Source organism: Argopecten irradians, chromosome 2 (genome assembly GCF_041381155.1).
Source record: "Argopecten irradians isolate NY chromosome 2, Ai_NY, whole genome shotgun sequence".
Taxonomy (NCBI): Eukaryota; Metazoa; Mollusca; class Bivalvia; order Pectinida; family Pectinidae; genus Argopecten; species Argopecten irradians.
This window is the reverse complement of record NC_091135.1, coordinates 24,999,179-25,127,057: the sequence shown is the minus strand read 5'-3', so window position 1 is coordinate 25,127,057 and position 127,879 is coordinate 24,999,179. Positions and strand designations below refer to the sequence as shown.

At 34.1% G+C, this 127,879-nt stretch overlaps 9 protein-coding genes, 1 long non-coding RNA gene and 1 pseudogene across 15 annotated transcripts; 6 read left to right on the top strand and 5 right to left on the bottom strand.

The window, feature by feature from the left end:
- The first annotated feature begins 6,537 nt into the window (after positions 1-6,537).
- Positions 6,538-8,826, top strand: LOC138316933 (sodium-dependent glucose transporter 1B-like). Its single transcript, XM_069258573.1, has 2 exons — positions 6,538-6,739; positions 7,450-8,826. Exons 1-2 carry the CDS (start codon positions 6,538-6,540, stop codon positions 8,445-8,447), a joined length of 1,200 nt encoding a protein of 399 aa, XP_069114674.1. The 3' UTR covers positions 8,448-8,826.
- Positions 8,827-10,727: 1,901 nt separating this feature from the next.
- On the bottom strand, positions 10,728-13,271 carry LOC138316932 (uncharacterized). Its single transcript, XR_011207685.1, has 2 exons — positions 12,465-13,271; positions 10,728-11,064 (listed from the first exon to the last, which is right to left on the bottom strand). It is a non-coding gene; the product is annotated as an uncharacterized lncRNA (long non-coding RNA).
- Positions 13,272-17,122: 3,851 nt separating this feature from the next.
- On the bottom strand, positions 17,123-40,390 carry LOC138314909 (uncharacterized). Of its 3 annotated transcripts, XM_069255536.1 has the most exons (18): positions 40,275-40,390; positions 39,083-39,202; positions 35,747-35,842; positions 35,321-35,416; positions 33,134-33,244; positions 32,462-32,551; positions 31,708-31,806; positions 31,188-31,280; positions 30,612-30,713; positions 30,216-30,302; positions 29,618-29,930; positions 28,616-28,795; positions 27,995-28,117; positions 27,415-27,587; positions 25,604-26,145; positions 21,052-21,069; positions 19,269-19,361; positions 17,123-18,528 (listed from the first exon to the last, which is right to left on the bottom strand). In XM_069255536.1, the coding sequence occupies exons 2-18, from the start codon at positions 39,181-39,183 to the stop codon at positions 18,218-18,220; spliced, it is 2,628 nt and encodes an 875-aa protein (XP_069111637.1). In that variant the 5' UTR covers positions 39,184-39,202; positions 40,275-40,390; the 3' UTR covers positions 17,123-18,217. The 3 variants fall into 3 exon arrangements, with proteins under 3 accessions (XP_069111637.1, XP_069111636.1, XP_069111638.1); XM_069255535.1 differs by lacking the exons at positions 39,083-39,202; positions 40,275-40,390 and adding an exon at positions 37,976-38,255; XM_069255537.1 differs by lacking the exons at positions 21,052-21,069; positions 39,083-39,202; positions 40,275-40,390 and adding an exon at positions 37,976-38,256.
- A 15,361-nt stretch (positions 40,391-55,751) lies between these two features.
- On the top strand, positions 55,752-56,363 carry LOC138316539 (techylectin-5B-like; annotated as a pseudogene).
- A 2,365-nt stretch (positions 56,364-58,728) lies between these two features.
- On the top strand, positions 58,729-59,938 carry LOC138316931 (ficolin-1-like). The gene has a single exon (XM_069258572.1). The coding sequence runs from the start codon at positions 58,749-58,751 to the stop codon at positions 59,286-59,288; it is 540 nt and encodes a 179-aa protein (XP_069114673.1). The 5' UTR covers positions 58,729-58,748; the 3' UTR covers positions 59,289-59,938.
- A 6,760-nt stretch (positions 59,939-66,698) lies between these two features.
- LOC138316538 (microfibril-associated glycoprotein 4-like) lies at positions 66,699-67,172 on the top strand. The gene has a single exon (XM_069258222.1). It carries the CDS (start codon positions 66,699-66,701, stop codon positions 67,170-67,172), a length of 474 nt encoding a protein of 157 aa, XP_069114323.1.
- A 4,444-nt stretch (positions 67,173-71,616) lies between these two features.
- Positions 71,617-74,447, top strand: LOC138316930 (ryncolin-1-like). The gene has a single exon (XM_069258571.1). The coding sequence runs from the start codon at positions 72,215-72,217 to the stop codon at positions 73,097-73,099; it is 885 nt and encodes a 294-aa protein (XP_069114672.1). The 5' UTR covers positions 71,617-72,214; the 3' UTR covers positions 73,100-74,447.
- A 2,768-nt stretch (positions 74,448-77,215) lies between these two features.
- Positions 77,216-78,074, bottom strand: LOC138316929 (ficolin-2-like). Its single transcript, XM_069258570.1, has one exon. It carries the CDS (start codon positions 78,051-78,053, stop codon positions 77,514-77,516), a length of 540 nt encoding a protein of 179 aa, XP_069114671.1. The 5' UTR covers positions 78,054-78,074; the 3' UTR covers positions 77,216-77,513.
- Positions 78,075-81,925: 3,851 nt separating this feature from the next.
- LOC138316928 (ryncolin-1-like) lies at positions 81,926-82,824 on the bottom strand. The gene has a single exon (XM_069258569.1). It carries the CDS (start codon positions 82,781-82,783, stop codon positions 82,091-82,093), a length of 693 nt encoding a protein of 230 aa, XP_069114670.1. The 5' UTR covers positions 82,784-82,824; the 3' UTR covers positions 81,926-82,090.
- A 3,128-nt stretch (positions 82,825-85,952) lies between these two features.
- LOC138314907 (lysosomal cholesterol signaling protein-like) lies at positions 85,953-113,815 on the top strand. 2 transcript variants are annotated; one of them, XM_069255529.1, is made up of 17 exons: positions 85,953-86,153; positions 96,246-96,422; positions 97,127-97,621; positions 98,012-98,374; positions 99,088-99,202; positions 99,526-99,703; positions 100,165-100,320; positions 101,066-101,149; positions 101,711-101,922; positions 102,219-102,312; positions 104,160-104,550; positions 105,027-105,343; positions 105,637-105,738; positions 106,031-106,095; positions 107,273-107,320; positions 108,688-108,828; positions 110,048-113,815. In XM_069255529.1, the coding sequence occupies exons 3-17, from the start codon at positions 97,231-97,233 to the stop codon at positions 110,262-110,264; spliced, it is 2,874 nt and encodes a 957-aa protein (XP_069111630.1). In that variant the 5' UTR covers positions 85,953-86,153; positions 96,246-96,422; positions 97,127-97,230; the 3' UTR covers positions 110,265-113,815. The 2 variants fall into 2 exon arrangements, with proteins under 2 accessions (XP_069111630.1, XP_069111631.1); XM_069255530.1 differs by lacking the exon at positions 107,273-107,320.
- A 1,440-nt stretch (positions 113,816-115,255) lies between these two features.
- LOC138314908 (inositol hexakisphosphate kinase 1-like) lies at positions 115,256-125,688 on the bottom strand. Of its 3 annotated transcripts, XM_069255534.1 has the most exons (8): positions 125,563-125,688; positions 124,670-124,689; positions 120,802-120,857; positions 119,191-119,404; positions 118,656-118,755; positions 118,014-118,108; positions 117,014-117,189; positions 115,256-116,727 (listed from the first exon to the last, which is right to left on the bottom strand). In XM_069255534.1, the coding sequence occupies exons 4-8, from the start codon at positions 119,366-119,368 to the stop codon at positions 116,164-116,166; spliced, it is 1,113 nt and encodes a 370-aa protein (XP_069111635.1). In that variant the 5' UTR covers positions 119,369-119,404; positions 120,802-120,857; positions 124,670-124,689; positions 125,563-125,688; the 3' UTR covers positions 115,256-116,163. The 3 variants fall into 3 exon arrangements, with proteins under 3 accessions (XP_069111635.1, XP_069111634.1, XP_069111633.1); XM_069255533.1 differs by lacking the exon at positions 124,670-124,689 and having other exon boundaries at positions 125,563-125,656; XM_069255532.1 differs by lacking the exons at positions 124,670-124,689; positions 125,563-125,688 and adding an exon at positions 121,383-123,816.
- Between the last annotated feature and the right edge of the window lie 2,191 nt (positions 125,689-127,879).

Below are 127,879 nucleotides of genomic sequence, written 5' to 3'. Positions count from 1 at the left end.
ATGTTCAAGTACGCCTAAAATGTAGATATATAGGCATACAAGAAATCACTAGTTTACGCTGGGTCTTAAACCTTAATGTAGTTATTCACATTATCAGAGTGACATGCGGAAAACCGCAGTTGATGGGTATTTTGATGGGAATAAATTGTTATATATAGCGTTTCTCATTTCAAGATGAATGTTTCGACTAAAGTAGAAGTGTTTACTTTTGGAAAACAGAGAAAAAAATATTGCAAATCTCTAATAGTAGCTATTCCAGCCTCCTTTCCTGGCTTTTGTCAGGTGACAAAATATGTCACTTCTTATTCCGTTTTAGAAACAAATTATTACTGAATTTGAGATATGCGCTTGGGTTTGCCTCTGTCCAGTTGGCATTCATATTGGCTGTGACTGCCACCTGAAATACGTTCGTTGCTTATATCTATATTTGGTTACAATTTTATGTTGACATACCAAGGAATATTGCATCTTTATGAATTCGTTATCGCCAAGGATTGGTTTGGTTTGGTTTGGTTTGTTTATTTTTACGTCCTATTAACAGCCAGGGTCATGTAAGGACGTGCCAGGTTTGTTGGTGGAGGAAAGACGGAGTACCCGGAGAAAAACCACCGACCAGCGGTCAGTACCTGGCAACTGCCCCACATGGGATTCGAACCCGCATCCCAGAGGTGGAGGGCTTGTGGTAATATGTCGGGACATCTTAACCACTCGGCCACCGCGGCCCCAACTATAGCCAAGGAGAGACCAGCCATTTGAACAGCGGTTTCCCGTGATCGCTAGCACAACAATTGTGACGTCACAATGATAATGACTTCATAATATATGACTGCGATTGGTAATGTTACATTGTGGTACTGCAGTTAAAATGTAAATATATGTTTAATATGTCTTTTGTTTTATTTGGTTTTATTTGGTTTAAAGGACGTATGAGATGTCGTTAATAAATTGTAAATTATTAATAAACAGTATCCGCTATAAACTCGTGACCTTTGATAATCATTTACCTTTGTTTGCTAAACGATGATATGTATATCCTTTTCTGAAGTAATAATTGTTTTCCAAAGAGATAAATCTGTTTCATAATTTTCCCCACTTTCTACAGATTTAAGAACAGCGCGACACAATCAAATATATATTTTTTAATTAACTAACTTATACTTAATCAAAACTCTCCTTGATTTAAATATCGTATATGTATTTTATTTCAGATATATAAGCTAGGAGTTTGGTACTTCTGTTAAAAGTGATTTTTGAAGATTCGGTCGAACCAACTATACATACTAGGAAGACATATACGTTTGCTGTTAATTGCTACATTGATACGCGTGTACGCGTCCTTCTGCGATCTTAGTGTAATATCGTTAAACTATATTAGAAAAGCAAAATGGACTGACTACACTTTCCATTATACACATTAATTTGTGTTTCTTCACTCAAGTGTAGTCTAGCCGATGAAAAAGCATGATCATCGAAACTACTTCATTAATATAAAACAGACTTACGGGCGGAAAGTGGGAATCTATCTCTAGATAAGGTAGTCAAAAAGTAAATTCAATCAGTTGCATCTTTGTTAGTTTAGAAATGGTTTTTTTTTTTAAAGATTAACATATGGACAAAACATATTTTCAGATAATATACCAGTGCCAATATAGCGGAGCATTAGTACGCAAAACTACGCGCGATCTAGTATTAGCAACAAATTACGGGAATTCAGTATTTGACTAAATCTTGCTATTTTTGCTGTAAAATACTGATTGGATGCGGCTAGATACAGCCGACCAAGCATCCAGCTAAGTCATATTTATTATTAAGTCAATTATGTTTTAGTTTTAGTGACAAGCTTAATGTACACGAATACATTGATCTCAAAACACGTGGTTTCTGTTTCACAAAACAAATTATGCAAAGATAGATTTCGATCGCGTGATAAAATTCTACAGTGAAGCATGAAACACAAAAAGTGGTATCCGAACAAATAAACGAATAATCCACAAACATATAGATATTTGGTATTTCTAATTAGACTAATTAAACAAGTTTTATTCAATGGGTGCTTAAATTTTCTTAGTCCATATACCAATGATACGAGCCTTCCCATTGGTCGCTTATTACGTAAATGGAAGGGGCTCAGCTGCGGTGATCCAGCAGCTGGTGCAGTGTGAAACAATCTATAAGGAAGTGAGATTTGCTAAGTTTGTTATGGAAAATATCGTACTGAATATTCTTGGCTAGCGAAGTTGGGTTTATATGTGGTTTGGTTGAAAGCTTCGTCGAGAAATCACGTTTTTAGTTGTTAACTGTTTTAGGAATACTTATTGTACATCTGATGACCTGTAACTAATTTATTAATTAAAATCTTATTGTTATCTCTAATTATACACTATTCATGTCACGTTTAAAAGTGGTTTAATACTTATGTACTAAAAGACGTGTTATCTGCGGTCTCCTCTACCGTTAGAGGCCACTAGTTGTTGACCAGGTTAATATCACGTGTCATTTCAGCTCACAGCCGTGACTCAAACAGGTAAGGTTTCCATTTTACACATGTGCTACAGAAAGAGCCTAAGGACACATAACGCCATGGTCGAACAATACATTGGTATTGCATGTATTCATCATTTTATAAAATGTCAACTTAGTATTAAAGTATTAGGAAAAATAGAAATATCATTAGTGAACTTCCTGACCTTCAAATTGATCGTGGTGCATTATTTTTGCATTCCTACATACAGGAACACTTTGAACAATATGACTAACTTTGCTGGGAAATTAAACAAAATTTAAAACATTATAACTTATTGTTTTCAACTTCGTTACCATACTTATCCTTGTGGATATAGTGGACACACATGGATCACACACGTGTGTGAAAATGCAGTGGTCTGCATGCCTTTATATATTTATACGTTTATTAAGAGCAGCATATGTTTGCCTATCTATACTTTGTTTTTATGTTGCATTTAAAATGATGACAAAACTGGATTTGGTTGTACTTCAATGATATATAATTTGAAGTTGCAAAAGGTGTTAGTTTTAAGTTAAATATTTAATGTGCTAGGTTGAAATCAGTAAATAAATGTTATTAATTAATTTGTACTCATACAATGCCATGATACTTGGTTTTTATTGAACTATCGGTAGTCTAGATCCTGATTTGTTACATAAATGAACTCGCTGGCATAGCTTAGCTTTTATAAAGATATATAACATGTGTATGGAAATATAAATAAAAGGGGTTGCCTCTATTTTGTATATTGTATCATTTTCCCCTATTCGTATTGGTATGTGATTACAATTGATTTAACCCTTAAAGTATCAAAAATATATAAATACGTGCAAGTTTATTGTTAGACTTGCACAAGTTCCTATTTGTGGAGCGCTTACAATACAAATAGCATTATGATATATGAATATAAGGACTACAAGTATACGCATATTTATGAAGATTTAAACCTCAATAAGTATAAGACAAAAGTTTAATGAACGGCAAAACTGTATACCCCCATAAACCTAGGAATATACGTTTACAATTAACAAAGCAGCAACAGAAACAGCTACACCTCGTTGACTTGAACTCGTGTATTTTTTCTTTATTTTGTGTGTTGAACTAAACATTTTACCATATATATTTCAAATTACTACTGCTTTAAATCAATATACCACTCATCACTTAAAACCAGTTCAAGTACACTTGTGTCGGGCAAAGCAACAGCTAGCTGTGTCTCGTTAAATGCTTGGTATAGATATATTGGACCACGCACATATGACCATAAAAGCGAAAAGAATAGTCTGCCCTACACGTTTATCCATCACTGTATAAATACCATACATATACCACATGTCAATACTTACTTAGGTATGCTCTGATTTTCCTCTATTCTCCATTAGCTAATAGAACATGGTCACGTCGACTTCGATATATTGCATATCGGTGTTTCTGTTTTTACAAACATCGATTATAAACTACCTTCTGTTACGTCAATACCGAAACGTTGAGTGTTGCAAGGTGACGTCCTATGGCCATCGGTCTTCTTGTAATAAGCATATTCATCGGATACTTATTTGGCATTTTTGTCAAAGGAACTACTTATCTAACATGAAATGAATGACCTTTAATTCGGTCTATATGGTGTTATACATCCTCGGTCTCTTGTTAGTTATCGCTTATAATTACCTACCCCTCGACCCCTCAGACTATAGGCCGCATTTGCGGTATAACACCTCATGGACCTCAACAAAGGAGCACAATTGATAAAGATGCTTATATGTCATAAAGTATTACTGGCAAAATGATAATAATCAAGTCAATCAAGTTTCATAAATAAAAATGCCATAACAATTATATTTCATTCAAATGTCATTAGACGTCAGTTTTTCTATTATAAGTATTTCCCACAGCTCGTAATAAGCCTTTCATAAAAACTGAAAGTGGCAGCTTTCAATGTTTAAAATGATGTATCGGGCGCACAGTGGTACAGAATGACATGAAATCAACTTTATCGATAGCATTCATTATCGTACAGGTCAATTTATATGGGTCAGTCTGATAGTTCTTGTTTTTGTTACATATATAGTTAGAACTTAAGTCCAGTATCTAATAGGACAATATCGTGTTACATCTTTTTATTTGTTTGTGACGAGACAAGTATATCACAAAAGTTGAAGAAATTTTAATAAAAAATGATAGACCATGCAATCAAGTCTACCAACTTTCTGATTGTTAGTATAAGTACAAAAGATAGGTAAATGCTCGTACTCCAGGTAAGACAAAAACTGTCTATCCATTATGATGGTCGAAAATGTAACATACACGTGTCATTAGCGTTAAAACAAATGATAGCATTAAATCATATGCGGATGCTAACTATTCTAACAAAGTTTTCTCTCGCTCACGTTTACTTTGAAACAGTCTGAAGTGGTGCACTTGTTCGTGTGAGGAAGGCTCTTGGTTCTGTCCCCATGCTGCCACTAGTGTCTATATAAATATCAGACTAACAGTGGTAATGTCTACTGCAGCATTTAGCATAAAGGGTGATTGAAAGACTAGTTTGGCTGGTTTGGTGAGTTGGCCAGTGTCTTAGGAGGCATGCTCAGTGATATATAGCCATAACTTCACTATTATATGGAGACACAACACAAAGATTCCACAGGCTCCAGAAACTCAGATATTCACACACACAGTACATTGAGAGGACGCCCTTAACTTATGTGTTGAAATCACGTTATGCTCGGTAAATCATTATACACAATGCAGCTCATGACTCGTTGGCAGTTTTGATCATGAGGACTCTTTGAATCCCATAAAGAAAGCGCGAACTTCAACAGTCCCAACATTGAAACACAATGAAGTTATACTTTGAAATTGTGAGATTAAATTGTATTTTTAGAAGACATGGCGAACAACACAGAACTCAAATATGGAGTCCCAGGGGCGGAACACGAAACCGTTCCTATGCAGCAAAATGGAGACAACTGTGATGTAAATATAAAGATACCTGAGGTAAAAGCATCATCTTTCTGTGCTGAAATTCGACATAACAAGGTTACGAGGCTTCAGTTGATACGAAGCATCTGTGTGTCCTCTGCATATGTTATCATGGTAAGTATATGCAGGTTTATTTGTGGTACTCACTCGTTAAACTCACAGCAATTGACATCTATTTGGAATTTACACAAATAATGATGCTATCAAAAAGTGGCATGAAAGTAAACAAAATTCCTTAAGACAAGCTAATGATGAAACCAATTCTTTAATTCAAAAGAGATAAAATAAGACTCGAATGATAATGAAAAATAAATTGTGCTTACGGAATTAATAATAATATAATGTATTTACGATCAATTCGCTGAAAATAAGTATGTCAGTCTATTCCAAATGAAGAGTATTATTATGAAAAATAATAAAATAACGAATTCCAAAAGTGGAACAAAATTAAGAATTAATTACTTAGGAAGTTATTTATTGATTGCAATATTTTTCGCTAAATGATCAAATAAATCATATTTCAGAGTGTAAGATTTCAAAGTTGTATTTTTCATTAGCGTTGAAATTTTGACTCAATATTGACCAATCAGAACATAGTATATGGAACCAAAAATAAAACAGAAATTGTCATTTCACCTACAAAGAATTATGATAACGTAAACTTCCAAATTTATTGAGTAGACACTTTTTTCTACGGAATCATTTCGTCGATGTATCGTGCAATCAGAGGTGATGTTACATTTGGTGACTTTGTGTTTAACGTTATCAGATTGCAAATATCATAGACACAAGTTTTCATATATTTTTATATGCATGCAGCACGACTGATTAATCAAAGTTGAATGATTCATTCACTCCGGAAATGAATTAAGCGTTAGATCGGACCTACATCCATGGCGTATTGATTATAAGGGAATAAAAGGCTTGTTACAAGTACAATTTAATTATAATACGTTTCTCTATCCTAGGGATGGATTAAAGGTCAGATCGGACCTGCTTTCCCTGACGTCATTCGAATATCAGGTGTCGATCTTCAAAAGGGATCTGCTTTTATGACCGCCTATTACACAGGCCGATTCCTCGGATCTATACTAGCTGGATTCATCTATTCTAGAATGAATAAATTCCTTTTGTTTGGGATATCTCTGTTGATGTTTGGTGTGGTAGTAGGAGCTATCCCCTGGTGTGCGCTCTATGAGGTGATGATCACTGCGCATGTTGTCCTTGGCATCTTCGGAGGCATCCTTGCGGTTGGTAAGTAACCATCTTTTGTGAACCCGATAATAACAGTTCTTAGATGAGTCTGTTTGACTCCATAGATTGATGTGTCGATGATGTCTAATGGCGAAGAACTAAAACCATTTGCCCTGACTTATATCTGTGTGTGTAATTTTGAGTCAAAAGATGAAAAAGGCCTCATTCAAGTGAATCATATCATAGCTGTCACAAAAGGTGAACAGATCCATTCGATGTCTTGTAACATCCTTTAAGGACGGACTCCCATTTTTACATTGTGTTCCGTGTATGCATGCCAGTATTACGTGTATGTTCTGCTGAGGAGGGATGGGGCTGCTTTAATGTTTTGATTCTCTTTGTAAAATTGAAATGATTACCTTTTCATACTGTATCTCACTTACATATGCTGCAAAAGACACGGAACAACACATCCCACTCGGTAACGTCATACTGGCAATGGACAAACAAGTGTCCCTCTCCCTTTACCTCAGAGACAAACGTGAGGCGATGTCAAGGGAAACGTAAGGAATGAGAAATTAATATAGCAGAAGAAACATCCAAAATTTAGCCTTTTTACATGCAATGGTGGCAGCAGATTCAATCTAATTACCGCATATAGAGCATGTATTATTACGTACATCAAAGTAGTGTACAAAATGATGATTTTTGTTTTGCAAAATAGGTGGTAAGTCCGATGAAATACGAAATTTTGTTTTTCTTATTTTCAGCAATTTATTCGGAGTCGGTACTTATATGGGGGCCTACAGGAAGGGGTCGATCTTACCTCATGCTTCATGGCGGAATTTCCATTATCGCAAGTGTTTTAGCACCTATAGCTACAGGACCATTTCTTACGGATAGGAGCGACGACATCTACAATTCATCATCTATTCAACATGCTAGTGCTAATACCTCAATCTTATATAACGTTACAATACTGCCAAACATTACCTCTGAAAGTCCTTTAATAGGAACGTCTTTTGTCAATCCTGATGAACAACCATCTCGCCTGTATATAGCGTATTCGATTTCAGCTGGTCTTTGCTTGCTCGTTGCCCTCCCATTTTTCAGATTGTTCAAATTTTCTAAATCCAACAAAATGGCGTTTTCATCAAAAGAGAGAAATAAATTCATAGGTTCATTCTCGTTATTCCTTAAAAGACTTCAGTTAGTTAATGTTGGTGCTTATAGTTTATTTCACAATGCAGTGGACTATACATTTACGGGCTATCTAAGTACATTTTGTGTGAAGTATCTTCTATGGACAAATATGTCCGGAGCGATGCTAACCTCTACAGCATTTTTCACCAGACTTCTAGGTAGTTTAATTGGCATATTCTTAGTCCGTGTTTTTAAATCGGATACTCTGTTACTATTGTCTACATCGGCATACACTCTTGGATTATTAGGGTTCACCATTAGTGCGCATGTCTTAAGTGACGTAGGAATATGGATCTCAGTGTGTGTTATAGGAATCCCGTTCGGCCTTGTCTGGCCAAACTTTCTAAGCTGGATCAATGCCAGTTTGATCCCAGTTAGAGGAGAAGTATCTAGCTTTATCAATGTAACCGCATTTTTAGGAGCTCTCCTGGCGCCAATGTTATTCGGTTATATGATGGAAGAGTTTAACCTGTTATGGTTCTGTTATCTCTGTGTAGTTAAGTCTATAGTTAACATTATAAATGCATTCATAATTTTATGTTATTCAAGGTCAATGAAAAGATAAGTTTTGATTAGGAATAGGCATGTGTTTGGTACATAATTTGTGTTTATCAATATCAACGCATTATCAGAGTGTTGTCCATTGATTATTTCGCAATTTCCCATTCCTAGCGCAAACCAATTAAAGCGCAACATATAGTGTAAGCAAAATAATGAATTCACGCAATATCACAATACTGTTAACGGCTTACAGAAAATACAATTTTACTTTTTTTCATGCGGAGAAAGTCTTTAAACATACTTGTGTTAAGATATTACATGTCGATTATACTATCCCCTCCATATCCATTTTTCCATTACAAACTGTAAACCACTTTATATTCGCGAAATAATCTAGACTGGTTCCCTTCCCTTAGTTCTCTACTCTCCGCCAGGCTGCGCTCCGCTTACTAGGGACCGGTAGCGGGTAACCATGATGATTTTTTAAATTGGTCAATGTACATATCCGGTTCGCTGGTATCACTTTTTTTAGACGTGGGAAACCCCTTTACGCACGAAGCGACGGATCTTAACGTAAAGAATAAATAATTTATTTGAACGATATATAAACAAAATTAAATAAGATCTTAAGTTTTGAAATCATTTCGTGCTAACAGAGTTTAGTGTGTTCATAGGAACGACGTTAATGACGTTATTTTCTCTTAACGGAAGTAGCCGTCTCCATGATGACATATCATGCGCAGAAATGATGCGCACTACTCTGGAGTTGGAATTCTCACTCAAGATGGCTACTCGCTACCGGTCCTCAGTGAAGCGTACGCAAGGGAGGTAACTGAGGCGGGAACCAGTCTACGAAATAATCTAAACCCGTGATTTGCAAACAATTAAATTTAACACGTATGAATGCACGAGCAAGAGCCTATCATCGCAAATAATGACAATGGCAAAAATTATTAAGTTATTCCCGAGATTATCATTTTATATTCTACCAAGGCGTTATAACACCACATGGACCTCACCAAAGGTCCTTATTTTCTATATTTGATATGTAGTTCTATTGACAAATGTCAAAAGAATTATCCGATTTATATTTCAATTACAGAAAGAACGATGGCTACAGGACGTATATTGATTCGATGTTTATAAAATCACCCCGAGTCAATATCCTATATATTGACGTCACATGACCATGTATTAGCCAATGAGAATAGTAGAAAACCATAGCATATATGATATTGAGGAACATTATATACATGTACGTGAAAATATATCAGAGACTAGGGACATGTGTAGATCTACTGTGACATGCGAGTAGCTCTCTATGCGGTTAAAATTCTGTCTAAAAACATTTCAGAAAGGTATACATTTAGACGGACCTATATTGCTATGAATAAAAAAAAACAGATGTTACATCCTTGTGAAGTCAAAAAAATAACTTGGTATGACGCTAGTATAACTATCTACGGCATACTATTAAATTAAGGGTTCCTTTTCATCCTTTCAAATATTGTAGTTTTATCAACGATTCCTGAATACTTCGTTTTTCTTGACTAGCATAGTTTTGTTGAATTGATAGTTTTTGGTTTTGTTGGTTTGTTTTTCATATAATTTTGTGTTTATTGTTTAAAGTATTTTTTTGTTTTCTGATAAATTTGATTTAATGCAAATATCAAATTCATAACATTTGTTGTTGTTGTGTATTTTATTGGTATTTACTGGTAACACGTATATTCGATGTTGTGCAAACTACTGCACGCATAAAAATGTATTGGAAATATGGTTATATTTCATGTGTTGTATGGTGGACATATGTTGATGATTAGGTAAAAGCACAGACATAAAATTACTGAAACCTTGAAATATTTCGATTCATTTTGTGGTTATGTTGTCCCAGGATTTTTCGTCATGTCTACGATGACACATCTAGATATCCCTAATTTATCAAAACAGTTTAGTTAATATTCAGTTTACATTAGACTAAAAACCTGGCTAAAAATCTGTGTCATGGTAACCGACCTTTTCTAGACGTTCGCCAAACATTATAATGTTGGCGTTTGATAATGCATCGATGTAGCAATAAAACGCCTTATAGAATATTTCTTTATAAAGCATTTTCTGAAATGTCCCATAATTCCATTTTGTTTTTGGAAATGCTGCGCTCTCGTACATGCGATAAGGATTACAAAATGTGTTTGATATCCCAATTTAGCAATAATTATAGTTAACTTATACAGTTCCATGTAACACCATTCAGGAACTGATAACAGAAGTACAAACGATTTATTCGTCTTTTTCTACGCAATCTCAAAGATGTGAATAGGTAATTCATCAAACAAACAAACAATAAGACAAGATGAATTTATTAATGCAGATTGTAAAAAAATCATCGTTAAGATGAGGAGACATTTGAATCAATTTTGGTTTGAAACAGCAATACATCTGTCCATGCACCCCTTGTTCCGACCGGCACAGTACATTGTACATTCTTCGTTGCTTTGGTCTCCCAGACGATCAGCACACTGGAAGTACTTGTGACAGTGGATGTAATCTTGCCAGCAAAGACTCCAACAGTTACGGTCAATTCCCTCCATTGATGGCGCTGACAAGATTTCAGCACTCAGAGACAATTCAAGAAAGCAGGCACTTGTGGCTAGGGCAATGATAATTAGCTTCATCTTTTCCTAAAAGAAAAATGCAAATAGTAAATATCATTTATGTACACGTTTGTACATCATTTTATGTCTCCATAATCATCTGATCAGAAATCAGGCCGCGATGGCCAGGTTATTGCTTTTAAACAAGAACATGTACGAGAAGGATGAGTCACACTAAGTTTGGGGCAAATACGACGCAGGAGCTTTTGTGTTTGCGCACTGACCGTGACGTTGGGCGACGACTGATGTGTCTTCAATATCCGCCGGCGCAGCCTTGATGTAGCTTGCGGGTGCAGGATAACACCAAAATGAGCCGAAACAATTAAAGATCCGTGATTTTATAAGAAAAAATATGGAGTTTATTTGACATATGTCAAAGTTATCTATTGTGCATGTTAAGAACAAGAAAGGCGTTGTCTATAAGACGCCACCCTGCAGAACTCGATGTTTCTAAAAATGGAATTCACTGAGTCGATATGCTATTATACCGAACGTCACATGACCATACAAATAGTGGAAAATCAAAGCATATCTTATCTATCACAGTATGATAAACATACATTCACTGTACGTTATAGTCATTTTTAAGTATAGAAATACCATATTGTTCAATATATATACGACTACATAACACGTTAAACTCAATTGTATAAAATTACACATTATAATTCAAAATATTGTTTTATACCGTAATTGTATCGCTACATCATTTAACATCGCAATTAAAGCCGTTTTAACCTGCGATATTAATTTGACTACTTTTAGTAATCACAATTTCTATAATACTTATAGCGCAATAAATGTCTCTCGGGTTATAAGTTCCCTTATTTCGCGGTATTACCTAAATACGGGAGTTCAAAACACTTGCAAAATATTTAAAATTTACACTGCCGTTATATGTGAATACAGAAGTACAGCATACACCCATTGGCAACTGTGTACCCTTTCCAAATGATTCCGCTCTCAAGAGATTATACTCCAAATTAATGGCAAATAAATTTTAATTAAATATTACAATAATTAACATTAGCATAATTATATTAATTGATATGCGAATATTTCATCTGGAAGATATTGTGTGCTGTGAATTAAACCTTTAAATTCGAGCAAAAGTTCCGCCGTTTGCGAAATCGCGAAACATGGAGCCCACGAAGTGAAAGTGCATTACAGTTAATCCACTATAAGTTCGAAACTAACTATAACATACATAATATAGATGTTAAATCTAAATGTATGTATACAAGTTTTTGGTATTTATATCATATTTATTTGACTTGTTTTATTTGTATTTCAATATTAAAGTACAATTGGAATTTTCTCTTTAAAATACGTTAACTTTCTCATTCGTGTATTCGTTACATAAATATACCTTTACTCAGTAACTACAAGACTTAATTTTGTTATATACAAGAATACAAATACCATACCTTATTCGACGTCAGTTTTTACGAGTAATATTTCCTCAGTGTCTGTCCACAAGCTCTCAGGAACAATATGAACATGTCAATCTATTGCAACACTGCTATATATACCAAAAGGTCATTAAAAATTAATGTATTATAAATTTTCTAAATGCCGCTATTGATGAAATGTCAAAAGATTAAATCGATTGATAAGGAATCGAGGTTCTATCATTCGTTCACAATTTCATGTTTATTATCTCTAACCATCAGCTTCGTCATCACGTGTTGATCAATTACAAGTCAATTTTCTATTGTCATTGAAATGTAATTATTATCATATATTTAAAATTTGATATGTGTAAATTTGCTATTTATTATCTAAGAGGCGAGTTCAGAGAGATGTAAACAGAGACGAAATAAATTACATTGATCATTTATACTTGCACAAGGTATGCTGTTATATTCTACATAGTACATTTGCGTATATGTAGAATACGAATTTTTACATATTCTGTTCTATCTAAACCCTTGAATCGGCTCATAATGATCAATAGGCTATCTAGTGTGTCCAATTAATTCTCAAATCCCTGTGGACTTTTCGTATACTTTTAAAATTTACTTAAGGTCGACAAGTTTGTTGTTTCCAAAGCTGCGCACGGTTAGATAATATAATGAAGCGGTCTTGTAATTAATTTTTTGTTTTATAAGAAATATGTTGTTTCATGGTTCTGTGTTAGTTTAACTATTAAACATGCATATCTTGTCCACGAGTACATGTCATGCATATTTTGGTCATTGTATCTAGTATCTGTGTTTTGTCCCGTCTTTTATCGGTCGTGCGTGTATTGTTACTTCTGTACATGGTATTCTATTTTCGTACACAGAAAGCCCTGAAATTTTGTCGAATAAATCCGTAAAACTCATTACAGAACTTTAAAAAATAAATAAGCCTAACCCTTTCTGTGCGGCGTTCTGAAGGATTAAGTTCCGAATAGGAAATAGAGGTGTGTAGTACATACATAAGGCGGGATAGGGACACGATTTTCGCGGTATGATAGGGTTTTAGAAAGAGTATGAAGGGTGGCGGGGTCTACTTTTATAAAACGTCGAGGTATGAGACTTGCATTATACAGTATGTATGTACATGTAGCATGTAGTGTCATTGTTGTTTTGGTCCATTTTCTTGTAAACTTATATTTCTTCTTGTCGATACAAAGTTTTAATTTACAGACAAAAGTTAAGCGCAACCCCTTTGAACCTGAGTTGACACACACGTACACACACGTACTTTTGACTTTTGACCTAAAGAACATAACAATTTTATAGTCCAGAATTTGACGATTAGAATGGGTAAACGATCGTTTTTATTATATCATGGTATGTGATAGATTGTATATTATATACGGATACATTTCAACTTATCAATATACGGATTGTTCTCACTGCGTCTTTCGTTTTAAATATCTACAATCGCCAATACCGCAACACTGTCAAATTGAATTTCCCGGCTCTTGTCACAGCTGTTTGTCTCAGATGACGTCGCGAATCTACGGCCACCTGCTGATATCAGGGGTGATAAGCGATGCGATCGTTCTAGACATTGGTCGTTGTGGACTTCGTTTCAAGCACAGTTTACTGAAATTACGTCAAATGCAACCTATATTTTTTTGTGAAAATCATTATGTGCACCACAATAAACAAATATCAACACAAAAATAGCATATTTAAAATCTGTTTTCATCACCTTTAATCACTTGATGTTTTGCTTGCATCAAACAGCATATGTTAGAAATCGTTTTAACAATGAATGATAGAAAATAATATAAGACTCTTTCATATTTAGATCCCTCGGGATCACAATTTTTGTGACATTTTGTGACCCTCGGGTAGAATATCCCTATCCTTCATATCAACGTATGAAAGAGTTTTCTTCTCTCATACCTCGACGTTGTATTGCAATTTTACTACTATAATATTCTGACATTTTGAAATAAATTCGGAAAAAAACGCGACTGCAAGTCAATTCTCCGTACATGAAAATATGCGTGATATTTTCAACGCAAATCCCGTTGTTTGTATCTCTTAAAGTAAATCCAGTCTACTTCCTGAAAAAAATGTTAAAATTGCACATAGAAATAGTAATTTTGTTGACGCTGTGACGTCACTAGGTTTTATTGCATGGGTAGCCATGCAATACAGCTTCAGGCGACATGAGTGTATTGCCCTGGACCAGCCAGTATTATACGTGTATAAGACTATATGAGAAGAATAACTATTACATTTTGTGACCCTTTATATCCAATCAGCCCAGACTAGAGAGATGATCATGATATTTTTTCCAATAATATATATGAGCAAAAAATGATATTTGTGTGAATAACCTTAATAAAGAATGATAATGAATATGATAAATTTGTTTTGGTTTTTACTGATCCCTGTATGTTTATGAAAACATGCATGTGCACTGACAAAATACATGTTGTAACATACATATGTTACACTTTCAAAATATTAAAAAAAGTTTGAAACAATAGGAACAACGGAAAAGATATTTCGGGATATGAAGGTTTGTATTCTGAAGGTATTGCAAGCATTGGCGTGAAGGTTTGTATTCTGAAGGTATTGCAAGCATTGGCGTCGTTATGGCGTCATTATGATGTCGATCCTACCACGTCAAGTGGATGTTATGAGGACGTTGAGAAATGATCCACTATTTTTAAGACCTGTTTGTTATTGCCCGCTTATGCTTCGGTTATAGTTCTGTGTAAGTTTTGCCGGAATGGCACAATATCACCACCAAAACTAAAACACATAGTTAGGCCATTTCATTAATTAAAAACAGATTTGAAGAATAGGTCTCTGAAATATATGATATGCACTCTTACATTGATCCGGTGTCAAGGATAGAAGTTTTAACCATGGTTTGCAAAATATTGCTTTTTAAGAAAAACCTCCCGAAAGTTACCGAATATATCCTCTTCAATTTCCTGTTTTTGGTATGAATAGGTTTTTTTTTATTTAGCTTTTTGGCAGTCGAAACCCCAGTCCTGAATGACATAACTTAAGAAGAGAAAAAGAATTGATGAGACGCACTAGCTGTATATATGAAAATCTGGTTGAATTAATATTGAGTCATGCCTAAGATAAATCAAATTACACATGTGTACATATACACAGGCCAAGGTCGAATTTGACTTGCTATTGGAATATGGACGATCAGATAATTAATTATGTCGTAATGTAAATATACTGTAAACTGTCTGACACGAGTTATTTCAAATGGCAGGTGTTCCAATCCAATAGATTATCATCAGTAAATCTGGTCCTCAGTGATTACATGGACAGACGCTTCCGCTAGACAATGGGACAACGGCGCGTGATAAATTGTTAACTGGCCACTGTATCGTCCACAATCCACATGTAATCGTCTGTATCGGGTACTACGATCCGTACTTAACCATTCATTTACGTAGATAAAACTAATAGTATCGTCCCGTTAATGATTTACTGATATTTGACTGTTAAGAAATAACTCACGCGAGTAATGACATAAAGTGTATTTGAACATAGTTCAAATGATTTGAAGGTCATTGTGTGAATAACAGTACAAATATTAAGGTTTTACATACACTTTGTTGTAATCAGATGTATATATAATATACAATGTTCTTTAAATCCTTTTCTCGATCACTATTAATAAAAAAAATGTTTCGTTTTCCAATAAATATGACCCATTTTTAAGTATTATTATGAGGTTCCTTAGGCTATACAATAGAAAGGTATGATATGGAACAATTCAGATTGACATCAGTGTATACTTTTAAAAGGATGTTCAATTTGTAATAACTGCAAAACTAACTTGCGTATTTCTTTATATATATACATTGAAATAATTTTGATATAGACATATTCGCGAGAATCGTGCCCTCTTCTCTCTTTCTCCGATTTATAATAATTATGTTGTGTATTTTCCCACTATTTTCTCTCTCTAATTTTGTACATATTATTCCATGTTGTTACCATATGTATTATTGTATATTATCATTACGTACTCTTCATTTTGGAGGAAAATAAAGATAATAATTGTAATAAACCGAAACGATATTGAGAATAATGCTCATGCATTAATTTCCGTGCTTTACCTTCTAGAATAAAACAATTGCGTTGTGACGCAATGATTTCTTTGCTAATAGTTTTGTTTGGCCAATGCTTGTACGGCTTTTAAAATTCACCACGTTCTGTATGTATGACTCGATGTACAATTCTTTTGTGGGAAAAACACAAACTATTAACCAATAGGAATATGTGTAACATATGAAATTAAATTATTCAATAATATATTTTGTAACATATAAATAAAACACCGCATACATTCGTTTCTATTTTAAATTATTGAACTTGCATCCTTCTGAAAGATGAATACCCATTTAAGTGAGACTCATCAAAAAGGAGGATTGAAGTATTGTTTTGATTTGAATAATTTTATATGGAAAATAAGGCATTCAACAATGGTAAGGGCAATGCGTTTTGATAAAAGCCATTACGTGTCGTTTACAACGTTCGTTTATGTTACTGACAATATCAGGTGTTTGTTGTAATTTTCGCTCTGATGACACTATTTTCTGATTTATATGCATAAAATATAAATGTTCAAAAACATATAAACGTATAAACACGTCCCATGTTTTAACACTGTATATTTATTTCATGTTACAAATGAATTCATTTCATGCACATTTATATACATATACTATAAGTATATGATTTTAATATGCTGTTTGAATCAAGAAGAACAGAAGTTACAAACTTTTACAACTCAAGCCAGAACATTCCGTTTTATTAGAAGAACATGAAAACAAATCAATATTCTACGCTTTAAAACAGAAACATAATTTCTACAAATGAACGATTTGAAAGCACTCTCTGTTTTGGGTCATAAATTAATACATGTGAGGTTAACAAAACCTAGTTATGACTCAAAACGTTTCACATAATGAAAATTGATTCAGTACACAAGTTCAAAAGAAGACAGGTTTTTAAAGTTTTTGATCACTTTTAGAGACAAACGTCCTTGTATATAAATGGTTGATAAATCATTCATGACCATTAACTCAAAATACATTGACTTACATTAAACCGCCATGTTTTATCTAAAGCCATATAGACAGGAGTTTGACAGTGTCTTTTATATTATTATATTCACTTTAAATTACAATGACAACCGTTATAACATGTGCCTCACTCTTTTCACTGATCCTATAGCTGTATAACTCAATTATCAATACAGTAAAACACGTTTATAACAAACACGTTTATAACGAACATAACGTAGTTTCGTAGTAATTTTCATTCCCCATTGTTCCTATAAATTGTCTGTAATATGTGTATAACGAAGTGACTTTGTTGATAGCTAGATGTTCGTTATAACAGTGTTTTACTGTATACATATTTGATAATATCAATCCTTTGTACATAGCAAGTCATTTATAGCGGCTATGTATCTCCTTCAAGTCAACGATTATTCACAAAAGTTCCATGATGTTTTGTCACTATGACAACACACTTAGAAAAAATCGTGGGACAACGTATAAACATGTTCTTACTTACCTGAAGCCGGTATTAATTCGAAACGAAAACTAATGTGATGTTTCATAAAGAGATAGACATTCAGAAATAGCATATATCATTCAGAAAGTTCAAAATATAATGGATCTGAATGTAATGGGTCAAGACCATATACAAATTCATCAATAAATAATACAACAGAAATTAGCATGTCACTGAAAATCCTTTCGCGTTAACCCACGTTTCTCTCTCTTGACCTTCAAAATAACATCAGCAAAGTACTTTTGATTGATTTGATTGAATGATTGAACGAGTTGTTCCACTTGGTCGGGCGTGGCGACCTTTCCCCTCCATCCCCAGAGAATCTCGAAGATTGCGACAACTGGTGGCTGATTAATACTCTTGATGTCCATAATGTCCTCGTACGGCAGGCCGAGCTGGGAACCCAACACCTGCGCCACCTGGATGTTGATTGCGCTCGACAGAGCAAGTAAGCTCTGATGGCTTAGTATTGGTACGTCATCTAAGGGAGTATATTTAATTATCAGGAATAACTCATACAATATATGTATTTTTGCCTACCGGCGTTATATTTAAAAGTTATGAAAACTATTTCTATTATATGTAAAGAATTTCGAAAAAGTATATATCAAAATCGCGAAATTGTACAACTTATATCGTCCATTTCACAAAAGATGTACACAATATGTATATATATATGACTGAACACTTATATCTGCATCTTTGATTGAAAAAAAATCGATATAATTAAAATGTACTTGTTCTGGCCAATTTAAAAAGGCTATGAAATTGCTATGTTTTATCAGTGTGAGAGAATTTGATTTTAATCTAAATAAACATAGCTGAGTTTAATAAGGTCAATGTGATTACAAAATATATAGACAACCGATTTATAACTTATTTCAATGTCATGGTATTAAACGAATCAGTAAATAAGGTAACGACCCTTACCTACATCTGTGCTCGAATGACATATATTGTTAATTATCTTATGTGGAAACGAGTTATCATTCGCGAAGTTATGGAATTGAATTCTTAGTAATATACTTTTCAATTTTTACAAAGCCATTGATAAATGTTGTTGTCGAAACCGTAAAAAATCAGCTGAGCCTTCGACACAAAACTCGTTACACTGTACCTTACTTTTACTTATTTCTTTTGACACAGTTGTTATAAAAATAGTGACCGTTTGGATTTATCTGTTATAAATACTATAACTACTTCGTTCCTTTCTGTACTCACCGAAGATAGACCTGTATTGCATGGAAGACCGAACCGATTTTGTAGAGGACCTTGTCGAACCTCGTGACCATTGATTGGTACGCCCAATCGTAGCTGAAAAGACATTAACATTTGTTTGTAGACATCTTGTTTGTACAAATATTTGCTTCGTCAAAAAGGCAAATACGAAAATTAACTTATTTGTTCCATTATATTCTTTTACAACTGACAAGTGAATAAATTCGCCTACTGTTCGTTCAAAGAGTCTGACACGGCATTGATCAATGACGTTTGTAGATAGCATTTGGACTTTGGGTATGTATTTAACATGAAAACGAGTCATAAACAAACATTTCAACTAAATTGATAGCAAATAAAAACTTACCAATATGCGTAATATTTCTAAATAATGTTACCCGCTAATGTACTAAATTGTTAGAGCTAATTTATAAATCCATATTAGACTTAACATGAACTAGAAGTGTGCTTGCATATTACTATTGAGTTCAAAGAGATAGTACGACAATGAGATGTAAATACATTGTTGCATTAAATGATCATTGGCAAGTACGGGTTGTTTGATCAAGCTTTACAGATCGGAACATTCAATTAGCATGCAGTTACTAGAACATATTCCAACAGTGATTTATCACTTTAAATGATATATGTTATTAACGTTTGTTTTAGAAACCTTTAATTTTTCTTGTTTAAAGTGAACAGTCGGGCAAGGATGGCTAAAGTCGGTAAAAATGGTGTGAATGTATCCAGTATAATTTCTTATGAAATGGAAAATTAAAATCTCTCGTCAAAATCTGTCTGCGTACGAAGAAATTAATTTAAAGTATGGAAATTCTAAAACGTCCCCCCGGCTCACTATGTCCGTGGTTACATTTCCACGCAGCCTCGCTTTCAATGCTTTCAACTTTTCTTTACTTTAATGGTCAGAACTGGGAAACTAAGCAGAACTTGACCGTCGTATTAATATGTGAGAACTTTTGGAAGGCCAATGAACGCATTTAGACTGGTTTCTTTGCCCGACTATTCACTTTAACTTGATAGAATATTCTCATATCTTATCCCGATGCCTATAAAAATGAAGAAGAAAACCATCTGCTTATCAAACAATAATTCTTAAGTAGTTATATGTTATTCAGCCCTCATATACTGCCACCTTTTGATAAATATTTCATGTACCATCGAATAAAGGTCATTGTATCCTTAAAAAAAACGTTAAGAGCGATAGTTTTTTTCTGCAGAAAGGCGTGTTCGCCAGTAGGCCTATAGTTTGAAATCGAATGTCAGATAACATAATGGTGAAATAATTACATGGTATACTAATTTGTTAATACGTTTTTCAACACCAAAAGGAAAGCAAGGCCGAGCCATGTAAATAGGACAGGGATCACCACAGGAGCTATACAGGTTACGTTACAAAGTATCATGGTACATATAATAGGTATCTGGTCGATGCAACGATAAAGCGACTATTATTGGGAGGGGGACGCCTGAAAATCAAAATCACAAGCAAGTTTAAATGTAAATAGAAAGGGCAAAGAAGAAGGAGGGAAGATCAAACTGGGTAAAATGTTACATAATACGATTTAATACATACAAAATGGGTTTTTGTAGGTACAGTAGTAGAACGAACGTTTTTGGGCACGTGGTATGGGTAAATCGCTGCTTTATTATACAAGTAATAGACAGTTCAATATTAAGGTTGTAAATTCGGTCTTTTCTTAGTAGCATGAGAGTATAGCAGTTGTAAAACGTATAGGAAGGGGAGGGATTGTCTGGTACATCTTACCAAATACATTCATCATTCCTAAAAACAACATAACATAAATATTTCACAATGCCAGCAGTTAATAATGTTTAATTTCACATTGATAAGTTACTTGATTGAAAACTATGATGCGACTATCACATGTCCACACCAGATCCAGCATGGTATGTAGGGATCATCATTGAAATTTCTCAGCCACTTATGGCAGTTAAAGTGTTAATAGATACGGGTTGCCGTCGATGTTGTACTGAATGACTGTTGTTACTGATTAATTACAATGATGAATAAACAACATATTACGTCTGATAGTTGGTTTGTAAGATTATGAGTCTGACTTATTGCTAGCCCAAGACACAATGTGTAAAGCGGAGAGCGAGCTAGGTTTAGGAATGCACAAACTGACCGTAGTTGACATTTGGTAAAGCTCACATTGATGCAAACCTCTAGAAGTTTCTTGAAATTTATTATGCAATTTATTTATTTCAAGCAATTATTTTTTTATCCCCAAATCAGCATTACCGCTCCAATTATGTTATGAGAATGCAATTGATACAATAAGAAGACATCGATAGTATTTATCCCTTTTGATATTTATGTTATATAAAGTATTACTAACACACACTGTGTCGTGTTACTGCAAAGAAATAGCAAATACATTTAATTGCATTTCCTTACACATCGATTACATAACATAAACATGTTCTTGTAAATGATTTAATGAACTAAATATTACTATGTGATGTCTACTTGAACATCTAGCTCACAATTATTACGGAAATATTGTATATACCTGTCGTAAAATTAAAACCATTATATTGATTGATGTAAAGAGATAATTACAGCAGTCACAGTCAAATGGTCAATTTAAGGCTAATTAATGAACTGTGAACATACTGTGAAGATTCGTCTTTGAAGTTTAAAAGTTCATCATTCACTAATTATATCGTACAAATAGCCCTGCCATACAATCTTGAATTATGGATTTCAGTGTGCTCGTTTTCATATTTAGCAGTTTTATATTACTGTTACAAATACAGAAAATCATGTACGAATAACTCATAATTCGATGGGTTTTGAACTGATGTGAATACCGTTTAGAAGTGACCTGTATCAATCACAGAACAAATTACCTGCTATTTCAATGGAATTTTTGAACGGTAACACATTTAACCTCTTCTTTCTAATACTGTTCCTGGTGATAAGCTCTCGGCACCACTCCCGTGAAGGCAGAAATCGGGCCTCCTCCATCATCCCGCTCTTTTAACCCTCTACATCACACTTACATAGCATCCATACAAACAACACTGACTTGTACCACGCAATGGCACTGTGTTTATCTATACAGGTCAACAAAATCTGAGTTCCGAAGCAGTATGAATACTGTTCACTCTCAGGTCTGTGGAATCAAAGGCGTCGTATATACACATAGTGTAAATGTTAGGGTTCGGGTGGCTAGTCTATTACCGTACAATACATTGAATGAGACCCAATTAAATTGTCAGCAAGTTTAAAGGTACCGCTGTCTACAGGTACATTTCTCTGTCAAACAAAAGTCTAACAAAGCAACATGAAACAGTAGAATGTTGTGCACACGGTGATACATTGTCAAAAAGTCAAACAATTATTATGAAATCGATATATCCGTCAGAAAGATCATTGTGTCGTCAGCAGTAATTGGGTAGAAACAGATATAGCACAATGTTATTTTTCAAAACAATATACACAAGCAGGTCATTAACAATATTGATATTGTTATTTTGTTTTAAACAATATACACATGCAGATCATTCACATTATCGATTGTGTAATTTTAATACCAATATCAACAAGCACGTGATTCACAAAAATACAATTTTGTGTTTGCCTTTAACACTGTGAATTTGATATAGACAGTGATGATTCATCAATTTCTTAATTAATCAAAAGATGAATCATGAATAAATCCAGTATTATTCTGAAATGATATTAACGGGCTTGTTTTAACGTATCCTATTATTTGTTTTTTTTTTAATATTTTATAAAATTACACTTTCATTTTTTTCTCAACTCTTAGATAATCTTGATAATATTTATATTCTGATGACATGTTCATTATTTTTAGTATATTACCATTTTAATTTCATGCTAAATAAATTTACATATTTCTTATCACACAATGGATCTTGTCTATTTTTACCGGTAAAAACATTTTTGGCTCATATCTATGCACAATGATTACCATTTACAATTTTAAACAATAACCTTAAGATTTGAAGTGCCCTTACCAGAAGTTGGACGCGTGTCAAGTTTTACCTGATAGTATCAGACGTTGATAGTTTGCTATCAACACCTATGTCAAACTTGGCTTCCTACCCTTGTAATTTATTTACCTGCCAGGTGTATACACATGGCCAGGTCTAACCTGGGTTGAAATTATTTAGGAATCATTCATATGGTAAATATCTTGATAAAGTACGATTACACCATTTATTGTCAGGCGAATTATCTCCCGCTAACACTGTTTACATTAATTATAAAATCCCATAATGGGAAATGAGAAAGTGCAAGATTTGGGTTAATAATCAATTTATCAAATTGAACTGGGGACAATTAGTGTCTTATTTCCTTACATTAGAATGATTGGTGTAAGGTGGAACAATATAACCGAGTCCTATTTATTCATCATAGAATCTACTTAATTCTAAATCAAACTTAAATGGAATAGTTTCACCATTCATGTACGTTATGGTTTTAATTCATGATAGTAAGTAGATTACATGTAAGATCCTATCCTTTTAAGATAGTAAATAATCAAATATATACCTATTTATCTATTGAGCTAGAACTGTGATACCACACTAAAATGGTAGCTATGTAATGCTGTCTCTAGTCTATGGAATTGCAGTCCCAGATAAAAGGTGTTACACATCCTAAAATCTCGATAATAAGCCGCGGCTTATGTTCTATTTGGTAGGATATACGAGGCTTATTTAATATGTATAATACAAACCTGAATGCATTACTATTTTGTTTTTAAATTTAGACCTGTATATTCTTATTATTATTTTTTTTTAATTTAAACCCTTAAAATTCATTTGAATTATATATGAACACAAATCGCGCCAAGATAAATACAAACTATCTTCCGAGTACATTAAAGGGAGTGAATCAGAAAAGAAACACAAGTCTATTGTTTCATAAACAGTTCCATACCGCCACATTACAATGGGAAGGTAATATCTCTCTAATGCAGTTACAGTATAGTTACAACGATGACAACGTGCATCAAGGTGTCCATCCTAGATTTGTGTCGCCGTTTCTTATCATTCTTTATAGTGTAATCATATAGCTCGCGAATAAGTCTCACATGCTAGTGTATTGGCGATTTCGTAGAATAAACAATAACGTGTACTGTTGACTTAGATTGAATCTAGGAATAACCAGGAAAAACCCCCAAATGACTAGAAATTGTGAACATAAAAATAGAACGTCATTTTCCTTGTGTTTTTGAGATAAGGAACACAATTTGATTGTTTTTTTTCAAACTTAGGGGCGAAAATAAGGTGTAATCAATAACTACTAAAATGATGATACAGTCATGAATCAGTTGCTAAAAAGCAAAAGGAGTTATTGGCGTCACCTAATGAATTGATAACGTCTTTAAATTGTCTTGGATATAACCAAACAACCCAAGCATAGCACAAGTTTGTATTGTACAAGTTTGTATTGTACTTAAATGGATATGATTGTTTTGATTGTAAATTTTTCTCGTCATTTGTTAAATAAATAAATGGCATTTTTCAATTTTATTCGGAGTCTGGTTTTATGTTTTTACCTAGGTTGCAACCAGAGCACATCCTTTATTCGATATAGTGCTAAATATTAATTTATGTGTGTTTAAAACATAAATGGTTTTAGCGCTAATCGTTATCATTATCATGTGTATATAACAAGGGAGACTACTCGTGATGTTTTAGCCAGAATGACAAACTCCATACGGGTTTTTCGTTCTTGGCTTAGCATTGCGAATGCGCCAGTTAGAGGGGAAAAAAAATCGCAGGGCGCCATTAAATTTCACTCGTGGGTCAGTGCGGAATTGTAGAAAACCACCACCCACCCATTCCTCCTTTATATATGTCAATACCAGAGATCTGCAATGATGGGGACATAATTCGACACCCATCTTTGTAGCCCAAGGTATATGTTTTGAGATATATTTGACTGAATAGTTTAAGTACAAGCTTGTATTGTACTTTAATGAATATGATAGTTTTGATTGTAATTTTTTCTCTTCATTTTTCAAATTAATAAATGGCATATTTTAGTTTCTTTCGGAGTCTGGTTTTATGTGTTTACCCAGGTTGCAAACAGAGCGCATCCTTTATTCGATGTAGCGCTTTATATTTTGTTATGATCTTAGACTCTAAATGTTATAAACAAATATTAATAAAAGACACAGTTCCTTTTCTAAATAAAATGAACAATTATCATCGTATAATTAAACGAGTATGCGACATGAAACCAGCATTATCAATTGCATGCATTAATCTTTTATACAAAATTCTCAAAAATAAACTTTTTCACCATCACCTACCTGGTCTACTTTCGGAGTAGGACGTTTTCAGCCTGGACATGCTGACTAGGAACCGGTTTGTGTCGATGGTAACAGTATGAAGAAACGTGTCGATTCCATCAATCTTTTTGAAGAAATTTACTATCCCAACATGGCGGCCTCGAGGATCCTTTCTTGGTTCTAGCGGGAATGAACGATAATTATCACGACAACTACTTGTGTAAATAATCGAGAAATAATCATTCGGAATTTCCCGGATTTTCTGAATATTCCCATCCGTATCAAAAGTGACTGTCTCATTTTCCGTAAGTCTGATGTCTACGGAGCGATTGCCTGGGATTTCGAACAACCCTTCTTTCGCACGTCGCCTCAGTGCCCGTTTGACAAATCTTTTCTCCACAATTTCAATCCATATCTTCACAACACCGACGTGTAAAAGACTCTTGTCAAGGAAGGTGAGGATGGAACACATATGTTCCTCCCCAAGATACAGCTTCAACTCTTCTTCAATCATAGACTTAGATTTTTTCATGAACTTCCGCTTCACTTTTCCAAGTGCGATGCTGAAAAGGAATCGAAGAAGAAAATTCAAACGGAGTCAGACAGTATATATTAAATGTATGTAAACGTTTATTTATATGGCCTAGATACGGCCGTTTGTACCATTGGCAGGTAGCATTAACTTGGCTGACTTGCGAGGATTTGAAACGTAATATTTGTAGATTTCCCAATCACACTGGCATTCTAATTAACCTTGATCACTTGTCTCGTGTTAAATCCTATCTTTTGTTTGTTTGTTTGATTCAATTAACGTCCAATTAACATCTATGGACATGTAAGGACGACCTCCCATGTATGTGGTGTGTTGCGTGTATGTTGTGCGAGATGCGTGTTTTGGGAGACTGCGGTATATTCATGTTGTGTCTTCTTGTATAGTGGAACTTTTGCCCTTTTTATAGTGCTATATCACTGAAGCATGCCGCCGAAGACACCAAGCAACACACCCCACCCGGTCACATTATACTGACAACGGGCGAACCAGTTGTCTCGTGTAAAATCCTATCTTATAGTGGATTACATAACATATAATGATGATGAAGAGTATAGATAGAATGGTAGTTAGACTTAGAGAACAGACGCATGGAGGAACAGAGAGATCCAGCACAAAAATAGAACTAATGCGTAGTATTGAAGTATATTATTTATATGTTGTTCCTCTATATATCATACAAAATTCTTAATTTAGCTCTTATCATTTAACCAAAAGAAAAGACGATATTCCTTAATTAATTGTTTTGTCTATGAAATCATTACGCTGTAAAGATAAACAATAATAGACGATGTCAAAACGGCGACATCATACTGACGTTCACATGATCTTTTCCATTACATGTGTAAGAGTTATTTTCCTTTAAATACCGTTGTTTGTCCATGCCCATGTTGACAAAGAAGGGTGAATAACACATGGTTACTAAAAAACTATAACCAAGATGTCAACATTGATAATAACGATGTGTTCTTTCATTAATCCGTTGGAATGAAGACCATTTTAAAATGAATACATGAAAAAATGGATAATTTAAAAACACACCAATACATGAATTCAAGTTACGGTAAATCTCTATATGCAACAAATATATGCAAATCATAATATTGTGGTTGATCAGTCGCTGTATAGTCACCTGCCCGTTCGTATGGTTTTTCTCCGGACACTGCGCTTTCCTCCTGCTTTGATACCCCTCGCTTACTTATATTCTAGCCATGAAACGTGATTTGTATTTATAACTTATTTCGCAAATTCTCATTTAACTGATCAAGTGTTTTAAACGTACCCGTTGAATCTGTCCACCTGAAATGTGTAGCAATTCGTCGTGGATTCACATCTCATGGCCGACCTTTTCTGGATAATTTCTGTATCCTCGTTACTACCCACCCGGAACATAACGATCTCGGAATCAGGATCATCCACATCGTTGATGATCGGCAAGTGCATTAAGGCTGGTTCCTGTAACATGATATTAAATAAATAAAAATGTTTTTCTATTACGCTTTTCTAATTTATGAAACAATTTGGATCTGTCTCCGTAACTTAATAATAACTTTAATATTAAATTGATATATTTTCCCCTCTTCGGTACCTGAGAGGATTCTATATTGTTTTGGTATCAAATAGTGTGCACCATAGATGACACACAAATATGTATATGGATTTTGTCATACATTTATCAAGTAACTTGTAAAAAGAACGTATATCTAAGCGATTAAAAATAGCATTCAAAATATATATAGGTACAATTGTATCTGTACATATGTGATCAGGAACCCTATATTTATACAGTAAAGTATCGCCATTGTTTATGATTTCGACAAGAAAATGCAAAAATGTACATATGGGAAGAACAAAATTAATACCTGAATATCGACGTCTTTGTCAAATTTGATGAATAAGAAATCAGAAATGGCGGTGATAGCCTGACATTGGTCAGAACAACAGTCCTTGTATCCAAACATACGGGCTCTGTTCAACATCACAAGCTGTAACATAACAAACCGTATTTGTTTACGATATTAATCTGGAAGGTGTTAATTGTGATGTCGTTTCTTCGCAAACACAACTTTACCTTTTTCAGAACAAAATGCGTAAAATTTGCTAAACTAGGGATGTCAAAATATATACCACCGAGGGGGAATTACAACTAACATATGAAAAGACGATTTTTTTCTACTATTTTATTTATAGATTAAGAATGATTCAAAGATATACTACGAATACTACGATTGCACAACAGAAAAATATAGCATTTTCATGTTTGAGTCGTGAAAGTTGTATGCTTGTGGGGAGTGGACAGCGGTCAAACGCTATTCGGTAATGAGTTGTATTTCTCAGTTTGTGTTTTATTCAAATTAAATACTGTATTGATACCGATACTAAGGATTACATTTATAATAATATATGTTTGGTTTTGAAACACAAGAAACAAAAAAAATATAGGTCGATGACAAGATTTATTTCATGCTCTTGGTGATACTAACCCTAAACTGGACAATGACTGGCTTGTTAAAGCAATCTTTAGGGAAGTTGATCCGGACCCGAGTGTCATCTTCAGAGATGTATGTGTATCCAGTTAAAGGGATTTCCCTGTGGTACGCTCGAAATCCTGCTACAGCCACGAACGCTTGGAGAAACTTAGCTTCGAACTCAACATAACCGTCCTGCAATATGATACGATACCGTCAACGGTGATTACCTTGTATGCTTTTATATCCAGTTAACATACAAATATGAATTACTGACATGATAATACAGTCATCATAAAATTATCTCAGACTATTTGACCCACCTGGATAACACTGTGTCAACAATCAACAACGATGTATTTATCAGACGTAATTTTAGGCTGGTTACGTGGGTAATCAAAAATACAAGTACACGAAACCAAAATATTTATTTTCATCGGGCTAGTGGTTTAAAGTGAACAGTCGGGCAAGGATGGCTAAAGTCGGTAAAAATGGTGTGAATGTATCCAGTATAATTTCTTATGAAATAGAAAAAATAAAATCTCTCGCCAAAATCTGTCTAAGTACGAAGAAATTAATTTAAAGTATAGGAATCCTAAAACGTCCTCCCGGCTGACTATGTCCGTGATTACATTTACACGCAGCCTCGCTTTCAATGCTTTCAACTTTCCTTTACTTTAATGGTCAGAACTGGGAAACGTAAGCAGAACTTGGCCGTCGTATTAATATGTGAGAACTTTTGGAAGGCCAATGAACGCATTAAGACTGGTTTTCTTTGCCCGACTATTTACTTTAAGAGTTACAAATTTCAGAGAGGATACCGATGGCAAAAACATAGATTTAATTAGAGTCTTAATGTGACAGAAACAATTAGGCGTATTGAATTGCTATGAACAGAACTATTAACTATTGCTCTATATAAATATTTATGTGGAAAGCCGCTGTCCTAAATAAATGAAAGTATATAAGATATTTTATCATCTTATCTATTTATAAAACACATTGAGGTATACTTACGTTCAGTTCCCCTCCTACGTCTAGCCATTTTGGTCCACATTTGATTTTCACTTTTATAGCCACTGACGGGGGTAGTGCAGTTTTTGAGATTGGAAATCGAAGAGTTATCTTTTCTGAACTCTGAAAATTACTTCCGTTTATTTGAAAAATGTCAGAAATCAAAAGCTGACCATCTTGTAACTTTAGTGAATCTAGAATATCTTGACGGTTTTCCACTGGACATCTGATGACGTCACAGTAGGATACATTTCCTAAGTGTTTACACGGCTCCAATGCAACCACATTCTCTCCCATTTCCAAGGTATCTGCGATTCTGAAAATAGCCATGCATGCATGTACTAATTCATTCATTTTCGAGGCTAATGAATATATTTTGACCATGGATTTTACAATAATTCTTCAAGATATGTATCCTACAATATTTTTATATGAATTGATAAGTAAAAATATAAGAAATATAAATATACAAGAATTTTAAATACATAAGTGAACGTTTCGTACTTTAAGAGTTCGTATTTAGTATATTTTCAATCTTTTCAATCTGTGTAATACTGTTTGTATGATTACAGAGAACACATAATACAGTTGATTCGCTTACCCCTTTGTTTTACCTATTCCAAAGAAAGCGTCGGTACAAAGACTTCCAACTTTAAACATCAGTTGTCTAAATTCTTCTAACGAAACACTGGAAGGTAAACACATTTACTCAATCAACATGAAACACGATTTATTTCTAAATGAAAAAGTATATACTATAAACTGCATAAGTGTTTGTAGATAATGCCTTAATGTTGTGACAAAGTTCAAAATACCACTTCCCGACAGTTATACTAATAATGGTTTTGTTGAAAGAATTTATTTGTTGATTAAATAGTTTAGGTTTATTGTTATTGAAACATGGCTTTTACAAAATCATTTCAATAGGTATCTTAAATAAAAGCAGGCTATAAAATTAAATTAAATCCGTATGTATTCATTGGTTAGATAGACATACTGGTTCGTTCCATGGGTGATAATAATTGATATCTCGGTCACAAATCCGGATATACTGTTTTGAATCATGCTTCTTCTCTGGCGTGCCTGGTCATTTTCATACCTAAACAATTATGGTAACATATTATAGTTTGTGACATGCTGAAATCAAATAAATGTGAACAATGCATGTTGTCTGAAATTCGCGGTAAGGGTTGTCGTCCAAAAATCAATTTAAATAACCTTGTATATGAGAGTAAAATTTTAACGATTGTAGTAAACAGAGATTCCACATCTCATACGAGCTGTAGCTGTTGGGAACTTCTTGTTTTGATATCAAATAGTGTGCACCATAGATGACACACATCTTAACTGTCATCCTTGTAGAACGCTAACAAGTGTCAGATAAATATATCATCAACTAGGATTATGTATGATCATTATTATAATCTTTTGATCCAAACGAGCATTACATAGCATTAACGAATTGAAAATTGTTCCTAGCTTACGAGACAAGCAGACGTGTTGATATAAAATGTAAAACCATAGCTATTGACTTGATACGGTATGTAACTCAAAATGATATATACAGACATACTTAAGCCGTTTTAGAAGGACCTTCGCACTTCTCATCAGCACGAGGACACCCGATAGGAAGCTTGAGTATATATTTCTAGCGCCAGGCAATAAACTAGAAAGAAAGGGTTAACGTAAATTATGATGAATTAAAGTTCATGCATTACAATGTTTGTAATTCAATGTTAAGACAGAAATCGTTGTTTATGTTATTATCATCCACAATCATGCCAAACCAATGTGGTAAAACGTACTATAAATATCTCGTATAATGACGTTATTAAATGGTGAAGTACATGGTCTTTATTTTTTCTGAAACATATGTTAAGCAAATATTTGAAAACATTTTACTTTTCCCCGAAAAATCTAAACACACCTTAATCAACTACTTACTATATAGCAATGCTACATACTGATAATAGACGATTCTACTTTTGTTATACTGAAAGAAATCGGTTGTTTGTAGGCATGAAAAACACCACATCCTTTGTTCAGTGTTAAATTATCGATTTTGTAATCATGAATTAAAATTATTCACTTACTCTATTTCTCTATCCAGACAGTTGTATCTACAGTGCATACTCATTGCGTAAAACAATCCATGGACGGGCCTCAACATTGGGAGAATGTTCAGTTGGAACCTAAAGCAACAACATTTTATATGATTCCTACCTTGTCAACATTTAAATTCTTTATTTGGTTAGGATTTGACTTCTTTTCCTTGATGTTTCAGGTTGAATACAGTGTCGCAACTTTGCTTGTAATCTATCATAGCAATACTGTCTAATATTGATATATTCAACCTTAGAACATATCAAACGACACTATTGTTTATGAAATTGTATTTTGATGCCTGGTCATTTAGCTGATGAAGGTGACAGTACATATCGTACTAGTCAACTAATCATCACACATAACATTTGCACTGGTTGGGTAATAATATTATTACATTATTATACCATATTTTCATTCTAGTAGAAAATGTTGTTGTTTTTTTTTTTTTTTTTTTTTTTTTTTTAATGAGACTATTGTTCTAATCTAGGAAAAATGAAAAAAAAAATGATTCTTTATATTTCTCATGAATATGTATGATACTAAGGCATAATCTGCATTTTAATGGCAAAATTCCTATTTTCCTTCTGATCCCGTCTCTCAAGTTAGTTAAAAAGCGTGTTTGAATGCATACTTGATATGTAACAATATCAGTCACCATATCTCTCTGAAAGTATTCGTTATTTAATAACTACGAAGATTTACTAATCATTGCTATATTTACAGATAAGATGAATGTCCTACCTTTGCAAGAAAAGTGCCATCACTTCACCAAACAAAGAGGCAAGGTCAGAGGCTAGCTCCATCAGCTCAGAAAGGATTTCTTGTCTTCGTCTAAATATAAATAAAAGTATTAGACATTATCTTACAATACAGGGCTTAGTTCGGTGCGGGACTCCTTTTGTCATTTCAGATATCCGTGTCGGGTTCAAAATACTAGCAAGGTGGGATACTAATAATGTATTTATTCTGCACTCATTTGCTTGTAGATGGCACTCAAAACTAAAGCAAATTACTAGTTGCTTATTTGTTTTTACAGCTGGATACGTAAAGATTTTGCCGATCGCTGAATGGTTCAGTTGTGAAACAAATTCTCATGAATCATATTGGTGAACACAATTAATTACACATAAAAAATAATGTAACATCTTTAAGATAGTTTACATAATAATAGGGAAAACAAAAACAGCAAGTAAGAACTAACCGTTAATGTAAGTGTGTAATCGAATATAGCACGGGATTACTTCAAATTGTAAAATCGCATAAAGACCGGGCTATTGATTACATACTGATATGATTTATTTGCATATATGTTAATCAATAAAGTCCCGTTGCTATACTTATCTATATTTAAACATATCGACGCCATCTTCTACAAGTTGACACAAAAGCCTCTTTATGTAGATAATGACATACTCTTTCCTAGTGGGGTCCTTGACGTTATTCCAGATTTCCAGACATCCGTGAAACAACATCTGTAAACCATTGATGTCTTTCGAAAATGACTCCACGTCACCGTCGTCATAGCTACAACACAATAACAACACAATTGTTTTTTTTAACATTTTAAACAAAGATACTTTTGAAATATATAGAGATCATTCAAAGAAAATCAATGTATGCTGTTCCGCCTAATGCTATTCATGTTGGTCTAGCCCGGTTGAAAACAATTGCTTTGTGTTCTGGATTATATATTAATAGTACTTTTACGTCGACATTACACAATGATTAGACCTTCGGTATGAGGTTGTATATCCAGCATTTGGAAACTTTGTTCCATGTAAATACAGCTATATAAATCAATGTCTGCTTGGCGACATACTGACACGAGAAAAATGAATAAAGTACGCTGTTTTTTATCTTTATATTTAGCAAAGCCCCACATTATGTAATAGTGTGTTCATTACACTCTCCAAGGTTAATAACCCAATTCGGTAAAGAAAAATATAGTTGTCTTTAAGTGGTTGGAAAAAGTATGTCACACGGTAAATAATGACTTGACAACAAAGAACAATATCAAATTAATGATAAAAATTATTTGTATTTTAGGGTTTTTTTTATTACGTCCTTCTTTGCAGGTTAATCACCATTTTCCGACAGAGAAAAGTTTGTGACACGAGCTAAAAATGATTTGAATAAAATTCATGCAAAAAACCACGACACATTAAAACCGTAATTAATTTTACATCAGGCTACTCGAGGTGTCTGTTATATAATTTTACTCTGGAAGGGATATCAAAATATATACGATACGATATTTTAAATGTGTATGTAACACATCTAATCAAAATATCAAAATAGTAACATAATGATTGACCATAAAGGCACGATGCAAATAATTCAACACTCGGACTTTCTTAAGTCTTCTACTTTACTGATTTTTCTAGCAATACCAACGTTAGGAAGAAACAAGTTAGTTAGGAAGAAGAGAAAAGATACGATATAAATTGAGTCGCCTTTTACGATCATGTGATAGGGTCAGTTACAATACCAACGCCCTACTTTCAGGAACTTGTTTGTTTGTTTGATTATTTTAATCTCCTATCAACAGCCAGGGGCATGTAAGGACGGCCTCCCTTGTATGCAGTGTGTAGCGTGTGTGAAGTGCGAGGTGCGTGTTTTGGGAGACTGCCGTATGTTCATGTTGTGTCTTCTGGTATAATGGAACTATTGCCCTTTTTATAGTGCTATATCACTGAAACATGCCGCCGAAGATACCAAGCAACACACCCCAACCGGTCAAATTATACTGACAACGGGCGAACCAGTCGTCCTACTTCCTGTATGCTGGGCGCTAAGCGGGAGTAGAAACTACCACTTTTATAGACTTTGGTGTGTCTCGGCAAGGGGACAGAACCCAGAGCCTTCCTCATAGGGGCGAACGTTCAATTCAAGGTCAAAAGTGAGGCGGTGCCAAGGGAGGCGTTAGGAAAGATAAAGTCGGCTAAAAAGAAGAGAAAAGAAAAGATCCTAAATTTAGTCGCCTTTTACGATTATGCAATAGGGGCAGCAGGTACAATTCTAACGCCCTACATAGAGAGCTACGTTTATGTGGGTCTAGTATCTCCAGGGGCGATGGAACGCAACTCTTTGTAATCTTCTCGCTGAAATGACATTAGCGCGGGATATCATATTGTATAGTCATTACATCATTAATAGAAATAATAGCCCCTCACAAACGTTATCAGGTATCACAAGGTATGTGAATTAGTCCTATTCACTGTCTACCACAACATTGGCCAATACTATCAACACACAATCCGTTTTGAACGTGTGGAACAACGAAATCAATGCGTATGTAACACCTACTTTATTGTTTAAATGTAAAAGTTATCACAGACTTAGATCCATTAAAGCTTTATTTTGTTTAAATGACTCTAATGATTCCAAGTAGAATTTATATATTATTCTTCAGTGTATATGAATTTAAGCAAGGTATTCTTCAACAAAATAATAATTGATCGGGCTGTGTGTAGCCACACCTCGTGTTCGAAACGATCGTGATAGCTGTAAATCCATGATTGTCTGGTTGACATTTAGATATATAAATATACATTCACATAAGACAATGCAGTAGAATCATATACATGTATGTAAACCTACTTTTCCTTGTCTCTGACATTGATTCGCGTTCGTCCTGTCACATCGATTGCATCCGTGAGAATCCTTTTCAAGCCTGTCACATCTTCAAAGTCTGGGCTATGAAATCAAATCCAACACAATGAAAAAACGTCCTAAATATATACAGATATCGGAAAAAAAAAGTAACAAATAATATTTGTCATTCAAATATGGAAATATATAATTCACCAACAACACGATTTATAATGACATAACCTGTTTAAAATAAATCAAAATTAAACTTCCTTAATTAAGCTTTCCGGTTTTAAAACATGGTCCTCAAAATTGAGCAAGAAAAATAATGAAATCTAGAAAAGTTGTAAAATTTTCATTTCACAGAAGCTTTTAATCTTTAAGGTAAAAACAAAAACAAAACAAAATCACGGCATGCATTCACAGTACACTTACTTTTCTTTTTTCACAAGAGTACACCTTTCTTTCCATAATCGATCGATGTCTGACTTTGTCCGATTTAAGTCCCGCTTTGTCACTCCGAATATTGTACTGTCAACATAAAATTCGTGAAAATTGTCAATAACAGCTTACCTTAACGTGTGCTTAAAGTGCTCAGTAAATGTTAGTGTTTTGTCATTCTTTCTACATCTTTCAAATATTTCAATTTATCTGCAAGTACAAATGTTTATAGTTGCAACATCATGAAGAAAATACTTTGGTGTACAATGACGTGTTCATAAGGAAACAATGTAAATTCCATCTTTTTGGAAATTCACTTATAATTAATTTTAGTTTACATAACTACACGTATTACATACTTCCAACATCGTTATAACTCGGGCATATGCTTTGGGTATAGCAATCATGATAGTTTAAACTCATTAATGCATCAGTTTTTGACAAAGTTTAAAGTGGGTTCTTTGTGGTGTTAATAGTCGATATCGAGAACAAACATGTTTTAGAATATTTCCTTATTTCATAAATATACTATATTGATAAAGTAAAACAGGTCTAAAGGGGATTCGGTTGGTTAATCTCCTTACACCTGATATAAAACTCCGGAGTTTAAAAATCGTCAAGTGAAGTAAATAGCCATGCAGACAGCTCAAGATGTCTATAAATGCACAATTATTGCATAGTCTTTCAAAAACCTTTCCCATATATGTTAAAAAATGTACGTGTGGTCAGGAAAGATTTTTTCATATTCTTTTCATTTGAACATATTTTTTCGTAGGTCCGAAAAGAAAAACAAAGTAGTGACAGTTTATTGCTCCCTATAACTCAGGACCAACAGGCCACTTAAATCAGGCTCTTCAGAACACTAGTCTCAGAAATCTGTCAACAGAGTTTAGTTAATGAAATCAGTAATCACAGCACAGCATTTTCATCACATAATATCCAGGCATAAATGTCTCTGTTATGTACATGTAGTTGTCAATGATAACTATCAAATTCTTACAGACAGTAGTAAACATTTGATATTAATGAACTGACTTGCGAAAAAAACTGTTTAGCTATTGTTGGACTCATTATTCATTCAAAATATCAATAACATCGATAATTAGAGTCATAACCATATATAAAATAGAGATTGACAGCTTCGCTATTTTGCGGTTGATAGAAAGATCTATGTGTGTCTAGGATTTTTCTATCTACTTCTCAACGGTATCAAATAGAGATATGTCTTTCATATGTAATAACAGTTCATTGGTTTCGGATCATACAATCATAGGAAATCAGTTTTGGTTGATGAAAGGCACTTCCTGTTCTGAACGTATAATTTAAGAAATGAATGCAAGGTGTATAGCTTATTTCACCGTGGCAAAATCAAAATAAACCATCTACATATAAAATGAAAGTAGAGACAACTGGTAATATCAAGCCAAAATATAAGATTCAACGTAATATTTATTTTAGGACAAAATGGTTTCCAATCTTTTGAGCACATCTGATACATATGCCTGATGCAGTATTTTCATTCTGGTTTTTTAGTTTCGACATCAGTATCGTTTCGATATCAACATCAATAAAATAAACAGATACTGTGCATATACATATGGTAAAGAGTCTCTTAGGTTATTAATAAAATATTAATATATTTCCCTGATGGTTCATGCTGTGATTCACTCCAATAATGTCATGTTCCAGTGATGTACATATTTACTGAAATATATATGACATTGATTATTTTATAGTATCACCTGTGTTTTATGAAGATATCAAACTGTGTCTAATTTGAATTTGAATTTCACTTGATAGAAATAAAGTGAGTGAGGATTTGTCGATGATGGTATTTTTTTCCAAACTGAATTTACCTTGGGCGCTAGATGTAAATCTACACTAACAGGTCATTGTAACAACTCAGAATTATGTAAAACAAAAACTTAGTTACCTTAAGTTATTTCAAATAACATTTTTAATAAGGAACAACAACAATGAAATAGGAACACATAAAAATATGTGTGTCTTTTACATGAATTGATATATGCTGTATAAAATTATTACTGAAACATTTCATTCCGTATTTTGTTCCATATTAATGCATATCAACATTTGGAATTGATATAATGTAGAAATAATATGTAAATGAATCTCTAGAATATCATTTTAAAACATATCGATTGCAATCGGAATACGATGAGCTTTATTACCCAACATAAAGTCATCAAGTCATCATTGTACCTTTTGCTTCCCCTACTTGAAGAACTTGTTGGTCGTAACGAATCGTCACAACTCGGAATAGTTCTATTATCCGCTTGGAAAACTGCATAATGGTAATCGGACTCCATCTTCGTTTTTCACCATTGCTATACGTTATCGCACTGCGCACACCACCAATATCCAATCTTAGAATAACACTTGTTTATAAACATCCACATCACGCAAATAATTCAGGGGAATAATTAAAAATTATCCCGGCAATAATCCGAAGGAGTTTCCAGAATATTATGTCACCATTTTGCCTGTAACTTTGATATATCATTTTGACCTTCACATTGCCCCCTAAAAATGTCTATGTGGGGAGATTATATATTAGAATTAATATATTGTACATAACGTTACTGCTATACGCTGTACAGTTAGGTGTGTGATATCAGAAAGCTGTTTAATCGTATTAGCGAGAGAAACATTAATAGGTGTGTAATACTTTATTGTGACATAAACCCAACATTACATACGTGTAACTGCAAAAAGTGAATTGGTAAAGCCCATACAGAAGGGTTTAAACTATCGTATATGATATGTTAAATATCGGCATTTATATTAAAACTTAAGTATAACTAGTATATTGTTTGTGTTAATGTAATTTATTTAAGTATGATTATAGTATTATTTATGTTAACGTTATTTTTACAGAACACCTGCGTATGGATGTGCTCAGATGCGTTTTAAGACTTAATTGAAATTTTTGCAGCAGTTGCTTCAAAATGGTTAAAATACAGGACTTTTACAATCATTTTAACTAGGTTTTGTACGGATTCGTATATGTTTTGTGGCTTTTATATTTCGCAAAACTTGTTAAGCAGAATTATTTTTCGCGGATATACTAAAAGATTGTGCTTCCAATAGATGTGAGGCAGATGTAATTCTACAGGAAAAAATTCCAATACATCTTGTGTATATTTTGGTTTGACCTATAGATTATAAGGAAAAACTCTATTAATCGTTACACCAAGAAATACTTACCGTTGATAGTTACTTTACTATAAACGCAAACGACTAAAAACCTCATTTGAATATTTGAATTTCCATGACAGAAAGACATATTCGTTGTTACATTTAATTTACCTCTTCTGTCTAGATTTCACCCATTCGTTTCTGTAGCTCAGACCATCAGGTTTGTTGGTCTTGAACTGGACCTTTTTGATGATTGGTGTTTCCTCAGGCATTGTTTTACTCTCAGCTTACCTATAATGACGAAAAAAGTATCTTTTGGTTTTCAATGTGTGTTATCATTATGTGTTTGCATTATGCTAGGTGTAACATGCCGAGTAGATTGTGAATTGATTTTTTCAAGTTAAAAATGTACCCATGAAAAACTGTTCTACGAAAACAACATTATCATAAATTAGTGTGACATTCAGTTTGTTTATGTGTGTTTTGGGTATTGCGTGATCATTGACATTTACAAATTTATCAGAATAACATCTTTTTATGAAATGAAGGGAATACTTGTTAGAGAAATTCATATCAATTACCATTGCCTTACATAACTTAACATATCAACAGTAACCTAAGAAAAGAAAATATAAAAACATAAATTGGTTCTTATTGGCAAGAATTTAACGCTCGTTCTTTAAATATATACGGTTAAAGTAAACATTGTCAAAGTACAGTATACTATATATCACTCTATTTACACAGCATGAACACAGTTGTAATAGAGATAATTTGACGTATTGGTGTTAAGAAGTCGCTATGAAATATATAATTATAATGATATTTCAAAAGTATCAAATATCTACTTTATTTTTTAATTGTATTATCATTTCAAGTTATACCTTATTTCAAATAACTATAAACAAGGGACGCAAGGCAAGCAATAAAATTATTTTACTTCATGCCGTATCCTTGTTTTAATTATTTATCTTTAAATGATAATTATCAATCTTAAAAAATAAAATCATTAGTAAATCTGTGATATACTGTCTAAGTACATGTTAAATGTATATAAAGATAAAATGTCGAAAAGGAGTTTTGACTTCTACCATTATTCCAACTACTTCACAAAGACGCAAGAATGCGAAATTCATTTTTGCAATGAATGAAAATCTACAAAAAAAGAACAACAACAAAGCATTAAACATCACTTCGTAATCCCTTACAATATCGATCATACTTCACATATCGAGAGACTAACTGAGAGGATCAATGTCTATTATTCCCACTAGGTATAGGTGTGTCGACTAGAACAAAAAGGTTAAGGTCTTTTAAAATCACTGAAGCAAATTAAGTTTTAACATCAAACGCATTTACTTACTTTCTTTGGACCGAGTTTCATTTTGTTAAATTATTTAAATCCGTTTTAATCCATATGTTGAATTTTAAAAGTCACTCTCCGTAAACATGGTGTGTATCTACCTTTGTACCGTGTTGCTACGAGAGTTAGATACATAGGGATTATCCTGGCCACAGGTTTGTATTTTATTAATCTGATAATCCTTAACCGTTATATGTCGACCACGTCAACTACATTGAATGATTTAAAAGGAAGGAATTATTTACATTAGTAGTAAACATTATTAAGTTTAGCTACCTTTCTACCAAGGGATAATTGTTCCATTAAAAACACGAGTAACAGAAACATGATTATATACATAGAAATTGGACACGTCTTCTTTCTTTGTCTTTGTTGACGGCAGATGGACCTCCGATTTATAGGCATTTCTCCTTGGCTAACTACTCTTAAGTGTAATCGCCTAAACAAGATAGTCTTGCACCAATACAAAGTTTAAGCATTATATAATGGTTTGATATGACCAGCACATTCAAAACCGGAAGTGCATTTTGTTTCATTAGTAAATAAGTTAAATTATTATTTTTCTCCAAAATGGTATTCAAACCACATTAAATTAATGAACTTTTGTAGCATATTAGAATTATTTTCCTGTATTTAACTATTTAAGATGGACAGATAGGTCGAGGTACATCCAAGTTGCCAATCTCTCTAACAGGTTTCTGCTAGTAATTGATTTTATACAACCCGGTACTCTCAATGTATAACAATCGTTAACGCTTATATATATGATATCAAGCGTGGGATCACTAAATAATCTTAAACTTCACGTTTTGCTAAGCCAATGGAATGACGTAACATTTTGTAATGCCATTAAGACTGTTTTAGACTTACTGGTAGTTATACTTTAACGATCTTTGGGTAAGGACTTAATTTAAATTGATAACATCCAATGACCATCTGATAATTACATTTATAGTAAATATGCATGCAAATAAATAGTTTAGCTATCTTTCTATTAAAAAAGCTGTCCTGTCACATTTTTCAAATGAAAGGTTTGAGTTGATTTCTCAGTCAGGCTTCATGTTTAACTTATTTTAAACGTTTTGTCAACCAACATTTTAACTATTGAGCAGTTGTGTGGGGAAATACTTGATGGGAAAGTGTGATTTTAATACACTATCCTGTGATATGTTTAAACTGTTGAACTGGTTACCTTTTTCTAAACGTGTTTTATACAACCAATCAGTTTTTTTGTATACAGTTTAACATGGCTTGGCTCCAGACTATCTGAACACTTTTAAATTCACTTCTGATGTACAATCCAAATCTTCTAGATCAGTCACAAATAATATATTTTATCTACCGTCATTTAAAACTAAAACATTTCTGGTAAATTTTACCTACCAAGGTCCTTCTACTTGGAATGTTTTACCTGACCATGTCAGGAATGCCAAATCATTTCTATCCTTTAAACAAAGTGCAAAGCATTCTACTCATTCTAATATACTATTAGCTTATTTTATCTTCATTATAGTTTGACTGTGATTTATGCTTTGTAATATGTTTTGATTTTAAATAATGCACATATTATGTATACTTGAACAAAAATTTGACGAGTCTTCGACTCATTTTATCATCAGATATAAATAAAGACTTCATTATTATCATTATCATATAGTCTGTACATATTCAAGTGATCTGCTTCTGCAGAAAGGTACCATTGTTGCGTTGTGTTTTGGCACGTTCAACAATAATATAAAACTAAACACCATTCGTAACCGATAATTATGTGAAATACAAGCAGTTACTACGAAAAATGTTTCTTACACATCTTCAAGTGGTTTAAGGTTTGAGCATGTTATTTAGACTACGTTTTAGTGTAATGGATATTTCACACTTTTTGAAAGCCGGTTTGTGATGTGATAAGGCAGTGTTGTTGCATCACTAAGTTTGAAGTTATAGAAAAAAAAATCATCAACTGTATTGACTCTCGCCATGTCACAACTCTTTTTATGCCATTCATAAATCGGTTTTTCCATACCAACGTATTTGTTTGTTATTTGTTTTGGTTAAATAAAGCCATTATAACGCACCTATACTATACGAAAATATCCTTGAAGCTCACAGCATTCATAAGAGAAAATTGATCAGATTGTCAGTTAAAAAAAACTTGCATTTAGACTTTCATATGACACGGACGACGTCAAGTGGACATATATTTGAGCAGAAATGCACAGAAAAAAATTGCTTGCTCTTAGACATGTCCATTGTTAACAAGTCAATATATAAGGTGTTTATATCCCGCGCTTTGCCAGTTGTTCATAGGTTAACGTTTTGCATACTACAACAGAAAAAATACCCTAGGGCTTCAATATTAATTTGTTATGGAAATCCCTATCAGTAACCTGATTATAGTGACCTCTATCTCGCAAGTGAGATGTACATTGTTTTATGTTAAACCAAATAACAGCCGTCTGAGATTCCAACCGTGGCCGAGAATATGGTGTGTGCCTTACAATGTCACCAGGCTAGTTGTGCAGCATTTGTGGTAGATGGTATTGATCGTAGGTGTAAATTCGTGCAGTCATCCAGTAACCCATACAGTGATCTGTACGTTTCCGGAGATATTGGGATGTGTCATTTTCTACCAACAGGAATACCTTCAGGTGTCTACACTATAACACCTAAAGACACTGCACTACTAATCTTTACTGTGATATGGATACTTTCGGTGGTGGCCATGGATGGACGGTTATAAAACAGAAAAGGTTTGACTGCAGTCAGGACTTTAACAAAAACTGGGAAGATTACAAACAAGGATTCGGCACTCCCTATGGTGAATACTGGATCGAGAATGAGAATCTGCACTTGCTGACTTTATCGAGTTCATATAAACTTCGCATAGAGATGGAGGATGGATCAGGGTTAACCAAATATGCCTTGTATTCAATTTTTTCGGTGGTATCTGAGAGTGAAAATTATACCCTTACAATATATATATGCAGGTGATGTTGCGTTCAATTCAATGGTTGAACATAATCTTGTGCCATTCAGCACTGCTGATAATGACGAATGTAGCGGTAACTGTGCGGTGAATGACCACGGAGGATGGTGGTACGCTGGCTGCAACAGGGTTAATTTGAACGGGCTTTATGATCCCTCAACAATTGGGGACTCGGCAGTCATGTGTTGGTTCAGATTAGCATTGAAATCTTCAAAAATGATGATTCGTCCAATTTGACATCAGTAGCAGATTACAGTAGGGCAAACTTAACACAGTCGTATGTTTATTAACTGATTGTCGATGTTTTAAGACGAGCTAAAGCAAATGTGTGCCGTTTTGTCAGCACATGCAACAATGATTTTTTCAGGATGATCTTCGCAGACGATAGATCAGGTACACTAGTTTAATCAGCAAATGGTTTTGAGATATGGTTAAATGAAAAAGTATCACTCTATAAATATTAATATTCTATAACATCAGTGTTCACGAATATAAGCAGCTTACTTAAAATCGACACGTCTATATTTCAACGCAGATTGAATGCAAAAAAATTTTTGTATTCTGTATATTTATTATCTACAAACTGCGTATGCTTACTTTATATATAATTCTGTAGCAGGTTTTAATTGTAAATAGTAAAATAGTCGCCTTGGAGGGAATTTTCTATTAATTCAGCCTGTAGAGCGACGGACCAGTAAGTCCCGGATCTCCCGTTCCAACCCAGCTGGCAGCACACATTACTCTTGCCCCGTTATTACGTTTGGTGCCGTAGACCGCTATAGGAGATTGGGAAGCTTCGTTGGATAATCAACTGGATTGAAGGGGGTTAAGGTGGGGTGAGGAGTGTAGCAGGTTTTAATTATTTAACTTCACGCTTAAGGGAATTTCCTTTTCGCTCGATCGGTAAAAGAGCTAAGACCGGGGTCACGAGTTCAAGTCCGGCTGGCAGCACTTAATATCAATCTACCGAGGCCTGCTTCTTCCACACTATTTGAGAAAAAGTAATTTGTTAACAGCAGTAGATGACTAAATGTGACAACAAAAATTTGCCTCATCGTACGATTTGTGACTTTTGGTAGGGGTTTTCGCGTATTAAAATCCCTTGTTAACATAGAGCGTTTCAGAGGACCAACATTTACTATGGCTCATTTTATTCAGCGTAGTAAAATACTAATCCTATTCCCAAAATGTGGTATTCCGATGCGCTCGTACTGAAAAATGATAAAAATGTAATCGATATAATATTTTAATTCAAAATCTTTTAGACTGGGTATAAATAAATTTCAGAAATGCCAAAATATTGAGTTTGTATAGCTCAGATGGTTGAGACGTGGTACCGTCTACTGAAGCTAAGTGTTAAAATTACTTAATTGTTTGATGTTTTTTATATTAACAAGCAACATAGATCCTCTATTTTGCCATAACAAATATATATTTTAAATCAAATGTGACATCAGAAAAATAAAATCACAAATTAAGATGATGAAAAAAAAAATTGGAAAAAAATGTCCTTGTGATAATCTATGCACGTTTTGATTTCATATCTCGTGAATACACTGTGTCACGCCAAACCTTATATATGTAGATTCAGTATAGATTTGGAACTACAATTAATACAATTTAATTTTCGCAGCGATCACATCTACTATGAAGGAAAAATGGCCGTTTATCATGCGAACAATGAAATAGACTACTAGTGGCCATCTATTTTGGTTATTAGTCCAGCAGATTAGCATATATAAGAATTGTGCACATTGTGGTAAAAGCACCAAATTTGGCACAATTATTCTATAGGGTATTCTGATTAATTCGAGCGATGGGGGCAATCTCCATATGTCACTTGACCACCATGGCGGCTATTTTTCAAAATGGCCACCAACTCATGTTTTTTTTCATCAACATATGATATTCACGTACATTTGGTCGAAAGTTTATTATCAAAATCAATATTTTGGTGTTGTTAAATACTTACAAATATACAAGTGTATAGCAAGAATTTACTTAAAAACGCTCTGAAAAAACGGCATTAGAAAAATTGTAATAACATTCAAGGTTATATACATGTATTGGTTCATAATTAACTGGGTTTTTTTTTGTTCTCGGTAGTGAAATAATTCTTTATCGGTGATTTTTCTAAGCAAAATTAACTCTTCCTGAATAAATATTCTAGCTGTTCTTCATATTATGGCAAACATCCATATTAGTACCTTTGAAAATTAAAGACTGAAACAATAAACAATATTGGTAAATCATTTGGAATATGATTCAATGTTTGAGTAACATTTTAAAAACTGAACTGTACATATTGTGTTAAAGCTTTTTTGTTAGCCTGACGAGGATAATCCTATGTGAGACAAACATTTCGGTGACAGTCAAGGTGATATCACCTTTATGAAAATAAAAGTGGTTGAAAGGATCATACACTGGGTAACTTTCAAAATAATTTGAAATTTTGTAAAGTTATCACAAAATCAAGTCACATTAACTGGTTAATCGTGGTACTTGGAGCGGAACTAGTGAATCAAAAAATATGCTAGTATATACTGCATATACTAGTAGTCAACCAAATTTTATATTCTACAAGCAAACTTCCGACGAACTTGACCAGAAAATCCATACTGATGGTATACACATTCTACCAAAGGAGCACAAGGCTTTGCATTCTAATGCAGATTTGTTACATTTACAAGCTCGCTTGCAACCTTTCTTGCATCCACAGTGCACTAATTCCTGGCATGAATGTGCTGCCTCTGGAAGCTGCGTCCACACTGGTTGCCATGCGTTATCTTTGCCTTTTGTCCAGCCAAATTGATCTGGGCACGGAAGGTCTGGCATTAACTCAAACGTATTACTACACACACATCCTCCCTGGTAACATGCTCGCTTGATGTGTTCAAGTAACGCCGCTTTCGTTGGTGGAATGGAATTCATGTCCCTCCCTTTCCGGGCAAACAACTCCTTCCGACATTCGTTGACGCACTCGTGGACACTGGTACGGTCATACATCAGAACTACAAAACGCTCTAACTTTGGCAATACTGATTCTATAGTTGCCAGATCCTGTTCTCTACGACTCCGACGAATACGGCGGTTACATCATCGTCAGCATATCAAGTGTACCATGCAGTTTTCTTTCCTTTTCCTCCAAATGATGACACCGTATCACAACCTGAAAAGGCATGGAAGAACTGAAAGTGCCTTCGACATCACTGGGCCGAGGGTGGCGGCTATCTCATGTGCTGGAAGGTATCTAGAATTCTTACCAGTCCCGACGAAAATCCAGATAGCTGTGGCTGCTACAATTTGCATTGCATAAATTGCGAGTTAATATTTTTGTCAGTCCCTTGCTCACCGCATCTTTTAAATTAACTATCATACGAGTGTCCGACTTCTCATGGCCACATAAGGCTAGACCAGACACATCGATGTCTTGAGGGTTGCAAAGCGTCTTATCTCTGTAGGTGGTGATGATCTCCTTTGCGTCTTGGGATAAGGTTGTGCCTTCCTGCGCCAAATATTCGAACAGCTCTGTTTTATTCTCATTCACACGAAGGAACGATTGCCAGTTCTTTGGAATACACGAGTCGGACTTTACTCGACGACTGTTACCCGTCCTACGCGCGCATCTCGCTCCTGCTTTGAGACTTCCTTCGATGTTGCTGTCCAAGACAACATCTAGCCTCTGAGCTGAGTTCAATTGTTGTGAAACATATGGAAGAAATATCGTCTTGGAATAACGTTGACAACGACAGCGCCATCCAATATAGTCATGTTTACTTTTGCAGGTTTTTTTTGTACAGGTTTCAAAAATGGTTCTGAGCACTTGGTAAGTAAGTCTGATTTTGTTCCATGACGGATTTCGCCATTGTCACTGACCGATGGCGGAAACTTTTGATTCTCGTATTCAAAGAAATCATCTAGGTCTCTTCCTTTTGTCTGGCACGATATGTATAGCCTGGAGAATAACGCGCAATCGCTTTTCAACGCTGACATCTTCTCTTTGTCTTTTGAAACGCGTTTTGCGTGCGGTGACAAGAAGGACAAGCTGTTTCTCTTTATTGATTCGAAGATTGGAACATTGCTGGTTTTTTAGTCTGTCCTACACATACTCGTGATGTCCAATTGTCTCAGAGGTATAAGGGGAAACTTCGTGCGAAGAATAGCTGGAGGAATGCTTGTGTACAAGACTGGGAGACTTGTCGAGAGGCTCTTCGATGTCCGACTGGTAACGTTGTCAAAGTGAGTAATACAATGTATCTGTCGATATGGCCAACATTCTGTCATAAGAAACTGACATCTAAGATGGAACAGGGTATCGATGAGGTCCCGCTTCCTATTCTGACAATGAACCGTTATACCGAGATACACGAATAGAGGCGTTCCCCTACTCACATGATGTCACTGCGTACCAGAACTTTTTTCCCGCCCTTGAATGTGTTATACATCAGTATTTGTGGCACTTAACTTTGCCAGAAGAGCTAAATCTTGGAGCGTTATAGCACACTTGCGAACACGTTGATCGATAGCGAAAGTCGATGCTTGGTGTAGTTGTGCAACTTCAGACTTTTCACCACAAAAGAAACAGGTTGATGCGCCAATGGTGGTTTTACATGACAGGCTTCTTCTGGTAGCTTTTTTCTCAGATGGACCATCAACTTCAAAGTCTTTTTTCTAATGCCGTTTTTCAGCTCGCTTCACTTCGTTTGTATTGTATTTTATATAGCACTATCTATGCCTTTTTGCTTTATTCTGATACAAACCATTCCCTATACCACTTCCATTATCGAGACGTATCAAATTTATTGTTTTAGGTAGAATGTGAAGATCGTCCAACCTCAGAAGATTTTCTGCTGATGTTTTGTAGCCGACAACTGCATCAGATCATATATAAGTAGCAGGGCAACGACATTTGTGTCAATCTGGCATATCACACACACTTCCCAGTCAATCAGAGTACTCATACGGTTCGACGTCGAATCACCATATTCCTTTTTAGATTGCAGCTTGAAGATTTTGTCAGCCGCTATCATGTTAATTTTTGCATTTTATCTAGTGGTTTTTAATTAGTTCTGAAATGACAAGCAATTGTTAGATTTGTATATTTGTTACTGAATTTTTTATAACCAGCCATTATGCAAACAGTTAGCAATTTTTGTAAAATGACTGAAAAGTTCATTTATTGTGTATAATGACTGACATTTAAGCAAGTCATTATACATAATGACTGATTATACAAATTACAGTAACACATATATATAGTATAAACATATGTAGAACAAAACTCTTTTTTTAACTTTTCTATTTGCCGCTTCTGGGTTGTTCCGGTGGCGTCTTGTACATATTTTAAATAACTAAAACGAAATTAAATCATTAAATTAAGTAAATGCAGTAATAAAAACAAGCGTTAATGCACAAAACAAATAATCAAAGTGTCTATTAAAATCACCATAACAGTAAAATCAACCGTTTTGGCGGCCATCTTAGAAAATGGCCGTCATCACCCTACACCGGAAGTTATAAATTGCCACCGTCGCTAAAATGAACGAGTATACCCTGAAGAACATCTGTGTCAAATCTGGTGCTTTGACCACCTTGTGCAATTCTTCTGATAATCGGTAGTTATCTGCTGGACTATATGAGAGATCCATAATAAATTACGAGACATTTTACCAGTAGTGTATTTTTCAGTTCGAGCAAGAGCCCTGGGCGGCCTAGGTAGTGGCGAGCGGAAAGTGACCATGCCTCTTTGTGAAATGCTTAACTTTTATTTCTTTGATAAGAAATGCTTTATTTAATCATTTATTGATGTTGATAGATTTTATAAATCGATTGCACCCAATATCAATGAGAAGCAATTTAACATGAAACGCGTTCTAGACTACCTAATAGTTCATGTATTTTCATATATACTTGTTGAACACAGATAAACACATGCTACGAAATATATCAAACGGTTAATGGCAGTGTCAGCTTTCGTGATATCAATTTTTAGGAAGATGTGCAAAATATAGCGGAATTATGGTAGGACTGATCTTCAAAATTATTATAATATTGGTTTCCTTGGAAAATCTATGGTTGTCGACGAATTCACAATACTCCCAAAAACGTTATTTTGTTTGATAAATTAACAGCCAGGGTTGTGCAAGGACGGCCTGTAATGTTAGTAAGACAGTGTCAAGGGTGACGTTAGAGGAGAAAAATAGGAAGAAGAGAACAGTTTTCGGCGGCATGCTTCAGTGATATAACACGTTAAAAGGGACAAGAGAGTTAGGATCATAATCAGGGTCGAAAGAAGCGGGGGGAGGCGATTGCCCCCCGTTCCCCAGGGCGGGGGGGGGGGGGGGCAAATATGTCTTTTTGTCCCCCCATTTTCGCCCAGTGAAATGTTTTCAAAAATGCACATTTGAAAGAAAAAAGGTCGTACTGCACATTTTTGTACTTCATTTTAGAAAATTTTCTGCTGCGCGGCCTGTTTTTTTACAACGTTCAAGCATGTAATTATATAATGATCAAACCTTAAATAATGAAAATTCAATACACACGTACTAGATTAAAATTTTCATCAAGGGTTTATACTATTTCAAAAAATGCTTATTAAAAGATTAATTTGTTTATTTGTCTTAGCAAGACAATCAATTTATTATTATTTTGACTTACACAACAATGTGAAGATGGTATGAATCAGGTGGCGATGGTAGGAATCCGGTATGTTAAGATCGAGCTGGGTTGCATAATGGTATGACGACACTCACAATTAACCATTATTAAATGTAGGTAACTTTAAAGCGAAAAAATTACCGTGTTAGAACGCTTTAAAATCATTAAAATACATTGTAAAACTCAGCTCAGCCATACAAAATCGTAATATTTTTTCTCTGGGAGACCCCCGAACCCCCTAAACAACAAAATATTGCGCCGAATAGCAAATTCATCTAACTACATCGTAAAACTCATCTCAGCCATTCTAAATCGTATTTTTTCCCGAGGAAGGCCCCAGGACCCCCTAAACAACAACAAAAACCACGCCTTCGGTATTCTCATATACAACAAAATGCATCCAAATACTCATCTCAGCCATTCTTAATCGTATTTTGTTTCCCGGGAGACCCCTGGACCCCTAAAACACCAAACTTTTGCGCCTTCGGCGCTCGCAAAATCATCAATTTACATCGTAAAACTCATCTCTGCCATACTAAATAGTAATATTTTTCCAGGGGATACCCCAGACCCCAAAACTCGCACGCTTATTTCCGTATTCATTTATTTCCTGTTAGCGACGCCACTGTCCTGAGATGTGTACAAGGATTATATTTAATGATATGTGAAAAAAGTATATCTAGTATTTCATGTGGGTGCGGGGCTCACGAGGAAAACAAGAAAACACAACCCAAACATATCGCAGTCTCGCACGCACCATGCACTTCATACACGCAACACACCGCAAACATGGGAAGCTGTCCTTATATGACCCTGGCTATTAATAGGAGGTTTATCAATCAAACAAACAAATAAACAAAAACTTTCAATGTTTGCTACATGCATACACCGTCCTATGTACTGTTTAATTAAATATCATGTATCTGATATAAATATCCACACACACATACAACTACATACGAGACTTATATATTGTACATAAAAGAGCAAAGTAAAAGTATAAGGTAATGGAATAAAGGAAAAATAGCATCATATTGAAATATGGAAATGAATAAGATCAATTATATTGCACTGAATAAAAATTGCAATTATGTGACAAAACTTTCAAGTAATCTTTGCGCCCTCTCATACTCCCTTAATGTGTCTAATTGTTTCAGGTGTAGTATTGAAAAATACACAAATATACTTTGATTTCAAACAGAAATATAATGGATGAATCTGAATTTGACCAATTGACAATTTGATGTTTTTCTATCTCTGAGAAAGAGTTGCATATTGATAGGCATATACGGATAAGCAATTTCTTTTCTTTGTAAATTATATGAAGAAATTAATTGTTTAGTTGCTAAAACAAGACTTTGGTACACATAATTATTTTTCAATTAGTTAGTGCTGTAAAAGAATAAATCATCAAATAGACAACCAGAAGACTGATTTCTAATACACCCGTGTCATATTAAAATATATGTTTTACTGCTTCTCAAAATGAAAGTAAGACGGGCATAGTTCTGAAAATGTCTTGAAAACGCGAGTATGAGTGTGTCTCTTTTCAGTCATCTTTTCCTACACTGATTCCTCCCAGCCATGCATTATGGACTGAAACACTTTGGAAAGCAATTGATCTCGTGCAGTTCCTTTACGGATTTGTCCCTCCGTAACTGGTAGCTTATCTGGTTGCGACATATGTACAGCATTGATAGTCTTGCCATCCTCCTCATAATCTGGACCTTCATCTTTTAGAGGTAGACGTGACAGACTATCCGCGTTACCATGAGCTTAAATGTTCTTATATTCAATGTCATATGTCAAACCAGACAGATAGAGAACATAACGCTCCATACGTAAGACTGTTGTTGACGGTATACCCTTCTCTGTACTAAAACTTGCGACAAGTGGTTTGTGATCGCTGATCAATGTGAATTTGCGTCCGAACAAGTAGTCGTGGAAGTGTTTTACATCCTATTCGTTCCCTCAAGGCTTTCTTGTCTATCTGGGAATAGTTCCGTTCTGCTGCGTTCAAAGACCTTGAGGCATATGCGATGGACCTTTCTGATTTGTCCTCCATTATTTGAGATAGACTGCCCCGAGTCCACGGGGAGACGCGTAACAAGCAAGTCGCCGCGGTTTCTCCGGATCATAGTGAATAAGTACCTCAGTAGACGTCAGTTTTGACTTCCTAAAAGGTTGACGATGACTCTCATTCCACACCAATGTTTTGTCCATTTATAGTAGCTTACCATAATAGTTCACTAAACCTAAGAATGCTCGGAGCTCCGACACATTGGTAGGCCCTGGTGCCTCCAACACATCCTTCACCTTCCAGTCGGATTTATGTAATCCCTCGGCGTCAATCTCATGACCACAAAATGAAAGTTTCTTCATAAAGAATTTACATTTTTCTTTCTTGACTAGCAGTCCATATTCATCAAGTCGACCAAGAACTGCTTCGAGGTTCCTCAAGTGTTCCTCGTCGTGGCGTCCAGTTACAAGCATGTCATCAGTGACAACTCAGGTGCTCGGATTGCTTTAATGGTGGGCCATTTTAGGGTGATTTCTCTTAGCCAATCTCCTCCAAGCAGGGATGTTCCCCCTTTGGGTATAATGCACAGTTTTAGGTCCTTACACTATCCCTCATAATGAACATTCACATGAGAAATTCCTGTGAGTTTTCACCTGAGATAGTTCTCAGATAGACTTGAGTATTTGACTAATCTGCCAAACGTCCGGCTAACTGTTCCTGAAATACCTTCTTAGTTGGTTACCACCGATACAGTAGTTCCTGTGTCAAGTTCCATTTTATGCCGGATTCCATTAATCTCCGAATAAAGAGTGCTTTTCCTGTGTACACTTGTGGATTGAATATCAAGGCTAGCAATCTGAATTTCATACTCGCAGTCATCGTGGTGTACCTTTTTCTGTTGCGCTGATTTCCATACCTTTTTGATGTAACCCTTCTTGTTACACGCGAAACATGTCTCATTTTCCATGGCTATGCCTTCGGATGAAGGTTACCTAAACATCTGTAACATTTACTTGAGCTGCTGGTGCTGGTATGATAATGTCCATGTGTCCCTTGATTAGGTGCACAAGAAGAATGTTTTTTATGTTTATTGGGTTTCTGGGCATGCGCATAAGTTCCTCTTAACTCTGTGGAGTCCTTTTCGGCCATTTCGATCGCTATAGATAACTCGATTGCGATGTCGTACGTCAAACCTTCCTCGGATAAGAGTTTTCGTTGGATGTTTTCGCTCCGCTATCTGATACTTATCTGGCTCGAAGTGCGTCCTGCAGTGAATCACCAAAATCACAGTGTTCAGACAGTTTTCTGAGTGATACAAGATAATCTCGGTTACTCTCCCCTTCCTTCGGTTCCCTCTTATAGAAACGAAAACTTTCTGCAATAACGAGTGGTTTGGAGTTAAAGTGACTCTTTAATGGCTCGCACAATCTATCAAAAGATTCTTCCGAGGGTTTTCGTGGGGGCTGTAAGACCCCTGAGAAGTTGGTATGTACTTCCGCGCACAAGGCTTAAAAGTGGGCGAACTTTCTTCTTGTCCTTGTCGTCATTGCATAAGAAATATTGATCTAGGCGCTCCCTATACAAGTCCAACGATACCTAACACTGATAGAACGTGTCAATTCTTCCTATTCGCCATGCCATCTGTGACACAATAATCAGCTGATTTAGCAAGATAGTTTGTACCGTTCGTTCTAAATGTTCCTGATGCCAGCGTTCATTAGAAACACGTGTTTTCATCGAATAAAGTAATTTCGGCCCATTTAAGCCAACAAATGATCTCAACTTACAGTTTTACCACCTTGATTTTCTTCCGAAATCCATTACAAACAAAACTACAGTTCATTCACGTCCCCGTCGCCAATTTGTTGTGTTTGTGGTGGGGTGTGTGTCTGCTGACGAACAACACATTAGACGCCATTCTGATCAATTCTGAAATTATTTTTATTACCGCAAAACAGTGAAGAATTTCACTTTAGGGTATACACTAAAAAGAAGCCGGATGCGGACCGAATATACGGACTCGATACAACAGGCTCTATATCACTACACAACTCGTTTTACTTTTATTATATATTCAAAAATAGAATAAGTCTCTATTTATGCATGTGATTATAACCACATTAGAAAGCTTACTTTAGGGCTTATAAAAATAATGGTTTGGATTTGAATGTTGAGTTCATTGAGATTGCGTTTATACATATCAATGTTGTATATGAATACAACCACGTCATTGTCGGTGAGCTGGGTCAGTTTTTGTACCAACATGCACACGCGTTTCTATATAAATGACCTGCTTGTATTATGTGCCTGCTATTCTTCACCTTGATATATTTACTCTTAAGTTTCATGTGGTCTACTTCTAACCTCTGTCTTTAACCTACAACTTTTTGACCAATACGTTGTCTTATTTTAAGCTCGCGATAAACATATCAGAATATGGTTACCATATTATGGTTCGTCATTATGTATGTATTGACTAAGTATGTGTCAAGGTACATTCCTACGGATTTGGATGACGGTACAACGAAGTCAGATACACGCTACAGGGGATTACTGGATTTAGTGTCCATGACATCCACCGACCAACTCCACCAACACCAACTAACTACAATTTATTTATACAAACACACAATTTTACATAAAGAACAATTAATTTAACTATAACCATATACAGCCAGTCCCCAAAGAATGCACTGACATTGATTGTTGCCTCAGGCATGGTGGAGGAAAATAACAAGGGCAAACCACCGTGCGGACAACAAACAGACATTGCCCCGAGCAGGAGTCGAACACTTTACTAAACCGAGCGGTTTGCAGCTTACGCTGGAATGCGTATTGCGATTCCTGCTAGCACATTAGCGATCACAGCTAGTGAGACACTTGAATCGCAAATGGTTCATATTTAGAATTACAACAGACACGCAATGTCATTATCAACAATCATCCTAAATCAAATGGACCATGCTGTCTTTTTATCGCGGGTTTCTGAAGAAGAGCACCACCAAAATATAGACTTGAACAGAAATAATTGAATCTTGAGAAAGGATTTTCTTGACAAATACGAGAATCCTTTTTAAACATATGCAGGACTATCACAGTGATCATGCTATTAAAGGCTTTTACATGTAGCAGACCCTTTAAAGTATTAGTGGGGGAAAAAGAGTTAACGACCCACAGCATGATTGTAAAAGGCGATTGAATTTAGGATCCTTTCTTTTCTTCCTAACTAACTGTATTCTTCCTATTAAGTTATCCCTTGACATCGCTTCACTTTTGTTTGGCCTTCTGTTGAACGCTCGCCCCTGTAAGAAAAAAAATTACCTATCAATCAAACGCAAGCATAGAGAAAATTAAATTTATTGAACGATAAATGTTGAAGTAGTGATGAGTCTAAAGTGTGACATTGATCTTTAGGAAAAATTGTATCATACTTCTGATAGGCCCATGGTTTTTTTAATGCGTATAAAATAGGGCTGCTAAAACAATTATCCTGCCTTTGGGTAGGAGTTACAGAACCACAAGTTGTAAATGTAAGTCGGAGCTTTACGTAGCTGACAAAGCCTGATCATGGATATCTTTACAATTATTCTTGCTATTGTGGTTACTACTTGTCAAGTAAATTGTACTTTTTATAGTTTTAAAATAAACGACAGCTTCACTTTGTCGCCGTTTGAGAGTTCAACTGTGGTCGAGAGGATGACATGTGCATTGAGATGTCACGAAGCCCTTGCGGTAAATGGTAACTATCGTATGTGTAAATTCTTGCAGCCAAACCAGTAACCCATACGGTGACCTATATATTTCAGAGGACATCAGAATGTGTCATCTGTTACCAACAGGAACCCCTTCTTGTGTCTACACTATAACACCCAGTGACCTGGTAACTACCGGCGTGTTCTGTGATATGGATACTTTGGGTGGTGAGTGGACGGTTATACAAAATAGGTTTGACGGCAGTCAGAGATTTAATAAAAATTGGGATAAATACAAACGGGGATTTGGGTCTCCCTTTGGTGAAATGAGAATATGTACTTGTTGACTTCATCAGGTGCATATGATCTTCGCATAGAGGTTGATGATCATTTACGGGTATCCAAATATGCCTTGTACATGACTTTCGTAATTGCGTCTGAGAGAGAATCGTCCAGCTGACAATATCTCTATATGCAGGTAATGTGTTGTTTGATGCCATGTCTGCACATAATTTGAAACCATCCAATAACGCCGATAAAGATAATGATGCCAGTGAAGCTAACTGTGCGATGACTTACCGGGCGGATGGTGGTACGATGACTGTCACAGAGTAAATCTGAATGGAAATTACAATACTTATGTAACATACGGTGCCACAGCCATGTCCTGGTTTTCGCTTGTGTCGATAAAATATGATGTACTGTCATCTTCAAAAATGATGATTCGTTCAGTTTGATATAACGATAAAGAAAAGGGAAAATAACCCGTTCCAGTATCAAACAGATAAACATTTTTTAGACAAGCATAAAATGAACATATTCAATTTTATCACATAATCGGCCTGCTATCCAGTGATTTCGCCGGTGTGATATTTTTGTATATGTCTCCAGTGTAATTTGACCTGGAGCAATTTCCCTTACCTGGAAATTCATTGTGACGTCAAAACAGAAAAAATAAAATAACGTCAGGAAAAATGGCGTGACGTCAGGATTTTGAGGACGGTGAGACAAAATGGCAGCCACTGCTGGGTTTTCGGAATATTTTTTGACGTAACATTCTTTAAAATATAGGTTATTGTAGTCATGTGATAACAAGTATCCTAAATTTGTGTTAATTTCATATGCCAAGGCTCACAACAATAACAATTTCTAAGAATCGTTTCATACAATATCATATGAAATAAGCACTCATTTAAGATCCTGTATGTATCTATGAGAATGACTTTATGTAGACTTTCCATCTACAAAAAAATGATAATAATGATAATAAAGAAAATATTCTAATGGATATGGAAACCTAATACATACCGCAACATAAATGATACTCGGATGTTCAGAAATATATAATATAACCTATATTTTAGTTTACTATCATCAGATTGTGGGCTATTCAAATTGCCTTTTGTCCGTTGTCCGTCCTTCCAGATGTTCCTTCCATCCTTCCGCCCGTTGACAATTCTTATACTGCTATTTCTCCGAAAGTACTGAAGAAATCTGTCTTAATTTCAAATGAGGGTTTTCCGTAGACCCTAGTTGTGAATTGTCAGACATAAATCATTCTATGATGGACGCCAAGATTCCTCTGGAATGTCTTTTAATATTTCGATCTTGATGGTTATTTCAAGTAATTTATGTTTAAATACCATATATCATCTGTAAATGTTGTAAAAATTTCATTGATCACTATATAATAACCGTCTTTATCATTTTTGGGGATATGGGGTAATTCAAGTTTCTGGTAAGTTAAGGACTATCTATCTGATATGTGAAGCATCGGGCCGATATGGAGTGCTATGGGTGTTGATAAATATGAATAAATACGTAATTAAAAAACAGTTTAGAGCATTTGTTGAGTAGTTATTAAATGTTAGTTAGAATTAAGGATAGGCGACAATTCGATCCGCGAGTAAATAATCCACAGATCGGGCTAACCATTTTGATGGATGTTTCCCTGGAGCTACTGTAGGCAGGTGGGCCTGATAGACCAAATAATTACGTCTCACATTTCCCGTAATGGACCGCCCACTTTCTGACAAGTTGGTAATATATGGTCATGTAATAGAAACAGCAGTTACAATTCATTGTCTTACCTTGAAAAATATATATTAGATGACACAAACGTTGATCTATAAATAAATCGTATAGGTTAATAAAACATAAATGATTTTTACCACCAAGAACTCATTGTAAGACATAGGTTTGTTTCCCTAATATTGAAGAAATGTACAAAGCTGCGACAGCAAGGCTCAAAGCCATTATAATATGATTTTACATGTACTTATTTAACTTTGTGCTTTATATAGTATTGACGCTTATTACAATAAAATTCAATGCAAATGGGTTTTTTTATGGTTATAATATGTTTATAGAACCAAGGAACCTATACACTTGTGATATTTGAATGGTCACATGTCAGACCAAGGTTTCCGAACCAATGGTGTCTTTTATAGTTTACTTTTATGTTTTCTTAACTAAAAATAAAAACAACTTTTGTTCTAAACACCAGTGTGCCATTTGTGTATGCAAATTATTCAATAGTGGTACTATCATGATATATTATGTTCAATCTAGCTTCTAAATTTTGGTATTAGACATACGGGTAGGTATTGTGTTTTATTGACCTGTGGCACACACTGATTTATGTAAGGAAGAGAATATAAAGGCCTTAGGTCGTCCGACGAGATATTCAAGGCATGATTCATCATCGCCTAGTTGTTCAAAACTATTAGATGCGTATTTTATCGGCAGATTTCGTTCACAAACTTTTATTCCCAATGGATATGTTCCGTGTGCTTCTCTACGTAGCGGTCACTACTTCTCAAGTGAGTTGTACATTGTTCAATGTAAAAACGAACGACAGCTTCACTTTGTCGCCGTCTGAGATTCCAACTGTGGCCGAGAGGATGTCGTGTGCTTTCAGATGTCAGCAGGCCAGTTGTACAGCTTTTGCTGTAGAAGGTTACGATCACACATGCAGATTTAGCCAGCCAAACAGTAATCTATACGGCGATTTGTATATTAACGTGGACATCGGGATGTGTCATTTCCTGCCAGCGGGATCTCCTTCGGGTGTCTACACTATAACACCCAGTGACCTGGTCACTACTGAGGTGTACTGTGATATGGATACTGTTGGTGGTGGATGGACGGTCATACAGCATAGGTTTGACGGCAGTCAGGACTTCTATCAGAATTGGGAGGCATACAAACACGGATTCGGCTCTCCCTATGGTGAATACTGGATCGGAAATGAGAACCTGTATTTGCTGACCTCCTCGGGTTCATATGAACTTCGCATAGAGATGGAGGATATTTCACGGTCAACCAAATATGCATCGTATACGATTTTTTCGGTGGCATCTGAGAGTGAAAATTATAACCTTACAATATCGGGATATACAGGGGATGTTATGCATAATTCAATGGTTGAACATAGATTTATGCCATTCAGCACTGCTGATAACGATAATGATGGAAGTAGCGGTAACTGTGCGGTGAACAACCACGGAGGATGGTGGTACGCAAGTTGCCACAGGGTAAATTTGAACGGACGATACGATCCATCAGCAAGCAATGACGCCTCGGCTATGTGCTGGCAGCGGTTTAAATCCTCCGAGTTCAATGCCTTGGGGTATTCGAAGATGATGATTCGTCCCTTGTAATATCATCAGGTGTATGTTGGAAAATGTGTAATGTTTTGAAAATCTACAAATTTATGTTAAAGTCAAATTCCTGAATCAACCAAAATCAACCGTTTCCAGATATTGTACTCATTTTTGTGTTTGGTTTTGTTGGACACAGTAGTAACAGTCAGAGTCCTTGGTTAAGACGAAAGAAGACGGAGTGGATCGGTACATGGCAACTGCTTTATTTGGGTTTAGAACTCGAAATCCAGGTGTCGCAGACAAGTGATAATATGCCGTAACCCCCTTAATCACTTGGCCGCAATTTCTTTTAATGCCATAAAATGTACTGTAGACAATGAATGACATCACGACCTGATGGTGGCGTAACAAAATAATTAATCCGCTTGATATGTAATAGATTTAACTTGGTTTTAACGGTAAACGAGTGATTTGGTATATATGCGTCACAACGTCAATCCACATAAATCATCCATACCGATAGTAATGATTTTCGCTGTGGTTTTGTATTCGCAGTCTGAAAAACGCGAATATAGCTACATATAAACCCCGCGAAATAAAAGCACTTTACAGTAAGTAGTGTTTTCTTATCACATTGTATTGTTCTAATGCTTATCTTATACCGACCAAAGCTCGCAAAATAAATAAAAGAACTATATTCAATTTAAGGTGGTTCGATACAGTTAGGCCTAAAATTTTTCCCTCGTTTAATTTTCTTTAAAGATGCTCCACCGCCGACAGAGCATAAATGATATTCATTATTTGAACAATAATTGGTGTTTTATCGTGTATATATATGTCTAATTAACACAAAAAATAATATAAAATAATTTATTTTGCCTTTGGTGCATGCACAATCAGTACTTCATTCCATATACGATATAGTGCCACGGATTTTTTTCGGGATGCAATTAATTATTTTTTCATATTTTTATCTTGAAGTAAAATTAGAAGCTCAAACTTTTCAATGTTGGTAATGGTGTAAAGTACCTAACTTTTGTAACTGAAGAAAAATACTAAATCGTCTGCTCCTGTTTTTAATAGTGAAAAAAATAACATATGTCGGCGGTGGAGCATCTTTAAAGTTTGCTCATTTAGAGATTGGTTGATAACCTGTTTATTAAGGCTTTTATTTGAAAATTGACCGTGCGGTTTTGGAAATATTGTACTCTCAATAACCCTACTTTACTGTCTGTTTTTCTCAAAATACAGATTTACACACATATTTAAAAAGGTTGATAATTGACTGAAATATTACAAACAACAACAGTTTGTATCTTTAATATGTAAGTTTATATGGCTTTCAATGACTTGAATAACGTTTCCACTCTTAAAAATACAATAATTGTGAATTTTACACGCGAATGCGTGTAAATGAGGCCTAAAAAGGGCCATTTTTTGCATTTGAATTTCAACTTAAATACTTAATTTTAAAAAATCGTGTCGTTTAATTTTCTTTATTTTTTGTCCACATAATAAAATAGTTGTTTGGGTTATGATGAAAGAATATAAAAAAAATTGACCGTGGAATGTTTTAGTAATTAGCCTTTCTATACCCCTACCCCCTAAAAAATGACTTTTTTCACAATTATATTATTAGACCGAATTCGAGCGGTAATATTTTTATAAAGAACATCTTATATACATGTATTGAATATTAATAAGTGTAATAGTTTGATAATATAAATTGTTAAACCTGTTAATTTTATGTCACGATGCCACCGATTTGATGCTATACAAAGCTAAGAAATGGCACAAATAAGCCATTATTTTGCCTGGATATAATATCTGAAAAATGAATATGGAAAATTCTGTGTAAATATTCTACTTCAATTACCCTTTACACAATCCATGATTTTATATTGTTTTAGCGGAAAAATATTTTATCAATATCCATTTTTCCATCGTCAAGATATCTTAGCTTCAATAGTCGTTTGAGGCAGATATTCAAGCATAATTTTGAATTTGGCGCCAAAATTGTAACCATGAAAAGCGTCTACGTGACAACAATCGAAGTTGATAACTTCAACTTGATCACAACAATGTCGATAAAATCGACCCAAAATACACAACTGTATGTCTTTGTATGTTTTTTTTGTGGAGATATCTGCATATGTAATACATGTAGATATATATTTATTATCCGAATTAAAATAAAACAATTTTTTGGATCCTCAATATAACCTGTACGGCAAGTGTACAGTAAGCCTAAGAAAAAAATCTCTTATTCCGAATCCTCGATCTACGTTCAGCTGATTACTGTAGACAGGAAAATAATTAGTCTATGCCTACATGTACATGTTTAGTTTCTATATCACAGATATAATACTGATGTTGACACTAGCTTACATGTGCTTTTCGTAAGATAGTATTTGATCAACTGAATCAGAGTAGCCTACTTCCGTGTCTTTCTCAAAACGGGAAATACATATCATGCATCATCTAATTACAGTAGTTAACAGCCTGTGTCGTATCGTACATGTATTCAGTAAATAAAATCTTGTTCCCCGAACGTGTTAGTGTTTATTGAGGATCATATTAGCTAAACATGATACATGTAGACATCTACAACATGTACAAATTGAACGAAAAGTAGGGGTAGGGCGATGGAGAGATGAAAATATTTCTGTATCTGTAGTTTTATACTAGAGTATTACTCGGCAAAATTGGAATGTCTTGATTTAATTTGCATCTCCCTTAAAACATATGTTTATTAAGTGTCAAATATTCACAGTTTAACGGAGTTGAACAGAAAATGTTTTAATCACTTGATTGTTATGAAATCTCAGTTTATTCAGTACAAGATTGAGACCGTATCGGCATATATCAGTCCGTTTGTATGAGTTATGTAATGTGCTTCTCAAAAGATACATGTAGCTTCATGTTATATTATCCTAGCCCAATTCAAAGATCTGACAAGATTATTTTTTCTAGTTTGTCGAAACTAGGTTCTACACCTACCGTACAAACTTTGATTTTCACCCGGTATCAAGCTTTCGGCAAACCGAACTAAATACAATATCGACAAATACGCAGTTTATCGACTACACTATCCTGATTTTAACGTGAAAAGGTAAGATATCGTTAGACGGATAACATATAGATGGCTATTCTTCATAATCTTAGTCACAAAAGAGTTTTCATGTGCAGTTCCGAATATACTCATTGACCCGAGGAGGTCCGAACGAACGGCGCATTCGACCACTGTTCGGAACGTCCTTAAGTAATAGTTTTATGCATTTTTTATTACGAACCTTTGGAGGAAACGATTTTTAGACATTATGTTAGATCTATTTTACATTTTGTTTTACTGTTTTTGTGTTTCATATATTTTTTTTTTACTTTTGGATTGTATGTCTTAGATGTAATCCACATAAAGCAGTGACAGAAACGGTGATATGGATATTTTATATGTACAATACATTCAATCTTTACAAATCATATACATCTTGGTTCCATTACACCGATTGATTTGCATGAAATTTCATTTTTCGAGTCTCTTTGAAGACTTAATTGTATTAAGGCTTATTTTGGTATAAAGTGTTGAAAACATAGTGTACAATGTTCAAAATGACTATACCGCAATTTCCAAAAACACACACCCGCACTTCATACATATAACACACTGCATCCATGCATATGGCAGACCGCCATTCATCCCATAACTATACATGTTTCACAATGGAAAAACCATATGATATATTCTATAGCAGTTGGTTATCGTTTATGTTTACCATCTCAGTGTGTAAACACCTACGGGGCCTCTGATTGGTCACCACCAATATCTCTTGATTCCGATGGGCTTTCAACTACGGACTACAATTCATACCGCATTTTCTTTTTTAAATATCATTCTATTTATTGTATAACATGTAATTGCTTAATGAAATCATTAAACAACAGCATATTCGCTCTCTATTTCGGCACTATCTTTTATGGCGGAAAGATACCATAACACATTGTGATAAGTCAACGTTATAGGATAAACATGCTTCTCTACGCGTTACTGTTTTTATCATGTTTATCTAACCTCTTGTTAGCTAATTTTCAAATCTTCAAAAGACACTCGCTAAAGCTTTTGAAAATTTTCAAAATTTGAAAATTAACTAACTCGAGTTCGATAAATATGATAAACAACAGCCTCTTGTTGAGGAATCTATATGTTAATTGTAAGAAAAATCACAAAGTACTTGAATGCATATTTCAAACAGTTTATCAGCAATAAATAGTACATAATGAACAGTGAATGCTATTTAACAAGAGGCCCAGAAAACCTCTATCACACACACCGATATGTTTTATTAGTTATATGTGCCTACGTTATTTCTTTTTTCGTTTTTTTCAGTAATGAAAATATAAGCATTTACAACAACAGAACCACGATGGTAACCCGGTAATGTAATGTCACATCAGGTCATCGAGGTCGAAGACGACACTCTGGCGAGAAAGCACGCACAATGAAAATGATTATCATTAAGAACTAGTGAAAGAAATATGTGACACTGTAGTAACCATCTTATATTTCCTTACTTTATACACAGGAAATAAACAATGGATGTGCTCGTTCTAAAAGACACAACACATTTCGAAAAGTGTCATGGTATTTGCGGAATTTTAATTTGATACCCTATAGCTATTAGTTGGCGTTTTGCTGTAATAATTCAGTTTGAGAGGCTACTAGTCTACAATATTTCAAAAATGAAAATGAATCATTTTGAAGTCCTACTTAGATATTCAACCAACTTTAAATTCAAATTTGTTAAAATATAAATCGTCAATAGCCAATGTTATATTCAGGAAATTCCAAGACACCAGGAAACTGTAGTGTCAGTGGTTCGGAAAAAAATAACAATCATATGCCGCATCCGGTGATGTTTTGTAAACTAAATGATGGTATAACAACAATTCTCTTTTGCATTTCTATATATTTTTATTGTTGTTGTTGTTTTAACTGATTGATAAGAGGACAAATAACTGATTACGAATAATAATTTGTTGTTGGGAAACAATATTGCTGCGTCAAGCCAAATATGAAAAAAAATGCTGAAAAATTACCATTTTTGAGCTTAAAATCATATTTTTTCATTTCCTGCGTTCAAATCACTGCATATATTGGATTATTTGGTCCTGACATGTATTTGTTGTTCTATTGTGGTCATTTTGATACCTCATTTGTCTACTTCAGTCGAAAAATGTCAATGTTATGACTATTTTTCATTTTTCAGTGAATTTCGAGATGGTGGCCATTTTGATGACGTCATAACCGGATTTTATACGATGTTAACATTGGTTTTTGTTGTTCAGCAACACAACACAATTTATGCTCTATAGTTCTTTCCCTTATGTTTGTTTGTTTGTTTGTTTGTTTGATTGATTAATTAACGTCCTATTAACAGCTATGGTCATGTAAGGACGGCTTCCCATGTGTGCTGTGTGTTGCGTGTATGTTGTGAGAGGTGCGTGTTTTGGGAGACTGCGGTATATTCATGTATGTCTTCTTGTATAGTGGAACTGTTGCCCTTTTTATAGTGCTATATCACTGAAGTATGCCGCCGAAGACACAAAGCAACACACTCTACCCGGTCACATTATACTGACAACGGGCGAACCAGTCGTCCCACTCCCTGTATGCTGAGCGCTAAGCAGGAGCAGAAACCTTATGTAAATTAAGATGAACACATATTTTGAAGAAGTTACTTCATCACTTCATAATTAATAATATCAATGGAAAAATGTGAAAATAAAAAGAAGACTACAGCTTCTTTCCAATGGAATGTAGACTTACATATCTCATTTAATACCTATTAGATACATTGTACATTAAATGCAAAGTCAACGTCCTATCTGATTTAATTACCTACTTATTGTAGAATAATCAAAATACACCCCTTTAATTCGAATAGTAGGGGACAGATGAATAGTTCGAGGAGTACAAGGTTGTCGGCTTATCCGAGGTTGGTCACGATGGATCATCGATAGTCAAAATTATAAAATAAGCGTTTGAAAATGCTGACGAGAAAGTAACTCAAATGTCATCCACATCAGAGTAAGTGATCGTCATCTAGGATATATTATCACAAATCATTAACCATCATAGTTACGGACAAATAACGATACCTATTGCTAACTTGTAAAAGCGTCAGGTTACATGTGTTCACGAGGAATGTTACGATTGGTAGGTTTCTATTCACATGCCACATTTACCCATCCGAAATCTAGAATGTTAACCACATTTCAATATTTACGTCAGGTGAGTTTAACAGCTACCCCGAGATCAAGCCTCTAAGAACGGGCAAACGACAGTCTGGCCTAGCTCGGTAAAAACCATAATCAGATAACTATATTATACCGAATACGTAGGATTCAACTTTTTTCAATGGCGGGAATTTTAAATCGGTAAACGTAAATATAAGTATTAATTACCAATTTTGTTGTTTGCATTGACTGAATAATCTCGTGCAAATGATACATGAACAAATTTGAAGTTCACTTCATTTGTGCAAGATTAACTTTCTTCATCAGCCAATGCCATCAACGAAATTCACAATCTATCCTTAAATATCCTTTATGCTGAATTGCTTGTTATTGTAAATTCTTATGTAATACACATTGATGGAGAACAGAAACTTTTTCTAGCTAGTGTTATTCCAGAGATGTCATTTCAGGTTTCACTTTGAAGGATATGTTCTCAACGAAATCACTTTCTTTTACAAGTAGCTTATTTAGACCAATGATTAAAGCAGTTATTTCAAAATTTGAAAAAAATACTTATCTCGTGTATTTCAATTGAAATCTACTCGAGAGTTCTTTGGCACTAGTCAATTTTACTCGAGATATGCATTATTAAAAGAGACCGTTTGGTGTGCAGTATATAGCGCACTATAGTCGACATTTAATCAAAATCTCCTTCTCTGATTATAAAGACTTGAAATCTAATTTGGATGTTTCTTCATTTTTATTTGGGAAAACACGCCATTGATTAAAATACAGATCCTTATATTCACTATGCAGAGGATCGAGAACACTATTCAAGATGACAAATGGCCACATTGGCACTAGAAACTGGGGACGAAAAAGTAAAAGGCTGTCTTACTTTGATATGTAGTCATCAAGTGAACAAGAAAGCTTTGCATATGTCTGGGGCGAAAAAGACGTATTGATTTTGTAAGGTGTAGAAACATTTGATATTAAGGTCATCTAGTGACCCCTTATGGTTTTGGATGATCCTCTATCTTGGTTATAAGGAAGGATCTCTGTTTTAATCAGATTGGAAAACACGTATACATGACTTACCTCCAAATGAATATCGTTTATATTTTCCTCTATATAGCAGTCGTGACTACTCAGACGAGTTGTACATTGTATAGTAGCAATACAAACGACAGCTTCACTTTGTCGCCGACTGAGATTCCAAAATTGGCCGAGAGGATGTCTTGCGCCTTGCGATGTCACCAGGCTAGTTGTGCAGCCTTTGTTGTAGATGGTAACGATCGTATGTGTAAATTCGTACTGGCATCCAGTAACCCATACAGTAATTTGTACAAGTCCGGCTATATCAGATTATGCCATTCCTTACCGACGGGGACTCCTTCGGGCGTGTATGCTATAACACCAAATAACATGTTTATTACGTATACTGATGTGTACTGTGATATGGATACTTTAGGCAGTGGATGGACGGTTATACAACAAAGGTTTAATGACAGTCAGGACTTTGATAAAAACTGGGAAGATTACAAACAAGGATTCGGATCTCCCTATGGTGAATACTGGATTGGAAATGAGAATATGTATTTGCTGACTTCATCGGATTCATATGAACTTCGCATAGAGATGGAGGATGATTCAGGGGTATCTAAATATGCCGCACATTCTACTTTCTCTATCGCATCTAAAAATTGAAAATTACATACTGACAATATTTGGAAATACAGGAAACTTACATTTCGATGCAATGCAATTACAAACCTCCATGCACTTCAGCACCGATGATAACGATAATGACGGCAGTGTGGTTAACTGTGCGGTGATACACCATGGAGGATGGTTGTATAGCAACTGTCACTTAGGGAATCTAAATGGACGATACGATCCAATAGCATTCGATGACCATCGACTATGGGTTGGTTTAACTTCAATTCCCCAAAGTACAATTCATTGAGGTACTCAAAAATGATGATTCGACCAGTTTGATATCAGAGATTGGTTTTGACGACATGAGACAGCTTAATGAAATCTTTTCTATTGTTTGTCATATAACATTCATAGGTTGATCATCCATTCGTATTTTCCATTCATCATAAGTGAATTGTAATATAAACGATTGAGGTGAAGAAAATAACAAACAATTGGGAAACAGATTGATTGTCTTATGTAATTCAGTTACATTAACATTTAAAAGGGGACTTTTAAACTTAGATTGTCTTATATATCCAGCATTACCAAGACTTTAAAATGACTTTAACCTTTCGGCAATGAAGGTATACGATTAGTTTGCATTTCACATGATACTCAAAATCAGAAATCCTTTGAAAGCCTTAAACTTGTGTCCGTCGGACATTGACTATGTAAATTACAAAATGTCTCGCACATTTGTTTTGTGTGTTTGGTAGTAAAACGTTTTTCTAGATAAAATGCACGTGTATATAATGTAGCAATGACACAATAAAAAGGCTTCCACCGAGTAACTCTCTTTTTCCCTACATTTACTAATGAATATCTACAACTATTTTCAGAAGTATGACAGAGTATAATTTTATAATATGTGTTCAGCAACCTTTTAGCATGAATTAATGGCGTAGTGTAGAGCATTATATAACATGTAAATCATTATTTGAAAATTTCTGAAAACTTCTTGACTCGACTTTGGACAAAAACGCACAAACAGGTGCAAGTCAAGTGATGTCTTTCACATAACCTTGAAGTAAAGCGTTAAAACATCTACATCACTTAAAAAATCAAAAGCAATATTGGCATTGACCAAGCAGGTACAATATGTATGCTTATCCATACACGCGCCGGTTTCCCGTAATAACCGATAATAACACAACTAATAATGCACCCTTACCCTAAACTGTCCCTTTCAAATCTGAATATTAGAAATGTAAACGTTTGTCAAGATTAATTTCAGTGAAAGAAATTTTGAAGTATGGAAATAATTTTTTCGCATTTTGTCTATGTTTCGCTGTAGCAAGTCTTCAATTGAAAAAGACCCATTCCTCTTTTTAATATATCAATCATTCTTGTTTCTTTTTCAATTGATATGTACTAAATTCAAGTGTGATCATATACCTTGTTATATTTCAATTGATCTATTTTATTTTATTTTTCAATTTTTTGATGGAACTAAATTTGGTAGAAAAAGGAAAAACATTAAGTATAATTTGAATATATTATCTAGACAAACGTTGAATATTTTTTTTTCATTTAAATGATTTAAATGATAAAAGCATTAGTGACTGAATTGTGGATCAATGCCTATCAAAAATGAACAGATTACTGTCGATATCTCTGGCTCCGATCAAAGCAACCCATTCATAATGAACGACCTTACCGACTTCCTTGCCAGTTTCAATGAGCAGAACTGACGTCATTTGACAGTGTATTTGTGTTCTGGACCCATTTGTTACTGTACCCTAAGTATATGGTATTGATTTTGTTTTTTTTGAAATTCACTAATTTGATACACAATAATATTGTGTACGTATTGAAAATGCAAATCCTAAGTTAGTACTAAACACGGTCTTAAAGTATCATGTTTTATTACAAAAATCTAAAGCCGAATATCGTGGCTTGTTGAAGCTATTATTCAGATACCGATTAATTTAGAATTGATATTAAAACGCATGAATTATACTCAGACCTTTCCCAGGACAGACATGATTTGTGTAATAGTCCGCCAACGCACCCTTGTTTTGATTCTTCAAATAATTCATTTCCTTGATACTTTAAAGACGAAACGTCGGTCATGTCCAATTTAAGAGTTTGTTGGCCTTCGACCAAAGCTGTGTTATTACGTAATTTGCACGTTAGAATGTTTGGTTGTTAAACCAGTATCTTTATCATTTCAATAATTTTAAAGTAGAACCCAGTGGATAAACGATGTGACTAAAGTAAACATTAAAAATAGTTGAATCATGACATGTACGTAGCATTTTTTGACAAGACAAACAATATACATGTATGTGTAAAATCAATATAATTAGATCCGATCATAATACCAGCTACAAGTATACACAGTTAAGATAACATTTGTAATCGTTTATTGAAATTGCCATATGAAGATATTGTTTATTTGTGTTTTGAGTGTATATATATATAATATTTTTCATACAGTTATTACGAGTTCATAAGTTTCCTGAAAACAAATTTTGCGTTTTGAATTGTAGTTAATTAGTTATTTCAATCCGACTTGTTGTCGGTAGATATTTCACAAATAATCAGCTTCACAAGACTTTTACTATTATCACTGTGAGTTTTATATGTTATAACATTTGACTCGGCTGGTGTGTTCGTCGAAATGACCATGGATAGTATGCTGCAGGGGATTAGAGAATGAAAATACTAGATCGATTCCGTCTGGATAATTTAGCCAAAGAAACATCCTGCACTATGTATATGATACATCTTCAACACTTTTTTTGTATTGCAATTAAGTAGATCAATAAAAAAAATGTGGCTAAGCATTTAAATAAATGTGCGTTAAACATCTGCCAATCCGACAATTACCATATTCCCGTCTGAATACAATATACATTTTACAAAATAATGATTTAGTGTGAGGGCTACATATCAGATTTCATAAGTGCATTGAGTAAAGATTTTTGTAATATATACATGTTTGTTTCACATCTATATATCTCAACAGATTAACATTATATCTGCGAGAATTTGATTATACATTTAAACTGCATATATATTTTGAAAACTGCCAGTCAAGGTCCCAGGATTAAATAGGCTTGAAATCTTTACATAACCTCTTTGGAATAACTTAGAGATCTAGAGACGTGAGAGCACGTGGGACGAGAGTTACCAAGCTCGTTCAGATCAATGATCATGACCTCCATTCAAGGTCACAGGGGTCAAATAGGTTAAAATCTTTTTACCAACTTCTTGTGAATAACTAAATATATATAAGCGGCCTAGAGACCTGATATTGGGTATGTAGATTGTTGGGATGAATGGCTATCCAGTACTTTTACGTACTTTTGAGACCAAAGTCTCATAAAATAGTTTGGAACTTTCTGAAACACAAATATTTGAAGGAGATCTGTGCCTTACCTAGAATGGCGGTTTCACGAGGACCTTTCATAATGTAACAGAGCGAGAGTAGTGCGCCGCCAGCCGCGCACGAACCCGCGACTCCGGACTTACTGGTCCGCCGCTCTACCGACTGAGCTATAGGGAAATTTCCTCTAACGAGAAGATACAAGCCGACCGTATCACTATGCACAATTAAAATCTGCTACAACAAGATAAAAGCTACCATCCAAAATTTTAAATATATCCAATTCAAGAGATGACATTAGACCACCCCATAATTCATTAAATATGGTATTTGAATGCAAATGAATGGTTGTTGTATCTGGTATGGAAGAAAGTTTATTGCAACTGTGTGAATCCCGTAAGGGATTCTCATAAAGATTGCAAACAAAATTTATTTCACAATGCGATATTGATATCTTTAAACGTACGATCCGATTTGTTTTCCGAGGGATGAGTTTTCCGAATCAATACGTAACGTCGGCGTCAAAATAGCGTCGGGTTTTCGCGACATTTTCGGATTTTTTTCTTCGTAGAGGTATGAAGAAAAACAATCGGCCAATCTCAAAATCGGTATTAGTGTGAAAACAAAGAAATATATTTAGTAACTTGTGAAAATATTTCTTATGTGGTACAAATTAGGTTTATTTACAGTGGTAACATAAATAGGTTTATGTCAGGCTGTTTGATTTTTATTTTCTTACACTATAAGTTTGGCCCTGCGCCCATTGAAGTGTTTACTAACAGAATCTTTCACCAATTCGCCCACCTTTTCCAATAATTTCCCACACCTTATTCAAAACTACAATGTATGATATCCGTGTATTGGATGTGAGTGGGCAGATATTGTAGTGTATAAGGACAGCATCAGTAAATCTTTGCTGTCCTGTCACCAAAGACTATATTTTCCAAAGCCTCTTTTGTACGTTGTTTTTTCAATTTTTTGTTGATGTTTGTGCCTAATTTTTACCCCTTCTTTGCTATTAAGTTCATTTCTTTGTTCTCCAATCTTATTTCATTGATGTTTATCAATATCAAGAAACACACATGAATAATTAAAAAGCCTTTAATAAATTACATTAATAACAACTATTGTCTCAATTATTATTCCTTTGAGTACAACAAACATAGTATCGGTCACTTTGCTCTATATTACGAATACGAGATGACATAAAGTGTCCTTTATGTTACTAGCGTAATTGTATGGCACTATTATTTCTTCTTGGTATAATACATATTGATTTCAATATGATAATGCTATTCCAGAGCTAACGGTTCAGTTCAGAGTTTTCAAGGATAATGTTTCTAACAAAATCAATTTACTTTGTATATACCTTATCTAAGGGTCAAATTTTAAGAAAAATGGTTTAATGCATTTCTACTGCTATTCGAGCGTTGCTTTAGGACTAGTTAATTTTGAAACATTTATTTTCTTAAATCTGACCAGTATTTGATTTAAAACCAATGCGTGCAAATAAGGAAAATGTGCGATGTAATTGTGAGTAGTCTATAGCACAATATTGATCAAAACATCGACGAAAAGAAAACTCTTCTCTGATAGGTCCATAAGTGTTTGGTTTCTAAGTACGAGAAGGATTTATCCAAAGCTTTGGCAGTTCCGCAGAACAGGGGAATGGTATGTTGAACTGGAGACACGTAAGGTGACGTACTTCAAAATAGATATGGCTATAATTTTTCTCTGTTTTGCAGTCGCTATTTCTCAAGTAAGTTGTACATTTTATAATGTTAAAACAAACAAGAGCTTCACTTTGTCGCCGTCTGAGATTCCAACTGTGGCCGAGAGAATGACGTGTGCCTTGAGATGTCACCAGGCTAGTTGTGCAGCCTTTATTGTAGATGGTAACGATCTTATGTGTAAATTCGCACAGTCAACCAGTAACCCATACGGTGACCTGTATATTTCAGAAGACGTCAAGATGTGTCATCTTTTACCTACAGGAACCACTTCAGGTGTCTACACTATAACACCCAGTGACCTGGTCACTACTGAGGTGTACTGTGATATGGATACTGTTGGTGGTGGATGGACGGTCATACAGCATAGGTTTGACGGCAGTCAGGACTTCTATCAGAATTGGGAGGCATACAAACACGGATTCGGCTCTCCCTATGGTGAATACTGGATCGGAAATGAGAACCTGTTTTTGCTGACTTCCTCGGATTCATACGAACTTCGCATAGAGATGGAGGATGATTCAGGGTTATCTAAATATGCCGCGTATTCGACTTTCTCTATCGCATCTGAAATTAAAAAATTCAAACTGACAGTATCTGGATATACAGGAGATGTACTTTCCGATTCGATGAACGTACATAACTTGGACCATTTCAGCACCGCTGATAGTGATAATGACGACACTGTTGGTAGTAACTGTGCGCTGGTACACAAAGGAGGATGGTGGTATAATAACTGTCACTTGGTAAATGTGAATGGACGATACGATCCAACAGCAATTAATGACCCAACGGCTATGTGTTGGTTTAACTTCAAATCCTCACAGTACAATGCATTGAAGTACTCAAAAATGATGATTCGACCAGTTTGAGTTTGATATCAGAGAGTATTTGTAATCGAAATAGACAGCTTAATTTTTTTTTCCATATAACATTCAGTGGTTGATCATCTATTCATATTGTTCATTCTCAGCAGTGGATTGTAATATAAATGATAGAGGTTAAGACAGCAATAGACAAACAGAATGATTGTCCTAGGTAATCCAGTTACATTAAGATTGAAAAAGAACTTTTAAACTTTCGCCAATGAAGGTATAAGATTAGTCGACATAGATATATCTTAACAAATAAGTTTGATATGTTCCGATAAATAATATCTTTTGTTTTTCTAATAATGATGTAAGCGACATGAGTGTGAAACAGTGCCTTTCTAAAATGAACAGATTTTGTATTTGACTCCGACGAATGCAAGCTATTCACAATAAACCTTAAGGACTCCCTTGCTATTATCATTCATCAGAACTGACACCATTCGGCAGGCTATTTTTATTTTGTACCAATTTGTCTCTGTGTCCTAGATATAAGAAATTTTATTTTTCATGATTTAATGACTTTTATAGACAATAATATTTGATATGTAATGAAAATGCCAAACAAAACATAATATTACTAAACATAATCTGCACATGTCGGTCAAGCATGTCTCTCTAAACTCACCATGTTTTATTACAAATATTTAAAGCTGAAATATCGTGGCGGGTTGAAACTATTATTCACGAACAGCGGTTAGTTCAGTATTTAATTAAAACGCATGGCCTATGCTAAAATCTTTACCAGATGAGCCTCTTAGAAAAATTCATTGTATATACAATTATTTACTTCTATCCTGAATGTAGATATTGTTTTTTAAACAGCTATTACTCATTACAATCATTTACTTGAATAAAATTTCTGCATTTTCAATTGTTGTTGATTAGTTATTCTGATCCGACCTAAGTGTTATCGGTAGATATTTCACGAAAAGTCCTCATCCTAAAAAACTATATGTTGCTGATTCTGATATTGGAGCATACTCACCTCAACATGTAACACTTACTTTTATGCATCCTCCATCTTGTCACATAAACAACAAAAATAGTTTTGTGTGAAATGGCCACCGGATGGTGACATTTAATATTACATAAAATATATAGACAAACAAATAAAAAGTCATACTGACTAAGGCATAGCATTATACATATCAAACAAAGGAGACACTTTGTAAAATAAAGAAAAGCATGAGTGGGGTTTACCAAAACATTGCCAAACATAAAATTTAAAACAAAAAAACATAACTAAATAACTAACTGGAGTAAAATAAAAGATCATGGCTGGAAATATAAATTTATAAAAATTTTCAAAACATAAATTGTGTTGCACAAACGATAAATTTAGGGTGGAAGAGGGTGGGTAATTGCTAAAATTCAAAATTGGAGCTCGCACTTTCTCATCGTAATGGCGCCTTGAAAATTTTTTTCTACCCTATCAGTATATATATATAAAAAGGGAAGTAATCCTCAATAAATTTGGGTACTAGATCAAAGGGAGAAAACTCCTATAAAATATATGTGCAAGTATCGGTATGCATAAATTAAGCTAAGTACTTAGCTGCCTTTTGTGCCCGTTAGGTCGCCATGAATATTTATATTTCTGACGGATGAACTTCATATCAACTGTATGTCCAATATAGCAACAGTTTTTGTTATTACTTGTACTTCCATTAAGATCATAAAATTCAAAACAATGCGTGTATTTCCCGCTTGCGCTAGTATTGCCGTCACCAAGTTCAATAAACGGAACAGCCAAAGCATCAGTTTCTGAGTATATTTCCACCCAAAAACGGTTTAAAACAAGAGAATAAAAGAAAACTATGCGATGATATTTTCAATACATGCTATTTTATCAACACGATAATACTGTTGCAATTTAATGTCCGCATAACTTAAAACCCACTTTTTTAATTACATGTATTTGACCGTTATGTATAGGCGTAAGTACACATCGTATACATTGTTAGTGACGCGTAGGAAACGTTAAATATCCATACGCTTGACCAGATGGGAGTTCATAGCATGATATTTCCCATCTGGTTTAACATAGATTAAACGGGGAACTGAAATTAGAATGGATATGTGTAAACTATGTATGGTCCGTATGTACAGATATCGGCTAACGTGATACTCTCCATATATGGGTTGATCTGTTGAACTCTTAAGTTTATTTGTAAGTGTATACTCTAAATATCAGATGTTCTCTAAACAACTAAGATTTTCAGTAAAGGGTAGACTAATGAGGTACATGCTGTTCAATCTGATTTGGTTTTAGGTTGTAAAAGTGATTTTCAAATTAAAGGAGTTTTATAAAAACTTTTTAAAGGAGTGGGTCGGTGTGGTTTGTCCATAGTGTTAAATACGGTATCTGTCACTCAGCTTACGGAGCATGCTTCTTTGGCTCAGTCGGTAGCTTTTCATACCGGAGACCCGTGTTCAATTCCTGGTCGGGACTCTCGACAGGAATCATATATGTATTTTCCCTATTCTTCTACAAACTCAACAGTTTCATTGATAATTAGTCTTTATGCTATAGCAATTCATTTCAGTAATCAAGATTTGTGAAGAAATTGTATATTTTACAGATTTATTTACAAAGTGGCTACTACAAATTCTCAGCAGACACTCCCTCATACATATCTGTTTTGATTTTTCAAGTTATCAATACTTCTATTGTTATGACCCAGAATAACAGAAATGAGAAACCAGCAGCTAAATTCAAAACACAATTTAATTATATATACAATATTATACAGAGATGGTTTACAATATCTAAAGTAATTGGTGGTGGTACAAGAGTACTACGATGATTTAAAGTGTTACTTATCTGTAGGCGAATGTCCTGGTATAATACTTGATCCTTCCAGGTTTCAAATTTACAATAATCGCAAATCCACAAGGAATATGAATATCCACAGATGATTTGTAAAGTTCCAGGCAGTATGAATAAATCCACACAAAGTGTTGTAATAATCCACAGATAAAGTCTCAATAGCTCTCCCAATAGAATCTAATATGGCACTGTACAATTCTTGATACAGGTCTCATTACAGTTCTGATTAGCCTTGGACAGCTCGAGTATATATAGCTAAACCCTAGTTCAAGAATATTGGAGAACCTTCTACTTCTAGAAATATCTAACTAAAAACAGTAAACAAATAAACACACAGAACTTTCTGGAAATATATCATTCCAGATCTCTACTTATAATCAACATGTTTACAAACATATTTATTTATACATGATAATATTCTAGAAAGTTCTATAACCTAGATTAATGATATGACCTTTATAGGATGTGTTGATAATAAAGCTATAGGAGTTATCTCCCTTATCTCATTACTACATGTATTTAGTGCCATACATAACATTATCCTAAGTCAAACGAAAAACAAAACAAGACACCTGGAAACAACATTGCATTTATTCATAGTTTGTCCAAGTATTGATACCCGATGCCATTCCTTTCTATATTTTCGAAATATGAAATGTTGGATAAATTTATGTAATATGAAAATAGATGGTGCCAAGAAGTTTACGTTGGAAATTGTTGTTAGACGTGTATCATGATTATACTAAATTGTTCTATTTCATGTTATAAAGTATTCTAAAATGTAATACTTAAAGTTCATTCCATACATTTTGTATATTCAGTTTGTCTATGCAACCGATGTCATTCCTTATAGATATTTTTTTTCATTCAGAAACATTAATGTTAGATAAATGTTTTACCAGTTTTGATTTTTCAAGTTATCACTTTGACAAGGTTGTCTTTCTTGCCATAACCATTGTAGCATATCAGGATATTTGAAATACTCTCACAATGTGTAATGATATTAAACTTTCAATGAAGTGCAAACTCCTGTTCGCTTGCGCCTGGATGTACCTTTGTGTGGCGCAATCGCCATATTTTGTGAAGTCTGCTATTCGAGATAATGCAGGACATCTTAGATAAGCGAAATTACAATTAGGTCTAATTAGATTTTAATTAAATTTTGATAATTGCAGTCTTCTTTAGTTAGTATATAACTTATAAGTTTAATTAACTATGGAATAAATATCTAAAGAATGGAATCTGAAAGGATATGTAAATAAAATAATTAACTTACCCTTCAATTACAAATTATATCCACGTGCATAATGTATATGATTAACAAACCAATACTGCATACCACAGTCTTCAAAAGCATATAAGAAAGCGCAACAAATAATACATTATATACAGAACAACCGTCTTTATAAATGACCATAATTCAATTTGACATTAATCATAATCAGTCAACCATGTTAAGATATCAATAATTGGATGTTAGAGGCTAAATTCATAGATAGCTTAAATAAATTACCAAAAAATAAATATAAGGTAAACACTTTTTGCTACATGACGTGTTTGTGCTTCAGCACGCACACTCTATTTTCAACAGCGAATCATCATTTTTGATATTCGGAGAGTAGCAAAGCCCTGGCCATTCTGCTCAAACTCGTACCACGACATGGCTCGACTGTCGGCAGTCAATGAAGGTCTGTACGGGGCATTAAGGTTTGCCTGATGGCAGTGAGTGTACCACCACGCAGCTTCATTGTTCAGTGCACAGTTCGCTCCAGACTCGTCGTTGTCTTGATCCACTGTGCTGAATGGTTTATTATTATGAATTGCAAGTGCATTGTACGTAGATCCTACGTACCCCGAAACAGTTAGCTCGTAATTGTTACTTTCAGAGGACAAAGCAAACGTTGAGTATGATGCAAATCGAGTTACACCTGTAGCATCTTCCATCTCTATACGGAGTTCGTATGAATCCGAAGAGGTCAACCAATACAGATTTTCATTTCCGATCCAGTATTCACCGTATGGAGAGCCGAACCCTTGTTTGTATCCTTCCCACAGTTGAAAGAAGTCCTGGCTGCCATCAAATCTATTCTGTATAACCGTCCACCCACCACCCAAAGTATCCATATCACAGTACACCTCAGTAGTGACCAGGTCACTGGGTGTTATAGTGTAGACACCTGAAGGAGTTCCTGTTGGTAAAAGATGACACTTTCCGATGTTTCCTGATATGTACAGGACTCCTGCCGGGTTACAGCTCCGTTGAAGGTAATTGCACATAAAATTATTGGCATCTCGTTCAACCACAAAGGCCTCACATCTGTCTATCTGACACCTCAAGGCACAAACCATCCTCTCTGTAACCGTGGGGATATCAGGTGACGCAAAATTATTATCAGAGTAAACTTTATACGTTACAACATTTGACCCAACCGCTGTGTTCACCAAAAGGATCATGTAAACTACGCTGTAGGGAATGAGAGGATGGAAATACATTTTAGTCATCGATTTCGTCTGGACAATCTACCCCAAAAGATATCCGATATTATATATATGATACATATGAAATATTGATCTTGTATCACAGTAACGTAGATCAATAGAAAGGTGTGGCTTAGTAAGTATGCCATCATCTGCCAATCCTCAAACGTTTTAAATAAAAAGAAAATTATAATATCCCTGTGTGAACTCACTATACTGTACATTTTACCGATAAAAGTTTAGGGGGTCTTATCAGAATTCACATGTGCGTTTATTTCATATTTTTGTCGATTTCACAAATTTCTCGATGAGTTTCCATTCTTTATATCTTAGCGGATAGGATTATACATGTATATTGCATGCATATTTTATGAGAGTAGTTTAAAATAAAGCCTGGCGTGTGCTGTTCAACTAGAAAAGAATACAGATTTACACTCTTTGTCCTGAAAATTACATTTATTATGTAGTTCGCAAAAATAATGCCGGGTTTGTGGCATTCTGATCGATAACTGAAAGTGGTGACCACTGTAAACGTGCTCCTATTTGACGACTGCTTTGGCAGTATAAGACGTTCGTTGATAATAAAATATTATATATAAGAAATAAAATGCCTGAAAACAAACTCATTCCATGGTTAGTTTGTAAAATTTGTGATTTTTTTATTTAAACATATTTTATTGCAAAATGTGCAATGGGATTGGGCACAAGTTATACAACTTATATAAAGCCCGTTCCCAAAAATAATAAAACATTCAAATTACAGACAAGATGGCATTTACAAGAGAATATATACATAATATATAAAGTTGTAATTGAGACAGAGAGAGAAGGAGAGAGTGAGGGAAGAACGAGAAAGAGAGAGGTGGGGGACCCGGAGGGAGAGAGCTATTTCATAACCAGTATGCTCCTCAAGGTGTTAGTTTAACTCGTAATATACTATTATTTTAAAATCTAAAATCTACCCCTCCGATAAAGACGACAGAAGTTCTAAACCACTTTTCTTAACTTTCGACTTCTCAATGTTCATATCATCCTGTCTTCGGTTTGTCTTTCTCCTGGTCACTCTAGGCTTTCTTTGAATATTCTTTTCTCTTTTGTCGTCAGTATCGGAGGGTTATACAAATATAATTTAAGTGTAAATACAAAACCAGTAAGATGTTGGGAGTAAAGCAGATATGGAAATATTTGATAATAATAGAAGGACGAAGTTAAAAAATTTGTGATTATTACACTTTGAGTAGAGCCAAATATTTATATTTTGTTTTACTCTAAATTGAAAAGTTTTAACTTTTTCATTATATATTAGGAGGATAAACAACATGAATATACCGCAGACTTCAAAAAACAGACAAGACATTCACACACCTCAACACATTGTACACATGGGAGGCCGTCATCAAATGACAATGGCGGTTAATAGGACATTAAAGTTATATGTGGCAAAACTGGGAAAACATTTTGGCCAGCGTTCGAAATTAACGCCTGTCCGTCTGCCCTGACCAGCAATTTTTTACGGGCAGACATTTTTTTCCGTGTAGCTGGTCCTTTGACCAGCAAATTTTTGGTTCAGATAGAGGATATACATGTAAAGTTGATTGTGATTTTGATTACTCCAAAAACCTTATTCTGTCAGTATTTAACACTCGATGTTTTCACTGCAATTTAAATGATGACATCGGACATGTACATGTGTGATGTCTAAGCGAGTGTTTTTAGCTTTTGTCTTATTTAGGATGCATACTACAGGGATATTTGTACTTGAAAGTAGTTTACTGCAGTACCCACTTACTTTAGTATTTTTTCTGAAACTTAAAGAATTGCATTTAGCCCCATGGATACCCGACTTTTTATCAGAAAACATTCTACTTTCCTAGGCCATAACACGTAGAGCACTTTTTGTTTGTTTGATGGGCGCCTACCATCCAACACGCCATTGTTCTAATGTTATTAGTACGTGTAGTCACAGAAGGGAGTACGTAATGCTTGAAATTACTACAATACCAAGAGTGTGTTCGTCATTTAAATTGTGGACACATACTAAGTGTTCAATGGATTGCACTAGACGATACCATCTAAAAGTCTGTACAAACAGTGTTTTAACGCTGAATGATACGCGTTGTCAATGAGTTTAAAAAAAGACAGGAAAATATATCGGATATATGCCTTATTTCAGAGTTTAAATAAACAATGTTGTATCTCTACCGGAAACTTTGGACGAACCATTTTGGTTTCCATTTGTCCCAAAGTTGCAAAAGGTGCTTGAACATTCTAAAATAGTAAGTTAAACACATTATGGAAGCGCTTTACGTTTTGTAATATTTAAAATAAGACACTTCTTGACAGTGTATTGGATGTGCAAATAAGCAGTACAGCATAAATGACAATACAACGTTCTGTGATCAATAATCAAGTATGTCGAGTATAAGGCATGTGCATCCAACGACACAATTTAAATGGACTGATTTAGGGATAGAAAGGGATAATAGACAAAAAGGCCAAAAAGAATGATAAATATGAACGTGTCAAAAGGTTCCAATAGTGCTCTCGATCACATACGAATGAACGACTTTTCACAATCGTAAACAGACACTCCTCCTCAGACATGTTGATTTTGTATCGGTTCCAATAGCAATATAATACATAGATCTTGCATATAATGATCTTCCATGATGATTCAATCTGTGCTTTTCGCAACTTATTAAAAAAATCAGAACACAAGGCAGCTGGATATCACCCCATGCTACCCTACAAGACACAACCCAAAGACTAACAAACTTCAGGTGACTTCACCAGTCAGCAATGTTGTTTTCAAATTTTACCCAAAATACAAATGTTGTAACTAAAGATTCTGTATTGTCCTCAAATAATAAATGAACTTCTTCTAGGGCCTGTGAGACACCTATATGTACATATTCAATCCATCAAAGTTCCATTTTATACTCTCCCTGAAATAGCGAAAACAAGCTTTCCCGGTCAAAATTATGATCGTCGACTACTGTAAGCAATGATAATTTGAGATTAGTTCTGATATGTAACAGGCCTACAAGAAACGAAAGTTAACCTACCTATGAAATCCCCCTATAGTACCTTTTGAAAAAATGCGTGAACAACTTTGAGTAAAAATCCAAAATATGCGTCCGCAAAATGCAAAATTCCAAAATTAAGTCGGACAACATGGAACCAATTAATTCATTTTAGAACATTTAACAGCTCTTACAAAAATTGTTACGACGAAACATGGACCACGGGATTAAAAGTGGACTACTGACGAAAGGCGATTTGACGTATCCACTAAGTATGCGTGTTCCTCAAAGTATGATATCACACTGTGAAAGGTATTTACGGAAGGAGAGAACTCAATCAGATATGCTAATGACCAAGCGTCAAAATTGGTATTGGGTTAAAAAGTACCTTCAGCTTTGGTTAAATAGCAACAACAATTTAATCAGTACGTTATTTTTATTAAGTTTTAGAATGATAATAAGTCTTAAACATGTTCTATTTTATGTTTACGTCTGGTATTATCAGTACGAACGTCAATTATTGAGCATCAGCTAAAACACGCATCACATCAGTTTCATAACTGCTTCATCGTTTTGTAAACGTTGTATGGTATCAAGAATAAAGTTCTCTGCATGCCAAGTCTTTCGCGAACTGAATATATGTACATTAATTCATCATAGTTATCGAGGACGAATCATCATTTTTGATGTTCGGAGGGTGGCAAATCCTTGACCACTTTCGAATCCGTACCATGTCATGGCTTTGCTGTTATCGGCAGCGTACGGGTTGTACGGTCCGTTAAGGTTAGACCTATGGCAGTGGTTATACCACCATGCACCTTGGTAGATAACTGCACAGTTGTCGTCAGCCTCATTGTTGTCACGGTCAAAGGTACTAAATTGCTTAGTGTTATGTAGGACGAGTGAGTCGTCAGCAGATCCAGAGTAGCCAAAAACTTCAAGTTTGTAGTTTGCACTTTCAGAAGACACGCTAAACGCTGAATATTTCGCAAATTTCGACACACCAGCAGCATTTCCCATTTCTATGCGAAGCTCATATGAACCCGAGGATGTCAGCAGGTACAGGTCTTCATTCCCGATCCAGTATTCACCATAGGGAGAGCCGAATCCTTGTTTGTATGCCTCCCAATTCTGATAGAAGTCCTGACTACCGTCAAACCTATTCTGTATGATCGTCCATCCACCACCAACAGTATCCATATCACAGTACACATCAGTAGTTATCAGGTCACTGGGTGTTATAGTGTAGACACCCGAAGTGGTTCCTTTTGGTAAGAAATGACACATCCTGATATCTCCGGAAAGGTACCTTTCTCCCGGCGGGTTTCTGTTCCGTTGAAAGTAACTGCACATGAAATTACTGACATCTGACTCGACCACAAATGCTTCACAGTTGTCAGCTAGGCACCTGAGGGCACACGTCATCCTCTCTGTCACACTGGAGGTATCAGACGATGACAGAATGTTGCTATTATAGGTTATAACACTAGACTGCGTTGATAGCATGTTGAAAACGATCATTGTTATTACAATGTAACAGGTGACAGCTTGTATCTCCATTTTCTGTGCTTTCTGTACGGTCTACTACTAAAACCAGAATTTGTAAGCATCACACTTTAACTAAATCAATCAATGATAACAGGCGTGGCTGTTTCATATTTGTGTAGACAATGAATGGTTCAACATAATAAATATATCTTCAGAATCAATTCGAGATACGTTTCATTAGTCTGTTTAATTTTGCAAAGACGTGTCTCGATACATGCAAGTCAATTTTTATGAAGTTTAGACAATTTAGAAAACCTTTTTTATTACATTATTTTTTTTTTTCTGTGTATGACCTCCCTTGTATGTGGTATGTAACGTGTATATAATGTGCGGGTTTGTGTCTAGGGAAATTGCAGTATAACCGCGTTGTGTCTTCTTGTATGATGTAGTGTCAAAATCACAAATACGTGCACAAGAAGTCGTAAGGGTTATAAAACTATTTTATATGTGGATATGAAGACAGGGAAATTCTACCCGAGAATCACAAAATGTAGTAAAACCCGAGGCTTGCCGAGGGTAGATTATCCTTATCCTTCATATCCACATATGAAAAGTAGTTTCTTTCATAGCCCCATACTATCTTGAAATAATTTCGAAACATCCGCGACTACAGGTCAATTCTACATACATGGAAATTGTGTGATATTTTCAATGCAAATCCCGTTTGCATCTTTCATAGTAGAACCAGCCTAGTTTCTGAAAAAAGCTTACATGCTAGCAGCCCCGTTTCCACAAAAATATGGGCCGATCGGAATCTGTAAATTCATCATGCTATTTAATTATATTTTCTTATGCATTTTGCATGAGCGAGCCATTCATTGCAATACCATTGGCTGACGGAAATAAAAAGCTATGTTCTTTTCGGGACACCTGGTCGTAACCCACACACCCGAAGAGAAAATGGCATGATGAATTTGTAGAATCGAGGCAGCTATCGTCTTTGTATAGGTGTTTAGGGTGATTATCTCTCTTTCCAAAAATAGTTTCCGTTTTTATGAAAACGTGCCAGAAATGTGATTTTTTTTTAGCCGCTAATGTTACATGTAGGTGAGATAGAAGTTTTGAGTCGGTGAGCTTTCCATCCCTTACATCTGTACATATATAGTACTATGTAGAGTATGATTTTACCAATTTTTGATCAAGACCTCTAAAACGTATAAAAATGGTCTTAGGGCACTCTGGTGGGTCCATCATTATATAAACTCTGACATGCCTAGAATATAATTTACATTATGATTATTTTACTTAAAGAATTGTATTTTTAACATTTTAACTGTGAATAGTGTGTTTGTAAAACTACACAGAATTTAATTTGTCGCCTAATTGTGCAACAGAAGAGGGTCCAGGATGAAACTAAATACACTTATAGAGCAATCTTACAAGTCGACGACTCTTACCACGGTTGAAAAACAATATCATATAATAATGTTTGTAGCTATAGCTAGTGTACTGTATACATAGTGGAATTCCATGACAGTTAATCATTTAAATCAGTGTTATGTTTCAGCTCTACATATGTACCCGGCGCTTATCTTATTTGAATGGCAAGAGCTTGGGACAAGGAATTAATATTTTGTTCATTTAACTGCGTACGTGTGTCTCACATGGTGCTCTTTTCTAACCCTTGTTTTTCTACAAAAATACTCCATTACATTTCTATGTAAAATCTTTTCGTTATGCAGTCACTATTAATGTACTTTTTCTGTGTATATTTACATGTACAATATGCTTACTATTTTAAGATGTTAGAAAAATACAACAAAATTTGATAGCACCCTCACAGCTAATATGTACGTTAATCATTTGACATTGTATTTTCAGGGTTTTTTCCTAACACATTCATACTATATGTAAATTTTTTTTACAACATGATAATGAAGATTTTGAATACAATTTGTAATGAATAAAGAGCGTCGTTAAATTGTTAGAAAAATATTTTTTGTATATTGAGATAACACAACTTCGCTAGCCAAGGGTATTAAGTCCAATTCTCTTCCTACTATCATTGAGATATGCCAAGGAAAGTAGAAAGAGAATCGAACTAATACCCTTGGCTAGCGAAGTTGGAGATAACAGGACTTTGATGAGTTTGTCAGGTTTTACCCTAATGTCCAAAATGGCATGCATTTGCTTCTATAGCCCACCATCATATATGATGTATGATGCATAAAAATGAAAATAAACAAAATCATATGCTCGTCCTTCATTGTATTTTAAGAACGATTTTAAATTCTTTTCAGTGATTTTTCAACAGTGAAAAAAGTGATAATCGTGAACAAAATACAAACAGAAACATAAACAGTATACATACAAAGTGTATATAATTATTATATATACAAATATACATGCAAAACTGTGTTTAGATTCTAGTTACATATTGTTCTAATTTTAGATCTTTTCATCTTTTGAACAAAAAAGTAGAGGTCTACTGCTGCTATCAGAAACATATACTTTGCTGCACAAATCCCCACCTTGGACCATATTCTCCTTTGAATTGAAAATATTGTCAAAAACATTTTTCATTTAATTTTATACGCCGCGCTCATTTCCAGTTATTTTTGCATAGTGTTGAGTTTATTATTATTTTTTATATATGCGTTATAAAGATGATTGAAAGAATCATATATAATGTCGACATTATGCGCCGGTTTAAGTAAGACAAAATATTATATAAATTGCTTTCTGGTTTACCATTACGCGGAAGATTTGATTACCCTGACGAATATTGGTCCTTCAAGGGTACAGTAACGTGCCAAAAGTCTTCGTAATTTTTATTTTTCCCTATATGTTCTATGTATTTTTACAATTTTTCTTTGATTTTTCCTGATATCGTCTATTGGCGGATTTTAATCAATTTTGGCATAGGCCTACTTGTAGAGAATTATCTACACGACTGTACATCGTAGTGTGCTACCTAAATCTTTATTTCAGGAAGTGTGTCAAAGTGATCTCCCTTGTATTGGTGTAATCCGTAATCCGTCGGACGGTCATGGCTTGCCTTATACAACGCACACACACGCCGTCGACATGTGACTTCTGTTTACAATGCGAGTACTTGAAACACGTTGTGATAACGCAATGAATCTAAACATGTAAGCGTCTCCTACCCGGATGGATCGTTCGATTAGACATATGCATGTGGATATAAACGTGACCACAGCTGTCAAGATCACAGGTACTTTTTAATTTGTAACATAATGTCTATTTCTGTAAAAAAAATTCTCTACAACATGCCAATTCAGTAAAGAGAGGTCGTGTTTACATTGTACTCACCTCCCTTATACAAAAAATATTCAATGTATATGTACAGTTTCAGGAAAATTCCTTAAATTTAAGGATCCTTACCTTAAAATTTTCCATAGAAAAGCATTACATATTTTAAGGTTCATGTAATGGCTTTAACCAGTGATATTTTGCAAGCCTAAAACGCATTACTGTGCTGCAATAGAACAGAACTAATTTCATTAATTGTTGGTATATACCCTGGCTAACTGTCAGTCTTACTGTTGATAAGTAATTTGTGAAGCTGCTTGTAAATTTCAGTAAAATAAGAGAAAAATGTATATTTCTGGAGAAGACATAGAACTCGTGTGAATTGCATTGATGGCACCAAATAAACATGCTATCGTGTTCAGTAGTGACTATGCCAGGTACTCCAACAGTTTGTTTGGCAAAATCGGACCAGCGAATAGCGCAGGAGCCTATTGTTGTAAATGCAAGTGGCTGCTTTAAATGGCGGATCACAAATATAGCATATAAGAAGACATTTTAATTGATACAAGTGCTCTTATATACACTATAAGGTACTCTGAACATGACAAGAAGAATATTTACGAAAAAAATAGTTAAAATGTGGACTTTGAGGCTCTTTCCGGAAATTTGCATTTTTCGCCCCAAACAGATTGTTTGAACTATTTTTTTCGTGAAGAGTCTTCTTGTTATGTTCAGAGTACCTTATGGTGTCTATAAAAACATTTGTATCAATTGAGATGGCTTCTTATATGCGATATTTTCGATCCGCCATTTATAGCAGCCATTTGCATTTACTACACTAGGCTCCTGCGCTATTTGCTGGTCCGATTTTGCCAAACAAACTGTTGGAGTACCTGGCATATTCACAACTGAACACGATGGCATGATTATTTGGTTCCATCAATGCAATTCACACGAATTCTATGTCTTCTCCAGAAATATACATTTTTCTCATATTTTACTGTATTTTACACGCAGCTTCACAAATTACATATCAACAGTAAGACTGACAGTTAGCCAGGGTATATACCAACAATTAATGAAATTAGTTCTGTTCAATTGCAGCATAGTAATGAGTTTTAGGCTTGCAAAATATCACTGTTTAAAGCCATTACATGAACCTTAAGGAAGGCTCCTTAACTGAACGTTTTTCCTTTACTTCTGTAATGCTTTCCTATGGGAAATTTTAAGTAACAGAATTCCTTACAGTTAAGGAATGTTCATGAAACTGGGCCCAGATCATCATACTGGAATAAAAGGATGTGTGTGCATGACCACAGACATTTGGCTTTATAGACTTAGGCCTATAAACTCGGCCAGCGATATAACACTACCCAATTTTAGAAAAAGCATGATTATTAACAAACCGTATTGGATGTGACAACGGGGCTACTTTCAATCGACAGCCAGATAATTTATCTTTAATTTGGTATATGATACAATAAACAAATGTATATAAATTATCTGGCTGTCAATTAAAAGTATTCCCATCGTCATATCTTATATGGTTTGTTAATAAATTAATAATCATACTTGTTCTGAAATTGGGTAGTGTTATATTGCTGGCCGAGTTATAAACCTTGACACAGTATTACATGTATACGCCTGTGGTGTGCACGTGACTTTCATGTATGAAAATGTACACTATTGTGCACGTGGCCGGGATGTTTTTATAATAATTTTTTTTTTTAATACAAAATGCACATGTGTTAAAAACAAATACAAGGAAATTGTAACCTAAATTTGAATATTTCACATTTAATAATTAATCCTTTAAGATAGTAATTATAGTTATTTAAATGTTGGATAACTGTTATATCAGTAGCAGTATAGCAGCTGTTCAATTGTGTTAACCCTGCAGGGCTATATGTTAATACTGAATGGCCAGTGGCATATGATCAATAAAATGGTCAATACTAGTACATTTACAGGGGTTTCAATATCAGGCGGTACCCGATACTTGTACCCCTGCATTTACTACAATGTATGTATCAGTGCTATGTTACAATCAAGAACAAAGAATTTAAAACCTACCTTAGACCTACTGTCTGTACATCATATATTATAAAGCTGACAATATCTTCTAACCATGTTCTCATTCTTAATTTAAAACGAAAGTAAATGAATTGGAAAGTCAACCAATTAAAGCTTGATGGTAATGGGAAGATTTCAAATGTTTCATGGAAGTGCATACTTATATACAAGTGTGGAAGTTCGCTATGGAATGCATGATTGTGGGCCTACTGGATGCGCGAGAGTATGTGATGGAGCTAGTGTGTGTATGTGTGCTGTATTGGAACGATTGTGAGTTAGGAGTGAGAATGTCTTACCTGTAAATATAATGATTATATGTTGTCGTCACTGGGATCTCTCGTCTGTTGTGTACTATGTCCACCATGTTGTATGTGTGTATTTCCGTCGTGCGTTAGATGTCGTGTGATTGGATGTAAGTGAGGGTGGGTGTGTCTATCTGTCGGCGCCGGTGATTGGCCCAGCTGTGTCAATATACCACCGGCGCACGTGTGACCGCTGGGCAGTCTAGAGTAGCTTCGTTGAGCTGGGGGCTGTCCAGTAGATGTCTTTGTATGTAGTCTCTGTGTGAGGGTTGCTTGTTGTGCTGAACTTAAAGGGACAATTCAGTCAAAGAGAACATTAAAATTTGTACATATCGGAAAAAAACCCAGTTCTAATGGATATTAGATCAGTTGGTTTTACTGTGATATGCCAGGAAAGCCCATGGTGGTGAAATGTGTGTGAAATGTTCAAACTCGCTCGCTGTCCGCCATTACACTTTGTGGTCGAACATCTTGTATGCCGAGCCCTGTCCCTTGCTCGTAGAGTAATGCAACTTTTGTCTGGAACTGCTCAAATCGCTCTGACAGTAGTATGTTTACCTTATTAGGTGAATTATCTTGCCTAAAAATCATTTTGTCACCTTCTCAGTGGTTATGAAGTTCATTTGTTTAACGTGCGTGCGCGACTTTGGCTCGAGTATGGGTACAGCGTACATATTGTACCTGCTTAATCATATTGATCGACGATTTGTAAGTACAACGGTATCAATTAAAATACTAATAATGACGTTTAAAGCGAATAGTCCGGCAAGTGACTGTAAAATCGGTAAAAATGGTATTAATATATCCGGTATAATTTCTTATGAATTAGAAAAATAAAACTTTCCGTCAAAATCGCTGTACATGCGAAGAAAATAATAATATCTATGGGAATCCTAAAAGTCCTCCCGACCGGCTATGAGTGCAGGTCAATCTTAACGCATGCGCAACATCCACCACTCTCCGTAGTAAACAAAACATGGCTACCGTAGTTTTGAACCAAAAGGTTTCCGCCAAAACAACCAACTGACTCACCTAAAATGCGAAAGGAAAGGCAATGGAGCAGCGACAATCCCAACACCTGACTCGGTAAACATTACGACGCATGGAGAGTGTTAATACAACTTGTTATAGTGAAGAGAACAGTTCAAACGAGCACGCGGCTCCGGACCGCTTCTGTACGTACCTAGGCCTACTACCCGGTACTCCCTGCTCAGCTGATAGTGAGTGAGTCTTCGTATTTTGATCATTATGTAAATAGTCCCTAGCAGTATTTTTTCATAAATGAGTGGTCACATATGGTCACATGTTTCATACCTGTTCCCCAATCGCGTAAAACGTAACACTGGGGTAAATAGCGGTTCTTTCGTGGGGCCTCTTTAGGGGTAATGAATGCCCTGTATATTTATAAAATGTACCGTTGTAATGCATGTACAGTTAGAATGTAACCGCTAGTGCATTATCAAGCTAAGATTTGTTTCAATTAATCTATAATATTATGCTACCGATCAATTCATACAGTTCTGATGTATATATTTATAGATTTTTAATTGTAAATTTTTGTTCTGTACATGTTCTGGTAGTGTTATACACATACATTGTATATAGGATTTACATTGTAGGTTAATTGGTAGAATTGTATTGTATATGTTCTGATATACACATATACATATGTACATGTAGGTTTTAGCTTGTTCTTTAGATATATTTGGAGGACACATACAGTATTATTTCTGGTCATAATAATAAATAGTGTTTGTATATTTATTACAACTGTACCTGGTTCATGTGTATATGACAAACTTTACAGAGTTGAAATGTACTGCAGCCATGTGTCATTTATAATTATTCTGAATTTTTGTTGGAACTATAGATAATGAATTTTGTATCTTTAGTGACATGAATACAGAAAGTTCATCCCTTGGACCTGTATACAAGTGTATGTATACATATACATACAATTAGCATCATATGAAGACTGAAGAATGTTGATATGAGTGCTCTTGAAAGTAAACTTTTCCAATATGGACCTAGAAGATCATGAACAGAACATTTAAACAGTATTAATTTATTAAATGTTCCTTTCAACTGTAATCATTAAATAAAATTATGATGCAATACTTTTTCATTGTTTAACTTTGTAGAAATATTTGTTTATATTAGTCCTCTAGATCCAGTGATTATAATTCTTGCATCCATATGCCGGCCCATTTGTTTGTCAGGGCTTGTGAGATAGCTTTTCAATTACTTTTAAAATATAAGGATTTTTTTTACATATAGCAATATAGATACCATTGTCTTAGCATTTCTAAATTCTACTTTACAAGAGTAGACTCAACATATAAATAAAACCATAAAACTAGCAAGTTATCTGAAATGTTAAAAATCTTTTTGTCTGAACCAAATTTCACATTTATTGTCTATGTGTAACTTGTACATAGACCATTTATGTATTAATACTGTAGTAACAGTGATTACAAACACATAGACTAAAATGTAGTATGTAGTACTATGTACATCTGTCTTTGATTTGAGTTCTAAACAAAAAAGTGGTACCTATTGGGAAGTCGTGACTTGGGCGGAGGGTGAAATACAGAAGAAATAGCTACACATGGAAAAAAGAAAGATATACAGTACCATATGGATTCAAAGTTGCTCCAAAATCAATGAGACTAAATAACCAAAAAAAAGCCATGTAAACCCCAAATATGCAATGACCAGATCAATGATAAAGCACCCTTCCACTTCCAGTTATCTGTAGCTATTTCTTCTATATTTCAACCCCCCACTCAAGTGACAACTTCCCAACCTCATGATTCTTCTGTCTTTTAGCCCCCCCCCCCCCCCCCCACCCCCACCCCCAACACACACATACCTGATTAATTGTCATGTTATTTCAGGTTCCTATTCAGGTATTATTCCTAAAAAGCAAAAAGGGTATACACACTGTGTACTCTCAAAGGAGGGGAACCACTTCATTCAAAAATGGAATTTACTATTTCATCTTAATTTTGAAATTTTCAATTTAATTATTAATTACTGGACTATTAAAACAGTATAGAACCCCTCGGCTACAGACAAAGTACTGTGGTACACATTTCTCTTAATTAATTACTTTTCTTCAACTCAATCATCTTTTTCTTCAGAGCACAAAAAAGAACAGGAAACAACAGAAAAGGAAAGTAACATACATGTAGGCCTATATGTTTTCTGGAAATATATATGATGTGTTAATTCTCACAGCATAGGCCTACATGAATGTGAAGAATTAAATATTATCAATGTTTGAGAGAATTAATTTCCTAGTTGTAATTCTATAGCAGCTACATGGAATGTACGTTTACATATATACATTGTACGATCGATACATATACATCATAAAAGTTTCTTTCCTTCCAGCTGGACATTCATGTCATCTCTCTCCAGAACTCAAATATTGTTTAAAAAAAAAACAAACAGAGACATAGATAATTTAATTAAATCTCTGCAAAAAAACTACACGAATAATTGAACACATATATTGTACTTGTAAAATATCTATGTATGAGCTAATTTATTTTCACATCTTTGACAGCTACATGCATGGACGTTCTATGGAACGTTTTCGTGTGGTTTTAAATGGGAAATTATGTTACGATTTTTTGTACTTAACCTTCATGATTCGGTTGATGTAAAATACGACGAATGCGATGCTGCAATAATTGCCCCTTGCCGGGGCCCCATCTCTGCATCGGCCGAATATTTGTGTCGATTTCCATGTACAAGATGCTTTTATCGAAAAATTATTACAAAGCATTGTCATTAATGTAAGAATACTTCATTTGCATCAAATGTATCATCTCAAAACAACAATTTGCATACCGCATTAGTGGTTTATCACACGAAACGAAACCGACACGACTGAGAAACACATGTCCATGTTGACATTTCCACGCAGCCTCGTTTTCAAAGAGTTTGGCGAATTTATATTTAGAACTGTGCTAAATTTACACGGGGCTTCCCCAAAATTTCAATGGTCAAAACTGGACACCGTAAGCAGAACTTGACCATCATTATGGTATACAATGACTTTTGGAAGGCCAAAGAACGCATTTAGACTGGTTTCCTTTGCCCGACTATTCACTTTAATTTGTCAATATTTCATGTTATATGTTTCATAAGAAATGTAGAACAATACATCTATGCCATATTTTGCTTCTTGGTTATGTAAAAGAATTAGCCTGAGTGAATTGTCTCTTTAAATGGTGAGTCCATGTTAAACTGTGTCACTGTCATGTACTCCTTGTGTGTGTAATATGTGCATGCATTGTTGGGAAGAAGCCGGGCGCTGTCCTTTTCTAATTGTAAGTGTCCAAGCGGCAGCCTAGGTAAGAGGGCGGCGTGCACGTGTGTGTACAATGTATATCACCTTTCACCTATAAAAAAATTAATAAACTTATAGAAACGTTCAGGAGAGTTCTTTATTTCTTGCATGTGGTATTTATGCCTATAAGGCCCGAAACCCCTTGCCAGAACCTGGGTCAGGTGTGGTAAGACGTGCAATACACTTACACAAGTTTGGTAGCTATAAGACTTAATGATTTATTACCACAAGCCCTCTATCTCTTGGTTGCAAGTTCGGATCCCATGTGGGGCAGTTGCAAGGTTCTGACCACTGGTCAGTGGTTTTTCTCCGGGTATATCAGCTTTCCTCCACTAACCAGCTAGCATGCGTACATCCTTACATGACCTTGATTGTTAATAGGACGTTAAACAAATAAAACCCTGCTAATTTTGGCTACTGTATTGGCCCCTATAATAATTATATAACACCTAAATGCAATTAAAGTTCCAGTTATATTTAAACAGAAGGATACCTTTTATTATACATGTTTCTTTTTAAAATAACCAAATTCATCTTCAATCTACTGATGCATTATAAAACACATACACGTCATGTTCAAAAAGTCCTGCTTTTGACTGAAAGTCATGTGGAGATAAAAGACTATTCAGTGTCACAAGACTACTAATTAGTCATTAAACATGTAGAATATTTTGCTTTGTGGAACGCCCTATATTATTTTAGAATTTATTTTAGGACCAATAACCAGTGAAGCTTGACATATATTTGTATAAGTGGTTGATAACACCCTCATCACATTACTGGATTTTATCATCCGTGATTATAAGGTCCATATTCTGTAAGTTTTGTCGTACATTATATACGTATATTAAATGGCGTCCAAGAGCAGTCTACAAACCATGTAAATGACAAGGTAGGTTTTTGATACAAATTTGAGTGCGGCTTGAAATAGACTAAATGGTTTGATATCATTAATTCTTCAGTCCAAGTGGATTTAGTGAGAAATTGTTTTTACATTCTGTAACTTGTATGTGTATATAACTTTAGAAATCGTTCTAATATATACATGTACCAGGTTTAGCTTATGTTATGTAATAAATACAATTATGATATTTTTTTTTTGGACAAAATTTAAATCCAATTCATTACATATTGATTGTAGAGTGGCAGAAAAAGAAAGAAAAAAATTGTTTTAACTGAATTGAAATTAAAAAAAAAAAAATAGAAAACTTTAATCAAGTAAATTAATGTTACCAAGTAATTGAATAATTGATAAGTTATATATAAGCCCTTAGATATCTAGTATTCTAGTGCAACACAAAATGATGATTAATATCTGTTCTTTAGAAATAAATTTAATCAGACATTTTTTCTATATATATATATATATATGTTTGTTTTTTTTTACTTAAATCATAGTAGAAAATATGGGACAAACCATATGAAATCATTCTATAAATAAATAAGGTGTCAATGATTCTTAAACTATCTATATATATATCATAAACAAACTAGAGGTTTTATATCTATTATATATAGCTATTTGTTTATTCTGATATCTTATTTATCTGATTTTATCTGATATCAAAGATTTTACAGTGATAAAAGTAGCTATAGATGAAGTGCTGATTGAAAGAAGATTTGCTTATATATATACTGGAGCTCGAGGCTAAGCTCAAGGCCATGGGAAGGGTATTTACTATAGCAAGTTAACCTGAATGGATTTAATAATTAAAACCAGAAGAAAACTAACTTGTAAGAACATTACAACAATAACATCCACATTAATGCTATAGAATTAGAGGGAAGTTACATCTGACACATTGTACATTATATGACTGCATTGATTGACTGTATCTATTGGGAGGGGAGGATCCTCCTACATGCCATGCATGTGATTTTCCTCTCACAGTGGAGCATGTTTTATTGCATTGTATTGATTTTAAACACATACAAGATAACATGATGTACACTTTGTACACTTTGTTCCATGTTGTGAAACATAATCATATTTTCAACTACATTTTATCTCAAAGAGATCGGCATTTTTGATAAAATTTGAACTTTTTCTCATCTTATCTTATCATCATATCAACGCAACACTCATCGTTTCGTCAACGTTGTGCATGAGTTTTCTCATGTGACAGTGTTTTAACCAAAACTATTTTATCCTATGCAACTCTTTTTATTAAGTTAACATTTACAATTTTGTTTTAGTTTTTACTTGCCATTTTTCTCATCCTGATCTAATAGATACAGTCCTCGTTTATATCCTAATACTAATGCCTGCCTTGTAGTTTGGCCCTAAATGACCTTAGTTGTAGTTTGGCCCTAAATGACCTTAGTTGTTGATGGGCTGTAAAACTCAAACAAACAAACAAAACAAAGCACTGATTGGGTCACTATTTTAAGTTTGACCCCTTAAGTTTGTTGATAATGGTTTTTATACTGTAGCAGTTCATCAGGTTAGAATTGACCTGATTCCTGTACTATATAGAAGGTTTCTGCTATGTGTACTCATTTCAATATTTTAATACTGTATAGGAAAATAACTGCATGGTATCACTTTTCTATGTAGTATGAACCAGGCATCATGATAAGAAAGTGTCTACATTGATCAGCATATGGATAAAGCTTATTAAAATGCAGCATTTATAATGTAGGTAAAGATATTTTTATACATGTACGTATAAGCTTGCATAATATTAAGAAATTTTATTAATGGACTAAGAAATATAACAAATAAACTCTTTACCAGGCTGTGGTAAGATAGCAGACCCAACAATGACTTTATATATATATATATATGCAGAGCAGCACATGAATACTGAGTATTGAGTATTAAAAAGTGTTCTTGCATGGCTGCATCCCAGTAATCATGGGTGGCCTAGGCCTGGAGTTATCGTGTAAAATTTGGTTTTGACAAGACCTAAAATGATAACATACTTCAAGTAATTAATTTATGGTAAATCAGTTTTAATGAATTTGAATGTAGTTTAATTAAGACAAATTAAATATACAAGTTAATATAATTCTTTCTGGATTTGCCCAACAATATATATATGTACCAGTATATCCCGCTTGTTTGCTGGGGTATGGAAGCAAATAAATTTCCAGACAGAAAAAATGTTATTGCTTAACTGATGAAATATCTTGGCCTACTTTAGTGTATATGGATTGTCTGCAGCAATGCATGAAAGTGTAAATTAGCTTAAACACACCAGCAGTGTACATTACTATCAGACATGAACAGGAAGTAATATTGTCTTAATTCAGATTTGTCATTTTTTCATTTTTATGGAACATGTGTCGCATAATAATGATTTATTTTTTGTTGCAGGTATATATGAGATAATAACTGGTGTGAACAGCCTTTTATAATTACCTGAATTGTGCTGTCAGATTGTGGATTGGATGTGAAGGCTTTCTTGATAAAGATACAGGACCATGTGAATATGACGTAGCCAGATCTTTTAGGTCGCCAGGGTCATCGCCATGGCAAGGACAAGGTGAACAGGTACCTAAGCTATCATGTAATGTTATAATGATAGATAATATTATATCAAAATGTAAACAATGTAGGTCAATGTATTCAGAGTACCTGGTAATTGTTGCTATTAAAACATTGCTTTCTTTCATTTATATCATTGTTGGAAAATATGAATCTTTTGAATTAAAAAAAAAAGTTAAACTAGAAAGTAAAATGTTTTTATTTTCATATAGCTTAATTTTTACATAACATTCTTGGTCAATCAACTTAATACACAAATATAACAGTAAATCATGGGTAATTCAAGCAGGTAATTTTCAATTTTTTTTTGCTTAAAAAGTGTGTTATCATGCTTAGTGAAATGCTGGATGGAATTTTCATTAACGTTTTCATTGATCACCTCATGGTACTTGCAGCAGGTAGTTGCTTAATTATCTTTATTAATTGCTTAAATTATGTATACAGTACAGTACCAGGTATATTGGTTCATACAAATTTGTCTTATTTTAAAAGCTGTGAATTTAATTTATAAACATAAATTATTGAATTAATTTAACATTTGAAAGTAATGATAAATTTAAGGTTTTTTTTTTATTTCCCTATATATAATACCAATGAAGAGATGACATGCAAATTTTATTTATTTTAAAATAAAAGTTACTTTGGTCATCCAAATTTCTTTTGATGCAAGGAATAGTAATTAATGATTCTTTCATATATTTTTTTTTCAGACAATGCAATATTCATCTTGGTTATTGAAGACTCTCCCAAACTATTGACATTATATAGTGAGAGGTATTTGTAGTGCATTCTGCTTCCTTAATATACTACCAAAATGGAGGTGGGGAACTCCACCACACCATCGGGCCAGGCCAATGTATCTATTGATAATTTATACCCTGCCATCATCCAGTGCTTCTTCATCATCTTGGCTGGCTACATTGCTGGGCGTGTTAGTCTCATTTCATCATCACAGAGTCGAGGAATCGGGCTATTTGTGTCAAACTTCTGTCTTCCAGCACTTCTGTTTAAAAACATGTGCATACTCGACTTCAGCGTTGTGAACTGGATGTTTTTGACGAGTATCTTGATATCCAAGTCCCTTGTGTTTTTCTTGGTAGTGTTTGTTACACTGGTTGCCAAGCGACCCCTGAATTATGGGTATGCTGGAATGTTTGGAATATTCGCCACTCAAAGTAATGATTTTGCACTAGGTTATCCAATCAGTAAGTACTGAGTTTGAAAATTATGTTTCCAATTGATTTACATACTCTTAATATAATGCAATATATCTAAAGAATTGTTCGTATATGATATTTCCTTTCATACTGCATTATTTTGGTTTGCAGTTTGGACTGTAGTAGACGTAGTATGATCATGTTCATTGTTCACAAAATATCAGAATACATTGTATCGCTTTTCAAGAAATAATTGAAAAAATAATGAAAAAATAATAAAAGATTATTAATTCTTACATTTGGTATTTAAGGTAGATTGAAATGAATAATGAATATGTTGATTCAGTCAAATTATAGTTTGTCCTTTAAAAAACTTGAATATATTTAAAACATTATATTTCATTAAAATTAACAGCAACATTTCTGTTTTGTTTGCAGTCCAGGCCTTGTATCAGAACTCCCACCCTGATTATCTGAAGTATATCTACCTGATTGCTCCTATCTCAGTTGTATTCCTGAATCCTATAGGCTTCATCCTGCTGGAGATACAGAAACGGCGCACTCAGGCCGCCAAAGACTCATCACACAGTCAGGAGAGTGAATCACTTCTTGGTAACTCTGGATCAGTCTCAAAGACACTGGAGGCTACTCCTCACACAAGTACAGCAATGGTGGCTGTGCATGTGTTCAAGGGGGTCATCTCAAACCCAATAGTGTTTATGACTGTCATTGGAATCATTGGCAACTTTATCTTCAAGCATAATCTCCCTTCTGTCATTGAAGGCATTCTCACAGCTCTTGGTAAGTAAAGTTTCTTACACAAAACTGTATTTACAGCTAGTGAAAATCATTGAATAATAAAATTGTGAAAATCATTGAATAGTAAAATTGTATTGAAGGTTTATAGCACATCTGCTGTGAGTCTAGTCCACTTGTCTGTCTTCTTGTCCTGTCCAATCGTGAATCGCTCTGTATATATATAACCTGTATATATCCATGCAGTCTGATATTGTCATTTCCATTTGAGGGTATTTATATGTCCTGCATGCAGTGCTAGTCTGCAAAATTATCTTAAATAACAAAGCAGTCAGAGCCACTTTAGCCACTCATGATGATAATAAACAACAAATATGTCTTATATAAGAATTACAAAAAAAAATTCTCATTTAATATTACCATTATCAAGGTTATAGGTAATGTAAACATTACAGGTGGCTACTGTTTGATGGTTTGGAGCTCTCAGATCATATCATGGACAGAAATATTTGCTGTTTTCATATTCATGGTTCCATGGTAACCATGTTAATCAGTAGGCAAAAATATTTGAACATCATGTACTTGCATACAGCACATACTACCAATGTGGAGAGGGCGTATATATAGGTTTTGATTAAATAAAATATTTTTTAAGTGAAATGACATACTGCCAGTATCAGATTAGAAGCCTCTTAGTCTGTGACTTTGCTACTTAAGACTAATATCTTAATAAATTTTAATTGCTTCATGATTTGTAGGCAATGCATTCAGTGCTACTGCCCTATTCTACCTGGGCCTCAGTCTGGTGGGTAAAGTGTCGGGGACCGTCGGTATAGGACTACTGGTACCTCTGCTCTTGATAGCAGCCAAGGCGTAAGTCATTGAACTAGGAACACAGAAACAAAATTATCACTTTATGTATAAAATTGATTTAGATTATATAGGGCTGTTCAAGTAATATGATCTATATCATGTACCATTGACCATAGAAATTTTCTCTTGAAAAACAAATGTGTGAAAACGAATAGGCAATCTCGAGCCATGTAGTAATAGAAGTATATACACCAGTGATAAGATTTTTGAGTCGTATCTACAAGATTTTGAGTCCTTGTTAGAAGTTTTGTTAAAATATTGCATATTTATCAATTGAATTATTTTTAAAACTCTGATATTTTGATATCTGATTTGTTCATCAGACTGGTGTTACCATTGGTGATATGGCAGATCGTCGGGACTCTAGAGAGGGCCTCTGGAGATGCTATATCTACCAATAAAACAATGTCACTGAGCATGTATGGCTTCCTGTATGGTACATTCCCCACCGCACCGTCTGTCTTTCTGTATGCCAGTCAGTACTCTGTTGCCCAGGATACGGTGAGTTATATAGTCACTGTACATGTATGCACATATGTATTAGCATAGAAAATCGTATTTTCTAAAATGTTTGTGATTATAATTTGTAAGGACTTTGCTGTGTCTGCATTTTTCTTCCTTTTCTTATTTGTGCTTTGCAAAGAAATTGATTCATCCATGTTATTAAGATTTATGATTTCCATTTTACACTGTGACAAATTTATTCCCAAAATATTAATTGAAAAATTCAGATCTTTTGATGCATGCTTCATATAAATTGAGGGTGCAGAGCAAAAGAATCTATAGTCGATGTACAGTGTAATCGTAGAATATTAATTCAAAATTTTGATATCATTCATTTTGCGTTACAGAATTTTAAGTGTTAAAAGTGATATATGCACAAGTTCACACAATTCAGTTACTTTTAATGCTAATTAACTCTGAGGCTCTATCTGACTTTGACAATTTCTTAATTTGATCAGGTTGCTACTGGGATGGTTGCGGGGACATTTTTCTCTGCCCCTATGATGTTTATGTCTGCCAAGATGTTGACAGTGGTAGTGAATAGTGAGATGGATTACAAGACATTGTTGTTGGAGACATCATTTGACACAAGTATCATTAGTGTTGTCTGTTGTGTAAGTCGTTTTAGTTAGATCAGACAAGACCTCAGGCTAGTGAATAAAAGATATCTATTTAGAATCTCATGATGTGAAAAATACAGTGTACCCATTACATGTGTTATTGACATTGCAAAAGTTGAAAAAAATGGCTGGACATTCGGACCGGCAAGGACTGTGAGTAAGCTGGACCCAACAAGATTTTGCCCGACTGAACATTAATGTGAATTTTAATAGTAAACATAACTTCCTGCTTTTATTATCCAGGCAGCTGCTTTTATGATTATTTTATGCAGTTTAAATTCTACATTGCTATGGGGTTAACAAAAATGATTTTGTGAAATTAAATGAGCAGACTTGCCGTTTCTACTGACTTCTGATACTCCATAAATGTCAGACAGTCGGTCCGGACCGGATTTTAAAAATTGGCGGTCTGCATCAAATTTTTCCGGACATGTCCGTCGTTCCAACCAAATTCGCGATGTCTGGTGTTGTTTCTTAAAATAACTTTAATTGTTGATTATAGAAGTTGAGCCAGACATTACATGTACATGTAAATGTCTAGAGTACATGTTTAAGTTTTTACTAAATATAAAATGTGTGAAGTAAATTGATAGTGCTTCAATGACACCTCAAGTGCTAAAAAGACAGCATATAGGTACTCTAGCTATATATGGTTACTATGGAGTTACGGTAAATATGGAAATGTTCAGGATTACAGTATGAGTTATGTAAATAAAATGCTTCTACTTTATTTCCTCAGGTTTGGGTAATCGGAATCTTACTGTTCAGTAAGCGGTACAAGAAAATGCCGCACCAATTTCTCCTCTGCTTAGTTTTCACACACGTAAGTTTGGGCCAATGTTTTCATTTTCATTTACTGTATGTAGTCTATAATTACTATCAGCGTTTCTGTGACCCTTTTCAGAAGCTTGATCATTGAAACTGATAAGATGTTTTTGTGTAGCTATATCAGAAGTGCGTATCATTCAGTTTGCTTGGTTTAAGGTCTGTTTAACAACAAGGGTCATTTAAGGATGTTTCAGGTTTATTCTAAAAAAAACAGAACATACTGACTACTTGTCAGTTCCTGGCTACTGCTTAAATACATGAGGTAGAGGTTGAGGGCATGAACATGGTACTGATTTGTCACAACATCCTAATTACTTGGCCACAACGACCCCAGTTTGTACCATATTGAACAATTCAAAAATGGGGTTTAGAGATAGATGGCTTGCTTTATATTATACCCTTTTAAATCACTGTTATTTGAAGAAGAATGAGTCATTCATAATACACAGATTGGAAACAAAATAAAATCAGTTGTGTTTGTAAATTTTTATACAGACAGTGACAAACTTGTTGATATATTACATTATTTGGATTATGTTTTGTACTTGATTGACAGCTGCTTTCCTGTATCGGTATGATTATATACAATGGACAAGACTGTGGCCAGTTGTCATGGAAACACTACTTACAGTTTGCCTTGATTCTGATTGGTGTGTTTTCCACCCGGTGTTGGACAGCTATGATATCACTAGCATTGTACATGCTTCACTGTCGTAGTCTCTGCTCTGTACTACGGTTCAAAGCATGGATGTATCTGTTTGCCTTTGGGTAAGTATGTCTTATAATTACATAATTATCTAATTAAAGTGAGGTGACACAATCATTATATTCAGATCGATTTAGATGATTGATCATAGCATCACACTGTAGAAAATTGTGTATATTTTGCCTTTTAATCGTGAGAAAGTTTTACTTTTGACATTTCTGTGTTTTTGGTTTTTTTTTTTTTCAAATAATCAAACCTAAGCACATTTGGCAAGTTACAATTTTGACAAGAAGCAATCCTGTTGTATATCATGAAGTTTAATTTATGTAGATGACATTGTTTTCTCTATTTTATCTAGATTCCCTGTGTTCTGTACTGGTCTGCTGTTTATCTTGGGATCCCATCACGTCCATGATGAAATTGACCCATCATTCCACTATGGTTCAGATCAGGTACATTTTGTGGTAACACTTTTCATGTTAGAACATTGATATGGGCTGAAAAGCCAAATGAACACATCAAGCGAATTTATTGGGAAAAAAGTGTTTTATATAGTTAATATTTCATGTCAAATTTATCTTCTCTTAACATACAATCATAAGCCCAGTTTTAAAAACCATGATGTCTTTACATGTAGCCATGGCTAGGTAGAAGGCCTTCAAGATACTTTAATATGTTTAAGATCACACACAAAATATACAAGAAAACAGAATTGGGTCTTAATGATCCAAAATGTAAAACTATATACCTGAGGGGAAACTTACAATATCAGACAGTCACATCCAGGTTTTCCCACACCACATTCATTGTAAAATACTCCTTTATTGTGATAATGTCATTACATATAATAGTAATAATCCAATTGATAGAACTACACTTTAAATAATATATTGTAAACAAAACCTGTTTCACTACACATGAAAATGTTACAGATATTGTGTTAGATTTATAATACACCTGATACACAACACACACCTGCACACCACACCTCACTAAAACAGAAACCTGATGAAAACTAAGGTAAGAAGTTGGGAGCAATGACTCTAAATTTGGTTCGGGGCAATTTCTGTACAATATCTAACTGGTTCATTTTAGTTAAAATGGTGTTCCATTTATTTATATATAATTATGATTATATTTATTGAGCTATATTTAATTGTTTATCATAGTGTAATTCAATGAAAAAAATACTGTGAGTAAACCTTTGCATAAATTGATAGCATACCTACATTAAATTCATTTTTGGAACAGTTACATATGCATTCATGCAACTTTGTACATGTATATTAAAATTATATACATTTATACAATGTACATGTATATCAAAATTATATACATTTATGCATTACATATGTTATTACATTGTGTGTATAGTTATACATTAACTACATTGTGTGTATATTTATACATTAACTACATTGTGTGTATATTTATACATTAACTACATTGTGTGTATATTTATACATTAATTACATTGTGTGTATATTTATACATTAATTACATTGTGTGTATATTTATACATTAACTACATTGTGTGTATATTTATACATTAATTACATTGTGTGTATATTTATACATTAACTACATTGTGTGTATATTTATACATTAACTACATTGTGTGTATATTTATACATTAATTACACATTGTGTGTATATTTATACATTAACTACATTGTGTGTATATTTATACATTAACTACATTGTGTGTATATTTATACATTTACTGCATTGTGTGTATATATTTATACATTAATTACATTGTGTGTATATTTATACATTAATACATTATATTTATACATTAATTACATTGTGTGTATATTTATACATTAACTACATTGTGTGTATATTTATACATTAACTACATTGTGTGTATATTTATACATTAACTACATTGTGTGTATATTTATACATTAATTACATTGTGTGTATATTTATACATTAATTACACATTGTGTGTATATTTATACATTAACTACATTGTGTGTATATTTATACATTAATTACATTGTGTGTATATTTATACATTAACTACATTGTGTGTATATTTATACATTAAATACATTGTGTGTATATTTATACATTAACTACATTGTGTGTATATTTATAAATCAAATACATTGTGTACAGTATATTTATACATAAATTACATTGTGTGTACAGTATATTTATACATAAATTACATTGTGTGTATACATTGTGTGTATACTTATACATTAACTACATTGTGTGTACAGTATATTTATACATAATTTACATTGTGTGTACAGCATATTTATACATAAATTACATTGTATTTCAGTCCATCCTGTCTGTGGTAGTGCTATTTGTATGTAGCGTGATCAACATTGTATGCCTGATACTAAAACAGAGGAACAGTCGAGAAAGGTCTGAAGCCTGCCTCACATCCAACTCTGAAAGTTCGGGCGATAGTACAACTCTACTAAAACAGAAGAGACCTAGAAAAATATACAAGCCACCAAAACCAACAAAATCAGGGGCTAACAATTATAGTGGAGCCACAGAACAGTTCACAACGTCCAGTGTTCAAACGGGCCTAGAAAGCCTTCCTGGAAGTCGAGTTGAGTCGAGTGGTTCATTCACTGGTTCATTAAGTTTGAACAGCGAGTGTGAGAGAAAGATTGCAGAAAACAAACAGAACTGTGATACCTGTACTGGAGGATGTTTACAAGGTAATTACTGTGGATCATGTTTCTTTTTTATACCAAATAGAATGGGGTACATGGATTTTTATATCAATATCTATTTATAACAGGAAAAAAGAAGTTTGAGTATTGCTTAGATCTATTGTTAGCATTTTTACCCCACCATTATCAGATGGTGGGTTATTCAAATCGTCATTCTTATTTATAGGATTAATTATGTAATATAAATCACTCGAAGAATAAGGTTGTAGCTATTTTAACTGGCTAATATTTCTTTAATATATTTAATATCATTATACCCACCTGCAGTCAACCTTACTGTGAGAGACTCTGGTATTATTACCTATAAAATTATTTCATCAAAGTCTCTCAGAACTATGTAAACCATATCCCTTTTATTAGAAGCTAAAAGATTTTGTACCATTATATTTGTTGTGCAATTTCCAGTGTTTTGAAATCTCATAAAAAGTTGCTATACTAATTTTGAAATTATATAATTACAGATAAAGACTTTGAGGATATAGTGCCATTCCCAAGTGAGAGAGACAATTTGTTATCATCAGAGAACTCATCTATCAGTGAGGCGTCATCAGTTCAGGAAAGTCTGGAAGATAAAGTGTGTAGATATGGAACCTGTAATCAGGACCAGAGGCGATCCTGTGCCCGATTGGTCAGATCATATCATGCAGACACGGCTCTCATCCAATCAGAGGAATCGGGTGTGACAGTAACCTCAAAGTCTCCGTCTAAATCTAAAAACAATTTCCAGAGTGGGAAGTTCATGATCTTGTTGATATATAACCAAGTTTCAATGATAGTGGTGAGTACAATAATAGATACAGCACTAAATGCCTTGGTAAATCAGCAAGTATCATTTTACACTCATAGATTGTACCTTGAAACATGACACTTCCAGCAGTAAAGTTTGACAATGTTACCATTTTTTCACTGGCTTTATACATTCTAAGACTGATAACCTGTCATTTATGATCATTAGTTAATAAAGATGGTTTAAATGATTCTTTGCTTCTGTATATCCCAAATGTTTATGGGGTGTCATTATTATAATAAGTATTTTACTGTTAATATTTCCTAAATCTCTTTGTGTTTTAGGGTATATTCCTTTGTAGTTGGAGGTTAATGCATAGACATTATGATAAATCTGGAACCTATGTTGAGATTGAGTTTCTAGATGGTGTTTTTAACTACGGTCAGGTAGGTTTACTTTGAAATACATTAATTATCAGAAACATAAATTAATTTCCATTTTGGAGCATGTTACTGTAAAAAAAAGAGAACCTTATTAAACTATGAACATAGGGCATGCAAAATTAATTTGTATCTGTATCAACACAAGTTCATTTAAAAGTTAGATTTATTTCCCTGGAAAGAATATACTGACTTAAGGTTTGTTTTATTTGATGTGTTTACCGATATTATTTTATCAAAACAACTTTGCTCTTAATTATACTTAATTTTAATACTGATTTTACTCTTTTATCTATAGGGATTCCTGCTACTAGCAATATTTGGATTTGATACAAAGTTTATCTTCCTGCCCTGTATCAGAAAGTAAGTACAAACACTTGTTTATAGCACTATAAAATAGATATTCTGACATTTCTATCAGTCTTCAAGTCATTATTTCTGTAACATTTAGAAAAAATTATTGATTTACATAATTATGTATATGGTTTTATAAAAATGATTTGGCTCATGTAACAACATTCCATTGTTGCACTAAATATAGCGAACTGTAGAACATTGATGAATGCAATTACCAGTTAAAGTATTCACTTAATCTAGTCAAAACATACAAATATTTACGATGGATTAGAATTTGTAAATAGCCCTCCTGGCGAATTATTGCAAAAACTAAATCCCTTGTGATTTAAAATAACAAAAATTAAAGTTTTGGGTGGTAATATAGCTTAGCTTTTTGTTTTAGTTTCGACATTGACTATAAGTATAGCTAGAAATTTTGATCTGTGAGAATGATATATTTTCAATTTCATCGGACATTGGAATGACTGATGCAAAAAAAGCAACAACAACAACAACAAAAATCTGCAGAATAGCAAATTTTTGATTTATTAAAATTTCAAATGTTATTTGTTTTTGGGTAAAAATATTTTATTAAGTTTTCTTACTATCTGTGTTATGACACATGTACATTAACCAGATAAGTGTGAATGAATTAGATCAACTTGATGTCATTAAATTATGTAAAATTCTGTCTAATGTGTATACTTGCTGCCTCTTTGACCAGTAATATCATATTCACTGAAGTTTGATCATCAACTATGTCAACAACCAAATGAAATCCAATAGCTGTGTTCTAACAATTTGAAAGTAACAAATTATTGTTATATTAAATCAATAAGTAATCAAGTCCAAGGTCATTGTAATAATTATAATAGTAAGTGTTTGAGCTAGTACTTAAATGGTAACTGAGTATGAAGCTGTATAACAAAAAGGAGGAAGGTGAAAATGATTTGAAGTTTCACAAGTTCCTGTTTTAAGATGACATTAATATATTGTGATTATGAGACCACCAGGGTTAAACTAGAGATGGCTTGATACAACTTTCATATAATATTATATGATACATTTGTTATCCGTTAGGTCACCAAAATGCATTTGTATGTAATTACTTTGCAATTTAACACAGTTGTATAAAATTTTATCAAATCTTCTTCACATTAAGCACAAAATAATATTTCTTATTAATTTTATTTCTTCTCACCAGCTTCTTCCTGAATAGTAAAATAAAATGGTTGAATATTTTGTGCTTAAGGTAACATTTCTACGCCAAGTCACATATTGTTGTGTTGTCTGCTTATATGTACATTACTGTTCTGATAATTTGGTCATAAATAATATGTGGAGCTTTGGTATCACAGTTGTGCTCGTTTAAAAAAATATTTGAATAATTTTTGTATTCTTTTTTTTTTAATATGCACCATATTTTTTTATTCGCCTCTTTTTGCAATGACATTTTAAAGATGTTCTACTAATTATCACCTAAATTTTCACCTTAAAGAGACACATCGCTAATCATTGTGAATATCTTCTTTTTCCCTCTCTATTGGAAAGTTTTTGCTAATACATAAATATGAAATGATAGTATACGTATTACCTGTAGTATGGATTTCCTTATTCACCCCTTTTCCAGCTTTAAAGCATTTTACAGATGAAAAAGAAATATATTACATCGTTTCATGTTAAAAAACCATGATCATTATGCTTTTGTATGTTAGGTGTATGGTTAAAATATTATCTGTATATTGTACAGATTGCATGCCGTGTTGTCGGTGTTATTTATGTGTTGTGTGTTCTGTAAACATTGTTCTGGTTTAGGATGCATGAACCGATTCATAGAAAGGGAATTTTGATCTATGACAATATAATTATTACATATTGTCATGCGTTTAGAGAAGATTGCATCTGTTTAAATTTAGGTTGAATATTAAATTCAACTGAATATCTAAATATTAGGTCCTACTTAATGTGAACTATATAATACATTTTTACTGTGCTGTCGATTGTTTACATAAAATCATTTGAAGAGGTTTCTGGATAGTCATGTTATCATTTTATCATAAAAGTTATGTTGAATCAACAGTTACTTTTTCTTTTATCCTTGTGCTTTTACTCTTTTCTACATGTACTTTATACACTGTTAAGAATGACCTGAATGTTGTTGCGCAGTTCTCATTCAATGACCTACTTGGATTTGACCTTGATTCGTATGGTAGAAACCACGATTACTATTTCAAATATATTGCAATGAGAAACCACGATTACTATTTCAAATATATTGCAATGATACAATTCCGCTGATACTTTGTGTCTCACTACAGATAAATATTGTTACTGTTAGGACAGTTTAAGAGCAGTCTCTTGTATAAAACTGACCAACATTGCAGACATTTGTTGTAAAAAATATAATCACATAGAAATTATGGAATGAAAATAAAATATGATGAAGATATGTACATGAAATAGAAAAACAAAGAGAACTTTGTATCAAAAAATGATGCTGTTTGTAGTATTTAGTGTGTGTACGGTTTCACTGCAAGTTTAACAAAGTTACTGAATGAATGATGGTTTAAAATATAGTGTAATATGATATGAATGGATATACAAATTGTCGTTTTATAGGTGGCGCCGTTTGATCTATGGAATAGAGATTGTTGCGATACCGGACAGAGAAGATTTGGATGAGAAAACTCGACATTTATGTGATCAATTTCTACGCTACCACAAAGACAACTGTATCAAAGACATTGTATCAGACAAAGTGTGAGTTTCTTTAAAATAAAATCCTCCTTTATTCCAAAATATAAATTTCACAGGTACATCTGTATTTCGATATTTGATAATGTTATTTGTAATATGTCCAAAAACAGAAACTACTCTTATAATAATATTATGAACTCTTTGGATAATTAAGATAAGCTAGGGTTACATGTAGGTTAGTGTGGATTTTCAAAATCAAATGTCTTTATATCAACAGAACAAGTATACCATTGACATTACCATTGACATTAACCACAATTCTGTTTTATTGATGGATATATCATATGCACCAATTCACTAATGCGATTATTTAAATTCTATATTTTTACCAAGATTTTTCTCGCCTGGAAAACCTTCCCTTACAGAAGCAGATGTGTGTTATTTACTTGTCTGCTGTGTAATTGTGTCTTTTCCCATTTAACTTCATAAACTATATCATCACTGCAACACGTACATGTATATAAAATGTATTATGAATGGTACATAATTAGCGATAGTCTTAGATCAGCACTGAGTATAATCAGCATACGAATGCGTTATTAACATTGCAATTGTTCGAATTCACCAGTACCATGGTTGGTACTGGCCTTGAAAAGTCCTTGATTTCATGTGTTGGCCTTGAAAATCCTGAAATGAAGAGTTTGGCCTTGAAAAGTCTTTGAATTAACCAAAAGGCTTTGAAAAGTCCTTGAAAAATACATTTGTTCTAAAATGACATTTGATTCCTCATTCGAAATTCGTATTATAGCGTAAAATGAAGATGAAATTTAAACAAACTTGCCGCAGAAGTATTTTTGGAGAATCAACCTGAAATCCATTTTTTTTTTTTTAATTTTGGACGCCGCACCTTGTTCTTGTTCTGATTCAGACATATCCCAGAACATCATTTAATGAACTATTTCTTCATTCATAATTATCAGTGATGATAAATGATCAATTTAGCTATTGTTCCAGAAGTTGAAACCGACAACATTTGATTTTTGTATTGATTGATTCTAAATTTGATTTCAATCAGGCCTTGAAAATGACAAAAAATGCATTGAAAAGTCCTTAAAAAGTCCTTGAATTTTTTTTTTTTTTAATTTCTGTACAAACCATGAGTACAGTATGTCACTTTTGCAATATGTGAATACATACTGTCAAGTTTCAAGTATTGATTAAAGCAAATCTTGTTCTAAACTGTTTATTCCTATCCATATGTAACACATTATGTTTGATACAGTTTCAGGTTACAGCGGTATAAGTCTGTTTTCACTGGCCAGGATATGTGTAATTGGTTAATTGAGGTCGGACTGGCAAGGGACCGCAGTGAAGCTGTTACATACGCCCAGTCTCTGTTGATTGGTCAGGTGCTTAGACACGTGACTAATGAACACCACTTTCATGACATGCCATACTTCTACCAATTCACAGACATAGATCCAGACGAATTTCTTTGAACATGTTGCACTAAAATGCAAATATGAAATTGTGGTATCAACATTTATATAACATTGCAAACTCAGCTTTACAGTTTTTGCCTAAAGTTTTCCTCAAATGTCTAAAAATGCAATTTGAGTGCGTAAATATAGTCGCCCTGTTTTACAAACCTCAGAAAGAAATAGCATAACTGTATTGCTGGCTTGTTGTGTCAGAGATTTCGAAATTCAAAGACAAACGAGCCATCCACCATACCAACAAACAGTTCTGTAACCACCAGACTAAAATCTCATTTCCTTTCAAATCCAAATCACTTCTCCGCTTCCGTAGAAAATTAGCCTCAATTTCGACTGATGATACAGACGAGTTTGTAATTGATATATATATGCACTACTTAATAAGTAAGAGATTTATTTTTATGGAAATCCTATAAAATTACTGATATGGATTATCTTGTATGATTCAGTACCTGAAAGTATATTGTTGCATTCGATTTTGTTTTATTATGTTATATTTATTGTCATAGTGTATTTATTCCTTTACGTTAATCTATGCCATTTAACTGCACACGTGCATTTTATTGGCCACTTCCTCATTTATGTACATTAAGTATTAACTTTCAAAGTCCTGAAATAATTGTGATAAACTACATTGTATAACATACATTTTATTTTATTTGCCTCACGACTCCATTGTTTTGTAAATTAATTACATATTGACAAAAATATCAATATTAGTTTCACAAGGCAATGCAAGCAAAACAGTTGTTTGCTCAAAAATATCGATACTCGTTAGTTTAATAGATAGAAATCTCCCGGCAGATATTCAGGGTAATATCGAGTAACGTGCACATTTGCATTGTGAATTTCGGGATAATAGCATCAAACCCTGATTCATGTTGCGGATACCTTAAAACTCAATGTGAAAATTGACAGGTAAGAATCATAACGCCAATAATCGATATTACATATTGCAGCGTATAAGATATTTTTTAGTGAATACTTAAAAATACATGTGAATCATGCTGTTTTTTAGTTCATTTGTAATATTTGTTTATTCATTGATCTCGTAGTTGCCATTTAGTTACATTGCATTTATGAATTTATTTATAAAATACGTGCAATATATTAGATGTACACATTGCATTTATGACGTATATGAATAATACTCTACAGTACGTGGTGTTAGAGTTTAGATTGAAGTTCGGCGAAAAGACATCAAAATTACTGCATTTTCTACACAAGATTATTTTTTCATGCCTTAACAGTCCTCAGTCATTACTTGGTGTTGTGACGAAAACTGATTTATTTTATGTACCATAACATTCCACTTAAATATTATACATGTGTAAGTTAAGAAGCAGTATTGCTCCAATTTATTTGTATGTTAATACAATTACGGTACCAACACTTCAAGAAAAGTTTTAACTGTTGACTCAGAGGGCATGAAGCAACTAAGACATGGATTTGCTTTTATTACTTAAACTGTATCTAGTATGTCGATTTTGTTCCAATTCTGTAACACATTTTCGGCACTGTTTAAGATGCGCCGAATTGTTTCACTGGTGCGTATATCCAAATAATACCTTTTTGTTCGCCAAATGTTTCGTTTTTAAGTTTTAGGAAATATAATTGCATTGTCCACGTAAATAATATGACTTTAACAGTAGCATTTTACTGGAAAATGCCTAATAAGCAAAAGTGATGGCCATGAAAAGTTCTACTTCAGATGACATCAGATTATTGCAGTCCCCAACAGGAGAGGTAAAATAGGTTACAGTGTATACGTTTTGATTATAAGTATTAGGCTCAACTTATATTTATATAGGCTCAACTGCTTCCTTTCTGCCTGAAACATTTCCTTCTTCAAATACATGAACATGTACTAAGTATTGTGTATGCGAGACAGGATTTTACCATAAGTTATATTCACGTTAGTATGATGATTTTTACATTATAACACATTACATATAGCAGTTGCTCAAATTCAATGTAATGATCGGCAATGACCGTATCTACAATTTGTACATTGTATCTACCTGACGATATTGTGTGTTCTATAACACCAGATGTTTAACTGGCTTTTTTCAGATTTTCGTTACGGAAAGTTACAAAATCTGTAACGTTATACACATTTTTTCTTGTTCAGTTCTTTTAACTTTTTATTTTCCTGTTAGTTATTGCAATTTATGTCCCCCTGATATAGGAAAAAGTTGTATATGAAGCAATAATGCATCCTTACTTGATTTCATATGAACTCGCATATTTCTAGTCTACATTCAGAGGGCATTTTATGGAGGCACAGAGGTGGCATGAAAAAATATGTTTAAGTTAGGACAAAACATACTTTATTTCATCTTGTGTAAAAAAAAAATCTTCAACGAGCTCATGTAAAATTTAATAAGTTATACATGGGCAACGAAAAAGAATAACAATTACAAACCCTAAATAAATATTTTTGTTCAACATAATTTTTCCATGTCACCACTATGTTGCCATAGTATTCAGATAATTGTTTTGATAAAGGGCATTTTAAAGACAATGTTTAGATAAAGCCAATCTTGCGTGTTAAATAAGTACCTATAAATAAACCAACAAGGAAACTGAAAACTTTTTTCAGTGAAATGCTTGTGTTCTGTGTTTAATGTCTTAAACAGATTAGTAAATATTTCATGTAGTTACATTATTATCAAGTATATGTATTTTGTAGGCCTAATGTCAACAATTATAAATGCATTATAAAATGACAAAATTGAAGGAAAAAAATGGTTATTTTTAATGAGATTATTTATGTGAAGTGTTAAAATTTCAAAAGCATTAAGGTATTTTGAAAATCATTGGGTATCATTTTATTTTTAAAGAATTGTATAATCGGGTAAACGGATTTCATTTTTTTCTGCAGTATAAGTAGAGTCGATCTTTTTCTATTTTTTTCTTTCATTAATTTAATGCTTTAGTTCGTAATACACAAATATAACAAACTTTTTGCATAGCTGTCATGGGAAATGGGATCAAGCACGAGATAAATATTTCGTGATTGTATGATACATCTATATCATTATGTTTTAGTAATTCAATAAGATATCGACTGCCTATCATAACACTTTTTTGTCAAGAGAAAATAGGAAAAAAATACTTTACATTACAAAAAACGTGTGAACGCTGTGTACATTGGGTTTAGGTGTTATAAAACGAAATAATAACAATCTAAATGCAATGTTGATTTTGGCGTAGTTTGTAAATCATGAAATAAATTATTAATATATCAACATTTTGCAAACTGCAAATGGAATTTATTGAACTACTTCAAATGCTATATTTAGTTTTCTGTATCTTGCTTATCTGTCCGTCGCTTATTTATACAAGTTCTGGACACTGAAGTTATCTGTTGTGTTTATATGGACACGCTCAACTTATTGCACTTGTCCACATCATAATACAAAATATGTAATCAATTTAAACATGATTTATTTGATATTGGTATAGTATAATTTATGTAAGTAATATTTACTTGAGATTTTTTTTATTGTTTGTTTTCAGTCATTAAGAATAAAGATGTATTGAACAATTACTTTGAATGTTTTATGTTACACCTGAAAAATAATTGAGAATGTGTGCTACTGAATTGTTTTCCCATTATCGTTCTGTCTTACCTACAGCAGAAAACAGAGGCAGGAGTTTCCTCTCCCAACATTCCATTATTTTGTTATTGATATGTGAAATGTTCTACGTAAACCAAATGGGAGAAAACCAAATAATGGAATACAGTGTAGGGCGATCAAGGGTTTGAATCCTCTGTAAATGGCAAAATTTACACGAAGGTCGCAGGATTCCGAAAATTGTCCCTATGTGTAATATTTTGTATATGTATGGACTTTGTTGTTAAATGTCTGAAAATGTATCTATCGTGAAAATAGCAACACCGTGAACGTTTTATGTATGCAAATCGCGAAATCAAACACTCGCGAAAATATCCAAGTTTACAGTATCAAGGAGAGCTGTTGACACATTTTGTTCTAACTATTTCTAAATTTGCGATCAAAATGAAGAACAGCATACATTCGTTCGCGTTTCATGCTTGGTTTGTTTCCCTTTATAATACTAAAGATACAGTACCAGTAAGTATTTCGTATAAACCCAGGCTACTATAAAGCTTAACCTAGTTCTTTCCTAGATGTTACTTAATTCTATATTGTCAAGGCTTTTTCGACAGTTTCGTCAATACTTTTCAACACAATTGCGGAAGATATCAATTCACGAAGATCTTACTTTGATCGCGAAATTTTCGAAAATGAATCGCACATGAAAAAAATGCCGATTCTAAAGCGAATATGTTTTTTATATTTGAACAAAATAAGTTGGCCTGGTAAAATAATAGTTACCTATATATCTATTCGTCGTGTTCCTTTGGCGTCTGTCTTCTCTTACAGAGAGAGGGTGGTCTAGTGTCATTCCTTGGATGATAATGATTTACTTTTACATGTACCCTAGCCTGGGGACATATCTGCCGAACACAAGTTTCAAATGTATCCAACCTTTGTAACCATTACTGTTTTCATAAAGCATAATGGAGCTCTAGCGTTTTGTTCTGGTCAAAATATATACCAATTTCTGAAATGGTAAATTCATTATCAGGAAATTGAGCCATTATAACTGTTTTTCTTTGAAATTTCGTCAGAGTTGCTATTACTTTCAATATTGTGATTAATGCATTAAAAAGGCGTTCATTGTTTCAATAGAGCCAAATAATCGAGATATATACCTTTTAATAAACAGGCATGGAAAAACCCAGATATTATAGCGACATGATTACATGTACATGTAGATTCGTTACCGTACTATCAAGACTAGAATACATGTATTTTGAAGAAACAAACATTCAAAGCATTTTCACCAATACCTTTTAACACAACTTAAATCGCGAAATTTTCGAAAATGAATGGCACGCAAAAGAAATTTTGTTACTGTATTGATGTGATATGTATATGTTATCAAACAAAACAGACCACATGTTTGAAATATTTTCTTTTTTCTTAAAACAAGATACAAATACCACACAAAAATACACATCTATGTAACAGCATATGAACAAAAACGAACCCAAACATGAATTAAAAGCCTTGGTAATTGCTATGAGCGTAAACAATTTGTTTTAACTTTCTTATTAAGAGAAAAATAACGTTCAAAATGAAACCTGTGAAAAGTTCAAAATGAAACCTGTGAAAAATATTATGTTAAAATGATCTTCGCAATTATTTTAATTTGCATTCCTTATTTTGACTAAGATGACAACAATTTTTTTCATTTATATTACATATATGTTATTGGGAATCAATTTTAGCAACTTCATTTGGACATTATATTTTATTTGAAGGTATCTGATACAAATTAAAACACTTTAACACTAAATGCTATTCTTACTATGTGACCGACAATTCTCACATAATCTATGCGTTTTTACTTACTCGCACAAGCGTAGTGGATATAAATGAGATAAAGATGAAATCTAGCTGACACCTTAATTGCATTATATATTTCTGTGTATTTCATTATTATTAAGTAATTGTCCAAAATATTTTAAATACAGATTTAAAACTTCTTGTCGTCAAAATCAACATATTGGCTTCATCCTATCTCGATGATTGAACATTGTGCAATTACATTTGGAAACCGTCCGATATGATGCGCATTAAACATATGCTCACAGTAGCGCTCTTTGGACAAATACATATTTAAATAGTTCGAAAACATAATGCTAGCAATATTGATATAGAATTATGATTAGTTAATTATAACCCGTAATAATTTGAAATTGACAGCAACCTTCATTACAAAATATGCGATTTGGAGGGATAATTCATGTTTTGACTGTTGATAGGTAGCCCTGAGAATGTGGACACGAACTATATATATGTCGATATTAGCTGTCGACAATAGACTGTAATATATTGATAAGATTTGACAGTCCAAACAAAATTCCTTCTTCGAACTCTACACCGTAGCTACGTTCTTTCATGTCCGATTTTAGGACAGTGCGTCCGAAATCAATCAACCTAACGTCCGCTTTCCCTGTTTCACAATGACATTCATGCTGACATATATTCCTAAAACTATCACTCTTGTCTCCAATGCTACATTCCTCGTCATACGGGATAGTTCCATTCAACGCCGATGCTGATTGGTCAGCGTTCACCGTAGAATATTCCTCCACATCTTTTGATTGGTCAGCATATTGCCGACCACCGTTATACCCATCGTAGAACAACAATAAAGAAGAACCGAAGAAATAATGCATGTCTTGTGTGGACAGAATATTATGGAGTCTGTGGAGTTTACTGATGATCCTGGTCACTTCAAGTCGTACTTTTCGGTTGCAGCAGTTCTGAAAGAATTGTCTTAGCACCTGACGAAGGCCATCCTCGTTTAAAGTCCAACCGTAATGTTTGTTGTGTGAGAGGTAGTTATTGCTCTTCAATTGGTACATCTGTAAACATAACACTTACGTTTAATGTCTAACGATTTCAGTGTAAACTTTACTCAAACAAGAAAAATATTTCTATTAAACAAGTCGATTTTTGTGTAAACGTTATATCGAAAGATTTAATCATATTGATAGAAATACGCACCGATATACTAATTAAGTAGGCATTTTAATCTTTACCACGGATAGGGTCAATCTGATTAAAACCAGCTCTTCAATACGCTTACGCTATGAAGCGTAAGCGTATTGAAGAGGATTGGGATTGGGTTATCATATTGGAGAAACTTGCATGCATGCCGGTCAAGCGGATACCCAGAGTTCCGGAGGTGGAGTTGGCCGACTTGTGTTCCCGTAGTTTCTTGTCCTCTTCTGATGTATCGTCACCTGTCTGTTTGGTTCCTATCTTCAGGTCAAGTATACAAGGCATCTTCAGTGAACCAACTAGATTTCCAAGCATCAAGTAATCTATTTGTAGTGTTAAGGATATTCACAGGAGCGATATTTATAGGGTTTCTCTCAACATGAGTAAAAATCGATTTTACCGTCAAACAAAGCTAATGCTTTCTCAAATCAAATTATTGTATACGCATCAATGCTGAGATAATTTTGTTTTATTTCATTTAATTTCCTGTCACATTCAAAAGCTACCGGTATTTAATTAACGGTCGCCTTTTAAAGATGTTCCACCACTGACAAATGGTATTTTTCTCTATCGAAAACAGGAGTAGGCGATTAAGTAATTTTCTTCAGTTTCAAAAGCTACTTACTTTACATCATTAACACCATTGGATTTGAGCTTCTAATTACTTTACTTGAAGATAAAAACATTAAAAATATTAATTGCATCCCGAAAAAATCCATGGAACTATATCCTATATGGAATCAAGTACTGTTGCGCATGCATCAAAAGCAAAATAATTATTTTATATTATTTTTGTGCTAATTAGACATACACACTCGATTAAACACCAATTATTTTTAAAATGATGAGTATTATTTATGCTCTGTCGGCGGTGGAGCATCTTTCAAGGTTTGTAAGAGCTTCCCAGAGTATGTTTAGTGGCCAGTCATGAGAACAAATGCTTTGTAAAGTAAATCAATAATTGTGATAGAACTCATTTCAAAGCTGTTTTCTAAATTAAAGTATGAGGACAGACCCATCAAAAAGGTGTCGATATTGTGATAAACTTAGATGACCACAGCCACATCAACATTTTGTATATATGTTTAAGTACTCATAGGACCCTGCCTTAAGCTTGGCGATTTGCCAAAGCTGATATAAAGGATACCGTGATCAGACCATACTCCTCTAGATTCTATGCCCCTTTTGATACACGTCATGCTCCAATTTTCCAAGCCTGTCTTCACTTCTTTGAAATCCTCTCTAAATATGAAAGGGAAACTATTAGTATCAATAGTAGAAACAAAGTCGTCATAAATTGATAACATAATTCAATAATCCGCTGCTTATAATTAAATAATGTATCTGCACATATACATTATGTTGTCATGGTATTGTTCATAAATTATAATGTGTATTTATACGTTGTTTAGATGATTTTTGCTTTTGTTTTTAAATGTTAATCGCTAAAGTTAATCTACCAGCGACAAAATAAAAAAAAAACGTAAGTCAGACTCGGACGGAAACTTAAAAATAATAGGGTGTCGACATGGGATGAACAAGACCACACTGAACAAACCGGACTTTGCAAACAAAACAGCTTCATCATTTTCGATAAGATTACTTCATCAAATTTTTCTTTACCCACTCCAAATTAACCATGTATATTTTGTATACCTATGGTCAGTTAATTATATATTGTATGAATTGGAGGAATGCCTGAAGATCCAGAGGAAAACAAATTTTGATGGTTAGTAACTGCATCATGTGCAGAGGCACATTGAGGACATTTTCGCCAGAGTAGACTTACACGTTGATATGTTTGTCTGTGTTCCGTACGATATAGCCTGGTACTTCAGCGTGAAACGTGGGCGTATCGTCATGGTAATTACAACGGACAGAGACCAGACCTGACAACATAACACATAAACATTAATCATTGTAAACATCAATTAAAAAAACAAAAAAGGGTCCTCATGCATTTTTCGTACTCTAAAAACATTTCCGATGCGTGGCGCATTTCCTAAAACGTTCAAGCACATAATGTTCAAACCTTTAATAGTAGAAATTCAATACACATAAAACTATACTAAGCTAACCACTAAATACTTTTCTGACGCAAACAATACAGTTTTCGTGTAAATCAATTATAAAACATTACCATATGCAATTGATTTACATAAGTGGTTGCATTTCTAAGAAGTACATTGAACTTACTTGTAGAAATGATTCCGACTAAATACGTATCATAATATACCGAAAATTTTCCCTAATTTTCTTCAATTGAACTTGCAAATATATATGCATTCGCAGTATACATTTATAGTGAAGTCATGTTGACCTACCTTTATATTGAGGCGTGAACTCTTTCAGATATTCTGGAAGGTTTTCATAAAATTGGAATTCGTGTTCGTTGAATAATTTACATATGGTACCAGGAGAAATTTCCAGCATGACAGCCCGGCCGCCGACTTGATGGATAAAAGGCCTAGCCTTGACAGTCTCCGTATCATCCTTACCCATGACTGGTGCTATACTGGACAGTTTTCATAAAAAGGCCTACAATAAAAAAACAAAACATATTAAAAGGTATAACAGCTTTAATATGTGTAATTTGTTTTTTTGGTAGGATACCATGCAGAAAATCGTATGCATGAAATGTAAAGCTTTGTAAAGTTTTTTCTTAATATGCTCCTCCACTGACAAATGACAATTTTTTCTCTATCAAAAACAGGAGTAGACGATTTCGTTTTTTTCTTCAGTTACAATAGTTTCTTACTTTACACCATTACCACCATTGAAAAGTTTGAGCTTCTCATTTTACTTCAAGATAAAAATATTAAAGATAATTAATTGCATCCCGAAAAAAATCCATGACACTATGTCCTATATGGAATGAAGTGTTAATTGCGCATACAGCAAAAGCAAAATAAATTATCTTATACTATTTTTGTGTTAATTAGACATAGATATAACGTTTAAACACAAAAGGTCCTTTTATATATTATATAGTAGGCATACATATGTATACACAGCAGACTTTCTCAAAACCTACGTTACAAGTCCTGCGACTAGGAAAATGTCTCATAAATAGTATATATCTGTTACATGTATTTTGATATATATATTTCTCTCGATGAATCTAAGAGTTGTCTTGCCGATTGTACTATCTACTTTTTTATTATTTTTATTTTTTTTTTATTTTTGCTATAACATCCTTATCCGTTACATTTACCATGAACGCGTATTTTACTCTGCTCTACACATACATTTCAAAAGAAATGCCATCATGTTCGTCTCTTACATCAGAAACCTGTCGTCGCCATATCATATTGTTGTAATACATGTACAAACAACATGTGGCCGTGTACCATACACTTGCACAACCACTCATATACCACAGGGATTGGAGAATTAGGTACAATTTATATACTATAAGTATGGACCTAGTCTAGCGTCCATATATTATTTTAGGGGTAAAGATAACTTTGAAAACATACTTAATATATGCTGTGTGGTTTTATAAAGCATGTACAGTATGATTTTACCTAATTTTGATCAAAACCACTAGAACGTATAAAATTATTAAAATTGTTAGAGTAGGTCCAAATATATAACAATTGTAACTAATTATCGGGTCCCTGTGGGATAGACCAGTTTGCCAATTGTTGTGGTCATTATTACATGCAGTACACATGGTTAATGAACTTTGAACGTCTGCCAAGTCCATGTGCATTGCACAGATGTATAAATATACATATACACAATTTTATTATTTAATATTCCACGTTTTCTCGATTCATGTTAATACAGCTGCTTCGTGCAATAAAAACACGCCATGTTGATGAAAGCCTCTGTTTTATACACATGTAATTAAGAGATGTAAAATGTATGTTAATACTTGAATACGAATACGTGAATAAATGTAAACATTTTAAAGTAAAACTACCACTCACCTGTATATCGAGGCGCTGAAACAGCGGTCAGGGTGATTCTCTTTTATCTGTTCCCACTAGAAATAGAAATCAGTAAAAACTGTACCGTCACGTGTGCATTACAAAAGATAAGCCGTCCATAACCTACAATAGGGAAGGCACTCAAAGGGGTAAATCTGTTTCTATTTCACCAAAGAAAACGCATTTCTCCTGTCGTTGGCCTCGAGGTCGTTGATTATTATTCCCAACCGAAGTCATACCGTTAATATTATGTCAGTGATTAGAATATATTCACTCAACTCGTCACGATACCGCTATAATCGGGTAAACAGGCTGTCATTGTTATGACTTCACGATACCCCAGCTCTATTGTGAGTACAGATTATAATTACTCACGTTTGATATAACTGATTATAGCTATCTAAAATATATAGCACCGAGTAGCAATATTACATGACAGACCAGAAGGCTTGGTTTCAGAGTAGACTCCATCTCTTAAATAGTGCATGTTTAATGTACATTTGTATATCTGATATTACCGTCCATGTTTGATTAGGCGAGTTGAAAATTTAAATATCAAAAAATATATAATAATTAGTTACCGTACGATCCGCCTGATATCCAGTGACTTCGCTCGTGTAACCAAATTTTTTTTGTTATGTCACAGTTGTATTCATCCCGGATTTAACGACAGTGAAAGTAACCCCTGGAGTACCGGTCGAGGATGTGTTGTAACAGTACACCAATATTATATCATGGATGGATTTTCATTGGCTGTGTCAGGGTGGAAATCCACAGTGAATCCATGATAAAAATAATGATTTGACGTCAGATCCTATTTATTGGATCTGCTTTAGTCCAGCCAAATCCTATGATACAAACAGACACATTCTATACGTATTACCAAACTACAATCCGACGGTGTTAGAACATGTTATAATTGACTGATCGCCAAACGGTATATTTTTATTGTATATGTATGTAAAATTATTATGTAGCCACGCAAAACGCAAAGTCGCGTGCGGTACATTCCGGATAGTTTGATCGACAGCTGTACATGTACACCGTGACGGACTGTCATTTAAAACGTTCAGGTGTGCATGTGTTAAATGGTGCTTTAGCAAAGTTAAGTCAGTGTTGGTGATATTTGTACCATGCTATTATTATATGGACAGGTGCCCGGTCTTGTTTCAGAGCAATATGGAAATTGGGCTAAAGTAAACGGTGTACTAGTGTGCCTAGTGGTTTTTTTAAAATGCGCTACAACAAAGATAATAATTAGAAGTTTAATACTTCCATTGTAAAGTTATATGTGTCAAATAACCCCCCACTATGTGTATCATTAACGTGAAAACATTAAACAAACACTAAATATATGAGAATTATAAGTATATATCGTCTTCCCTAACCACAGCCAGATAGTGTAAAGTACAATGTTATATACAAATGCACCAGCACTATCCTCGATCCCCAGGGTTGCTATAACTTATAAATTACTATAATGACAGCGATAGTTATAGTTAAAACTCTGAAGTCTCAAAAAAGGGACGTGCCTGCAGCATTCTTGTTACTGTACATCCAGTTTTGATAATAAATATTGGCAGAACATTCATATTTACTTTTTCAATAGAACATAGTGTATAACCACCGGACTTAATTATTTGTTTTTGTGGATAAATCAATTCCTTTTGTTTGGTTTCGGTCTTCGTCATTGATTCAACAGCTACGTATACATGTACATGTAGTGATAACGTTACACTGTATATGACTATTTCAAAAGTACAGAACCCTTGACCACGTGACAATTTATAGTCAGGTGACCAGTTCAAGTTTCAGTGTTGCAGTACCATGATGTTTTCAAATCAAGATCGACTAATCAATTTCTATTAGGATTATGAGAAATCAATTATCAATATTTTATAAAATCGGGGGGAAATACAGAAAAACATTAATTGCAAATTACTTTTACGTCATGTTTTCTATGCACATCGCTATCAGAACTACCGTTTTTCAAGGAAGCTACATGTACTGATATAATGATGTTTTCTTGAGAACCTTTTATATACACAATGCTATTGGGGGATAAGACTCCTTATATATATTTTTAATTACACCTAAAATTATACTATGATGACCAATATCTGACAAGGGCTATTTCCGGAGAGGTGTGTGTGTACACTTTTCCACGCAGTAATTACATTAAAGCATATGTTCGTATCTGCATGTACACAAACACACTACGACAATATCTTTAACAAATATGTAATAATCTAAATGTGTTGAAAAAAAAATGCAATTTATTTAAAACTGGAATTAATTATTAATCAGCTCCATGACGATGCTCTACAATACAACCCCTCCGCATCTGGATCGCGAGTTCGAATCCCGTTGGTGTTGTTGCCAGGTACTGACTGTTGTCGGTGGGTTTTTTCTCCTGGTACTGCAGTTTTCCTCCATCTGGCACGTCCTTACATGACCCTGGCTGTTACTGGGGATACGATTTCGATGTTTGCTTACATTTTATTCTGATAAATGCTTCGTCGATATCGAACCAAGAACTATTGTGTGGGTTTTTTTAACTTAAAAAGTGGGAGTAAAGCTATGTAACAATAGTATATAAACACATGTCATTTTGTACAATGCATAGCGTATCGTAGTGTATGTAGTGGACGGAATTTCAAATATAATTTAGTTCTGTACACAAAAGCACACGACATTACAGCTGTTTCGTGCGTCGTCAGTAACAAGAGAGTGACGATATCAAAGTACACACACACACACATATATATTATACAATATACAAATATAGCATTTTGATGAGGTCGATACATGGTTATATCGACCTCGGACTACGTCCTCGGTCAATATTTTTTCTGTGGTCGATATAATCATATATTGACCGAAATCAAAATGCTATAATTGTTTTATTATTTTTCTGGATTTTTTTACATTTTGAAATGAGTGTGAAACTAAATGAGCATCGCATTGTAAATTCTGCTTCGTGATGACAGTTACAATCCTATGAATTTGTAACAAGTATAATTAAAAAACAACATATGGAAACAGTATCAATTGATGCACTTCAAGCTTTTATTACATGAACCCTGTGCATGCGTGTTTGTAAATTGCATGCATCAACATGTACTCCATTATACATGTAGCTCTATGTCTTAAGGACACAGTCAATTAAATGTATAGTTTGTTCTCCGTTGAAATAAAGACTTCGACATCAAACATATATTAACAGATTCAGATTGACATTAAGATACATTATCTTATGCTTAGTACTCCATTCCGTAAAATGAAAATCGTATACATACAGTAGGATTAGCCTAGGCCTAATGTTGGAAGTAGCCTAGGTGGAATTTTTAAAATAAATATCAAACGTATTCACTATACAATGGCTCCAGACGCTTAATGAATGTTATTCGATTATTTCTACACTCCTACCGTGTTTATATTGAAACTTTAAAAGCTTAAACTGTAGTCATCAGCTGGAAGTCATCATCATCTTTGTTAGAAACCGAAACAATCAACGTCGTCTGTCACATTTTGTGGTTACGCTTCAAACTCATGTCATCAAAGCGGTTTTTTCAAAGCGCCAGGAACACGAAGCGTTTTGGTAAAGTAGACGATAACGTTATCTAAAAATAACCGTGCAATATACTTTTTCTATAAACTACTTCCGGAAAAATCGTGCAATATAGTTTTTTATCGGTGATTACGTGGCGTGTTTTTGACCAATGAGAAGTGACAAAAAATCCAGAAAAATAATAAATATATATATAGGTGCCTGGTATACATGTATATGTACTGGTATTCAAAACCATTCACTTTTCAATAGTTATTTTAAAACGTTTATGCCAATTATAAGTGTTGATTTACTTACTTGATAATTTCATTCCAATCCTGTAATGAGACAAAAGTTAAAAAACTTTAACATATTAAACCGATTAGCTTATTTGTATGTTGTAATTCAATAGTTAAAAGTACATTGTAACTGACACCACGGGAATTACTTTTTGAAAATATCCATTATGACCTTGTATACTGTACACAACGAGACTTAATTGCTAAGTCTCTCAATTTTTCCCGTCTAAATAATCAACAGAGTTTAGTACTCTCGTCATTGACAATTTATACATTGTAATGTCAATTTCTTTCGTATTTTCCGTAATGTACATATACTATATATAGTACTGTACTGTAAGTACTATGTGCCACTATCTATATATATACATGTATAATGTATATGTTGTGTAAATTTATGTAATATTTCCTCTGCTCTAAAAGCAGATACACGGGGTGAAATATGAGCATTATATATATCATATTAATAAATTCTTTTTTACAAAATGACTGACAATTAACTTTTGAACCTAGAGCTTTTAACCAAACATTAAATTCAGTAACACTTATATCCTATCATGCTACTGTATTGTATATGGGTACAGAGTAGCTACAAACAACAAAGTACAGCTACATTGTAGATGTACATGATAAATCAGTCTACTGTATACAAAAGTCTAGCATGAGAGAAATGTATGTATATAAGCTCCCCATGATGCCCCACATAATTCATTACTGGCCCCAGGTTTCTCTGGCACTAACACAAGACCTATATTGACACGGCTAAATGGCCAGGGTTGGCCTAAATATTTATGTGATAGTCCGATGTCAGACTCCGATGAGACTCGGAATACTACTGATCCTTCCGGATCCATCTCAGTCGATAATGAGTTAGTAAACGATGTTATTGTGATTAAAATAAAGACAATGTACCTGTGTCGCTATGTAGTACCACACCAGCATTTGCCGTCATGCTCCACATATCATGTCGATCGATTAAAGTTTGAATTGAAGGGAGGTAACTCGTACAGTTCAAAATGCAGATCTATACAGTACTTGATTTGATCAGCTGTCTTGTGATACTTGTAGTGCCCTAAAGTCAGTCACCGGAAGTTGTTATTACTACTTGTCAGCATATACACAACGTTAACCCCCACTATCTCCTCCCGACATGAACACTCATTCTTTGCTCTGTATATGATGTTGAAGACCGTCAGGTAGAGATGGTGGTCTATATAAAGTGTATTTTTCGGGTTAATTATTGTTGTGAAAATAACTGAATGTTCAGTAGAAAGTGATACATATTACATATTTTATATAAATTCACACATGTATAGAATAGCAGTATATATAGTATACTATCTAAATCCATGGTACAATATCTAGTACGTTGATTGTCTACATATTATCAAGATTTTTCATCAGCATAGCAATGAGAAAATTAAACTTTTCTTTTTTTCTTTGTTTTTTTTAATTGTTTGGCTTTTGTATTTTTCTAACATTTCAAGTACTAGTTTTAATAGGACGTCATATTTTGGTAATCTACGGTCAGTACTTTGTGTAAATGTCCCACGTGCACATGGTCATCGAAATCAACGCACAGATGGCATGACCGTTGGCCATGGACTGTCCACGCTCTAACAAAACCAAAGAAATTGATCAGCTTAGGGCACCGTGCTCTGTAATTAATTCCAGCGGTGGCAGCTGTGAATCGAGACCATGCATTTGGTCGTTAAAGGTCCACCTTTCGAAACAGCTTTTGATGTTAAAAATGGGAATGTAAAACAATATTAATAATTTTGTAGTGTCTCAAAAGTTGTTACCTTAACGTTCATACTACACTTAACTTCACCTTCTGAACTATTTAATCAAAATGAAGAAAAAAAAGAATAACAACGAAATGAATCCTCATGTCTGTATAACATAAATTACAATAGGAATCTTTCATTTGTTTGGTGTTGTAAGGTTCTTATGTTACATGATTACTCTTTTTAAGAAACCTTATTTCTTGTTTCGGAAATGTAGTGGGTATATAACCTAGTATCAACACGTTTACAGAAAGGGTCTGTTACTTGTATGTAGTTCTCAACTTTGTATCAGCACGTTTACAGAAAGGGTCTGTTACTTGTATGTAGTTCTTATGTAGTTCAACTTTGTATCAAAACGTTTACAGAAAGGGTCTGTTACTTGTATGTAGTTCTCAACTTTGTATCAAAACGTTTACAGAAAGGGTCTGTTACTTGTATGTAGTTCTCAACTTTGTATCAGCACGTTTACAGAAAGGGTCTGTTACTTGTATGTAGTTCTCAACTTTGTATCAACACGTTTACAGAAAGGGTCTGTTACTTGTATGTAGTTCTCAACTTTGTATCAGCACGTTTACAGAAAGGGTCTGTTACTTGTATGTAGTTCTCAACTTTGTATCAAAACGTTTACAGAAAGGGTCTGTTACTTGTATGTAGTTCTCAACTTTGTATCAACACGTTTACAGAAAGGGTCTGTTACTTGTATGTAGTTCTCAACTTTGTATCAGCACGTTTACAGAAAGGGTCTGTTACTTGTATGTAGTTCTCAACTTTGTATCAAAACGTTTACAGAAAGGGTCTGTTACTTGTATGTAGTTCTCAACTTTGTATCAACACGTTTACAGAAAGGGTCTGTTACTTGTATGTAGTTCTCAACTTTGTATCAGCACGTTTACAGAAAGGGTCTGTTACTTGTATGTAGTTCTCAACTTTGTATCAAACGTTTACAGAAAGGGTCTGTTACTTGTATGTAGTTCTCAACTTTGTATCAAAACGTTTACAGAAAGGGTCTTGTTACTTGTATGTAGTTCTCAACTTTGTATCAAAACGTTTACAGAAAGGGTCTGTTACTTGTATGTAGTTCTCAACTTTGTATCAAAACGTTTACAGAAAGGGTCTGTTACTTGTATGTAGTTCTCAACTTTGTATCAAAACGTTTACAGAAAGGGTCTGTTACTTGTATGTAGTTCTCAACTTTGTATCAAAACGTTTACAGAAAGGGTCTGTTACTTGTATGTAGTTCTCAACTTTGTATCAGCACGTTTACAGAAAGGGTCTGTACTTGTATGTATCTCAACTTTTATCAACGTTTACAGAAAGGGTCTGTTACTTGTATGTAGTTCTCACTTTGTAAAGTTCAGAAGGGCTGTTACTTGTATGTAGTTCTCAACTTTGTATCAAAACGTTTACAGAAAGGGTCTGTTACTTGTATGTAGTTCTCAACT

What these genes read in the sequence shown, in the direction of transcription:
- LOC138316933 (XM_069258573.1), top strand. Translation starts at nt 6,538, where the DNA reads ATGACCGCCTATTACACAGGCCGATTCCTCGGATCTATACTAGCTGGA. An exon ending in CGGAGGCATCCTTGCGGTTG is followed by an intron (nt 6,740 to 7,449) that starts GTAAGTAACCAT and finishes TCTTATTTTCAG; the next exon opens with CAATTTATTCGGAGTCGGTA.
- LOC138314909 (XM_069255535.1), bottom strand. Translation starts at nt 38,082, where the DNA reads ATGGAGTCCGATTACCATTATGCAGTTTTCCAAGCGGATAATAGAACT. An exon ending in TCAAGTAGGGGAAGCAAAAG is followed by an intron (nt 35,843 to 37,975) that starts GTACAATGATGA and finishes TTATGTTGACAG; the next exon opens with TACAATATTCGGAGTGACAA. An exon ending in CAGGTGGACAGATTCAACGG is followed by an intron (nt 26,146 to 27,414) that starts GTACGTTTAAAA and finishes ATTCCTTTTCAG; the next exon opens with CATCGCACTTGGAAAAGTGA.
- LOC138316931 (XM_069258572.1), top strand. Translation starts at nt 58,749, where the DNA reads ATGGATACTGTTGGTGGTGGATGGACGGTCATACAGCATAGGTTTGAC.
- LOC138316538 (XM_069258222.1), top strand. Translation starts at nt 66,699, where the DNA reads ATGTCTTGCGCCTTGCGATGTCACCAGGCTAGTTGTGCAGCCTTTGTT.
- LOC138316930 (XM_069258571.1), top strand. Translation starts at nt 72,215, where the DNA reads ATGGCTATAATTTTTCTCTGTTTTGCAGTCGCTATTTCTCAAGTAAGT.
- LOC138316929 (XM_069258570.1), bottom strand. Translation starts at nt 78,053, where the DNA reads ATGGATACTTTGGGTGGTGGGTGGACGGTTATACAGAATAGATTTGAT.
- LOC138316928 (XM_069258569.1), bottom strand. Translation starts at nt 82,783, where the DNA reads ATGTGCAGTTACTTTCAACGGAACAGAAACCCGCCGGGAGAAAGGTAC.
- LOC138314907 (XM_069255529.1), top strand. Translation starts at nt 97,231, where the DNA reads ATGGAGGTGGGGAACTCCACCACACCATCGGGCCAGGCCAATGTATCT. An exon ending in ACCAAGTTTCAATGATAGTG is followed by an intron (nt 105,344 to 105,636) that starts GTGAGTACAATA and finishes TTTGTGTTTTAG; the next exon opens with GGTATATTCCTTTGTAGTTG. An exon ending in GTGTTTTTAACTACGGTCAG is followed by an intron (nt 105,739 to 106,030) that starts GTAGGTTTACTT and finishes TTTTATCTATAG; the next exon opens with GGATTCCTGCTACTAGCAAT.
- LOC138314908 (XM_069255534.1), bottom strand. Translation starts at nt 119,368, where the DNA reads ATGGGTAAGGATGATACGGAGACTGTCAAGGCTAGGCCTTTTATCCAT. An exon ending in ACAGACAAACATATCAACGT is followed by an intron (nt 118,109 to 118,655) that starts GTAAGTCTACTC and finishes TTTCATATTTAG; the next exon opens with AGAGGATTTCAAAGAAGTGA. An exon ending in TCCGCTTGACCGGCATGCAT is followed by an intron (nt 116,728 to 117,013) that starts GCAAGTTTCTCC and finishes TTATGTTTACAG; the next exon opens with ATGTACCAATTGAAGAGCAA.